The sequence below is a fragment of the Schistocerca americana genome, chromosome 6, assembly GCF_021461395.2.
Source record: "Schistocerca americana isolate TAMUIC-IGC-003095 chromosome 6, iqSchAmer2.1, whole genome shotgun sequence".
Classification (NCBI taxonomy): Eukaryota; Metazoa; Arthropoda; class Insecta; order Orthoptera; family Acrididae; genus Schistocerca; species Schistocerca americana.
This window is the reverse complement of record NC_060124.1, coordinates 290,040,114-290,184,292: the sequence shown is the minus strand read 5'-3', so window position 1 is coordinate 290,184,292 and position 144,179 is coordinate 290,040,114. Positions and strand designations below refer to the sequence as shown.

Sequence of the window (144,179 nt, the reverse complement as noted above, 5' to 3'; positions counted from 1 at the left end):
GTGGTTGCCATCCACATACTACCAAGACAGGAACCCCCTGTGGGGCCTACTATTTGTCTGGAATCTCACCAACTAACCTTATAGTGCTTCAACAATTTTGGTGTAAATTCTAGAAACACTCGCCCTTCAACCATCTCGAACGCCCCGGTTTTAGGTACGAGTGTGTGAGAGTGAGAATGTTTCTACTGATCCGCCTATTTCTATGTGCAGATGAGAAGTTGGTTATTAGAAAACTAAGAGGGGTGAGTCACTGATTATGACAAGTGTTTGCCGCCAGCGCCATGACGTTAGGAGAATTCAAGGAATAATTATGTCGTATTCTTTGATGTGTTAGTGTCCATGGTGATTGTAAAAAAGACCAATGAACATTTGAATATGGATTGCTATGCACATTTATGTATTGGACTCGCTTGAGACTAGACACTTTTAAATTATTTCATGTCTTGGCTATGAATGAAACAAGACACAGATATGCTATTCAAATATGTGTAAATGAGTCTAATGTGTAAGGAATAAGTTAGCTTGCAGAAGTTATTATCTGTGAAAGTTGAAAATATAAAGTGATGGAACTGAAGAGTATTATACGAGTACCAAAATTATTTCAAGGATAGAGAAGTATTTTAATAAATTCCATTAACCACCTATAGTCTTCGGAGAAGAAGCTTGTGGGAGATCGACCTAGCTGATTACCCAGAGAAGAGGATCAGCTACACACAATGTCCAAGTTAACTGAAGTGAGAGATGTGTGTGCCTTGCAACCCAATACCACACTGTCTTGTCGTCCGAGAAATGTTAGAACCTGTCTGGCGTGGGTGACCCTACCGGGTCTCACTGCTGAAAGTTCAAGGTGTAAATACACTTCACAATACATAAACAATAAAATGTAATAGTGAAAATAACAATTTAAATTATGTCCTTGCTTAGTTAAATGTTTTTTGCTACCACCACATCCTAACCTAACGATATGAAACTGGTAACCATTCAGTCCTAAACAAGAAGGTGCGTGGAACAACATGAATGAATTCTTTACACAAAATCTTAAACAAGAAGGTGATGAACAACACTAAGAAACCTGCAATCACCCATTTATTCATTGTTATGTGGCTCACATTATAAAGAAAAACCTTTAGGGATGAAGGATAACTCAACATACACATTAATAGCGTGAACCAATAGATATAAACTGCATTAATAATTAACTGTTGTTAAACAACTATAAGCTATTTGAGCTCATCATAACTGTGTTTAACATAGTAATATTATCAGAAAAGCTACTGGTTTCTGAGTTGTGTTAAGTAGTTCTTATTTATCTACAATTGCTAGTTAAATAAACACCGCTAAGGATTTGTACAAACATACGTGCAAGCATGAGCACCCCTTCACCTACGACTAACACTGCTGTTGCTACTACTACTACCACTACTACTGCTGCTGCTGCTGCTGCTGCTGCTGCTGCTGCTGCTACTACTACTTACTGAATAGTAGAGGCATTCACGCACACCCAGTATGTGCCATTAGAAGAGACACAAAGTGGCAGCAGGAGAAAACACTTACCATATAAAGGTATTGAAATTTGCAAGATTTGCAACTTTGACAAGGCCATGACTTCCTAGAATCATATCGTGAAACGAGATCCATTCTGTCCGACATTTTGCCCACCAAACCTAGAATAGTTTTTTGTCATTCTCCAATCAACATGGTATCTTTTTCAGACTGTATGCTTTTTCTGCACCCATTCTCTACCCTTTGGTGCCTGCCCCAGTGGCCCTCCCTCCTACCACCACCTATACTAGTCCTCTAAGTGGCAAAACGTGCTATCAAAGGGAGAGCCACCTGTGGAATGACACATTGTGTACCAGCTGTTATGTAAACATTGTTCAGCCTTTCACAGGGGCGTAACAATCACCAGATTATCAGCTAGGATGAAAGGGTATAAGGCATATACTGTCAACATAGAATATCTGTTGCAGAGCATGTTGCACAACACGACAGTCGTAACCATGGTGCCTGTTTCATCACATGTGCCATTTGCAGTCTTTCCCTGGATACCAATTTCTCAGTACTCTGCAAGTGGGAACTGACATTACAATAAGTCCTTCATTCTTGTCACCCACATGGCCTCAATGTTCACTTCTCGATCGCAGCATTTATTGTCAGTAACTATGCCTTTCTTCACTCCCTTTTAGTTTTCTACATCTTTTATCTTCTGGTGTGTGTATTTTTCCCTGCCCCTCACTTCTACTACATACAATGCACATAATTTTCCACTCTTATTAACTTGTACATGATATTTTGTCAGTGATCTCTGTCTTGCACATTACCCTATCTCCCCTATTTAAGCTCTCAGGTTTTCAAATCTGCTCTGGTGCAGTCCCCAACATTCTGTCTTTCCTTTTCATCACATCACGCAAGTCTCCCCTGACCTGGGGTTCTACATGACTTTTGTAAACTCTCCCCATTTTCTAAATTTCACCAGTCCTTCTCCTTCACCCCTTTTCCCAACCCTTCTGCCGGAAGAAGGAACTACTAGCTCCAAAAGCTTGCAAATTTTAGTACCTTTATATGGCATGTGTTTTCTTCTGCTGGTGCTTGGTGAGTAGATGTTTTATCTATGCAGTTAGATTTTATTTTCAAAAATTGATTAGTTTCGTTGATTGAGCATAGTTACTTTATGTACAACTAACATGAATTGTTTCCCCTCAAATCTGGACAATCAGATATTATTTTAAAATGACCATTGGCTTTTCAGTTTGTTACTTTGTAGATTGGAGGTAGTTGAATATCTTCCTAATAGAATACAGACTGCCCCTGTGAAATACAGACAAGAAGGCCAAGTTGGCATGTAGAGTATTTTTCTATCTTGTATTGCAGTTTTTAAAATCATAATTGATGTGAAGCTAATTTTTATTGTTGGGAGCAAATACCATTAAGGAGTAAGTGTTCTGAAAGTGAGATGTTCCAAGAGCTTTGGAGAGGCTTCTGCAAGGTGTGTGATTTTCTACCTTTGTGAGCAGAAGGAAAGCTTTGGCTACACTTTCAGCTTTGGCTTCTTCCTTTAGAAGGGCTCCAGGCCAAATGAACAATTGTTTACTGCTGAAAACCAGTATACATCCTTCACACAGTGGACGTGGTCGAACAATGTCAGTCTGTATATGTTCAAAACACTGGTTCGGTAAAACAAACATGCCAAATGTAGCTGAATGTAAAGATGCCTCTTTGCAGTCTTCCTCTGTACCAGGCCAAACAAATGCTTTCTTTGCCAACTGTGTGGTGGCTGTGGCTTTGAGTTGTGGTAAGTTGTGAAATGAAGAGTAGCCTTCCTATCAAAATTCAGGTGTGATGCATCTCCAAACTTTGCCGTACAGTTTACAATTCATCTTTGGATGGCTGCTTGCCCTTCTGAAACATGCCAAGGATGCTGTGCAGCCCAGCCTTCTCCAATGACAACAAACACATGCCTGGTGGCTGTGAATGATGCAACCACACCTCCGACCACCAGCCATCCCCTACTGCATCATGCCAATGTAGCCACACAGCCTCACTTGATACGACAATAAACACATGCAATTGTGACCATGAATGATTTGGCCCCACTTCTGATGGTCAGCCATACCCCTCTGCGACATGTTGAGGAAGTGATGTGGCCTGACTTGCTACAGTGACAACAAACACAGGTCACAGTGGCCGCAAAGAACACAGCGACCAGTGATGCACAGCGTGTTCTATGATATCAGTGCATCATTAAAAATGGCATGATGCACAACAGAAACACAATCAGAGGACCCCCTGTTTGGTACAGAGCAAGTTGCTATGACCCTCCTACAGGCAGCTAAGATGGTAGTGAATGACATGTTGCACACAAGCATTGTACGCCCATCAGACAGTGCGCAGATGTCTCGCATTAAATTAGTAGCTCAGAAAGACAGTTCTGTATGACAGTGTGGAAACTACAGCACACTTAGTTCACGCATGACTTACGGTAGTTACCCTGTACACATGCATTCATGGGGACAACTGTTTTTTTTCTGTTACTGATTGTAAATAGCACACTACCACATCCATATGCATCCAGCCAATGTTACTAAAATGGCCATCATCAGGCCATTCAGCTTATTTGAGTTTCTGGTGCTGCTGTACAACCCAAAAAACGCTATGCAGACCTTACAATGGTTCATCAATGGAGTACTGTTTAAAGTGGACTTTTGCTATGTTTATTTAGATGACATACTAACTTATTCTGATGACAATCAGAGCCATAAAGTTCACCTCAAACGTATTCTCATCGATTTCTGTGATGCAGGAGCAATGTTACATGAAGACAAGTGACAGTTACATAGAAAGCAATGTCATGTTTCGAGGACACACATTCAACGTAGAGGGAACTAAGCCCACACCAGTATGCACTCAGCCAATTTAGCAGCTGTCACCTCCTCGCACATACATGACCTTTGATGATTCCCGGGACTCCTTAATTTTTGTAGATGATATCTCCCACATGCTGCACAGGCCCAAACACCATTGAGAAACACTCTTGCAGACCCTAATATGCAAAGCAAGCATAAACTGGTATGCGCACTGTAAATGAAAGCTGCATTTGTGTGTGCAAAGGAGTGCCTACTGCTATGTCGCGCAGCTGGTGCCAGTACCTCTTTCTTGTAGTGTCATTTTTGCCATCGATTTTGCTTTGGCCAGTCATGAGTCAGTTGTTCAGAGCAGGTTCAGCTGTTTAAGTCTGCAGCGTGGAGGCAGCAGGTCTCACTGTGTGTGTGTCAGTTGCGGTTACAACACAGTCAGGAGGCTGTCACTTGGTGTTCATGCTCATTGTGCATGGTATTACTGGGCTGCTGTGGCCAGAGACAGTGTAAAGGTTTCGGGTTCTGGCACGAGGTGTGGTGTTTGGCTTTTCTCGCCACCCGGTGCATGTTGAGATGAAGAGCTTGCCGGAGCATCACCTGGCATTAACCGTTTGCCTGGGCATATGGTGTGTGTTTGATTTAAGCAGGTGCAATTGTGTGCTTATCTATATTTGTTAATGGTTAACTAATGTTGTCTTTAGTTTGAATTTGGTGATGAGTCTGGTATGTCATAGTTGTCAGACATGGCATGATAACAGGGCTTGGGATTTCCATCTTAGTTTCCTATCTCTTGATGAAGGATCTGCAGCTATATGTAAGGAAGCTTGGTGAGCTCCTCATTATTGAGTGATGGTATATTTAAAATTGATGTAACCTTGGTGATTAAAAAAATGGTTCAAATGGCTCTGAGCACTATGGGACTTAACATCTGTGGTCATCAGTTCCCTAGAACTTAGAACTACTTAAACCTAACTAACCTAAGAACATCACACACATCCATGCCCGAGGCAGGATTCAAACTTGCGACCGTAGCAGTCACGCAGTTCCAGACTGAAGTGCCTAGAACTGCATGGCCACACCGCTTGGTGATTAAGTACCAAAATTTTTACCTTGGTTTACGAGTAACAAAATACTATGCTGTCTCATAAAACTACATCAGATTCCATGAAAGTGTAGTTCTGGTGGGCTCTTGCCCATTTAAAATAATACTCAGCTGTTATTACCACATTTAAAGGAACAATCTTATTTACATGTGTATTGTAGTGATTACATGAATTCTTATGTGTTGAGTTTAAAAAAAATTGGTGAGTTTTCCTGTTATAATGTTATGTTTTATTCTTTTATGTAATATTAATGTGCAATTGCAAGTGTGTTGTTGTAGTTGATTGATGTTTCAATTGTGCAGAGCACAGTGTATTTTGTCCAGCAGAGTGGGAGGTGGCACCAGGGCTTGACGACTCGGCTGTTGCCAGTGGAACTGTGACTCATTTGACTGAGATCCTTGTTGCTGGCCTTCTGTCTTGATCTCATCTTTAAATTGAGTATTACTGTTCTCTTTGTTCCTGGTTCTGTCAGGTCGTTGAGGTTCGTAGCTTGTTCCTCTGCCGCTTTGGCAAATGCACTTTTCGCTCAAAATGTGGATTTAAACCTGTAATACTGAATTTCACTCTGTAATTAGTACCCGATCTATTTGCTGGAAGCTCCACCTTAATAATTCTGTATTCCTTTATCAGCCATTTGTTTGTGATATTTGTACTTTGTATGCTGGTTGTGAAGTTTCATTTTTATGAAGGAGAGTTTCATGTGTGTATGTTCTCAGGGAATGTTTAAATGCTGAGGCACTGTTTTTTTTATAAATTGTTTGTTATTTAATTAGTGCCTCCCTGTACTGGCATTAACTGGATTATTCCTTAGTCAGAAGTTCAGGTGCCCGGTGTCTTCATTGCCGAGCATTGAAGTTTTAGAAGTTGATTTTATTACTTGTGTGCCTTATGTTATGCCTTAATGTTATACATTGGTATTAATTTACACTGCAAAAGAGAATTCATTGTACAGGATAGTCTTGTGGGTTCAGAGTTTGGCACATTTTGAGTGTATTAAGTATTTACACTAACAGAAATTTTGTTAATGTTTTATGCATTTGTTATGCACATTTTAACAGGGCTCTGTGCAAGGTAATAAACATTGTTTAATACAAGCTGGTTTTTTTTGTGCTATCGATTGTAGTAACCTTGTATATCTTCATCTATACTTTTTCTGTTGTGTTTTGCAGTTACCATGGCCATGGTTAATGCACACACTGTTCCCAGCATTGTTCATTTATGCAAGGAACATCTGATACATGAACTCCAAATCAGAGGATTATCTGCCGAAGGAGGAGTATCTGATCTCGCCACCCGTCTCCGTGCCGCAGTGCAAACATCAATTACCTTCCCTCCGCAACTTTTCACTGCTCTTGGTGAGTGTCTTTTTCCATGTCTCAGCAGCAATTCAGGAACTGACACAAACTGTAGAATTTTTAGACTCATCTCAACCTACCGAGTGTCAGGTGTATTGAGTTCAGACACATTTGGCGCATTACAGTAACTATTCGTCTGATATAACAATCATTAATCCTGTGGGGTTGGATATCCATCTTCATCAGAAATTATGTGATAAAGTGTGCTCATTGCAGATTCACCTGCTGGTTACTGGTTTACAGGGGGGAGGTTTTGGGTCTGAATCTGAGGCAGATACAAACTTTATTGACTGAACAGTCAGCACCAGATAGTTTAGCTGAGTCAGTTGCAAGATCTTGTAGATATGGTGGAAGGTCTCGCATTTGCTGACAAATGGCGCATTGCTTTGAGGGACGGTCAGGACAGTGTTAGTGAGTCCATGTTTAAACATAAGCAATCACCCGAGATCCGACGTTTTTTTCGCTGTGGTTCTGATGACCATTTTGTTCACTAGCATTTGAAGCAATGAGCTTCCCATCCTAATAGTTGATGTTTAAAGAAAAAGGGGTCAGCTTGTCATAGGAAATGTCCAGTTAATTGTAGGGCTATTGGCTCATTGGCCACCCACTCTCTCCCTTGAATTTGTACATGCATTGACAACGAAGCCATATTTGCCCTGCTCGATTCAGGGAGTTCAGTTTCTCTCATTGATCCGAATTGGCATCTGGAGTGTCAACATTCGTGTCAGTTTTCGATTCCTAGGCCGGTCACACAAAAATGTAGATTTATGGATGGCCAAGAGTTGCGTTTGTTAGGCAATGTGCAAGGCAGATTAGAGGTGCAGGGCTTTTCATGGCCCATGAAATTTATTGCTGCAAAAAACTTGAGCGTAGCGATCATCCTGGGCTGCAATTTTATGCATTGTACCCAGTTAGTACTTGATTATGCTGGCGCTACCTTACACATTCAGTTCTTGCCTGGAGATTGTTTTGGATTCTGTGTATGCCATAATGGCGGTGGGATGCATACTGTGCACAGCTGTGAGGGCAACATTGATCTCTGTCACTTAGATGATATGCAGCATAAGTCTGTGAAGGAATGGTTGAATCGTTAGCCTGATGTTGTGTCGGACAGGCTGGGCATCGCAACCCTTATACAGTATGATATCCAGCTTCTGGATAGAATTCCTGTGCGCCGGATGCCTCACAGACTTTCTCCTCCTTAGATGAAAATCCTGCAGGCTAAAATTGACCATATGTTGGAGGCGATGTTTTCAGTTATTCTACCTCCCCTTATGCTTCACTGGTCTTGCTTGTGCCTAAAGGGCAGGAAGGCGATTTTCGAGCTGTCATTTATTAAAGGGCCCTGAACAAGAAAGTGGTCCTGGAATCAGTTCCCTTGCCCGGCCTTCACAATTGTTTCACTTGGTTTTCGGGAGTGTGCTTCTTTACCATTGTGGACTTAAATCAGGCATACTACCAAATTACACTGGCTGAGGACTCGAAGGTGGCTACGGCATTCTGTACCGTTTGACATTTATTTGAGTTCAATTGCGTTCCTTTCGGTGTTGCCACTGGCGCATCTGTTCTTTCCCATCTCTTGTATAATGTTCTAGGATGTCTTAAGTACAGCTGTGTTTATAACTATCTGGATGATTGGTTATTCTTAGCAAATCTTTCTCTGACCATCTTTAGCATCTTGATCTGGTTTTTCTAGACTCGAAGTGTGGAGCTTACGGTCAAGCCAAGGCTTATTGGCATGGCGAATTTCTTTTGTAAATTCATTGCTAATTTTGTGCAACCAGCCACACCACTTAATGCTCTGCATAAGAAGCATCACCCATTTGTTTGGGGGGAAGAGGAGCAGCATGCCTTTGAAGCAGTTAAAACCATTATCGCCAATCCTCTGGTTTTCGCAGTACCTAACTTTGATGAGACTTTTATTGTGCAGACTGATGCCTCTCATGCTGGAATTGCTGCTGTTCTTCTTCAAGAACAACAGGGTGAAAGGCATTCTGTAGCTTATGCCTCACGTCAGCTTACTTTTGCCGAGGCTAATTATTCCATCTATGAATGTGAGGCTTGGTGGTGTTGTTCACTCTTGAAAAGTTAATTTTTATTTGGAACACCAAGAGTTTCTTCTTGAGACGAACAATCAAGCCCTGAGTTGGGTGTTAGCCAGGCCTCGCAAGACCGGTTGAATAGCTCGTTGGACGGTCCGCATATCTGCCTTCTGCTTTACTGTTAAGCCTGTATGGCGATCTGAGAATGTCATCACCAATGCTTTTGGTTGTTCACGGAAGAGTCAGGGGAAGGCAAGGAGAATTCTCAGCCTGTTCTCAATGCGAATAACGCACTAACTGAAACACCTGCGCTCTTTTGTGATCTGAAATCTAAGCAGGGGGAAGGTCCCATAAGGGGACCCATTTGCCAGCGCCTTGAGGTGGGAGAGCAGAGTGCAGAGTACTGCCTGAGTAAGGGTGTTTTATGTAAATGGGTGGGAGCCAGCCAGGAGTTGAGGGTCTGCCTACCCAGTGATTTGGTACCCACAGTGTGTAACGTCTAGTAAGAAACAAAAACAACATATTATGTAGTAACGAGAAAATTATATGTATCATATTGTGTTATTGTATAAAATTATGTATTTTATTTTTGTTATTTATTTTTGAGAATATCTGCGTCGGCGAGTAATGAAACCGCCACAGACGATAAATGTCGAACAAAGATTAAAATAAGTAACTAGTATATAATACGTGACGAATAGCAATTTCTTTGTCTTCTTCATCTGGGAGTCGAACAAGTAAGATATCCTGTGTCGTAGTAGCGAACGCTAGTGTAGCATTCTTTTGTCGAGACTAAGCAATGTACGCCATTACGTGTGAATTCACAAAGGTCTGTAATCACTGAGATATTTAAAGGTTTTAATAGAGTTGTTTAAATGAAAACTTGTATTATTTATTGTTAAGCTTGCTTGCATATTATCCCATCCTGTTGAGACATTTTTCAGTTATATAAATATTATCTGTGGTGCTGAGCTGCGTGGAGAACGAAGAGCCGCTGCCGCGGCGTATTTAAACGACTTACAATATAGTCGAGCATACCGCAAGGAAGCGGTAACATAATAGTAAAATAATATTATTTCTTTTAGCTCCCAGACTGGCAGTGGAGATCAGCAGATTTTATGATGTGTTGCAGATTGACGCGGGCTGCTGATAGGATATAATTTACAGTGCAAATAATTTAATGTACCTTCAGAATCTGATAGGAATCTTGCTGTGCTCCGTTCTGATCTGGCAAACTTTATAGTGACAACGTATTTTTTAATGAGAGTCTCATGTTCTTGGGCTAGTCGTGGTATGAAATAGCATTTTAACGAGAAATAAAATCCACTGCGAACTTGTGTTTTTGAACGATCACACGGACTGTAACATCAGTGCTCATAACAAAGTAATTTCAACTTTTAATCACTATGAAGTAGGGAAGATATATTGATTCTTAGCATGAGTTGCAGTTACGAAAAATCGTTCCTTAAATTGTAGGCCAGATACAGAACAATAAGACTTCCATATATACATTTTATTCCGCTAAAGGGTAATGATGATAAAGAAAAGCAAAGCACAGCATTGCTAAAAGTATTTCACGTAACTCTTTTCGTAAATGTGTTGTTACAAAGAGAATAAATAAACCAAAGAGCAACAATTTTACAATCCGCGAGAGAGTTGAACGTGAAAAGTGCTGCAGTATTTTCATGATTCTGCTGTCAGCAGCCATCTCGGCCTTTATAAAACTCTGAACCGAGTCTGCAAGGGATTTGTGTGGCCACGTATGTATCGCAGTACTCATCGAATTGTGGTGAAGTGCGATCATTGCAAATGCGCCAAGCCTGATTCGGGTGCCTGTTAAGGTCTTCTTCAGTCTCAGAGGAAAATCTATCCACTAGATAGAATCTTCCTGGATTATATAGGTCCTTTGCCTCATACAAGGAGAGGTAACAATTATGTCTTAGTAGTTGTTGACGCATTTTCACATTTCATGTGGTTGCTCCCTACTCGCGGTGTTATGGCCAACCATTATGGTCAACCATTTGTCAACCATTTGTCTTCTCTTGGTTTGGTCCACTGAAATCTCTTGTGAGTAATAAAGCCCCTGCTGTTGGTTCAAGGCTCTTTAAGAACTTTTGCTTTAACCATGGAACTAAACACTTCACCACCACAACATATTATTCCAACCTCTGTTTTGCAGAATGGGTTAATAGGAACCTTAAGGCTGCTCTTAGTATTTACCATGCCAAGACTCCAACCCACTGGGACGCGACTTTACCAATGCTTAACCAGGCTTTTAATTTGGCCCACCATAAGGCTACCGGGGCAATGCCTGTGTCACTTATGTTTGCGTACACTCTCAGTTCTCCATTATCTAATCTCTGGAGTATTAGTGACATTTTGCTTGTGACTATAGCTCTGGTGGCCCTAAGAGAAAATAGGGAGCGGGCCAGGTGAAATATTAATTTGGCTCATCATCGCCAGGCTGTTAAATATAATCAAGGACATCGCCCCTTTAAGGGTAAGATCGGCAATCTCATTTTTATCAGGAACTGTGCCACTAGAACTGGGCAAGATGTTAAGGGGAAAATGAGTCCGTCGTATAGAGGTCCTAGCAGGATTATTAGAATAATCATTCAGGTTAATCTTGAGGTTAGGGAGATGTCGTCTGGCAAAGTATTTCGCGTCCGTGTTAGCCAGGTTAAACATGGAGTTGGGCAAGAGTGAGTCCGGCTGAGAGTGGTTGGCTGCTTGGGGCGAGGTCCAAGTATGAGTGGGGGAGTTGATATGTCACAAGGCTGGTGCCAGTACCTCTTTCTTGTATTGTAATTTTTTCCATAGATTTCGCTTCGGCTGGCTGCAAGTCAGTTGTTTATCATGGGTTTGTCTATTTAAGTCAGCAGCATCGAGGCCACAGATCTCACTGTGTGGTCTGTCAGTTGTGATTAGAACACCATCAGGAGGTTGGCCCCTACTTGGTGCGCATGCTCATTGCACGTGGTATTACTGGATTGCTGCGGCCAGAGATGGTGGAAAGGTTTTGGGTTCTGGCATGAGGTGTGGTGTTTGGCTTTTCTCACCATCCAGTGCATGTTGAGAAGAAGAGCTTGCCGGAGCATCACCTGGCATTAACCGTTTGCCTGGGCATATGGTGTGTGTTTGATTTAAGCAGGTGCAATTGTGTGCTTATCTTTAGTTTGAATTTGGTGATGAGTCTGGTATGTCATAGTTATGTCAGACATGGCATGATAACAGGGCTTGGGCTTTCCGTCTTTGTTAGTTTCCTATCACTTGATGAAGGATCTGCAGCTATATGTAAGGAAGCTTGGTGAGCTCCTCATTATTGAGTAATGGTATATTTAAAATTGTTGTAACCTTGGTGATTAAGTACCAAAATTTTTACCTTAGTTTACGAGTAACAAAATACCATGCTGTCTCATAAAACTACATCAGATTCCATGAGAGTGTAGTTCTGGTGGGCTCTTGCCCATTTAAAGTAATACTCAGCTGTTACTATCACGTTTCAAGGAACAATCTTATTTATGCAGGTATTGTAGTAATTAAATGAATTCTTGTGTGTTGAGTTAAAAAAAAAAAAAAAAAAAAAAAGTTGGTGAGCTATCCTGTTATAATGTTGTGTTTTATTCTTTTATGTAATATGAACATGCAATTGCAAGTGTGCTGTTGTAGTTGATTTATGTTTCAGTTGTGTGGAGCGCAGTGTATTCCGTCCGGTATGGTGGGGCATGACACTAGGGCTTGACGACTTGGTCATCGACAGTGGAACTGTGATTCGTTAGACTGGGCACCATGTTGCTGGCCTTCTGTCTCGATCTTATGTTTAAGCTGAGTATTGCTGTTCTCTTTGTTCCTGGCCCTGTCAGGTCATTACGGTTTGTAGCTTGTTCCTCTGCTGCTTTGGCAAATGCACTTTTCATTCAAAATGTGGATTTAAACCTGTAATACTGGGTTTCACTCTGTAATTAGTACCCGATCAGATTGCTGGAAGCTCAACCTTAATAATTCTGTATTCCTTTATCAGCCATTTGTTTACGATATTTGTACTTTGTATGCAGGTTGTGAAGTTTCATTTTTATGAAGGAGAGTTTCATGTGTGTATGTTCTCAGGGAATGTTTAAATGCTGAGGCACTGTTTTTTTTTTTTATAAATTGTTTGTTATTTAATTAGTGCCTCCCTGTACTGGCATTAACTGGATTATTCCTTAGTCAGAAGTTCAGGTGCCCAGTGTCTTCATTGCCGAGCGTTTAAGTTTTAGAAGTTGATTTTGTTATTACTTGTGTGCCTTATGTTATGCCTTAATGTTATACCTTGGTATTAATTTACACTGCAAAAGAGAATTCATTGTACAGGATAGTCTTGTGGGTTCAGAGTTTGGCACATTTTGATTGTATTAAGTATTTACACTAACAGAAATTTTGTTAATGTTTTATGCATTTGCTATGGAGATTTTAACAGAAGTTTAAGAAAAATGTTTATTGTTCCCCTGTGAAGTTGTTAAATTTATCTGTTTTATTGTATTTAAATTGTGCAAGGTAATAAACATTGTTTAATACAAGTTGTGTAAGTTTGGTAATTATTATTGGACACACATAGCATGGTCCACCTAGCAGGTGTGGTTGCTGTAGCACCCCTGGTACCAGATACATAGCTTACAATTATAGTGGACACAAGTGACGCAGCATTAGGGGTTGTCCTCCAGCAGGAAGTAGCTAACAATACACAACCTCTATGATTTTTCTCCAGAAATCTTAAAGCCTCGCACACAAAATAGTCAGCTTTTGACTGTGAACAAACCACAATTTTATCAATACAGATCGTAGATCTCTGGCACCTGACACAATTTAGGGAACTCGGCCACCATGCTGTTCCAAGCAGTGACTATTTAACATCAATATGACTCCTGTAATAAAGCAACTATTAAAAAAGGAAAACACAATCATAATGATAATAAATGTCCTCTTTCCACGAAAGTAGGCAAAGTCCATTTTCTTTTATTTTTATGAGCAAAATTGGTATAATTTTTACGTTCAACTGCAGTATACAATTTGCATCTCATTATTTTGCGACATCCAATGAAGTGCGCCGCTGCCAATCACAAATGATCAGCAGAGACATGTCTACCCTACATAAAATCAGGAAAAAAAACTTCAACTATTTTGCTTCGAAAGTTACCAATCATCGCTGAATGTCCTCATTATCTTGAAACTGTTATCAGAGTAAAAAAAAATCCACATTAAGCAATATCTTTCAGCTTTTTGAAGAACTTACATGGCCTGAGAGCATCTCTCGTGTTCAGTGCCTGTAAAAAAACTATCATGCACATTTGTATTACAAATATTCTTTCAAGACATTGGCTCACATGTCGGGGGGAAAAAAAACAAATTCATTTTACATTTGGCAACAACAAGTTATAATTCAAGAGGACATAGCTGTTTTGTACACTGTGTCTGGTCCCCTTTTACCAAAGATATCACCACAACGAAAAAAGAAAGCACCAGGTGGCACATCACTGACATCAATTTGATAGGCTAAGTAATTAAATTGATCACAAGGGTCAGTTTGCACTTCTTCTTCCTCTTTTTTTTTTTTTTTTTTTTTTTTTTTTTTTAAATAGTCGGATTACACACACACAAGTGGATCAAATGAGAATCCTTGCAGGGAAGACGATGTTCTTTTTGAGGAACACTATTGAGAACCGATATTGGAAGCTGACTCCACAATGATTCTACAGCCCAACCCACACATTTCACGTAAGGACTGTGCTATTAGAACACGATCGTAGTGACTATGTTACCATCACCCTGCAAGAAAAGTGGTCTCGAGTCTACAGGCATACACACGAGTCACTGATAGCATTACACTTTCAGGTGGTAATGCTGTCTGCGATTTGGAATCATGAAACAAAAACAGTCTGCTTTTGTGCATTGACCATATGTGGTGATGCTATTAAATATACAGGTATTGGTTCACTGGAGCAGGTGGTTTGTGATCAAAATCACTTTCACAGACTGGTGTAAAGTTTCATCACCTCTACTGTAGAAGGACCGCATCCAACAGACTATCAATCACATGAGAGTGTTCCTGTATTGTTCATTCATAATCTAATTAATACATTGTTTTTTTGGTTGTAACCCACCAATTCAGTGTACACAGCCATACACTTTGTATTTTCTCCCATGACTTAGAGGTTCGTGTCAGCTGCTCTTAAACCAACATTAACATGTTTCGATCCTCTGGCCCTCACAGAAAGCTGAACATTGCATGGCATAAACTATACAGCTACCACAACACAAGCTGGTAGAAATAAAACACAGAGGTGATGTTTGTCATTGACAAAAATGTGGAAGACATTGCAACATATGGAAACTGGAAGAGTTTGCTGTATTGTAGAGTGGTTCCAACAGCTATCCGAAAGTGATGCCCTATGCAGCTAATCTCTTCTTCGACAGTGATGGAGTAGTAGTTGTCTGGTGTTACACCAAAATCCCATCTAACTCATGTTTTATAACACAAGTGTCTGACACTACAAGATATGGACACAGAACACAATATGCACCGTATTCCCAGTCAAGTGCTGTAACTACCATCACATAGAAAGTAGCTCCCAACCAGAACAGTATAACTGGCTTTCAGATCAGATGAATTTGATGCTTAAGGAGTGTTCATCAAATGAAAGTCAATTACATCAGTGTGTGTGGGTTGGTGGATATCTAAAATGTACTGAAAATCGCTAAAGCGTTATTTACTAACTTCGACTGGAATGAGCAGGCCCATTTACTACATCAGCCTGACTCAATTCATTGCATCAACATGACACTGCACTCCTAGTGAAATAGGAGTGAACTTATTCAGCCTAAGGATGGTGTCATCTCCTGAGCTGGATACGTGCCAAATGAAATCAAACTGAATGAGAGATGAGTTTTCCGAAACAGAGTCTAATGGGTGCTATACTTTTGGCTTCTTTTGAGAGGGTAAAGATGTAGTTAAATTCCCACTCTGCTTACAACACTGATCAGTTGGTGAAGAGACTCTTATTACATCCCAAGTACAGAGTATTACAAAGAGGGGGATATTGTTGCTGTAATGGCGATCAGCTGGTGGCATCAAAGTTATAGTGTAAATTGAGGGTATATAGTGAGGTACAAGGTTGGGTGTAATTGAAATAAATTGAAAGAAGCTGTGCAGTAGACTGACAAATATTGAAGGCAGTTGACAGTTTAAGTACAACACATTCTATCTCAGCATTTGCATCTTCAGCAGCAACAGTGCTAGTGTATCATTTACTCCCTGTGCATGCTATGATGAAATTAACAGCTATAGAGGCATCACGTGGCGTATTTCTAAAGCATCAAACACACATGTGCTGTTTTGGTATACTTTGGTGTAAGGGACTCATCTTGTAGAAGATGATGATGATGTTTGATTTGTGGGGCACTCAACTGCATGGTCATCGGCGCCCATACAAATGCCCAACCTTTGCTCAGTCCAATCTTGCCCCCTTCATGAATGATGATGAAATGATGATGACAACACAAACACCCAGTCATCTCGAGGCAGGTGAAAATCCCTGACCCCAACGGGAATCGAACCTAGGACCCCGCACTTGGGAAGCGAAAATGCAACTGTGAGACCACAAGAAGATGCTAGATATGTAAGAGGGAGGGTTCTTTTTGTATACAGTAGAGTCTCAATTATCCGACCTAAACCAGCTGCGGCAAGGTCGGATAACATGGGAATTATACAAAAAAAAATCACAAAAATTAAACTAAAGTAGGCCAAACGAGTTAAACATTTAATACAATACAAATCAAATTAGACTGAATAGATATTTACTGTGTGAAGAACTTAGTAATTGTCTTTTGTTTGCCTGCTGCTTGCCGTTTTTTCAATGCTAAATCACGTAGTCTCTTAAGAAGTAAAACCTTGGTAGATGATGTTTCCTCCAGTTGCTCTACATATTTTACAACAGTTTCTAAGGCCTTGTGTCCTTCGTTGTGAGAAATTTTGGGCGCACTTTCCTCCACTACATCCACTTCTTCATCTTCTTCTTTTTCATTTACCATGTTGACTATTCCTTCATCTGTCACTTCAAATTCTTCATCTTGGACAATCCATTCATTTATGTCATCTTCTGTGGCATCAGCATCCCAGAACTTTTCATAACAATGAAAGCAGGGTAGTATTTTCTGGTTCGATCTGCTGCTGTAGATTTTCAGCATCTGGAGAATTTTCTTGATTTTCCTGTAGCAAAATTTTCCAGGATTTTGCAATTGTATTTGCTCCAACACTCTCCCAAGATTGGGCCATATCATAAGCTACGTCTTTCAAGTTAATACGGCGCAACTGCTCTAGCATGTCTTCTCCCTTGTCCATAGCATTAATTAAAGAGGAAAGCAAGTTTCTGCGGTAGTTTCTCTTCGGTGTCTCTAAGGTCCCTTGGTCCATGGGCTGACACAAGGATGTGACATTTGGAGGCAAAAAGCATGGCCTTTATATATTGGTCTTGAAGTTTGTCTTCATTAGGATAACCAGTGGAATTGTCTAGAAGCAACAGTGCTTTGCAGGGCAAGTTGTTGGCTTTCAAAAACTTTCCAGTTTGTGGCACAAACTCATTAAAAAACCATTCATTAAAAATGTCTGAGCTCATCCAAGCATTTTTTTGGTTGTAATATTTCACTGGTAAAGCATTTTTAGATACATTTTTAAATGCTCTCGGTTTTTTTGGCTTTCCTATCATAGACAGTTTCATTTTCAAATTTGCTGTTGTGTTAGTGCATGCAAGAATTGTCACTCTTTCTTTGCTATGTTTGTAGCCTGGAGCTGCCTTTTTGGCCTTTGACACTGATGTTTTTTCTGGTAACATTTTGTAATTGAGACCAGTCTCATCGCAGTTAAAAATTTGATCGCCTGTTAAGTTTTCCTTGTCCAGTACCTTGTGAAGTTTATTCCTAAACAATTGAACAGCTTGAAAGTTTTCTGAAAGCTCTTCACCACAGACATTATTTGCCGAATTCTGTATCTTTCCTTCCATCTATCGAGCCAGCCTACACTAGCTGTGAAATCAGGTTCACCTTCGTTTAGTTCGCTATGAAGCTTTAAGGCTTTTTCCTGCAAAATAGGCCCCAACATGGGTACACCTTTATCTCTATGTTGAGTAAACCATAGGAACAAAGCTTCACTTACTTTTTCATAATTACATTTTTTCATGGTTTTCCGATCTTCCAAAACAGCCGAGGTTGCTCGCTGAGAACACCACTTCACAATTTCATTGCGATTCCTTTTCCAGTCTCCAACTCTTGTTTTCCCAACGTTATAATCTTGCACCACCTTTAATAAAGTTTCACGATTGTCTATTATTTTTAAAGCTTTAAGTTTTTCTTCCATTGAAACGACCACCTTTTTCGGTTTTGGAGCACAAAGTTTTACAATAAACAAAGTGCAACACGTTCACTCCACTACAGATCTAAGTTAGCACTGAGGAGTGAGGAGTAGCAGACAGCGACAATGAACTGAGTATCAACAAACAACATGTTAGTCACTGACCTGTCATCGGCTGGTGCACGGCTGATGCGGTGAAAGGGTTGGATAACACAGAAGGTCGGATAACTGAAGATCGGATAATCGAGACTCTACTGTATATAAAAAACGTAGACCTCTTAATCTATATTTATTACTTCATAAATGTACATGATATAGCTCTTTGGCATGTCACTATCAATTACCTAGCTGTACTATGATCTTTGCCCCTGTTGTGATCTGGAAGCTGTTTTGCGGTTGCAGCAGTTGGGGTCAGTCTCACTATGAGGCGGAAGGATGTGCTCGTGGGGACAAAGGAGGAAAACACACTCGGCCATCAGCGGTGCAGTCAGTCTACCTTGCAGACGGTTGCGAGTTTGTGGTGGACCTGCCTGATGTCAACTCTGGGCGCTGTTCGTCACATTGCCTTGGTGTCTGTTTTCTCGGAGAGAACCATCCCTTGAGACCATTTCGAACAACGCTCTCCATCGAAGGTGTAAGTGATTTTGGTGCCTTTGTTTCAGTGAACAATATGTGTTGCAGTGAGTGCACTTGTTGGTTGGTTGCCCTAACATACACATTGCTGAAGTAAGAGCAACTGGCAAGATGTGTGACCGCGTGGAGAACAGTAGTCAATACTTCCTTTAAAAAAATCAGTGTTCCCAAATGAGATAGTAACTGTAAGGTATTGAAGATATTAGGTCATAGTCTAGCTGTAATTTTCTGCATACCAAGCTTACACAATTTGCAGCTACATTGCAGACCTATGCAATCAAATTAAAGTGCACAAAACCTAGTATCATTGTGATGTTGTGCATTTGAATAATGTGGTATTATCTTGAAATTTTTTCCATTTCATCTTTGTACACATTGTCGGCCTTAATCACATGTGGAAATATTGTTTGGTAAACTATGAGAGTGTAAAAGTCTGGTACTATATTTTCAGCATTGGAATTATGTACAGTTCTTAGTTTAAATGTTTTACAGCATTGATATTGCCGTAAAACTTGTCACTTTTGTTGAAAGCATTTATTGGTTCTTCATTTATATGGTTGTTTATTGATCTCTTAACTTATATTTATTGATGTTTGCTTGGTGTTTGCCGTGTTTTCTGTGATCTGTTTGTGTTCCAGTTTTCTGCGGTTTGGGGTGTGTGGGAACAGCGCCACATTCTGCTTTGGTGCTCAGAAGCTGTGACTTGTCTAATGGGAAGTGACTCCCGGTTGGGCCCCAGCATTTAGGTGTTGTTTTGGAAGGCTGGTCTGCTGCTTCCCACATTTTAAGTTAAGTCACCTTTTGCCCAAGGCAGCCTGGCATCACTGACCATTTAATCTGTGTCATGTATTTAAAAAAAGGCAGTTTTTTAATTTTCTTGTGAATCAATTGTATTAATTAACTTGTGCTCCTTGTGTTATTTGGGTTCATAACGAACTGGTGTGCTTGTAAATCACTTTCATATTGAAGATTCTTGCCTTAAAAAGCTATCTTTGCCACCTTTTAAAATCACCTTCAGATTGTAATTTACATTTCTTAAGTATTGAAATCTCTGTGGCTAATCTTTTAAGTCATGTGATTGCGTATGTTGATATTGTCTTAAACATGGCCATGTGTTGATTGCCTCTTATCTGTTTTATAAAAGCTTGTTTTGAATAAATTGTCAATTATTGATTTGCTAGTTGTTGTGTTAATGAGTGACATAGTAGGGGCCTTGACCTTCCATGCTAAGTGAACCCCTCATCCTGACTTCCTAAGTCACAGACATTACCGTCACTGTCATCTTCCTCAGGCTGCCTGTACTATCCTGGTGGTGGTGCATCCTGCAGTGGTGGTGGTGGTGGTGGTGGTGATGGTGCTGCTACTAGGTGGTATTTCTTCGGGGGGGGGGGATTATTTCTATGCCTCACATACACGCAGCATCAGCTGTACACTCTGATGAACACTCTCCCTTGAGGACAGCATACTGGATTCTATTATTTAAGAAGTCTTTGAGACACTCGCATATCTCTGAACGTATTCCATATGCTTCTACCTTCATTAACAACATTCAATGGGACATCGCGTCAAATGCTTTCCCGAAATATAGAAATACAGAATCCGCCTGTTGCCCTTAGTCTATAGTTCTCGATATATCATGTGAGAAAAGGGCAAGTTGAGTTTCACACGAGTGATGTTTTCTAAAAGCATGCTGATTTGTGAACATAAGAAGCTTAGCCTCAAGAAAGTGAAACTGCTGTCCTCAATGGAGAGTGTTCATCAAAGGCAAAGGTATCATTAGGAGTGCCCCAGAAACGGTGATAGGACCACTGTTGCACACTCTATATAAAATGATTCCAGTTGATATGCTGAATGGGAGCTAGCCATAAATGTGGAAAAAATGAAAGTTAATGTGGATGAGTAGGAAGAACAAACCTGTAATGCTTGGATACAGTATTACTAGTGTCCAGTTTGACACAGTCAAGTCGTTTAGATAGCCAGGCATAATTTTGCAAAATGATCATGTGATAACTGTGATAGGGGAGGCAAATGGTTGACCTCAGTTTATTGGGTGAATTTTAGGAAGAAGATCGCATATACGATGCTGATGCGACCTATTCTTGAGTACTCCTCGAGTGTTTAGGATCTGCACCAGATCTGCAGGACATCGAAGCAATTCAGAGGAGGGCTCGAACCTCTAGTTTCAAACAAAATGCAAGTGTTACAGGAATGGTTCAGGAACTCAACTGGGAGTCCCTGGGGGGCTGCGTTCTTTCTGGGAAACTCTATAAGAGAATTTAGGGAACCCGCATTTGAAGTTGACTGTCAAACAATTCTATTGACACCAACGTACAGCACACATAAGGACCACAAAGACAAGATATGAGAAATTAGAGCTCATATCAATGCGTACAGACAGTCGTTTTTCCCTTGCTCTATTTGTGAGTGGAACAGGAGGGGAAATGACAATTATTTGTATGGTGTGGCCTCTGCCATGCACCTTACAGTGGCTTGCTGAGTATCTTTGTAGATTTAGGTGAATCCAAAAATTGAACTACAGATTTTTTAATATTAATTATACATGGAGTCTACTGAACTTAAAGAATTCGAAACATACATTGCTATAAACATGTACAAAGAAAACAAAAACTCCGATAATAGCTTCTCTATAATGCATTAAAATCTCCAATACATGAAAATAGGAAATTCCCCCATGTTGCTCTTGTCTAATATTGGGACCAACATCGATCAGGAGCCGTGACTGAAATGACACACGAAAGTAACAACAGTAACAGTAAAATCGAAACCTAGGGATGGGCATGTTTACATGATTCATGTGCACCACCACAAACATACCAGGCAGTCACAGTCTGGTGGTTTCCGGTGATTAAGGGTGGCAGTGTGGTACTGGTGTGCAAGACTTACACTCCCCCTTGGCTGTCGAACTTGCTTGGAGTTGCTTCGCCGATCTTCTTTCAGCATAGCCGGCTGCGATATTGTGCCCAGCTTCTTCTCTGAAGAATAGATGCTACTCTGGAGGAATTTTCTATACTTTTAAGTAACTCAGTACACTTGAAAATACTTTGAACCCAATCTCACTGTATTTTCATAACACACGACAGTTTTCATACACTAAAACATTTCCCGTAAGCTCGACACCTTCCGTTCCGACAGAAGCTATTACAATCATCTCTCTATAAATACACTCTATAAATCTCTGTCTCTAGAATCTACCCTGAATTTCTTGAGGCCCTACATATCTCCCTCCTTAGCTCGAACACATGATATTTTATACATGTTCGTTATGTACATCAATATCGTATTTATATAACATTACTTTATAGTTCCAACAGTTTTCCTTTTAACAATTGTGTAATTAATACGTAACTCTCTTCCTTTTTCCAATTGAATACCATTATTATCATGGACCTCTTGATCAATTTACACTTTGTAAGGACAAGGATCTTTCTGTTCCCTTTCCAATCGTAAATTCCGCGTGTGCATTACCCAAGCATATACAGTTATTTGCTCTTACTTCACGTACTACTTTCTCTAAGTATGGATTTATTCACTATTCATTACAATCTGGAGGAGCTTTGGGCCAATAAATGTGTTCTTTTCAACACAGATAACTTCACACAAACATACCTATGTGAGTGGGAACAAGAATTCAAACTTACCAGAATAATCTCTACAAAATGTGTGACTTTTGTCACGATATTGCCCTTTTCCTTGAGGCACAGTACCTATACCTTACCCAATGGTGGACACTATGAATACACTACATCCTTCCGTTTTTGTAGGTATGCCCTTTAAACATATTCCTAATATGCTATGGTACAGGTCAACCTCCTTCCTGGTACCCCTGCCTGCACAGTATAGGTCAGCCTTTCTTGGGTCCGCCTACCTGCCCTTTTCCACCCAAATAATTCTGAGTGCACCCTGCTCATCCTTCCTGAGTAGGCTTCATAGTCCATTGCCCTAGTATACATCTTTATGTACACTATGACTCAAAACTACCTGGAAAAATTAATACCCTACCTTACCCCTCACACTCACTACACAGTGCTCCTTTAACCCTTTTGAGTCCTCCATTTCTCTTCCAGTCCTAAGTTTTTTCCATATTTCAGTACACTTAGTCCTATGTTTCCAATAGCCATCACACTTCGAAATATTATTTAATATATCTATATTCTCACTTATACACAACTCGTCCCACTATCATATAGTTGTTGGACTAACATCAAATTCAAACATATTTCCATTATCCTACAATTTGTCAGAATAGTTGTTTGACTGACACCAATTCTGTCCACTTAAATATATGCTGTAAGATGTTCTCCTTCTCCAACATACACCTACTATGATGTAATACTGCCTTCATAACCATGAATACTCTCAGTTCTTACCTATATAAATACCCCTATACATAACCATGAATCCTCTTAGCTCTTACATGTATAAACATGTCATCATAATAACCATGACTACTCTTCTGTACATACCTTTATGTGATGTGGAACTGTCAACTCACATAACCATGTGCACATACCTATCACTAGGTGCACGATTCACCCCCCCCCCCCCCCCCAACACACACACACCTGACGGTTCTCACATTACCTTAAACTGTACTCTTTCTGTTTGTGTCTTTGTGCTTCACTGTGTGTATGCGTATGGGTAGTCGTGTAGCCTGATTCTTCAGCCATCTTATGTAAAATAAGTTGGAAGTTATAGAAAACCATAGAAATTGAGAAGGACTTCAGCAATATAAGTGTTTGCATATGAACAGATAGAAACATAGATTGGTACTCAAAAGAGAAGTAAGAAAGGTAAAAGTAGAAATAGTTGCTAAGATCGAAGAAGTGAAAGAAGATAGCCCCAAAGACAGGAAACCCTTCCCACCCCCCTTCACCAGGATCCCCACTTCGCCGATACTTGAGTGAGAAGCCGGAGGAGGTATGATGTTAAACATCTCCTGCAGAACAGACATTCTCACCTTCACCATTGAAGTCCCCAAAGAAAGATCTTAGTAACTCCTATGGAACGGCAAATGGTGAAGAATCAGTCACACTTGTCTACGAGGGTCATTTGACAGGTGTTGTGTGCCTAGTGTTAACCTTGTGTACCTCCACTATCTACCCCTTTCAAAAGTGATACAAACCATCCCCATTCATATGATATCTCACCAAAAGTATAAAATAATCTATAAAATTAGAAAATTATACACTATAATCAAATAGTTGTTCATTGAGTCACTTCACACTATGTTGTTCTTAAATATACTACTCTTATGCATTTTATGTCATCTGGATATCATTTTTCTTAAACAGCACCATCATATTATATCTTCTCCTAGAATGTTACTCTGTTAGTTTTATCTCATTCTTAGAGGTCTCTTTTACCATGACTCCTTAAATTAGCCATAACCGTGTGATCATAATCGCTCACATAAACACTGATATGATAGGATAATTTAAGAGATTATAAAAAGATTACAGAATAGTTGAAGATTTGAAGGGAATTTGCTGTAGGAAAACTAATGTAGCAGTAACACCGAACCCAGCTCAGGAACCGATGGTCATCACTCTGCCTGTTAACACAGAATGTTAACGTCCCTGGGGTATATCCCACTTCATACCTTTAACATTATATTTTCCTTTTTCTTCTCCAGTTGTAGGATCCACTAAAAATAAGGTTTTTGGGTGGATTACTGATTTTAATCAGTAAGGCCCCACATACTTTTGAAAAAAATTATGTGTTTCTTTCTTCAGGGCAGAGCTCTGAAGATCTTGTTTTACTAAGACTAGATCACCTACCTTATAGTAAGGTTCTATAGCCTTCTCGTTATGTTAGCTTACTCTTAACTAAGTTCTTAGCAACTATTGCTTGATTCAGTTGGTCATCAGTAGTAGGTTGTTCTGGCCATGTAAAACATTTAATAAGTGGTTCACCTATAAAGGGTTTACCTATTACTTCCAAAGGTGTTAGTCCAGTTGATAAATGAGGCAACTCATTTATAATAAACTTGAAATCTTTAATTTTTGTCGCCCATGATGTATGGTTTTCATGGCAGTAACTGTGTCATAATTTCCTAATTTCCTTCATAACTCTTTCACGTGAGTTAGAAGAAGGATTATAGTTGGATTTAGGATTTGACAAATCCCTTCCCGTGCTAAAAATTCTTTGAACTTGTTACTAGTAAACTGAGGTCCATTATCAGAAATAAATCATTTTGGTTTTTCTACTTTGAGAAAGTATTGTTGTAGACAATGTATTACTGTTGGTGTGTTTGCTTTTTTAATTGGATAGAATTTAACATACTTCGACCAACGCTCTATGAGGACAAAAATGTAGGCCACTCCTCCCCTTCCTTTTGGAATTGGTCCGAAGAAATCTGCAGCAGTTAGATCATGTAATGCTTTAGGAATAACTGGATGCATCTTATATGTAACGTGAGAGTTATCCTCTTTTATTTTCTGACAAATCTCACAAGTCTTAATGACCAACACCACTTTATATCCTAGCTTTTTAAAGTAACAGAACTTATTCATATGTGCAATGCATTTCTGTATACCAAAATGTCCATAACCCTTATGAACATACCACACTAACTCATCTTCCACTAGACTTGGTATGCATAAACGCCAATGTTGCGTTGTCTTACTGTCTCTCCAGAACAGATTTTATCACACAATCTTCCACCTTCCCTCTTGACTAGGTGGTAGCAATTTCCTATCACACACGGCAAAGATATCTGTAAAATAAGGGTCATTTTGGATGTTCTCTGTAATTTTCTGAGCTATCTCTTGTACTTATTGCATGGATATTCAAATGTTAGAAAATTAATCGCAAAGATTATGCCAGGTCCTTCTGAACGCGTTAGTTCTTTCATGCCTACTGGGAGCTGAGACAAAGTGTCGGGAACTAAGTTCTCCAAACCCTTTACATAATGGATCTTAACATCATACTCTTGAAGAAACAACATCCACCACATCAATCTACTATGTAATAATTGGCTATTCATTAGAAATGACAGAGCTTGGTGATCTCTATAGACATATATTTCGGACCTCCATATCAGTGTTTGGAATTTTCGTGTACTCCATACTATGCCTAATAATTCCTTTTCTGTTGCTGTATAATTTAATTCATGTTTGTTGAGACTCTGGCTGGCAGAAGATATTGACCTATGGTCTATACTATTTAACCCCCATTCACCTTGGAACAGCTCTGTGGCTATACCATAGTCTGATGCATCGGTCAAAATCTTAAATGGTTCACCCATGACCAGATGGTGCAGTATCAGTGATTCTGATAGGGCTCGCTTTGCCTTTTCAAATGCTTCCTGTGCCTCTTGGTCCAAACACCATGGTACTCCCCCTCGTAATAAATGCAAAAGTCGAATGTCATTCAACTCTTGACTAGGTAAATAACGTCTATAATACCGTGCCATTCCAAGAAATTTCTTCAATTGTCTTATATTTCTAGGTGGTGGACAGTCATTAATAGCCTTTATACATTCTGGATCGGGCTTAATTCCTTGTACACCTACAATATGGCCAAAGATTTTAGTTCTTGCCTTGCAAAGTGTGACTTAGACAATTTTACTGTAATACCTTTTTCTTTAAATTTTTTCAGTCTTTTCTTCAAGGTTAGGTAATGCTCTTTCCAGGTAGGTGATATTATCAATATATCATCTACATATATAATTAAATCAATATAATTTTTTAAAATAAATTTTAAATAAATATATAATTAAATCCTATAATAACTCTCTACCTATAGCTTCGTCCAACGCGCGAATAAACACTGATACCGAGATATTTAACCCAAATGGTAACACATTAAAATGATATGATTTTCCATCAAAAAGGAATGCTGTATATTTCCTTGAATCTGGATGTAACCGGATCTGCCAGTACCCAGCAGTCAGGTCCATCAAGCTAAAGTACTGTGTTTTCTCAAATTTGGGTAATAACTCATCGATGTTCACAGGTCTACCTCTTTCGGTTTCTATATGTTTATTCAGGGTGCGCATACCGCCTGTAGCCTTTTTCACAATTACCAAGGGATTATTTATAATGCTTGTACTGCGTTCTATTACTTTGTATAGGCATCTTCAGATGGTTATACAAATGATTATACGAGGGCTATCCACAAAGTACATTACATTTTGAAATTAAAAATAAGTAAAGTATTGGAAAATTTATTTATTATATACAGATGAAAGCCACACTTAAAGACTACTTTTCTACATAGTTGCCGTTTAAATTAAGGCACTTATTGTAGCGATGGACGAGCTTGGAAATTCCTTCGTCGTAAAATTTGGCCGCCTGCGCCTTCAACCATGTGGTTACCTCTTCTTGAAGCTGTGCTTCATCATCAAAACACTGCATAGCCAACCACTTCTTCATTGCTGGGAATAAGTGGAAGTCGCTCGGTGCCAGGTCGGGACTGTACGGCAGATGAGGAAACAACTCCCACTTAAAAGATTCAAGAACTTCACGAGTGGCATTTGCCGTGTGGGCCCAGGCATTGTCGTGAATCAGCAAGATCTTTGAGCCCAACTTTCGCCTGCGCTTGTTTTGTATTGCTCTTCTGAGGTTGTGCAGAGTTTGGCAATACCTTTGAGAGTTTATTGTAGTGCCTCTTTCCAGGAAATCCACAAAAATCACACCTTTTCTGTCCCAAAAGACAGTCACCATCACCTTCCTTGCCGACATTGTCTGCATGCATTTCTTGGGTTTTTGAGGGGAATTTGTGTGCCCCCACTGCATTGACTACAATTTTGTCTCACAGTTCACATGCTTAACCCATGTTTCATCACCAGTAATGATGCGATCGAGTAATGAGTCGCCATCTTTCTCATAAGCGTCCAAAAACGTTGACGCTGCAGCCATTTGCTGATTTTTGTGAATCTCTGTCAAGATTTTTGGTATCCATCTTGCACAAAACTTGTGGTAACCAAGCTTTTCGGTAATTATTTCGTGCAACAAACTTTGTGAAATTTGTGGAAAGCTCATAGAGAGTTCCGTTATTGTGAAATTACGGTTTTCACGGACCGCGGCATCGACTTTTTCGACAAGTTCGGCAGTCACTATGCTGGGTCTTCCACTTCGCTCTTCATCGTGAATGTTAGTTCGGCCATTTTTAAATTTTATGACCCATTGACGCACTCCACCTTCAGTGATTATTTTGTCCCCATACACTTCACAAAGCTGCCGATAGATTTCTATCGATGTACAGTTTTTTGCAGTCAGAAACCTTATTACAGCACGCACTTCACACTTCGCGGCATTTTCAAATAACGCTGACATTTCAAACTGTCACAGTAACTCAACGGAGTACAGCACGAACCTCTCACTAGCACGGCAGGATGCCGACAGAGTGGCGGAATGCCACGACACCAAGATGGGCGCGCTAGCTCCGCCCCTAACGAACACAAACAAAAACGTAATGTACTTTGTGGATAGCCCTCGTACATAAGGTCAGTAGTTACATAGTTATACATATTGTGGTACAAATGATTACACAAAAGTTAACATATGGTATATGATTATGCAAAAGGCCAGTATGGTTGTATGATATAAATTACAGTTTCTTTGATCACAATCACATTTATAATAATAGAGAATCATATTTTTTCATTATGGAGGAATTCACTTATGCTATAGAATGCTTTCTCTTTCAACCATGTCTCTACCACCATTTTAAATCTATTCTCATGCAATTCCCTCGTTCCATGTGATGTATTGTAAAATATTTTTGCCAGCATGTAAAAAATTATTTTGGATGTTACTCAAACGTGTCCAAGGAATGTCTAAGTTCCTATTTCTGGTTTCATATGAGTGCACATCTGACCTGCTTTCATACATGGGGGCATTCTCTTTGGCATGCATAAGTGCTTCAAGTATGTATAGACTGGGAACTGTTGAGCTGTTGACGTTAATCGTAAACTCTGGTGTTCAGTTGTTTGTTTATCAACTAACTGTCTGCTAGAAACTTAATACAATATTTATCTTCCTCGAGTCCGAAATAAAGGCAGCTCTCTTCAAAATTCAATATAAGGTTAAACTCTGACAGCCAATCTAAGCCAAATAATACCTCTCTATTAATATTTTCTACTACCGGCAGTGTTTGCTGGAACATAATATCACCGATGTTACAGTTTACTTGGGTTTCGTATTTAACAACCTTACTTTTAGTTCCAGTTATACTGATTATATATACTCCAGTTACTGGTAATACAGGTAAGTTATTGCTAATGCTTAACGTATTAAAGAATCCACTAGAAATAAGTGATACTTCACTACCAGAATCACTAAATATGTCCACCTCAGAATGTTCTACTTTTTCCAACTATAATAGGTTGTCGATTAATTGTAGCTGCACTAGATTCTTCTAGTAGCAACCATTTTTTTGTTGGTACTTTATGCGTAAAGGAAACATACTCACAATGAGGTAGGCCTCTTAAGGTATTTCTACGACCTGGATCCCGGCCCTGGGTCCAGATCACCCTATGTTTTCCTCACTATTTATAATTAATGGATGGGTACCGAACCTTGGTATGACGGTTCCATTTTGAGCCCTATTATTGCCAGGTACAAATTTTTGTGTAGTTACTGGGCCTATATTCGAAGGTGGATGTTCTTTGTGATAATTTCCATTACCCCTATTCCGCTTATATCGGCGTACCCTTGCCAAATTTGTCTCATGTCTTTTGAAGTTACTAGAGCTGTTATTATTACTACTCCTGTAATTTTCATTCTCATTCTGATGCACATTCTCATTTCAGTCTTTATTTACCACATTAAGTGTGTCGACAAAGAATAATAGCTCTTCTACTGTCTTCCATCTGCTACATAATATGTCTTTCGTAGTGTAAGTGGGTAATCACCATATCAAAATTCATATCAACCCCCCTCTTCTTCCATTGGTTTATCTAAATATTTAGCTCTTGTTAAATGCCAGTCGAAATATTTTCTCATTGTACGCCACGTACTTTTGTAATACTTTGGGTCCCATAAATCTGATAATAACTTCTCCTGGGCACTAGATGACCAATATTTCTCCTTAAACTTTCTCTGAAAGTTCGCCCAAGACGAGAAATTTTCTATATTCACTGTTCCCAATTCGGAAGCCTCTCCTAAAAGGTAGCCTAAAGCAAACTCTTATCTGTTTTGCATCTTCCCAATTTTTTGTTAAGTCCTGATTAAATCACTTTAAGAAATGGGTTGGATGCACATCTCCATCTGGTTTAAATTTGGGCACTTGTCTGGTGAGTCCAGAATTTGCTCCCCGTTGTAAATCTGTTACTACTTCACTAGTCAACACTACATTCTGTGAAACTACCCCTTTCCCTACTTTATTCTGGATAAGTTTAAATTCTTCCCATAAATCATCTATGCCTTTCTTAGTATCGTCAAGTTCTGTTGCTAAACATGGTGGAACGTTATCTGTGTTTACCCTCTCAGCCACTTTCCGGTCGATTAATTCCTCTACTTGTTCCTCCAGACCACTTATACTCATGGTGTCTGAGGTTGCTAGCGTTTCCTTAAAATTTCTCTCTACTGCATCTGCACAAGTGTTGACCCCAGCAATATGCGATTGGACAATAGGGATCAGTTTGTCTTGTCTTTCAATGAAATCATTTAAAGTACGTAATCTTTGTTTCACTGTGTTGGATGTAATGTTACACACATTTTGAAATTATCCTGATTTTTCATTAAACTCCAACTCTACACTACTACTCTTGTCTTAAACGTCAAATTCTAGTTTCTTGATCAAATTCTGTAATTACTCCTCCTGTCCGTAAACATTTGATTCATTTGTACTGTTAAAGAATTACTTAATTCATTCTAGTTTTTCAAAAGCTTCACCATGTGCTTCAAGGTTTTCATTTAACGAAGCATTCTGAGCATCTAATTTGATGTTCAATCTGGTATGTGTTTGTTCACCATCATGGCCATGGCTGGTTCTGCAGTTTCTGTAGGTTGTTGTTCCTTCCCCATAGTTTTAAATTTTTTTGATTTTTTTATCATAAAAGAAAATCACCTCTGTAAATAATGACCACCCTAGTTTACATTCATTATCTTGAACTCACCTGGCATAGAATTGTAGGCTGTGTCGGTGAGGTGTAGGAATGGCACCGTTGAATCACACGGGCGCCGCGAGCATCAAATGGGCGTGAAGTCAGCAATTCAAACAGCAACCAGCAACAATGGCATGTTACTGTGACTGCGTCGGCGTCAGCTGGTTACTGTGTGTGTGAGGGTTGTTTCCTTCCCACAATCATATCTTTTTTATCAAATCTTGCTGACCAATTTCTTCGTCTCAGTAGTATGTGTTGTTATGGCAACTCTCAACTTTTCCTTATCTCTATCTTCTTCAAAAAAATTCCTCCTCCATGTCCTGCTCACCTTGTTCGCCACATTCTGGCGGTTTCCAGTGATTAAGGGTGGCAGTGTGGTACTTGTGTGCAAGACTCACACTCCCCCTTGGCTGTCAAACTTATTTGGAGTTACTTCACCAATCTTCTTTCAGGTTAGCCAGCTGCAATGTTCTGCCCAGCTTCTTCTTCGAAGAATAGATGCTACTCTGGAAGAATGTTCTATACTTTTAAATAGCTCGGTACACTCGAGAACACTTTCAACTCATTCTCACTGTATTTTCGTAACACATGGCAATTTTCATACACTAAAACATTTCCCATAAGCTTGACACCTTCTGGTCCAACAGAAGCTATTACAATCATCTTTCTATAAATACAGTCTATAAATCTCTCCAAGTTTAAAACGCAACTGTCCATGCCTTACGACAGTAAGTGAGATAATGAATGAATCAAGTCCCTTCTTTTCTTTCAACACCCTTCAGATGTTTGCAACAATAATGTTTTACATCACACAGAGTGTGAAGCGTTTATTCCATGAGCGGGACATGAAACTTCTTAGGCGGTCTCGGTGACTGCGTGCTCACGCTGATCATCCATCCGATGCATGTCCATCCTGCACACACATAATTGTGGAACAGTGGACATAGTTCTACTTAACCATACATATCCCAAAAATAAAGTGTGTTTGAGATGGTGGAATTACAAGTGTCTCTAGAATCTACCCTGAAATTCCCGAGGCACTACAACAGTGCATCCCCGAAAAGGTTGATGAAGTTTCAGTGCAATAAAAATGGGCAGCAAACATACCCTTTATTAGTGTCATTTTTCACTTACTTTTCTATAGAAGTAGTTTTTTCATGACAATTTCGAAGTGTAATTAGAACTGTGATGCATTTTTTCCATCAGTTGTGGTATCATGTATTGGCTTTGATTACCTGAGCTGTAGGGTGGTTTTTGAGCAGGCAGCTATAGCGAACTCTTACATTAAGCAATGATAGACACTGTAGGCTTACAGGTAATACACTTTTTAAACTCCTCTCTGTCCAATACCAGCAGAATAAAGATAGTACCTTACATCCCTGCCTTTTACCTGCCAGCTTGTAGGTGAAGGGTAGAGTGTGAGTGTGTCTATCACTAGTTTCGAGTGGTATTGCGAATTTTTTTCCCAGCAGGATAACACTAGTTGTATGGCATCAATTTTTGAGCTGCATTGCAATTTTGGCCATCCTTGTGCAGTGCTGTGGATATAGTTATGTAATTAGGCCTGATGTTTATGATTAATTATGTAATTAGGATAGATCTTTGTGTCAGTTTCTCGACCAAAATAAATAAAGTACAGTAACCTAACCTTTCTCCCCTGCATCTGGACAGTTTCCATGTGTTGGGGGTGGGGGGGGGGGGGGTGGGGGGGGAGGGAGGGGGGTGCACTTGGGCCCCCATCCAGTAGAATCATGGTCCAATTTCTGGGAAGGGCACCACAGCCCTGGGACAAGACATTGCTGCTGAAATTCGAAATTCCCGCCAATAGGATAGGTTGTGGGAGGGGGCTGGGACCCACAAGCTGGCTGAGAAAAACATGTGTCATCAGAGGGTGGGAGTGGGCATGGTCAGGATGGGGGTAGTCATGGTTGGGGGTGATTAATTGATCAATTTCATTAATTTGCATATCAATTTGATATCAAAAGTGTCCTCGTGCCACCAACTCCCTACCACTCAGAGATTATTGCATAGTAGGTGTAAAACAAAGTGTAGTGCTATTAATATAATAGAGGGAAACATTCCACGTGGGAAAAATATATCAAAAAACAAAGATGATGTGACTTACCAAACGAAAGCGCTGGCAGGTCGAAAGACACACAAACAAACACAAACATACACACAAAATTCAAGCTTTCGCAACAAACTGTTGCCTCATCAGGAAATAGGGAAGGAGAGGAAAAGACGAAAGGATGTGGGTTTTAAGGGAGAGGGTAAGGAGTCATTCCAATCCCGGGAGCGGAAAGACTTACCTTAGGGGGAAAAAAGGACGGGTATACCCGTCCTTAAAGACTTACCTTAGGAGGAAAAAAGGTAAGTCTTTCCGCTCCCGGGATTGGAATGACTCCTTACCCTCTCCTTTAAAACCCACATCCTTTCGTCTTTCCCTCTCCTTCCCTCTTTCCTGTGCCAAGATGTGCTGGCCATGCACCAAGGCATGTTTAGCCACAGGGTGATACTCATTACCAACAAACACTGTCTGCCTGTGTCCATTCATGCAAATGGACAGTTTGTTGCTGGTCATTCCCACATAGAAAGCTTCACAGTGTAGGCAGGTCAGTTGGTAAATCACATGGGTGCTTTCACACGTGGCTCTGCCTTTGATCATGTACAGCTTCCGGGTTACAGGACTGGAGTAGGTGGTGGTGGGAGGGTGCATGGGACAGGTTTTACACCGGGGGCGGTTACAAGGGTAGGAGCCAGAGGGTAGGGAAGGTGGTTTGGGGATTTCATAGGGATGAACTAAGAGGTTACGAAGGTTAGATGGACGGCGGAAAGACACTCTTGGTGGAGTGGGGAGGATTTCATGAAGGATGGATCTCATTTCAAGGCAGGATTTGAGGAAGTCATATCCCTGCTGGAGAGCCACATTCAGAGTCTGATCCAGTCCTGGAAAGTATCCTGTCACAAGTGGGGCACTTTTGTGGTTCTTCTGTGGGGACCGAGCGAGGTGGCGCAGTGGTAGCACACTGGACTTGCATTCGGGAGGACGACGGTTCAATCCCGCGTCCGGCCATCCTGATTTAGGTTCTCCATGATTTCCCTAAATCGGTCCAGGCAAATGCTGGGATGGTTCCTTTGAAAGGACACGGCCGACTTCCTCCCCCATCCTTCCCTTATCCGATGAGACCGATGACCTCGCTGTTTGGTCTCTTCCCCCAAACAACCCAACCCCCCTCTTCTGTGGGAGGTTCTGGGTTTGAGGGGATGAGGAAGTGACTCTGGTTATTTGCTTCTGTACCAGGTCGGGAGGGTAGTTGCGGGATGCGAAAGCTGTTTTCAGGTTGTTGGTGTAATGGTTCAGGGATTCCGGACTGGAGCAGATTTGTTTGCCACGAAAACCTATGCTGTAGGGAAGGGACTGTTTGATGTGGAATGGGTGGCAGCTGTCTTAATGGAGGTACTGTTGCTTGTTGGTGGGTTTGATGTGGACGGACATGTGAAGCTGGCCATTGGACAGTTGGAGGTCAACGTCAAGGAAAGTGGTATGGGATTTGGAGTAGGACCAGGTGAATCTGATGGAACCAAAGGAGTTGAGGTTGGAGAGGAAATTCTGGAGTTCTTCTTCACTGTGAGTCCAGATCATGAAGATGTCATCAATAAATCTTTACCAAACTTTGGGTTGGCAGGCCTGGGTAACCAAGAAGGCTTCCTCTAAGCGACCCATGAATAGGTTGGTGTACGAGGGGGCCATCCTGGTACCCATGGCTGTTCCCTTTAATTGTTGGTATGTCTGGCCTTCAAAAGTGAAGAAGTTGTGGGTCAGGATGAAGCTGGCTAAGGTAATGAGGAAAGAGGTTTTAGGTAGGGTGGCAGGTGATCGGCGTGAAAGGAAGTGCTCCATCGCAGTGAGGCCCTGGACGTGCGGAATATTTGTGTATAAGGAAGTGGCATCAATGGTTACAAGGATGGTTTCCGGGGGTAACAGACTGGGTAAGGATTCCAGGCGTTCGAGAAAGTGGTTGGTGTCTTTGATGAAGGATGGGAGACTGCATGTGATGGGTTGAAGGTGTTGATCTACGTAGGCAGAGATACATTCTGTGGAGGCTTGGTAACCAGCTACAATGGGGTGGCCGGGATAATTGGGTTTGTGAATTTTAGGAAGAAGGTAGAAGGTAGGGGTGCGTGGTGTCGGTGGGGTCAGGAGGTTGATGGAGTCAGGTGAAAGGTTTTGTAGGGGGCCTAAGGTTCTGAGGATTCCTTGAAGCTCCGCCTGGACATCAGGAATGGGATTACCTTGGCAAACTTTGTATGTGGTGTTGTCTGAAAGCTGACACAATCCCTCAGCCACATACTCTCGACGATCAAGTACCACAGTCGTGGAACCCTTGTCCGGTGTACACGATCAAAGGCAGAGCCACGTGTGAAAGCACCCATGTGGTTTACCAACTGACCTGCCTACACTGTGAAGCTTTCTATGTGGGAATGACCAGCAACAAACTGTCCATTCGCATGAATGGACACAGGCAGACAGTGTTTGTTGGTAATGAGGATCACCCTGTGGCTGAACATGCCTTGGTGCACGGCCAGCACATCTTGGCACAGTGTTACATCGTCCGGGTTATCTGGATACTTCCCACTAACACCAACCTGTCAGAACTCCAGAGATGGGAACTTGCCCTTCAGTGTATCCTCTCTTCTCGTTATCCGCCAGGCCTCAACCTCCGCTAATTTCAAGTTGCTGCTGCTCATACCTCACCTGTCTTTCAACAACATCTTTGCCTCTTTACTTCCGCCCCGACTGACATCTCTGCCCAAACTCTTTGCCTTTACAAATGTCTGCTTGTGTCTGTATATGTGCAGATGGATATGTGTGTGTGTGCGAATGTATACCTGTCCCTCTTCTAACTATAATCTATTGTAGATACCTTGAACAGAAAACCATGCCCAGTTCTTGGAAAAAGGCCCAGGTCACACATGTCTAAAAGAAGGGTAGTAGAAGTGATCCACAAACCTACCATCCAATACCCTTGCCTTTGATTTGTTGTAGAATCTCAGAATATATTCTGAGCCCAAACATAATGAGGTGTCTTGAACAGAATGGCCTCCTCAATGCCACCCAGCATGGATTTCGAAAACATCGATCATGGTGAACTCGAGTCACACTTTTCTCACATGACTTACTAAAAGCTTTGGATCGAGGCGATCAGGTAGCTGCAGTATTTCTTGATTTTCAAAAATCATTTGACTTGGGATCACACATACACTTATTGTCAAAAATAGAATCATAGGGGGTATTAACACTGCTGTTATCTTGGATGGAGAGTCATCGTTAGATGTATACTGGAGTGCCGAAGAAACTGGTGTAGGCATGTGTATTCAAATACAGAGATATGTAACAGGCAGAATACGGCATTGTGGTTGGCAATGCCTATATAAGACAACAAGTCTCTGGTGCAGTTGTTACATCTTTTACTGCTGCTACAATGGTAAGTTATCAAGATTTGAGTGAGTTTGAACATGGTGTTATAGTCGGCTCATAAGCAAAAGGGCACAGCATATCAGAGGTAACGATGAAATGGGGATTTTCTCATACACCCATTTCATGTGTGTGCCATGAATATCAGGAATCCAGAAAAACGTCAAATCTCTGGAAGAAGATCCTGGCAAGAAAGGGTGGAATGATGACTGAAGAGAATCATTCAAAGTGACAGAAGTGCAACACTTCCACAAATTGCTGCAGATTTCAGTGCTGGGCCATCAACAAGTGTCAGTGTGTGAACTATTCAATGAAGCATCATTGATATGGACTTTCAGAGCCAAAGGCCCACTCGTGTACCCTTGATGTATGGGCCTTCAGAGCTGAAGGCCCACTCACACACCCTTGATGACTGCTTGAAACAAAGCTTTACACCTCACCTGGGTGCGTCAACACTGACATTGGACTGTTGATGACTGGGAACATGTTGCCTGGTCGGATGAGTCTAGCTTCAAATTATATTGAACAGATGGACATGCACAGGTATCGAGACAGTCACATGAATCCATGGACCCCGCATGTCAGCAGGGGACTGTTGAAACTGCTGGAGACTCTGTAAAGGTGTGGGGCATGTACAGTTGGAGTGGTATGGGATCCCTGATACGTCTAGACATGACTCTGATAGGTGACATGTACATAAGCATTCTGTCTGATCACCTGCATCCATTCATGTGCATTGTGCATTCTGACGGACTTGAGAAATTCCAGCAGGACAATGCAAAACCCCACACATCCATAATTGCTAAAGAGTAACTCCAGGAACACTCTTCTGAGTTTAAACACTTCTGCTGCCCACCAAACCCCACAGACATTAACATTATTGAGCATATGTGGGATGTGTTGCAACGTGCTGTTCAGGAGAGATTTCCATTTATGGACAGGCTTGCAGGATTCATGGTGTCAGTTCCCTGCAGCACTACTTCAGACATTAGTCGAGTCCATGCTACGTTGTGTTGCAGCACTTCTGCATGCTTGTAGGGGCCTTGTATGATATTAGGCTGGTATTACACTATCAAATTTCTTTGTCCAATATCTTTGTCAAAGAAATTTGATAGTGTAATAGGGAACTTAGTCAAATGTTGTCAAACATTTGATCAAATCTAGGGCCTCGCTTTAGATTTGATCAGAGAAGTTTCTTGTCTTCTGTTCACTGCAATGTGACATGTTACCACACGGAGCGCTAGGCATCGCTTCAGCGTTCTGTCATCTGTAGTGTTTTTATAAACATTATTGGTAAATACAATTGGTGTGTACCGACAACTACAAGATTAATAGAGATGTATGAAGCTGATGAGGTGCTTTACAACATGAGGCACCCTGAATACAAAAATAGATTAAGAAAATTGGAGACCTGACCTGACCTAACCTATCCCTCTCCTGTAGCAAGGAATTGGAGTGTTACAGTGAGCCTGTCTTCTGCAGATACAGCAGTTCTTGAGTGAGTATTGTGCTTTGTGATATGAGGATACACTTCACTGAGCACATACAGAAATGTATGCTCATCCATTCTTAAGTAATTGATGTACGACATGCCCTCCACTATAAGCTCATGTAACAAGTTTTGTTGAATGCTTTTATTGTGTCATCATAAAACCCACGGCTTCACCCAGATATGTTTCCTTTTTTTCTCCCGCTTCTCTTCTGCATGTGCACACAGTGCAGTTGTGGTACATGCAACTGCTGTGGTTAATAACAAGTTGTTGTTGTCAGCCATCTTTGAACTTTGACGAAAAATATGATGACAGTGTAATACCCCTTTTTAGCACCACGTCAAAGATCTTTGTCAAGTATATTTGATGAATATTTGATAACACCTTTGATCAAATCTTTGTCAAAGAAATTTGATACTGTAATACTGGCTTAGGCAGGTGGACAAGATGGTGGCGAATATGTGTGGGCGCGATTTTGCTGCTAAGATGAATTATAGCGGGTCGACCAAAGCGTCAGATCCCACCTGTCGGCTTTGATCCATGACATAATGCTTTTGTTGTGTGTGATGTCATGATGGCGTGGAATTTAGTTTTTGAGAGTGGCGTGTTTGTAGATGTCGTTTTGATGTGATCGGTGGTGCTTTCTGGTGGTGTGTTAGGTGATATTTTTGGTTTAGTTTGCGTGCGTGGCGTGTTTATAGATGGCGTATTGTTGCGGTTGGTGGTTCTCTCTGGTGGTGTGTTTATGGGTAGCGTGTTACATGGCATATGGGGTTCATTTGCGTGATAGCATTGCAGGTGTGTGGTATCGGGACTGAGCTTTCAGCGGAATATTTATCAGTGAGTTAATGATTTTAGTTTTATTATTTCGACATTATCGTAGTTTTTTTTTTTTTTTTTTTTTTTTTTTTTTTTATGTGAATTTTGGTAAATTGCTTTTTTTATGTCTTTGGTAGGTATGGATATCACTGACAAGGTCAACAGTTCTCGGTTGTCGGCGATGATGGGGGACAGTGCGTTGTCTCTAATAAAATTTCTTCAACTATTCGGATTTTTGGACAAAGTCATGAAGTGTTCAGTATGTCATGAAGAAAATGAGGCTTACTAAAGTTCTGGCATCTCGGACCAGGGACGGCTGTATGTGGAGATGTTGTAAAGGTAACAGGTCAAGGGAAGTGTTCGATTCCAATTTGGTTGATTTGTTGTGTTTTTTGAGGTAATGATGATTGTGAACGTGGTTGTAGTTTTGGGTTTTATGATTTGGTATCGGTAGTTTCTGTTGCCTATACAGGTCAAGGGAAGTGTTCGATTCCAATGTGTGGGATTGGAAGCTGCTGTTGAGCTATATAGGTCAAGGGAACTGTTATTTGTGGGATCGGGAGCTGATGTTGAGCTATATAGGTCAAGGGATGTGTTCGATTCCAATTTGTGGGATCGGGAGCTGCTGTTGAGCTATTTAGGTCAAGGGAAGTGTCCGATTCCAGAGGATATAGTGTTAAGTGGAATTTCGGGAGTTTTGTGTTGTCGGTTTTTTTCGTCATTTTGTATGGTTTGGTATGGTGGTGTTTGTCTAAATTTGTTTATATTTATTTTGTCCCCACCCAAACACCCCCCCCCCCCCAACCTCCCCACCCCCCAATTTCCCATGCTTGTCTCATTAGTTTCATTGGGTTTTTTTGTGGAACGTGTGTGTGTTGGTTTTGCAGTGTATTTTCGTGTTTGTGGTCATGTTTACATAATGACGTCATAGGCACCATATTGGAGTCATAGTGTATGGTCGTTTCCGCTATATTTGTGACATGATGGCTCAAAGCAGACAGGTGGAATCGGATGCTTCTGTATTTCAATTATAGTGATGCAGCTAAAAGGATAGCATGTGTGAGGTGCACAAGTGAAATCGCTAAACATAATGAACATATTTCAAGTTTACAAAGTGTAATCAACGGCCACAGAAGAGAAAACCACAACCTGAAGTATGAAATTATGCAGCTGAAATCGAAGCAAAACATGGATGATATATCGAAAAAGAATGCCGATGATTTGGCAGAATGGAAGAAAGTATCCAATAAATGGGATGCATTAGATGCAAAAATGCCACTGACAGTAAATGATACAAGGTTTGAGAATGGAAACAAATTTAATATACTCTGTTCTAGAAACAATTTTCCAGTGAGTGACTCAGAAATAAAGCTGAATTTGAATGTTTTACAATTGACAATAACTTTTACCCAGACTGACACAGATTCAGATTCATTTATTTTACAATGATTCCTGGTCCTCAGAACCAACGGCATCGACAACAGGTAATATGATTTACTCATTGCCTTGGCAAATGTTCCAAAAAGTGTAAATTGTGATAAAAAAGTTATATTTGTTTTGCCAAAGCCTGAACTTTCAGTGTCAAGAAGAGAAATTTCTGCTGGGAATAAAACAACAAAGCGTGTTCATATTTTTGCAGACAGTCATGGAAGAGGTAGGGCCGAAATGGTAAAAAACAGTTTCAATAGTGCTGATATTTGTGGAATCGTGAAACCTGGTGTGAAAATTCAGGAAGTTGTAGTAGGCTGTGATCCTGAAAGAGGAAAAAATGATTATACGATTATAATAGGTGGTTCGAACAATGTAGCCTGCAATGATGGTTTTGGTGATACACAATTACTCAAGGAGAAATTTACGGTGCTTCAGCATCCTAAGGTATTTATTGTGAACATTCCAAAGAGACACGACTTAATCCCACAGTCCTGTGTAAATGAAGCTGTTTATCAAACAAACTCTAAATTAGCAAAGACCTGTAAACAGTTTAGCAATAATTGTGTTGTAGACACAAGTAATTTTCGAAGAGAATTATTTACCAGACAAGGCATGCACCTTAACAGGTCAGATAAAGAAACCTTAGGTACTCTTTTAAATGCAGCAATCATGAAATAAATCAACAAAATATCTCCTCACTCGGCAGTTAACAATGAGCCCATTGTTTCCAAGCCCACAAATACTTTTTTAGGGGACAGCAGCCGCTTTCAGCAAATACCAAAGCTATAAAGCTATGACAATTTTTCACCATAATGTAGGAGGACTTATACGCAAAGTTAATGAAATTTCTGTTCTTTTAGATGACCCACAAAAGATAAAGGATGCCAATGTTTTATGCTTTAGTGAACATCAAATGAGAAATGTTGAAATGTTACAACTCAGTGGTTACTGTTTAGTAACATATTACTGTAGATCTATCATGAAGAATGGTGGAGTTGTAATTTACTTAAAAAATAACATATCATATACCACATTGAATTTAAAGAGCCACTGTATTGAACAAGATACTGAAATATGTGGCATAGTAATTACTGTAAGTGACCGTACAGTTGTAGTGTTAGCAGTATACAGAGCTCTCTCAGGGAACGTAAAGGTGTTCCTGAGGCAGTTAGATTCTGTGTTATTGCAAATGTACTCAAAATCCAAGGATCTAATAATTACAGGTGATTCCAATGTAGATTACCTAAATGAAAGCAATGGTAAAGTAGATCTAGAACATCTAGTTGATTCTTATAATGTGACGACAGTAGTAAATTTTCCAACTAGAGTTACCAAGAACTGTCAAAGTTTGATTGACAACATATTTATAGATCAGTCAACAGTATCAGTGTACAACCAATTCTTGGCCTTTCTGATCATGGTGGTCAATTGCTTACTGTCACTGACATCAATCTGAGCAACAGTTTTGAAAATTCTTGGAAATCTTTTAGGTTAATAAATGATGAAACCCTCCAAACTTTCAACACCGGCCTGCAAGAGATAGACTGGAGTCCAGTTTTCAATGAAACAAATGTGTACAAAAAGTATAATACATTTCTGTATTAATTTATGTCTTTCTTTGAAGCCACATTTCCCAAAAAAAAATAATTAGAAACAGTCATGTAAGCACTGTCAATAAGTCATGGATCACTGCAGGAATAAAAACATTCCACAGAACAAAGAGGATGCTATATTATTCCCTCAGAACTTGTAATGATCCAAAGAAATGTCAGCACTACAAACTTTACTGTAGCATCTTAAAGAAGGTAATAAATAAGTCAAAAAATATGTGCATTAAGTCTGAAATTGATAAGTCTGACAACACAATGAAAACAATTTGTAATGTAATAAAGCAGGTACAGGACACCCATTGAAATTAACGAAGGTACCAATATTGTAAAGAAGCCTGAAATGGTTGCAGAAATCTTCAACAGGTACTTTTTGTCAGCAGCTGAGAAGACAGGCTGTAAAGGTTCTGTGGACGAGTCATTGGCTCTTCTACAGAAAGTTATCAGTAATAGACCTCCACAATTATCCTTACCTTATGTTACAGTAAAAGAGATTGAAAGAATTATTGCCTCATTAAAAAATAAGAAGTCTGTTGGTGTGGACAATATTTCCTGAAAAATAGTGAAATATTGCTATAAATATATAGGTCCAGTCCTGAGCAACATATTCAATACATATCTGCAACAAGGAATAGTCCCTGACAGGCTAAAACTAGCTGTAGTGGTATGACTCTTTAAAAAAGGTGATTAAAACATTGTTACAAACTATCGGCCAATCTCGCTCTTAACCATCTTTTCGAAAATTCTTGAAAAACTCATGCATAGGTTGATTGACAATCATCTTAGCTTCCACAATATCCTAAACAAGAGTCAGTTTGGATTTCGTGCTGGTCTTTCCACAGAACAAGCAGTATTCTGTATCACCAACCAAGTTCTGGAAGCCATGAACAAAAAAATGTCTCCAGTAAGTATTTTTTGTTACCTCTTTGAATGTGTAAACCATCTAATCCTTTTGAAAAGGCAGAATATTATGGTTTTGGTGGTACCATTGGTTTGTGGCTCCAATCATACCTAAAAGACCGAAAGCAGACTGTAATGCTGAATGGCTCACCCAGAGAACCTGCCTCATCTGAGTGAGGCTCAATAAGTTGTGGAGTGCCACAAGGCTCTGTTTTGAGTCCACTGACATTTCTCATCTTCATTAATGATCTCCAATTTTGTTCTGATACAAACAGTAAATTTACTCTTTTTGCAGATGACACTACAATCATTATTGATGATTTTACAGACAACAATCTTGAACAAAATAAGAATAAAGTTTTCAATGATACTGTAAACTGGTTTTCTTCAAATGGTCTCTCACTCAATACAGATAAAACCCTTTATACGAGATTCCATACTCCACAAAGAAAACTGGAAGAAATTAACATAAGTGCAGAGATCAAGAAGTACAAAAAGCTGAGGTTACAAAATTCCTGGGTGCTTATATAGACAGCAAATGTAACTGGTCAGCATACATTCTTCATCTTTATAAAACACTTAGCTCAGAAATATTTTCACTACATGTTATTGCTTCAGTGGCTGAAGTAGATACAATTAAGGCTTCGTACTTCGGCTATTTTCATTCATTAATGTCATTGTTGTTGTTGTTCTGGTCTTCAGTCCTGAGACTGGTTTGATGCAGCTCTCCATGCTACTCTATCCTGTGCAAGCTTTTTCATCTCCCAGTACCTACTGCAACCTACATCCTTCTGAATCTGCTTAGTGTATTCATCTCTTGGTCTCCCTCTACGATTTTTACCCTCCACGCTGCCCTCCAATACTAAATTGGTGATACCTTGATGCCTCAGAACATGTCCTACCAACTGATCCCTTCTTCTGGTCAAGTTGTGCCACAAATTTCTCTTCTCCCCAATCCTATTCAATACTTCCTCATTAGTTATGTGATCTACCCATCTAATCTTCAGCATTCTTCTGTAGCACCACGTTTCGAAAGCTTCTATTCTCTTCTTGTCCAAACTATTTATCGTCCATGTTTCACTTCCATACATGGCTACACTCCATACGAATACTTTCAGAAATGACTTCCTGACACTTAAATCAATACTGGATGTTAACAAATTTCTCTTCTTCAGAAACGCTTTCCTTGCCATTGCCAGCCTACATTTTATATCCTCTCTACTTCGACCATCATCAGTTATTTTGCTCCCCAAATAGCAAAACTCCTTTACTACTTTAAGTGCCTCATTTCCTAATCTAATTCCCTCAGCATCATCCGACTTAATTTGACTACATTCCATTATCCTTGTTTTGCTTTTGTTGATGTTCATCTTATATCCTCCTTTCAAGACACTGTCCATTCCATTCAACTGCTCTTCCAAGTCCTTTGCTGTCTCTGACAGAATTACAATGTCATTGGCGAACCTCAAAGTTTTTATTTCTTCTCCTTGAATTTTAATACCTACTCCGAATTTTTCTTTTGTTTCCTTTACTGCTTGCTCAATATACAGATTGAACAACATCGGGGAGAGGCTACAACCCTGTCTTACTCCCTTCCCAACCACTGCTTCCCTTTCATGTCCCTCTACTCTTATAACTGCCATCTGGTTTCTGTACAAATTGTAAATAGCCTTTCGCTCCCTGTATTTTACCTCTGCCACCTTTAGAATTTGAAAGAGAGTATTCCAGTCAACATTGTTGAAAGCTTACTCTAAGTCTACAAATGCTAGAAACGTAGGCTTGCCTTTCCTTAATCTTTCTTCTAAGATAAGTCGTAAGGTCAGTATTGCCTCACGTGTTCCAGTGTTTCTACAGAATCCAAGCTGATCTTCCCCGAAGTTGGCTTCTACTAGTTTTTCCATTCGTCTGTAAAGAATTCGTGTTAGTATTTTGCAGCTGTGACTTATTAAACTGATAGTTCGGTAATTTTCACATCTGTCAACACCTGCTTTCTTTGGGATTGGAATTATTATATTCTTCTTGAAGTCTGAGGGTATCTCGCCTGTTTCATACATCTTGCTCACCAGATGGTAGAGTTTTGTCAGGACCGGCTCTCCCAAGGCCGTCAGTAGTTCCAATGGAATGTTGTCTACTCCCGGGGCCTTGTTTTGACTCAGGTCTTTCAGTGCTCTGTCAAACTCTTCACGCAGTATCATATCTCCCATTTCATCTTCATCTACATCCTCTTCCATTTCCATAATATTGTCCTCAAGTACATCACCCTTGTATAGACCCTCTATATACTCCTTCCACCTTTCTGCTTTCCCTTCTTTGCTTAGAACTGGGTTTCCATCTGAGCTCTTGACATTCATACAAGTCATTCTATTATCTCCAAAGGTCTCTTTAATTTTCCTGTAGGCAGTATCTATCTTACCCCTAGTGAGATAGGCCTCTACATCCTTACATTTGTCCTCTAGCCATCCCTGCTTAGCCATTTTGCACTTCCTGTCGATCTCATTTTTGAGACGTTTGTATTCCTTTTTGCCTGCTTCATTTACTGCATCTTTATATTTTCTCCTTTCATCAATTAAATTCAATATTTCTTCTGTTACCCAAGGATTTCCACTAGCCCTCGTCTTTTTACCTACTTGATCCTCTGCTGCCTTCGCTACTTCATCCCTCAAAGCTACCCATTAATGTCATATGCTATTATATTTTGGGGGAACCAATCTCTCACAAAGAACATTTTCACTGCACAAAAATAAGCCATTAGAATAATGAGTGATGTCCATCACAGGCATATTTTCAGGCACTTGTTTCGAAAGATGGGGATCCTTACCACCTCCTCACAATATATCTTTTCCTTGTTGACCCTTGTCTGTAAAAACCCTTCTATCTACAAAGATAACAGCCAGTTTCATGACTATAACACAAGAACCAATAACAGTCTTCACATTGAACTGAAAAGCCTCACTATGGTTCAAAAAGGAGCTTATTTCTCCAGCATTAAGCTGTTTAATGCTCTCCAACCACACATCAAATGGCCTTCACAAAAGATTGCCAGCATTCAAACAAACTCTCAAGGAGTACCTGATAGGGAAATCTTTTTATACAGTTGATTAATATGTCAAAGAAAATGTATATAATCACTAAATTTGTAAATGTTGTAAACTTAGTATAATTAATTTTATTTTGAGTACTATCATAGGCATATGACAATTATGTATTGGTATTCCTGTATTTAGTTTGGAATATTTAGTTTATCTTGACTCCTGTATATATTACATATCATTAACACGTGAAACAAAAATGTTCTGTTAACTGAATATGCTGTTGTTTAGCTGATATCTTATTTACATTGTATCTTTTATTTATGTAAGATATATTTCAACTGTGTACAATCTGACACATTCCATATCATGAATATATTACTCATCCTTAACATGTGAAACACAATTTTCTGTTAATTGATTGTGCTGTTGTTTAGTTGATTTTTATTTACATTGCATCTTTTTATTGTATTTATACAAGTTATATTTGAACTATGTAGAATCTGACATGTTCCATATCCTTCTGATTCATTCGCTACCAGGATCTATGGAACATGAAATTAAATATATAAATAAATGTACCAGTTTCTTTGGCTCTTCAGTGAAGAAATAACTTCGAGTGTGCCCCAGGGAATTGTATTAGGACCCTTGCTGTTCATGTTGTATGTTAACGACGTTGCAGACAATATTAATAGTAAAATCAGGCTTTTTGGAGATGATGCAGTTACGTACAGTTAAGTTTGATCCGAAAGAAGCTGCACAAATATTCAGTCAGATCTTGATAACCTTTAAAAGTGGTGTAGAAATTGGCAACTTGCTTCAAATGTTGAGAAATGTGAAGCTGTGCACCTTGCAAAACAGTAAAATGTAGTAGCCTATGACTATAATATCAGTGAGTAACTGTTGGAATTGGCCAACTCATACAAATGCCTGGGTGTAAAACTTTTAGGGGTATGAACTGGAATGATCACATAGTTTTGGTTCTGGGTAAAGCAGGTGGTAGACGTCAGTTTACTGGTAGAATACTGAGGAAGTGCAATGAGTCTACAAAGCAGACTGCTTACAAATCACTCATGCTGTCAGTTCTATAAAATTGGTCAAGTGTGTGGGACCCATGCCAGATAGGACAAACAAGGGATATTGAATGTATACAGAGAAGGGTAGCATGAATGGTCAAAGGTTTGTGTTGTCCGAGGGAGAGTGTCACAGAGATACTGAAGGAACTGAACTGGAAGACTATTGAAGGTAGATGTAAACTGTTGCGGGAAAGTTTCACGAACCAGCTTTAATTGATTACTCTAGGAATATACTACAACCTGATACGTATCGCTCACAAAGGGATTGTGAGGATAAGATTAGAATAATTACTGCATGCACAGAGGCATACAAACAATCATTCTTCCCGTGCTCCATACATGAATGGAACAGGAGGAAACACTAATAACTGGTACAATGGGATGCACCCTCTACCATGCACCTCAAGGTGGTTTGCAGAATATAGATGTAGAAGTAGGTGTAGATGTAGATTTAATTTCAATCAATAGTTATGTTAATCGTCGTTGAATTGCTTTTATATCATCCCACATATCTCCATCAATATACAATGTACAGTTTAATTCAGATATTGCTCCATTCTCATATTTGCAAAATTAGCTATTCACAACATTTACATTTTCTCTTGTTACAAATTTCTTCAGATGACCCATGAACATGCTCTACTATATTCCATAATACCAAGTCCTAACTATAGCTTCATGGTCCTACATCATAATAACCCCTACTGCATCATCATCATCATCATCATCATCAGAACCCATGCAACCATCATTTCCTCATCACGCCTAACATCAACTAAATAACCCACATAAAATTTCTAACATGCCATCATACTCGTATTGCCTCAAATAATTACAATGTCATGAAAGTAGCAAAACAACATTCATCTGCTCATCATCATCATCATAACATAGACAAATTTCTGTACCATACCAGCCAATATAGCTTCATTCAAGTCAGGACAAGAGTAATATGTTTTGCTAACTTCTTTCTTATTGGACTTTCATGAAATTACAAAGTCAGACTGTTATAGATGACAGATGCTTTTATTTCCAGTTTAACACTTAATTACTTCTGTACTCTCCCACTAGTCATTCATTTTCATTGCAACAGCATGGCAGTAGAAACAACAAAACTAACCCCCTGCTTATCCACAATTTTACCCAAAATCAATACAATTTTGCATAAGGATTGAGAAGGATCACAATTTTCCGAGACCCATTATAATAATTATTGAAATGTGACCCAACTGTGTGACAAAAGGATCTGGCAAATCCACATACAGTGCAATTATAGTACTTCATATTCCTCACTTCTGGTAATGGAATGATAATAAAGAAAGCTTAATTAAATGAATGATATCAAAAGTATTACTCAAGCTTCCACTCACAGCTAAGTTTTCACAAAAGTGTTTCAGTTAATAAAGTAAATCTGAACCATTGACTAGCCTAGGCAGAGCAACAGCAAACAACACCCTCATAAGAGCTCCTACTGTTAAAGGCAGCCAGCATATTTTTTAAAAAGTACAATTATGTCCAAAGTTTCATTAATTACCAATTACTAACATAAATTTTAGTCCCTGACCTCCCATCCCCCTAATCAAATTCAGTGGCATCACTCATTCAACAACATTCAATGCAGCTTACAACCATAAGTGTAAAAAAAATGCTTTATTTTTTTGGACATCCTATAAGTAATAATTATGCTTAATTAAAATTGTACACAAGTTAATTTCATTGATTATACTAATCATGTTGTTAATTACAGCCAAATTAGTCATTAATCAACTTAACAAAATCTCCTTCCTCAAGTTAATTAGTACAGATCATGTATAGCAGATCTGCTTATAACACAGTTTACAAATCTCAGCAGACTGACATGTAATTAATATGAATGTAAATTAAATTAATTACAATACTTAATTGATTCATCACACAGTGATCAAAAACATTATTAGTTATCAGTGATCCCAATACAGTGTAAGTTTTGCATGAACCTTGTTATCATTCAAAGTTTAGTCTACATTATTATACTGAAATATCTCTAATACTTTGCTTTTACACAATCTTTGCCAAATTTATATTTTTCCTAACAGCTAAATTCTCTCACAGATAATCATTCCACCAATCAATTCTACAACAACAGTCCCTCACAAATTATTGGCTTTAGTTAATTGTAACTCAGTAAAACATTTCAACTTCATCATTCTTTCAGCAAAACCACCTCATTTAATAACTTAAATCATAAGATTCTCCCACGATATGTCAATCAGTTAATGTATCTTTCATATGATCCATTTCTGTGTCTAATCAGGATAAAACAAAATGCAAAGGTGCAGTTTTAATCTTTAATTACTCATGGTTTCTTTAAAGCACTGTTAAATAGAAGTGAAGTACAAAATGAGTAAGTCCTCACTATATTCTTTGTTACTGTTCAGTATCAATTCCATGAACATTCTTCATAAGTCATTAACTATTTGTAATATTATTTCTTACTAGAAAGTCATGATATACCCACTCAGTCAAGATAAAGAACACCATAACTACAGTCTGTCTATAAACTGTGTCACTGTAATGCATTACACCATAGAAACACTCTTGTCACTAAATTTTAATGTAATTGCCCACTTATTAAACAAAGGAATTAACTTTATTGATTATTTTTAATAATGTTGTATTTAATCAAGTTGACTGCAAATTAATTGGTTAATGACTTCAAATTAGAAAAAAATTATTAGCAAAGACTGTAACAGTATTACTGGCAAAATAATACGTAGTCACAGTTCATCCGTAGTCACTACCTCACATGAAAAACAGTAATTTTGTAGCTCTGTGAAACATGGTCTTCAATCATAATGCTATCTCAGTTATACTTAGCAATAGTAAAATCCCTCATCCTCTATGAGCTCATACTGGAACAAACAACTTTGACTGCAGACTAAATTTTTTACAGTTATCAACTAGCAAACAACCTCCAAGCAAAACTCAAGTACTTCAGTTTTGAACTTCACTTAAAGAATAATTATGGTGCAATTTTTGGTATTAATCTTCACAATGCATTACACTGAGGTAACAAAAGTCATGAGAAAGCAATATGCATATACAGGGTGTTACAAAAAGGCCAAGCTATCAGGAAACATTCCTCACACACAAAGAAAGAAAATATGTTATGTGGACATGTGTCCAGAAACGCTTACTTTCCATGTTAGAGCTCATTTATTACTTCTCTTCAAATCACATTAATCATGGAATGGAAACACACAGCAACAGAATGTACCAACGTGACTTCAAACACTTTGTTACAGGAAATGTTCAAAATGTCCCCCGTTAGCAAGGATACATGCATCCACTCTCCGCCGCATGGAGTCCCTGATGCGCTGATGCAGCCCTGGAGAATGGAGTATTGTATCACAGCCGTCCACAATACGAGCACGAAGAGTCTCTACATTTGGTACCGGGGTTGCGTAGACAGGAGCTTTCAAACGCTCCCATTAATGAAAGTCAAGAGGGTTGAGGTCAGGAGAGCGTGAAGGCCATGGAATTGGTCCGCCTCTACCAATCCATCGGTCACCGAACCTGTTGTTGACAGGAGTACAAACACTTCGACTGAAATGTGCAGGAGCTCCATCATGCATGAACCACATGTTGTGTTGTACTTGTAAAGGCACATGTTCTAGCAGCACAGGTAGAGTATCACGTATGAAATCATGATAATGTGCTCCATTGAGCGTAGGTGGAAGAACATGGGGCCCAATCAAGACATCACCAACAATGCCTGTCCAAACTTTCACAGAAAATCTGTGTTGATGACGTGATTGCACAATTGCGTGCGGATTATCGTCAGCCCACACATGTTGATTGTGAAAATTTGCAATTTGATCACGTTGGAATGAAGCCTCATCTGTAAAGAGAACATTTGCACTGAAATGAGGATTGACACATTGTTGGATGAACCATTCGCAGAAGTGTACCCGTGGAGGCCAATCAGCTGCTGATAGTGCCTGCACACGCTGTACATGGTACGGAAACAACTGGTTCTCCTGTAGCACTCTCCATACAGTGACGTGGTCAACGTTACCTTGTACAGCAGCAACGTCTCTGACGTTGACATTAGGGTTATCGTCAACTGCACGAAGAATTGCCTCGTCCATTGCAGGTGTCCTCGTCGTTCTAGGTCTTCCCCAGTCGTGAGTCATAGGCTGGAATGTTCCGTGCTCCCTAAGACGTCGATCAATTGCTTTGAACGTCTACCTGTCGGGACACCTTCATTCTGAAATCTGTCTCGATACAAACGTGCCGCACCACGGCTATTGCCCCGTGCTAATCCATACATCAAATGGGCATCTACCAACTCCGCATTTGTAAACATTGCACTGGCTGCAAAACCACGTTCGTGATGAACACTAACCTGTTGATGCTACGTACTGATGTGCTTGATGCTAGTACTGTAGAGCAACGAGTCGCATGTCAACACAAGCACGGAAGTCAACATTACCTTCTTTCAATTGGGCCAAATGGCGGTGAATCGAAGTACAGTACATACTGACGAAACTAAAATGAGCTCTAACATGGAAATTAAGCATTTCCGTACACATGTCCACATAACATCTTTTGTTTATTTGTGTGTGAGGAATGTTTCCTGAAAGTTTGGCCGTACCTTTTTGTAACACCCTGTATACAGATGACCAAAGTGTCACATACACAAGGTATACAAGGGCAGTTCATCAACAGAGCTCTCATTAGCGCTCAGGAGATTCCTGTGAAACAGTTCCTGACGTTACTATAGCTGCATGACAGGAATTAACAGACTTTGAACGTGGAATATGAGTGGAGCTAGATACATGGGATAGTCCATTTTGGAAATCATTAGTAAATTCAAAATTTCGTGATCTACAGCATCAAGAGTGTGCCGAGAGTACTGAAATGCAACCATTATCTCTTATCACAGACATCGCAGTGGTCAACGGCCTACACTTTAAGACCGAGAGAGCAGTGTTTGTGTAGAAGTGCCCTTTGTAACAAACAAGCAACGTTGCCTGCAATAATTGCAGAAATCAATTTGGTCTTTGTGACAAAAGTATCTTTTATGACAGTGCTGCAACATTTGACATTAATGGCTTATCGTAGCAGACGGCTGACGCGCAGTGCCTTTGCTAAGAGCACGTCACCACCTGCAGTGCCTCTCCTGGGCTTTTGACCATATCGGTTGGATGTTAGATGACTGGAAAACTGAAACCTGGTCAAATGGTTCAAATGGCTCTAAGCACTATGGAACTTAACATCTGAGGTCATCAGTCCCCTAGAACTTAGAACTACTTAAATCTAACTAACCTAAGGACATCACACACATCCATCCCCCAGGCAGGATTTGAACCTGTGACCGTAGCAGCAGCGCGGTTCCAGACTGAAGCGCCTAGAACTGCTCGGCCACAGCTGCCGGTGAAACCTGGTCAGATGAGTCCTGACTTTAGTTGGAGAGAGCTAATGGCAGGGTTCGAGTGTGGCACACATCCATGAAGCCATAGAGCCAAGTTGTCAACAAGGCACTTTGCAAGCTGGTGGTGGCTCCGTAATGCTGTGTGTTGTGTTTACATGGAAAGTACTGGGTCCTCTTGTCCAACTGAACTGGTCATTGACTGGAAATTTTATGTTTGTCTACTTGAGAACATTTTCACCCATTCATGGTCTTCATGTTCCCAACAACGATGGAATTTTTATGGATGATAATGCACCATGTCACCAGGCCAAAATATTTGCAGTTGGTTTGAAGAATATTCTGGACAGTTTGAGAAAATGATTTTGCCACACATACCGCCTGACGTGAACCCAACGAACGCTTATGGAACATAATCGAGAGGTCAGTTCATACACAAAATCCTGTACTGGAAATACTTCCACAATTTTGGACAGCTATAGAGGAAGCTTGGCTCAATATGTCTGAGGAGACTTCCAACAAGTTGTTGACTCCATACCACATCGAGCCGTTGTCCTATGCCAGGCAAAAACAGTTCAGACATGACATTAGGAAGTGTCTCATAACTTTTGTCACCTCAGTGTACATTTCTTAGTATTACTCAGTACTTATGAGAACCACAAAACTACACAGTGTACTAAAACACTTTTCACCAAATACTGATTAATATGAACAATGTGTAATTATTAGTTCATTAAGACATCTTATTGTAGTCTACTCCTTGATGTCAATCGCTACATAGTATGTAAAGCTGAACAATACAGCAGATCTACAAATGTCTAACTGACAAGACTATGTACAAAATTAATGTCCCCACTAGTGAAACACAAAGATTTCTCAACATAACAACCTTCATAACAAAAAGAAAAAAAAAAGAAAATAAAAGAACAGGAACTCATTCCACTAGAACTATGCAAAAATTTCCTATACTAGCTATTACGTATCACAACTGGTAATTTCCCATCATTACAGGTGAATTGGCATACTGCATCAGATTGCTTAGTATTAATTACTGGACACTGTGGATAACAAATTAATAACTAAAACTAATCACATATATTAGTAAGTATGATGAAAATAGCAAACAGCAAAATCAAATCAGCAAACGAAATAAAGAAAAATAAAAATGTTAGGTATTCTTGACATGACCTTAATCTTACAACAAAATCATGAGAAGCACAAAATGACTAAAATTCAGCTATGCCCTCAGTATTCACAGTACAGTGTATCTCTTATACTAAAACAGTCAAAAGCAACAAATATGAATCAGATTATCTCAGTGCAACATAAATCAATGTCAAAAGTTACCATCTATACAGAAAACAGAGTAAAGCAAAAGTTAACTGATGGAGAAAAATTTCTCTGCTTTGCTAATGATATGTCAAGTTGTCTCCATAACCTCTCATTTAATACAAAACCACCATATTTCATGTCACAATTCAGCCTGTTGTGAAGTCAGTGTCATCTTTAGTACTCCTATAAAATTACTGGCAACAGCAAACACAGACTACCAACTCAATGCAGATTAAAATCAGACTAAATTGGCGGGCACTGCTGCCACAATTTAAATCTATACTACTATACAAAGACAAATCGATGTTGAATATTATTGTTACAAAAACTCTCAAAAGGTTCTTGATGGATTTACTTCAAATCTTTAGTTCAATATTTGATCTCTATTCAGAGAACATCTAACAATTTGACTGATGTACATACACTTTTGACACATGACCAAGTTTATGATGACAGTACAAGAAAAAAGGATGCAAGGATGAGGTACATTGTTTAAATGATGATTCATTATTAGAATTACTTTACTTCAGTCTTTGAAAAAGTTACAGAAATAAATGATAAGCTACACAGTTCTCTACTAGACTAGAATGTGACTAAAAGTCATGATCACAGGGACAAAACTGTGACATTGCTCTGTACCATGTTTTTATTTGACAGAGCACATATGTTTTCTCATGGTGGAATTGGAATAACCAAGAATACAACCATTTTGTTTGCATTGGGCAAACTGTGTGTTTTTTCGTCCAAAGAGTGGACTACGGCAGTGAGCTTTTTCCACCATTACTCTTTGTGCAAGGAAGAACATATGCAATTGTATGCATTGCATCACTTACTTTTCGTCTTGCACTCTCCGTACTTTCACAAAATGTAGCTTTGTTAGACACCATCTGATACCAATAATCAGTCGTTTCCCCCTTTCTGTGCTACATTACAGTAGGAAGATTATGCACTTCCATACTAAGTCATGACTTGCCTTACACCACTGCACACTTCAGTAAGAGAGAACAAGTCGATAAGTAGGAACAGATCACAGTTCCACCATTTTCAGACTCTTCATACTTGAAGAACGACAGTGGGCAGGCGCAGGTCAAAGAGTGGGGAAGAAGATAATGGAGAGAGGAAGAATAAGGAAATGGAGTAACATAATAATGAAATAAATACACACCTGGGCATCGACGGGTACTAATGCTAGTCAAAATATATTAGATCTTTCATGTCTGATTATGGAATAAGTGGTAACAAATTAGTCATCGCCGTATCATTTCACTTTTCTTCACTTTATTTTCATTTTAGCTTCTGTGACGCATGCTTATTCACTGACTTGGCAATTTTTGAAAGAGAAAAATTCTAACTTATGAGTAACGTGCATGGGCAATACTAATTGTACATTATATGAAAAGCACTTACCTATTCTACATCTACATCTACATTTATACTCCGCAAGCCACACAACGATGTGTGGCGGAGGGCACTTTACGTGCCACTGTCATTACCTCCCTTTACTGTTCCAGTCGCATATGGTTCGCAGGAAGAACGACTGTCTGAAAGCCTCCGTGCACGCTCGAATCTCTCCAATTTTACATTCGTGATCTCCTCAGGAGGTATAAGTAGGGGGAAGCAATATATTCGATACCTCATCCAGAAACGCACCCTCTCGAAACCTAGCGAGCAAGCTACACCACGATGCAGAGCGCCTCTCTTGCAGAGTCTGCCACTTGAGTTTGCTAAACATCTCCGTAACGCTATGACGGTTACCAAATAACCCTGTGACGAAACATGCCGCTCTTCTTTGGATCTTCTCTATCTCCTCCGTCAACCTGATCTGGTACGGATCCCACACTGATGAGCAATACTCAAGTATAGGTCGAACGAGTGTTTTGTAAGCCACCTCCTTTGTTGATGGACTAAATTTTCTAAGGACTCTCCCAATGAATCTCAACCTGGTACCCGCCTTACCAACAATTAATTTTATATGATCATTCCACTTCAAATCGTTCTGCACGCATACTCCCAGATATTTTACTGAAGTAACTGCTACCAATGTTTGTTCCGCTATCACATAATCATACAATAAAGGATCCTTCTTTCTATGTATTCGCAATACATTACATTTGTCTATGTTAAGGGTCAGTTGCCACTCCCTGCACCAAGTGCCTATCCGCTGCAGATCTTCCTGCATTTTGCTACAATTTTCTAATGCTGCAACTTCTCTGTATACTACATCTCAAGTTGCAAGAAATTTGGACGCACCAATTCTTCTATTCTTATGAAATGCAATGAAAGTGCTTCTGACCAATCTTGACTCCCTTGGCCAACTACCAAAACGATTTCTGTAGTTTTTGTTGTAGAGAATGTAACAATACCTACTGCCTGGAAAGGCGAAGTGGTGACGCAGCAGTGCCAGGAACTAGGTCACACGATGAGCTACAGGGAGGCCACGGTTAAACTAGCACCCAAGAAGAAGAAGAAGCAAGAAGCTCACAATAAGTATGTGACTGATGTTATGGATAAATGTATTATGAGGCAGCAATTTCTATGGCATTACGAACAATAGAAAGAAATATGAACTTTGTGAAAACGGCACAACTTTTGTCAAACAGAAATGAGCTTCAAAGCTAGCAAGGAAACCCTTAGAAGCAATGTTCTGTCTATGGATTTTCGTTTTAGAAGACGTCAAAATTAACATTTTGTTTTGTGCGGACAAGAGGGCATTGTTTCTCACGTTTTCATCAGAATCAAAGCAACCAGTAGTTTACTAAGATGAAACATGGATTCACAGACATTATACAGTAAATAAATGTTGGTAAAGTGATAGTGTGTGAGTAGTATTGTCAAATAAAAGTGCTAGTCAGAGTTTAATTGTTGTTCATGTAGGCGGAAACAGGTGTATCATGGCTCAAAAACAAAATGTTCGATTATCACTCAGAAATGGATAGCAAAAATTTTCAAAAATACGTCGAAACCCAACTTATCCTAGGCTTATTAGTAATGTCTTTATCCCTTGTAATTACTCGCAGCGTATTAACCCAATTGGAATACTAGCCATTGCATGTGTTGGACATGTTTGACTGTAGTAATGTTCAACCTTTTTTTTCCATAATGCAGGAAGAATAAACCACTCGGAAGCTGCTATTGAAGGGCTTAGCAAAATTGCTTCAGGCTTAACATGTAATCGCAGTATCGAACATTGCATTCAAATTTCCAAATTAGATTTCGTCTTCTGCAAAATTAATTGTGAGTAAATGCACGGCGCGTAACAGGCTGGCAGCACTCCACTCATAAGAATACTGGCATGTACACCAGACTGCTTCCCCCTCTCTGTTCCTCCAGCATAAACACGACAGTGCTGCCACAGTGGCGAGGAAGAAATTAGTACTCCTCCCTCCCCTTGTTCAACAGGGGTGGCCGCAGGTAGTCGAGGCGCCATGCCACAGTTCGTGAAGCTGCTCCATCCTAGGTTTGGTTTTGAATCCCCTCTTGGGCATGAATGTTGAGTTTGCCCCCCCCCCCCCAAAAAGAAAGAGGGGGGGGGGGGTCAGATTTGCCGCCCCTCGGAAAGTGCCGTCCCATGCGGCCGCAAGTTTCGCACATGCCTTGCACCGGCCCTGCAGACAGGCACCAGTCTTGCCAATTTCTGTACCTGAACAAAGCACAAAACTACTATTTATTAGTAACATAGTAGAAAATATCATTCAATTTCACTCGACAGGCAATGCTGTCAAAAACTTTGGTTGCTAGTGCGTTGTTAGCAAATGGAATGCACTGATTAGACCAATTATATGACTAGAATTTGAAGCAAAATCAGTACTGCAGTCAAATAGTGCGGACTTGTAGCATAAAAGATAAGGCCATCTGGATTATGAACCTATTGGCAGCACTAAGCAAACGTCCAGCTATATAGAGGCTTTTCATATGTGGGATTGGCAAACACTCCATGCCCAGTTCACTTAGAGAGTAAATAAACAAGGTTTCCTTTTACAAGATATAGCTCTAAAGCAGTAGTCATCAAACTGTGGACTCCAGGCAGTAAGTGACATGAATCAAGTATCTCCAGTGGCAGTTTCAGCTGTATGCAGCTTAAAAATCATACAGCTTATTTACGAAATGGACAGGTATAAAATTCCTACATTAGCTTTATATTTCTTCCCTTGTCCATGTGCTAGTCATTTCATTTTGTCAGTAGTATACATTAAAAAAATAAGAATATGCTTGTACTAATCAATAGCTGAATCCAAAAGCATGAAATAACATAAAGAGGTTCTTAAGAGTGTAGTTTAAATGCTCAGTAATAAACAAAAATACAGACAGTACTATTTTTAAGATTGCTTAATTTTAACTGCCATTGGTGAATTCAACCGTGACATAAATACAGTTGATAACTTGCTTCAGGGGCAGAGGGGTAAGGCCATCGTCACTCGGACCATGCCATTTAACATGCGAGATATACTTGACCACATCGCACTTCAGTGATAATTTGCAGCTATAGGTGATAAATGCAAACTACACAGTATGTGACACATTATTTCTTGAAATGCATACATTTAAACTTGCTGTGATAGCTTTAAGCTGTTCTCACACAAGAGGAGGTAGCCTGACATCGATGCAGTCGCTAAAACCAACCACACAACACACAATGCCAACATTACATTGGAGGTGTTGGTTAATGTGATTTGCCCGTATACTTTGTGATTTGCAATTACAGTGTTCTCCAGTGGCAGTTTTCGGCTGTATACAGCTCGCAAACCACACAGTTTATTTACAAAATGGACAGGCATAAAATTCCTACATTAGCTTTATATTTCCTCCCTTGTCCATATGCTAATCATTTCGTTTTGTCTGTAGTATACGTAAACAAAAATTTCAGTACCCACAAACATGTTATAAGGCAAAAAGTAAAATTCATCTCCAGTCATTAAGGACATCAGTTCATAAAATTTCCATTACAAATAGTAGAACACTATTTTACAACATTACTCCACATAAGACAAAAATGATTTCATCATTCTCGCTTTTTCGTAAAACTCTTAAGGTCATTCTGACTTGATCATTATTTCTATTCAGTAGCCACTTTGGAACATGTTAAATACAAGACTTGAAACAAGAAATTACAAAAATCTTACTGCAGGTAATGTAAGATCTCTTGTAAAAAAGCCAATCGAACAAATTAACTCCAGAGAGAGAATACTTATATTTACAGACCACTGAATATTACAGAATATACTTTTATTAAATTAATAAGCAAGTCTCAGAACCTATTAGAAAACTCAAAAGGTAAGTAAAAGAATTTGTATGTAGTGAAAAGTGAACAAGCTTCCTATCAAGCATCACTGTGTAGATCTATGTTGAAAGGGATGTCCAGCTTTCACAAAGTTAGTGTGCAATTTGTGCCACAATTTGTTGCCAGCAACAAACTGGTCTTAATTTTTGTACTGCTGGAAGTTGATAGGTCTGCCAGTGGTGAAGGAGAACGCTTATGTCATATTTCTTTCTTTCTTTTGATGTGACATCCACAACTGTTGTTCATTGTCAATGAAAAAAGCCATTAGATTTGTAAAAATTATTTATTTCTAAAAAGGAAAGCACTACCCAGTTTGAGAACATATGCCCCACCTTCAGGTGTGTCCACAAAATTTTTAATGAATTATAAATGTCCCACTACCTCGCCACAAGGTTAAAATAATCAAATCTAAAGAGAAGCAACAGAAATTCATAGAAAAGCCCCCTATACGTACATTAAAATGTGAGTCCACAAAGGATGCATATCTAAGATTAAAATAGGTTATCTAGTTATGCATGCTGTATGGACTGACATTTTAATGTACATACAAGTTTTTTTCTAAGAATTTCTGTTGAGACTGTTAAGCTTTGATTATCTTAACCATGTGGATAGGTATTATTATTGATTTAAAATTTTGTGGCTGCGCCTGAAGGTGTGCCATATGTCCTGAAACAGGACAGTGCTTTCCTTTTTAGAAATAAATAATTTTTAGAATTGTAGTGGATTTTATCATTTACCATTTATTTCCTTACTTATTGCAGTCTGTCTTACTTCTGTTCATTTCCTCCAGTATGCGAGTGGAATAAATAACTGGTTTTGCAAGCTTGTATCAAATGCACTTCATCACAGCCAGATAATAGTGCAATGGTGTTGGCTTATCTGCTTCTGGTGAGATTCAGAGAGATTGTTTTCAGTAAGAGAATGGTCAGTCACCATTGTATAAAGTGCAGGTAGTGACAGCCTACTCTTCCTCCCCCAGCCTAGAGAGTTTGAAGCAGGCTAAGGGACAAAGCAGAAGTGAGACTGCCATCCAGGACATGGTGAGAGATGCATGCTTTTGGCAAGTTCCACAATGTGTCTTACAATTAGAACAAAGCTTTAATAATTCAGACTCAATTTTAATTTTCTGGACATATGAGATATAATTGTTCCGTGATGAAGTGCAGGTCCACTGAATCAATTTCATTGATCAATTTCAGCGTAAATTCTGCAAGGGAGTGCTAGTTGTAAACTGGGCTTTGCTCATGTTGCTATAGTTTAGATGGTACTGTGATTAAGAATTCAGCTGTTAACTTCACTCTGTTTATTAGGAGATGATAGCAATCAAATAATGCATGGATTTGATTCAGATTTTAGATGAGACCATGCGACATGTCTTGTACATTACAATGTCCTAAAGGCTTTAAAGTAGATATGTGATTAACTGACATTTAATTATAACAAATCTTACTAAGAACAATGTGTTTTTGATGGATCTTTGTGGCATTCCCTTGAAATGGCATACTTTCAAAAAAATGCATGTTACATTTCAAATACAATATGGCATCTCCTGGCTCTTCACTGAAAAGAGTGATGGTTGGTCTACATTAAAATGCATCTTCAGAGTAGAGACAAGAAACAGAGCGATTATGAGTCTAATGTTGAGGGTTGCATACCTTAAAAATAAAGAGTCCATTACTATGTCAGTGCTAAATTAGCTTTCTTCCTTCCCACTGTCGTTCTTCAAGTATGAAGAGTCTGAAAATGGTGGAACTGTGATCTGTTCCTACTTATCAACTTGTTCTCTCTTACTGAAGTGTGCAGTGGTGTAAGGCAAGTCATGACTTAGTATGGAAGTGCATAATCTTCCTACTGTAATGTAGCACAGAAAGGGGGAAACGACTGATTATTGGTATCAGATGGTGTCTAACAAAGCTACATTTTGTGAAAGTACGGAGAGTGCAAGACGAAAAGTAAGTGATGCAATGCATACAATTGCATATGTTCTTCCTTGCACAAAGAGTAATGGTGGAAAAAGCTCACTGCCGTAGTCCACTCTTTGGACGAAAAAACACACAGTTTGCCCAATGCAAACAAAATGGTTGTATTCTTGGTTATTCCAATTCCACCATGAGAAAACATATGTGCTCTGTCAAATAAAAACATGGTACAGAGCAATGTCACAGTTTTGTCCCTGTGATCATGACTTTTAGTCACATTCTAGTCTAGTAGAGAACTGTGTAGCTTATCATTTATTTCTGTAACTTTTTCAAAGACTGAAGTAAAGTAATTCTAATAATGAATCATCATTTAAACAATGTACCTCATCCTTGCATCCTTTTTTCTTGTACTGTCATCATAAACTTGGTCATGTGTCAAAAGTGTATGTACATCAGTCAAATTGTTAGATGTTCTCTGAATAGAGATCAAATATTGAACTAAAGATTTGAAGTAAATCCATCAAGAACCTTTTGAGAGTTTTTGTAACAATAATATTCAACATCGATTTGTCTTTGTATAGTAGTATAGATTTAAATTGTGGCAGCAGTGCCCGCCAATTTAGTCTGATTTTAATCTGCATTGAGTTGGTAGTCTGTGTTTGCTGTTGCCAGTAATTTTATAGGAGTACTAAAGATGACACTGACTTCACAACAGGCTGAATTGTGACATGAAATATGGTGGTTTTGTATTAAATGAGAGGTTATGGAGACAACTTGACATATCATTAGCAAAGCAGAGAAATTTTTCTCCATCAGTTAACTTTTGCTTTACTCTGTTTTCTGTATAGATGGTAACTTTTGACATTGATTTATGTTGCACTGAGATAATCTGATTCATATTTGTTGCTTTTGACTGTTTTAGTATAAGAGATACACTGTACTGTGAATACTGAGGGCATAGCTGAATTTTAGTCATTTTGTGCTTCTCATGATTTTGTTGTAAGATTAAGGTCATGTCAAGAATACCTAACATTTTTATTTTTCTTTATTTCGTTTGCTGATTTGATTTTGCTGTTTGCTATTTTCATCATACTTACTAATATATGTGATTAGTTTTAGTTATTAATTTGTTATCCACAGTGTCCAGTAATTAATACTAAGCAATCTGATGCAGTATGCCAATTCACCTGTAATGATGGGAAATTACCAGTTGTGATACGTAATAGCTAGTATAGGAAATTTTTGCATAGTTCTAGTGGAATGAGTTCCTGTTCTTTTATTTTCTTTTTTTTTTTCTTTTTGTTATGAAGGTTGTTATGTTGAGAAATCTTTGTGTTTCACTACTGGGGACATTAATTTTGTACATAGTCTTGTCAGTTAGACATTTGTAGATCTGCTGTATTGTTCAGCTTTACATACTATGTAGCGATTGACATCAAGGAGTAGACTACAATAAGATGTCTTAATGAACTAATAATTACACATTGTTCATATTAATCAGTATTTGGTGAAAAGTGTTTTAGTACACTGTGTAGTTTTGTGGTTCTCATAAGTACTGAGTAATACTAAGAAATGTACACTGAGGTGACAAAAGTTATGAGACACTTCCTAATGTCATGTCTGAACTGTTTTTGCCTGGCATAGGACAACGGCTCGATGTGGTATGGAGTCAACAACTTGTTGGAAGTCTCCTCAGACATATTGAGCCAAGCTTCCTCTATAGCTGTCCAAAATTGTGGAAGTATTTCCAGTACAGGATTTTGTGTATGAACTGACCTCTCGATTATGTTCCATAAGCGTTCGTTGGGTTCACGTCAGGCGGTATGTGTGGCAAAATCATTTTCTCAAACTGTCCAGAATATTCTTCAAACCAACTGCAAATATTTTGGCCTGGTGACATGGTGCATTATCATCCATAAAAATTCCATCGTTGTTGGGAACATGAAGACCATGAATGGGTGAAAATGTTCTCAAGTAGACAAACATAAAATTTCCAGTCAATGACCAGTTCAGTTGGACAAGAGGACCCAGTACTTTCCATGTAAACACAACACACAGCATTACGGAGCCACCACCAGCTTGCAAAGTGCCTTGTTGACAACTTGGCTCTATGGCTTCATGGATGTGTGCCACACTCGAACCCTGCCATTAGCTCTCTCCAACTAAAGTCAGGACTCATCTGACCAGGTTTCGCCGGCAGCTGTGGCCGAGCAGTTCTAGGCGCTTCAGTCTGGAACCGCGCTGCTGCTACGGTCACAGGTTCAAATCCTGCCTGGGGGATGGATGTGTGTGATGTCCTTAGGTTAGTTAGATTTAAGTAGTTCTAAGTTCTAGGGGACTGATGACCTCAGATGTTAAGTTCCATAGTGCTTAGAGCCATTTGAACCATTTGACCAGGTTTCAGTTTTCCAGTCATCTAACATCCAACCGATATGGTCAAAAGTCCAGGAGGGGCACTGCAGGTGGTGACGTGCTCTTAGCAAAGGCACTGCGCGTCAGCCGTCTGCTACGATAAGCCATTAATGTCAAATGTTGCAGCACTGTCATAAAAGATACTTTTGTCACAAAGACCAAATTGATTTCTGCAATTATTGCAGGCAACGTTGCTTGTTTGTTACAAAGGGCACTTCTACACAAACGCTGCTCTCTCGGTCTTAAAGTGTAGGCCGTTGACCACTGCGATGTCTGTGATAAGAGGTAATGGTTGCATTTCAGTACTCTCGGCACACTCTTGATGCTGTAGATCACGAAATTTTGAATTTACTAATGATTTCCAAAATGGACTATCCCATGTATCTAGCTCCACTCATATTCCACGTTCAAAGTCTGTTAATTCCTGTCATGCAGCTATAGTAACGTCAGGAACTGTTTCACAGGAATCTCCTGAGCGCTAATGAGAGCTCTGTTGATGAACTGCCCTTGTATACCTTGTGTATGTGACACTTTGGTCATCTGTATACAGGGTGTTACAAAAAGGTACGGCCAAACTTTCAGGAAACATTCCTCACACACAAATAAACAAAAGATGTTATGTGGACATGTGTACGGAAATGCTTAATTTCCATGTTAGAGCTCATTTTAGTTTCGTCAGTATGTACTGTTCTTCGATTCACCGCCATTTGGCCCAATTGAAAGAAGGTAATGTTGACTTCCGTGCTTGTGTTGACATGCGACTCGTTGCTCTACAGTACTAGCATCAAGCACATCAGTACGTAGCATCAACAGGTTAGTGTTCATCACGAACGTGGTTTTGCAGCCAGTGCAATGTTTACAAATGCGGAGTTGGTAGATGCCCATTTGATGTATGGATTAGCACGGGGCAATAGCCGTGGTGCGGCACGTTTGTATCGAGACAGATTTCAGAATGAAGGTGTCCCGACAGGAAGACGTTCAAAGCAATTGATCGACGTCTTAGGGAGCACGGAACATTCCAGCCTATGACTCACGACTGGGGAAGACCTAGAACGACGAGGACACCTGCAATGGACGAGGCAATTCTTCGTGCAGTTGACGATAACCCTAATGTCAACGTCAGAGATGTTGCTGCTGTACAAGGTAACGTTGACCACGTCACTGTATGGAGAGTGCTACAGGAGAACCAGTTGTTTCCGTACCATGTACAGCGTGTGCAGGCACTATCAGCAGCTGATTGGCCTCCACGGGTACACTTCTGCGAATGGTTCATCCAACAATGTGTCAATCCTCATTTCAGTGCAAATGTTCTCTTTACAGATGAGGCTTCATTCCAACGTGATCAAATTGTAAATTTTCACAATCAACATGTGTGGGCTGACGATAATCCGCACGCAATTGTGCAATCACGTCATCAACACAGATTTTCTGTGAAAGTTTGGACAGGCATTGTTGGTGATGTCTTGATTGGGCCCCATGTTCTTCCACCTACGCTCAATGGAGCACATTATCATGATTTCATACGTGATACTCTACCTGTGCTGCTAGAACATGTGCCTTTACAAGTACAACACAACATGTGGTTCATGCATGATGGAGCTCCTGCACATTTCAGTCGAAGTGTTTGTACTCCTGTCAACAACAGGTTCGGTGACCGATGGATTGGTAGAGGCGGACCAATTCCATGGCCTTCACGCTCTCCTGACCTCAACCCTCTTGACTTTCATTAATGGGAGCATTTGAAAGCTCCTGTCTACGCAACCCCGGTACCAAATGTAGAGACTCTTCGTGCTCGTATTGTGGACGGCTGTGATACAATACTCCATTCTCCAGGGCTGCATCAGCGCATCAGGGACTCCATGCGGCGGAGAGTGGATGCATGTATCCTTGCTAACGGGGGACATTTTGAACATTTCCTGTAACAAAGTGTTTGAAGTCACGTTGGTACATTCTGTTGCTGTGTGTTTCCATTCCATGATTAATGTGATTTGAAGAGAAGTAATAAATGAGCTCTAACATGGAAAGTAAGCGTTTCTGGACACATGTCCACATAACATATTTTCTTTCTTTGTGTGTGAGGAATGTTTCCTGATAGCTTGGCCTTTTTGTAACACCCTGTATATGCATATTGCTTTCTCATGACTTTTGTTACCTCAGTGTAATGCATTGTGAAGATTAATACCAAAAATTGCACCATAATTATTCTTTAAGTGAAGTTCAAAACTGAAGTACTTGAGTTTTGCTTGGAGGTTTTTGCTAGTTGATAACTGTAAAAAATTTAGTCTGCAGTCAAAGTTGTTTGTTCCAGTATGAGCTCATAGAGGATGAGGGATTTTACTATTGCTAAGTATAACTGAGATAGCATTATGATTGAAGACCATGTTTCACAGAGCTACAAAATTACTGTTTTTCATGTGAGGTAGTGACTACGGATGAACTGTGACTACGTATTATTTTGCCAGTAATACTGTTACAGTCTTTGCTAATAATTTTTTTCTAATTTGAAGTCATTAACCAATTAATTTGCAGTCAACTTGATTAAATACAACATTATTAAAAATAATCAATAAAGTTAATTCCTTTGTTTAATAAGTGGGCAATTACATTAAAATTTAGTGACAAGAGTGTTTCTATGGTGTAATGCATTACAGTGACACAGTTTATAGACAGACTGTAGTTATGGTGTTCTTTATCTTGACTGAGTGGGTATATCATGACTTTCTAGTAAGAAATAATATTATAAATAGTTAATGACTAATGAAGAATGTTCATGGAATTGATACTGAACAGTAACAAAGAATATAGTGAGGACTTACTCATTTTGTACTTCACTTCTATTTAACAGTGCTTTAAAGAAACCATGAGTAATTAAAGATTAAAACTGCACCTTTGCATTTTGTTTTATCCTGATTAGACACAGAAATGGATAATATGAAAGATACATTAACTGATTGACATATCGTGGGAGAATCTTATGATTTAAGTTATTAAATGAGGTGGTTTTGCTGAAAGAATGATGAAGTTGAAATGTTTTACTGAGTTACAATTAACTGAAGCCAATAATTTGTGAGGGACTGTTGTTGTAGAATTGATTGGTGGAATGATTATCTGTGAGAGAATTTAGCTGTTAGGAAAAATATAAATTTGGCAAAGATTGTGTAAAAGCAAAGTATTAGAGATATTTCGGTATAATAATGTAATCACTAAGTAAGAGCATTTTTCCAGAGGGACTGGCATATGACAATGTTAGATATCTCTATAAGAAAGGTGACAGGAGAGATGTCGATAACTACCAACCTGTTTCATTATTGAAATAATTTTCCAAAACTGTTGAGAAGGTCATGTGTTCTAGAATAGGGTCACACCAGAGCAAAAGTAATATCCTCAGTAAATCACAATTTGACTTGCAGAAGAGTTGCGCGCAACTGAGAATGCCATTTACACAAACACTCACCAAATTTTAGAACCACTAAATACCAAAACAGCACCTGTTGATATTTTCTGTGCTCTGTCTAAGGCATTTTATTATGTGAATCATAATATTCTCTTAGATATACTGAAGGTTTATGGAATTGATGGTGTGGCCAGCCAATGGATAAAGTTATACATAACTAAAATAATGCCGAAAGTTGTATTTAATGTAGGGAAGATTCTTCCGGCTGGGGGAAACTCTCTTATGGTCTTCTACAAGGTTCAGTCTTAGATCGACTATTGTTTCTCATATATGTAAATGATCTCTCTAGTATACAACAAGTAGAATTAGACTTTTGTGCATGAAACTAGTATTGTAATCAATCCATACATACATACAGCAGCAGAAGAAATAGTAAATAATTTTCTTAAAAGTATTATTGAGCAGTATTCTGTGACTGATCCCATTTTCCATTTCAAACAGACAGAACATCCAGAGGTATTCCACCAATGATAAGTAGAACACACGCTAAGGAAATAGTAACTAGAGCAGAAATGTCAAAATTTTTAAGTATCTATATTGATGAGAATTTAAACTCAAAAAACGGATTTTGGAACTCCTAAATCAACATAGTTCATGCGCATTTGCACTTCAAATCATTGCAAACCATGGACAGAGACAAATCAGAAAGTTCACATGTTTTAATATTTTAATTCAATAATGTTCTCGGATAACTCAACTTTAAGAGAAAGAAAGTGTTCACAGCTCAAAAACGTGCTGTAAGAAAAAATGTGTAATACTCAACCTTGATGATCTTGTTGGCATCTGTTGAAGTAGAGAGGTATTTTGACTAATGTTTCACAGTATATTAATTCTCTCATAAAAGCTGTCCACTAAAGTTCAAAAGAAACAACGATGTACATAATTACAATCTTAGAAGAAAAACAGTTACATACATTACTCCACATTAAAGCTGCTATTAGCCCGAAAAGGGGTGAACAATGAAGTCATCAACATTTTTCATTACTTACCCAATGCTATAAAATGTCTGATAGCCAGAAAAACTAATTTTGAAAACAAAGAAAAAGTTTCTCATTGACAACTCCATCAACTCTGTTGAAGAATTTCTAATTTTATAGTGTGTAACAGGTGACGTGTAAGGATTATGAAACCATAACACTACTAAAAAAATAAAAATAAAAATTTGTAGATAATCAGATGTAGCTATATATACACATAAATATTTAATGTGAACAACTAATTTCAAATCCTTATGATTAATCATACAAACGATGCAAAGAACATGATACTAACTACCTATTTAACTATCATACAGGAAAATCTGTACATTAATTCTTCCTTCTTGTTGTCCGTGAGACAATCTACGTATGAAAGAATGTAAACTCTCCAAGCATATATTATTGTTGAAAAGTTTCTGGATCTCCAGCTGCATGGCAGTATTAAAGTAATGTAACATTTCAAATTATGTCATACTCATCATCTTCTGGCAAACTATAGTGATTCTTTTCTTTTTTATAAAGAGTGGACTCCCTCCATCCCACACAATCGTGATGACCATCACAAAAAGTTTTACTCCTAACTCTGCAAACGATTAGTTATTCAATCGAGGAGTTCACAGAATGTGGGTCTTGGATGTTGTCCGTACATCTTGGTAAGATTACACACTAATACAGGCCGATTGTGAGATAGCAGACAGAAACATTGGAAGAAATAGTGGGTCACAGGCAGAGGGAAAGAAGTGCCATGGCAAGCACCATGGCAAAAATACCTCTGAAACAGTCAAGATGGATAGTGGGGGCAGTTAACGGACTTGCTTGTCATCTGCAACATACCGTGCCAGGGTAGGGTCGTGTTAGTAGTGGGTATCATGCAGCTCATTACCTGTGTCATTGCCTCTTTTATCATAAAAATGTCAGTTTGAATCAACGCAGTAGTGCCATGTGCTGCTGTGGGGGCCACTCTGCCGCAGTCTGTCATTGTTGGCTGGGCATAGAAGCACCTCATGATGGCTGTAGTTCCTTTTCCAGTATTGTCTCCTGTAGGCTGCATCATGACCTGCAGCCACCCTCTTCCATGCAGGAGATTTTGGTTGGGGAACTCTGCTGGTGCAGTTCCGCTGTCCACAGAGATGTCTGACTATTTGGCCACTACTTCTTTCTTTCTGGTGGCTTCCGGGGGTGGCAGCCAGATACTATGGGTGTGACTGCATGAAGTCCTGCATGATTTTTCTGCAGATGTCATCCATCTTGCTGTGTTGCCTCTGCTGGATATTTGCTGCTGTTTGAGTGGCGCATGATGGGATGACTGTGGCAGACAATCTCTTCTTAGCTGTCCCAGTTGATTGAGCAGCAAAGGTGTGGGTAGGAGTCTTCTGATCAGACCCCCCCACTCTCACTCAGAGTGGGGCGGTTGTGGTGGCAGACTCCTCTTCAGTTTAAGCTCAGAGGCTGTGAGTAAGTGCTAGTAACAATATTATAACTTCCAGGAGATGATGAGTATGACAGTCTTCGAAATGTCATGGTATTTTCACACTGCCTTCCAGCTGGAAACCCGAAAACTTTTGTCATCAGCATATGAAGATTCTATTCCTTTTACAGTTAAGCTGTTATTACCTGCTATTACAACTTGCAAGCCTATTACTGTTTAAACATTGTTATTGTCACATGGTTATTTGGACATGTGCACTGATGAGCCTGACCCTATATACTGTTCCCTAAATCTTTACCTGCAGCTGCAATTGGAAAGAATGTCTAGTAGCTTTCTGTCTTGGCTGGAGTTTTTGCTGCAAAGGTTTTTGTAATGCCTGTACTTGTTGCAACTATAGCACCTGGGACATTTTTAGATACATACAGCCCATCTTTCTCTTTAATTCTCAGATCAGCATCACTAGTCCACTGTTTATTAAAGGCATCATCATTTATTTCATTCAGTGATTTATTTTTTATGGAATCTTACATGACTGGCAAGTTTAAATTTTCTAAGCTCACAATTATAGGTTTATATTTGTCTGGTAGCCATACAAGTAGAACATAGCCAATACAGTTTTCTTTAACACATGAGCCTTAAGCCATTTAATTTTTATGTTGTGGGAATAATCTTTGACGCCTATTCTTCCTATTGGTGAACACTTTTCAGTTCTGGTTGTCAGCAGTTTTTTTAGTAATACTGTTCATCAGAAGTAGCAAGAATCTTTGTAGATTTGCTTTAGCCCTGTGGTGACCAACCCAAAGTCCACAGGGTGTATGTGTCTCATGGGGTGCTAATTTTTGGCCCATGGAGATGATTCATTCCTATGAAAAATTTAACTTTTGTTTCACATAAAACTCCCAAAAGAGCAATCGATCAGGCATTGCTTGTATCATATCCCTTTACTATAGGAATATCTCAGTTCATTGATGCTACAATTGTTACGTTTTCTTCTATATTTGTGTCTGAAGAAATTCACAATGTTCGGTTTACTTTGAAATGCCTGCATGCCATTTGGATATACACAGCCCATCTTGCCAATGTCCACCCAAGAAACAGCAAGAATATGAATTGCGAAGTAGGATCCATCTGTTTTACTCAACAAGTGAGACAAACAAAAAACTTGCAATGCTATCAGCAGTAAACTCACATCCCTCTACATGTATATATAGTGCACATTCAATTGCCACAATAGACCTACATTCAGTTCATGTAAGTAAAGCCAGCTTTTATTTTTTCCAATTAATCTATAATGTTGTCATTAATGTTTGCAGGCTTTTATCTTTACTTTACGTATCCAGTTATGGTAGGTAGGTATACCAACCAGCATTAGCACTGCTTAATTTATTAATTCAAATTTATTAGTCCAAATAAATAAGTACTAAATTGCAATAATATGTTTTACTGGTGATTAATGTGTTTAAACAATCTTCATCAAATTCTGAAGGTCTTCCTGAAAGTGGGAAATCACTAACGTCAAAACGATCCTCCTCAAAATGGGAAAACCATTTTCTTGCAATGATCTGTCCAATCGCATTATCCCCATACAAGGCAATCTCTAAATGACTAAATGACAATATGTCAACTCAAATAGCGACAGTGTACTATAAATAAAAAATGATGATAAATAACCACGCATCAACTGGAATACCAACGTGCAAAACAAAAACCCTATAGTCTTATGCAACAACCTAATATTAATAATATTATCAACTTTTAAGTTTAGAATAATTTAAAAAAATATTCATTGCAGAATGGACATCAAATTTTAAGGTAAAGCTGTTAGGTCAAGTGAAACATCCAGAATGAAATTTTCACTCTGCAGCGGAGTGTGCACTGATAGGCGATGAGGTACTGGTGGAATTGAAGCTCTGAGGACGAATCGTGACTTGTGCTTGGGTAGCTCAGTTGGTAGAGCACTTGCCCACGAAGGCAAAGGCCCTGAGTTTGAGACTCCGTCCAGCACACAGTCTTACTCTGTCAGGAACTTTCAAATAATTGAAACAACATATGAAAAGGATTCAGTTGCACATTGTAAAATAGTTTTCCATTTTCTTTTATGCCTCAGTTTCCGACTTAAGCTGACTGCAATTAAAGTAACACTACAGCTAATGACATACTGTGTATGAAGACCCAGTTTTGAGTTCTGTCATTCAAGTGTCACAACTTTTGTCAGGGCACAAAACATTCAGCACCATGTACATTGTGATGCCACTTGTCTACCCCACAGCTCCCTGATGACTGTATTTTGAAACATGAACATTCTGTCACAGCCGTCATGGAGTAATTACTGCTGAAAACTGTGTTCGGCCAGTACACTGTCACAGCTTCTGGAACTACAAGAACAAGAGCCTAACATTACTGTTAAATTCTCTATAGCTGTGTGTGTGTGTGCGTGTGTGTATGTGAGAGTGAGAGAGAGAGAGAGAGAGAGAGAGAGAGAGAGAGAGAGAGAGAGAGAGAGAGAGAGAGATTCAATATTTGCAAACGAATGATGTATCCCGTCGTCATTAAGTTTTTTGGATGAATAAATAAACAAATAACATGTTACCAAAAAAATGTTAGTTATACAGTGTTGTGGTTTGTGAGAACAAACACTGTATAAATCATGGATTGTATGCAAAAAACAGCCCCCGAGTTTGGTATGGCAGCTGTTAAACTAAGAACTAGTCATTTAAAATGCCTACATTAATGAATGCAATAAGATTCTAATATCTTGGGTGTGGCATGTCTGCAGGTGTCTTTTACAAGACAGATGTTGGTTTGCCATGGCAGACAGCATTTTAGTCTTTGAGTGTTATTTCTTTTATAAATGTGTTTGAAGCTCCTGATTTATCCCTGTGCGAAGTCCATTTTCACATCCAACATTTCTGTTTCATCTTCATTGTATTTAACTCTTTCCACAGCTCTAATGCCATAATCTGCACTGTAACATTATTAATCTTAGGCCTAATTTTTCAGGTATAGAGGTTTTGAGTTTTAACGTTATTTTAAGTGAATTACGTTACTATATCAAAAGTATACACAGATATCATTCTTGTGATAAATAGTTAATAGAATATTACTGATATTGTCTAGATAAATTTTGTACAAAGACTGTAAACACCCATGAGTGAGAAGGTTTTGAGCTGCCATAGGTAAGTTAGTTCTGGAGTTTTATGCAGCTGTTGTGACAGATGGTTACATTGTGGAAAATGTAGTAGCATGGGAACTGGAGAAGTAAATGGGTCACTTCTGTGTTATTGCAAAGTATGTTCAGGGGATAGGAAAATAGCTGAACAGGAAGGGAAGATAAGGTCCCTTAAGGCTGAACTAGATAGTGGTAGGGAGGAACTGATGAGGTTATGGGGGAAGAAGGAAGAAGATAGGTGGGAACAGAATGGTAGCAAGGAACGGGAGCCACAGGAAGAGAACAGTATCTGACAGTTTCATTATGGGCACAAACAATAGATTTGCCTTGCTACCTCAGTTAACGAAGGAAGAGGCTCGGGTAGATGGAAGTGTACTCGGTACTTGACAAACTTTCTCTAGGAAACCAACTGTTTCAAAAAAAGTATAAAGTAGGAGGAAAGTCCTGTTGTTGGGTATCGCCCATGGAAGAGGTGCGGGCCAGATCCTGTAGGAAAAATTAGGTGACAGACACTAGATCACAAGTATTTTTGAGCCACATGATAAGAGGATGTAAGATCATGTTGTGATAGTGGGTGAAGCAGGAAACAGTATTGATAGGGATTAATGTTGGGTCTGACCTGGTAAAAATAGCATCTGCAACGAACCATACAAATGTTGGCTTGGTTTCTGCTTACTTGTGTATGATTGGCCCTAACTGAACAGCTCTGTCAGGAGGGTCAATATGGAGCTAGTTCAGCTGCTTTGGGCGGCTACTTTGTCAGGCATAGATCTGGTTCCTGTTCATGCTATTGGTAGGTGGGACTTCACAGGGCATGGCCTGCATCTCAATAGGAGAGGGAAGGATACATTGGCCAGAATGCTAGCAAAATCTTTAAGGGGGGCACTGAAACTCATGGGAGTACTTCTTTTTTAGGCTAAGATCAGTGTCCAGTGATTCAACGTCAAATGAAAATAAGCTTTAAAATGAGAAGCTTGGACAGGTGCTAGAGATGTTAACATATCATAAGCTTCTCAGTGAAAAATAATGTTGGTAGGCCTATGTCACTAGTTCTCATAAAAACAAAATAAAAAATAATTTTACTATATTGAATCAAAGTATCAGGGAATAAAAAAAAAAAGAACAAAGTAGATGAGCTTCTTCTTTGTTTAGAAGTTTAGAGACTGAGTGTGGAATTGATGTACCATGCCAGCCTGAGCATCATATGGTCGCAGATATGGAAAAGGTAAATGTAGGTGGATATAAGCTTCCAATATATGTAAGTAGAGAGACTATGGAGAGAGGCGGAGTTGCCATATATGTTAAAATTTATCATAGTGTGAAAAATTCAGAAAGCATGTGCATATGAGCTTAAACTAAATATAATTGTAGCTGTGTGTAACTCCACAGTGGGAAATTTTCAGCTATTTCTGAAAAACTTAGGATTCTTTGTTGTCCTATCTGTCAGACACACTGGTGAATACATATAGGGGGAGCGTGTCCACCCCTTGCGGGGCCGCCTCCATTGCCACCCACGCCATCCCTGCCAGTCAACCCGCATGCTATTGGTTTGTTTGTTTCGTCAATCGACTCAACTGAATTGAGTTATCGAGTAGTTGTACTTTCCTATATAGCACAGCATCCATGTCATCGTCCTATTGATGATATAATTAATCAATTTGCCAGGAAGAATTGGCACATAGAATCATTTAAGGAAGACAACCACAATTGTAACTTTTTTATATCATAAGATGGCATTGTCTTGTATATGTGTATAATCAGTTTAAATAAAACTTTCTTAAACTTTGCATGTGACTTGATTATTTTTTGTTACGGTAAAAGTAGCTCAAGATATCGTTTGCGCCCCCTCCTTGAGCTTTTTCTGTTTCCGCCACCGCTTGATGCTAATATATTATTACAGTGCACACAGAAGCATTTATGCAAGCAGTCTTCACACAGTCCGTCTGCAAATGGAATGCACAGAAATTTTAAGGGGTGACACAATGGGACATATGCTTTGCCATGACTACTCAGCGGTTTGCATGTTTGTGTATGTAACATCCGATTTCTACCAACTGAAGACCAGTTCATACTGGCTGTCTTAGCATCGTCACGTCAACGGAACCTCCACATCAGGGTGTATTCACGATGTCTGTCACTTAAATCTGCTTAGCCCAGTATCGTACAGTGAAAGCAATCTTATGAGGCATCCATGATATAAAAAGTCTGAGTTTAGTGTTGGAATGGGGAACTACCAACAATGAAGTTTATTAATGATTAAAGAAAACTTTATAACATATGTTCTTGATCAGTCTTTTGTGGTAAATTGCTGAGAAGTGAAACAATATTTCAAAACATCAACATTTATTTTCTAGCTAAGATATAGACAGATACATCAAACAGATTTTATAAGGGAATAAACAGACCCTGCTTACCTTATCCATTACTTTTTCTTGCATAACTGATAACATCATACAGAACTCTCTTTCTTCCTTCACTAGAGTTGACGTGTTCACTTAAAATGCTATTTAATGAGAACTGCTTCGTCAGCTTATGTTGTTATCCATATATAGTTTAGGTGTCAGCTCTGTTCCTAAATAATTTTTCGTTTTCATGTACCGATCTCGTTTGTGGAAGAACAGTCAGTGCAAAAAAAGAAAAAAATCCAAATCACCATGTAAGATTTGCAATTTCACATGGAAACAAAGCATAATAATAAAATACAGTTTAAGAAGAAACAACAGCACAAAACCTATCATTCGTGAGCGCAGCGAAAATTGGTTAACTTCTGACGTTATCACACGAAGCCACTGTCAAACCTTTTTCCAAAAAAACCTTGATATGGCATGCCTGACCGTTGTAGTTTATGTAGGTTAACGCAGCTAAATGACAGGTAACATGATTTAAGGGACAAAATAAACTTATGCTTTATTTGCACAACACATATTAATACATCTGACTACCAAATTATAATATGTTGCCCCAACAACAAACACGGAACATGTATATTCCATAGAGTCTAATGCACTCTGCACATCATATCTTGTGTGCCACTATGCACGCTGGAAAATGTTTCTTCACATATCCCCAACACTCCCCCTTGAACAAATAGACCGATGACCACGCTGTCTGGTCTCCTTCCCCAAAACCAACCAACCAACCAACAAATATTTTTCAGCTACTCAACACTATACATCCCAGGTTAAACCATAATGTTTCACCAGCTTCTGAAATTTGTCCTTACTGAGAGGCTTGGTTAGGAGATCAAATAACATTTCTTCTGTGCATAGATAACTGAGGATTATATTCCCCTGTTCCACATGATGTCTCATAAAGTGATGCCTTATGTCAATATGTTTGGATCTTACACTGGTGACATTATTTTTTGCTAGTTTAATAGGTCCCATATTGTCACAAAATATCACAGTTGGCATCAATATAGGAGGAGATTCTATTTCACTCATCAGTGTACGGATCCAAAGAGCTTCTTGGATAGTGGAGGACAAGGCCATATATTCGGCTTCTACAGTACTCAAAGCAACAGTTCTTTGTCTCTTACATGACCACGATATCAATCCTCCCATTAGTCTAAAAAAACTTCCAGTAATGGAGTGTCTGCTTTCTAAGTCATTTCCCCAGTCTGCATCACTGTATCCTTCCAAATTTATGTTTCCAGTTTTAGAATATTTTAACTTATAATCAGCAGTTCCATTTTAATATCTGAATATTCTCTTGACTGCCATCCAGTGCTTTTCTCTCGGATCACTGCAAAACTTGCTTACTGCATTTGTGGCAAATGCGATGTCTGGTCTGGAAGTGTGTGCTAAGTACAGTAGACTTCCTACAGCTTCCAAATAGGGTACACTTTCCTTACATTTCTTGTCATCATCAGTTATTAGAAGTTTTGGATTGTTTTCCATAGGAGTAGAAATAGGTTTACAATTTTCCATATTGAACTTTTCTAAGATCTTCCTTGTGTACAGAGACTGATCAATCCATAATTCTTCTCTGTTGGCACTTCTTAGAATCTTCATGCCTAAGTATTGATTAATCTCCCCTAAATCATGCATATTAAATCCTGACTGTAACTGTTCTTTAAAAAAGTCCATCTGGCTTTCACTATAGGTTAAAATAAAAAAATCATCTACCCATACGGCCATGATTGCAATGTCTTCATTGCTCCTTTCATGATATATATTGGGATCTGTCTTTGACTGTAACATGCCTAGTTTTATCAATTTTTTTGCAAACATTTATTCCAGCAATGGCCACTCTGCTTTAATCCATATATGCCTTTCTTCAAACGCCAAATTCTCCTTTTCCCTTAATAAGGTCGCTTAACTTCATCAGGTGGACTCTCATATATTTCCTCTTCCAGTCTTCCATTCAGGTAGGCTGTTTTCACATCCATTTGATGAATTAATAAGTCTTCCTGGGTCAACAGAAACATCCGATCTCACGCGTCGGCTTTGACCCGTGACGTAAGGGTGTTGTGGTGTGTGACGTCATTACGGCGCGGAGTTTGGTTTGTGAGTGTGGCGTGTTTGTAGATGTTGCCTCGTTGACGTTACCTTAGTAGGAGTTTTAGGGCCTGTAATATATAGTTTACCTTTTTACTGTACTTTTTGTTTTAACGTCGTCTATGAGGCTTTTATCATTTTGCCATTAGATTGTTCAATCTTTATGGTCTATATGTTTTGTCGCTACTCGTTATGTCTAATGAATCAATATTGTTTTTTTCTTTTTTTTATCTTTTGATTGACCTACACATTGATCTGTAGCGTAGCCCTGAATACAAGGTTAGCCCCCCACTGCCTGGCCTTGAGTACCACTTGTTTATTATTATCTTTGTTTGCTATCAATGTTAGCAGATTGTTCTTGTGAAACCTTTGTGTGTGTTGTTTTTCTATGTGTTTTCGTCTTTGTGATACGTATGCAACGTTTCTATATCCGCCATATTGGAATTGTCGTTTCCGCTATATTTGTGACGTCATGGGTCAAAGCCGACGGGTTAGATCGGACGCTTCCGTATTTCCATGATGATGTAGGAAGTGAAGGAACTTGTTGAAAATAACTTCGATCACAGCTGTTAATTTTAAGGTTGGGGTGTCTTAAAACTGTAATTTTCCAGTCTGACACCCAAACAATTTTAAAATTGAATTCAAAACATGTCAGTGAGCAAAATTAATTACACTTTGAATTACAACCATAGAATTCTATTTTTGTGAATCTTGGTTCCAGTCTTTGACATGGTGTCAATCACTGGAATGACTGGATGTCAGTATACGGCCCAAGCAAAAAACAAACCTGAAAGTGAAAGCTGCAGAAGCTGGCCAGACCCAATGGCTGCTACAATCTGTGTGAGACAAGGGTGACATTATATTGCAAATTTAGTGTAAAAATTTCCATATTGTCTGAATTTGTCCTATACTGACAGGACAATCTAGTCCATTCGACTTTCTTATCTGCAAAAGTACACTAGCCAATACCAGTGGCACAAAGGTAGTGTCACATTACAAACTATCTGGTAACAACAGAAGTATTGGTGGACAATGTACAGTAAATAATATGTAATAACCTGAGAAATTCAAAATTGGTTTGAAGAAATAGGACAATATTTGGAAAGAGAGTAACATTTTGAAAATAACAAATGAGGGTGTCACAGTGGAGATTTGTTTTCTGGTACAGACATCTGATACAACTATTCCACAACAAAACGTATTTTCAATAGGCGTGGTACCAGTGCACTCCCATAGGATAACAGAATATTATGTCCTCCAGGAATCACATTTGGTACACCACATACAGCATAAACTGTACAGCAACTACAATGCTTTGTGAGCAAGTAATAACAGTCAGTATCTTTAATTTTAACATAACTCTTGACTCCCATAATTATCTGCTTATATGTGTGCTTGTACTACAGGTTATTGGTAAAGCAAATACTAATTGAATACGTCTTCACACTTTTAATACTTAGCAGAAATTCTGAAAAAAGTAAATTGTTTTATTACTGTATCACCTCTATGGCGAATTAAGAGGTACTGACTGGTTTATTTGAACATTTAATAGAAGCCTTCTTTTTTACCTGCTATTGATAAAGAGCCATTCCAAGTTCTGTACAGAACAATCTCTCGCATTTTTCATGAGGTTTGTTATTCTGTACACTAATATTTCTTCTTCTAAATGGTAAATAATGCATTCAGGCAGTGCTGTTATTAAAGGTAATTCATGAAATATATGATATTTAAACCAGAAAATTAAAGGTTCAACATGGCACATGAAAAGTACCTCGCTACACATGTATGTACAGATTCCAAAATGTCTGTGAATTTGAGTTACAAACTTTTTTTAAATAGAAATATGAAGATCACAATACTTTGGGTCTGCAATAACTCAAACGTAAAATACTTTAGTTCCCTATGGGAAACTTTGTTCTTTACGTGACTCGTGCAACTGCTTTCACTCTTAATGCAAAACTAAATGGTTTATGTTAAAGTTAACTAGCAAAAAGTGTAACCATTGTTACATAATTTCTGTGAAGTAAGATTCCTTAATGTTATTTCCTTCCTTTGTCATCATAACTCGATAATTTCAGTTCCGTATGGGACATATGAACTAACAAAATGAAATGCTTTTATTACTATGACCAAACAAAATCTTTTTAACATGTAGTACACAGTTCAAATCAGCAAAAAGTGTAACCATATAAATAAGGTAAATGTTGATGAAAATTAGGCATGTAATATGAATACTGAAATTTCCTAGATTTCCACGTGTACCTGTAATCACTGTATTCTGTACTTTGTAGTGCTAGAATGCAATCTTACAAACAAGTTGAGACTGATGTAAGTCCTCAATCCTAATTTCATAACGGTAATCATGACCAAGAGCAGGAAATGGGTAATCTACAAATTTATTTTTAACACAATTCAAAATCTTGGAAAATATAATAGAAAGACGTCCTAGCAAAATAAAGACAAAATTCAGACAATTAGGTTTTGCCTGACTCAGGTCCCCTTATTCTAGAATGGTTATAAAGTAATAAGAATGCTTATGATCAACTGGAACATTGTGTTCATTATAGGAAGTATTAAAACAAGAATTAACAGAGTAACAATTTTATTGCTCTTATGTTGCAGAGTATCCACAAACATTGCTGTTTAAAACATAGGGCCACTGCATACTTCATTAGATCACACCCATCCTGTGATTAAACTGTTTTCTTAAAGTGAAAAATTCAAGTTAACATAGTTATTGAGGGACGTATTTTCTCACACTGAAAGCCATCTGTCAAATAAGTCTCAGAACATTTTTTTTTCATTAATTTCACACAAATCACCCGTTTTTAATGCAAGTGCATATTTTGTAACACCAAAAATCTTAAAATAAGTTTATATAATAAACAATTATAATTTTGTTACAATATCTACACAGGATGTAAAGACTTAATTTTACTTCAATGTGATTCATCTTTTGAAGTTCATCATTACACCACAACAAATCTATGGACAAAATAGTTTTAAAAAATCTGTCAAAATGTCACACCCATCTGCATGGAATGTCCCATTACATAATTTTTCCAATTTGAGCACTATACATGATTAAACAATATGAGTTTATTTAACTTCTGCCTTATACTTGATTTGTTGTTTAAAATTTTCTCAGCAGGCTTTTTTTCTACATGTTTTTAAGTGTATGCAGGAGTATAGGGATGCAATCTTACAAACAAGTTGAGTCTGATGTAAGTCCTCAATCCTAATTTCATAACGGTAATCATGACCAAGAGCAGGAAATGGGTAATCTACAAATTTATTTTTAACACAATGCAAAATCTTGGCCTGTATATATTTCTGTCACATATCCCCAGCAGTCACAAACATCTGAAACAGTTTCTGAGTATTCTACAACAGAGTACACGCAGTCACTTGTTTTAACCAGTTTTCCCCGGTTAACAAAATTTACAAATGCATTTTTATTGGCCATATTGGGAAAAGCATAGAGAGAATCACATTCTAATGCAGATTTAACTACTGGTGGCTTCAGCATGTGAAGACAGTCTTTACATGTGATCTGCCTTGAAAGGCGCAATGACACATACCCTGCAATATAATAGAGTATGTATTACTTGTGAAATGAGAACTTAATCTTATCATCAAGAAATGCACACCACTCCTCTACTTCATTTTCTGCAGCACTTTCATCACTTTCTACTACATGCTTTCTTGCATGAAAATCATAAGCAGGTGGCAAACAACACACATCAAAATTTGAGCAATTCTCATTCATTGCAGTGACACTGTTACCCAAGAGCAACTTTCTCATGGCACATTTGAACTGGTATGCATTTGGATTGTTCTTCCAACCACGTCTGGACCGAATGCAGGGGAAAAAAAGCTCTATGTGGTCTTGTGACGGTTTATATGTTAGCAAATACTTCAAAGGAGATTCAACACGAAGCATACTTGTCAGAGCTATGTGCCTTACTGATTGCATATTGAAAATTATCCCAAAAGCAAAAGTATTTCTTGCATGGAGCAGCAATGGAACACCAATGATTTTTAAGTTTTTGACATAATTTTCAGTGTGTCTGAAAATACCAACGTGTTGACTGGGTGTTGTGTGATGTCCTTAGGTTAGTTAGGTTCAAGTAGTTCTAAGTTCTAGGGGACTGATGACCATAGATGTTAAGTTCCATAGTGCTCAGAGCCATTTGAACCATTTTTTTTAATTTAATTTTTTTTTAAAATACCAAGCCAATAAGATTTGTTGTCAAGTCTCAGGGGGCTTTTATACCCTTTATTTAACGGATTTCTGGAGTTCAGAATATCAAAAATCCTATCAATATTAGGCCTATACAAAAATTCTACTGTTGCTTCACTTCCTTTAATATTTGGATCACCAACCCTCAAAAACTCTATACTATCTGCCACACTAGAACTCAAAGTCTGTGGAGCTAATGAAACATTCATTTTTCTATTTACATAACTTATATGTTGTCCTGATAGTTTGTTGGCAAATGTCATACCTTCTTCTTGTTGTACCTTGTTCAATTGCTCAATGAAATGCCATCTAATAATGCCAGTTGGAGACTCAATAGCAGATACTTCTGCTAGAGCATTTCTGGCAAACTTAATCATATGACATGTCCAAGATACAATAAACATTGTAGCTCTTAAAATCACCCTTGGAAAAATTTAAAGTACAGCCAAGTGTACGTAAAGTGCTTATATTTACCTTGCAGCCATCACATGTAACACACCAAACACTAATGCCAGAACTATGCAGCCTCTCTAAAGCGGATTTTATCAGTGTGGCCTGATTATTTGCCTGTACACCATTGATAAAGAAATATGCAATCGGGCATATAAATTTGCCTTTAATAGAGACAAGCATGAAAACCAGAGCCTCAGATGCCTCTATTACTTCTTTTGACTGAGGCACTTCCCCACCAAACTCTACAAAACCTGTGTATTGCTTAGTTCCTTGGTCCCAAACTACTTGCTTCCTAAGTGCCACACTGTCTACAATTAGACATGAATCGCTGAACTGGTCCCTTACAATTGGGTTCGAATCAACGTACTTAAAAACATATTTTAAGAAGCCAGTTTCACAGTCGACACTTGCCACTCATTTGGAAATCAATGATTTATGGGTCAGAGGCATTAATTTATACAGGTATTCATATGCTGCTGGTGAATAAAAGTACACAGTCATCGCAAACATTTTCACATTTGTTGTGTATCTATTACCCTTTGATGAGAGAGAGTTGTCCACTAAATTGCACACTAATTCCACTTGTGTTCCTTTCTGATGACTGAGGAAGTTATGTAACTTCTCAGGAAGATGCCCCTTCTCCTTCAATGAACTTATGATGTCATCCATGGAAAATACTTTCTTCTCTCTTCTTCGAAGTTTTTCACGGACACACTTCAATTTACGTTTTAATTCGTGCACAATGTCTGAGAAAAAATTGCAAGTTTCGGTCTATTGTCTTCCATTTCTACTTTTGACTGTATACCACAATCAATACTGTATACCACAATCGATCCCCCCCATGAACCATGGACCTTGCCGTTGGTGAGGAGGCTTGCGTGCCTCAGCGATACAGATAGCCATACCGTAGGTGCAACCACAACGGAGGGGTATCTGTTGAGAGGCCAGACAAACGTGTGGTTCCTGAAGAGGGCCATCAGCCTTTTCAGTAGTTGCAAGGGCAACAGTCTGGATGATTGACTGATCTGGCCTTGTAACAATAACCAAAACGGCCTTGCTGTGCTGGTACTGCGAACGGCTGAAAGCAAGGGGAAACTACAGCCGTAATTTTTCCCGAGGGCATGCAGCTTTACTGTATGATTACATGATGATGGCGTCCTCTTGGGTAAAATATTCCGGAGGTAAAATAGTCCCCCATTCGGATCTCCGGGCGGGGACTACTCAAGAGGATGTCGTTATCAGGAGAAAGAAAACTGGCGTTCTACGGATCGGTGCGTGGAATGTCAGATCCCTTAATCGGGCAGGTAGGTTAGAAAATTTAAAAAGGGAAATGGATAGGTTAAAGTTAGATGTAGTGGGAATTAGTGAAGTTCGGTGGCAGGAGGAACAAGACATCTGGTCAGGTGACTACAGGGTTATAAACACAAAATCAAATAGGGGTAATGCAGGAGTAGGTTTAATAATGAATAGGAAAATAGGAATGCGGGTAAGCTACTACAAACAGCATAGTGAACGCATTATTGTGGCCAATATAGATACGAAGCCCACACCTACTACAGTAGTACAAGTTTATATGCCAACTAGCTCTGCAGATGATGAAGAAATTGAAGAAATGTACGATGAAATAAAAGAAATTATTCAGATTGTGAAGGGAGACGAAAATTTAATAGTCATGGGTGACTGGAATTCGAGTGTAGGAAAAGGAAGAGAAGGAAACATAGTAGGTGAATATGGATTGGGGCTAAGAAATGAAAGAGGAAGCCGCCTGGTAGAATTTTGCACAGAGCACAACATAATCATAACTAACACTTGGTTTAAGAATCATGAAAGAATGTTGTACACATGGAATAACCCTGGAGATACTAAAAGGTATCAGATAGATTATATAATGGTAAGACAGAGATTTAGGAACCAGGTTTTAAATTGTAAGACATTTCCAGGGGCAGATGTGGACTCTGACCACAATCTATGACCTGTAGATTAAAACTGAAGAAACTGCAAAAAGGTGGGAATTTAAGGAGGTGGGACCTGGATAAACTAAAAGAACCAGATGTTGTACAGGGAGAGCATAAGGGAGAGATTCAGGGAGAGCATAAGGGAGCAATTGACAGGAATGGGGGAAATAAATACAGTAGAAGAAGAATGGGTAGCTTTGAGGGATAAAGCAGTGAAGGCAGCAGAGGATCAAGTAGGTAACAAGACGAGGGCTAGAAGAAATCCTTGGGTAACAGAAGAAATATTGAATTTAATTGATGAAAGGAGAACACATAAAAATGCAGTAAGTGAAGCAGGCAAAAAGGAATACAAACGTCTCAAAAATGAGATCGACAGGAAGTGCAAAATGGCTAAGCAGGGATGGCTAGAGGACAAATGTAAGGATGTAGAGGCCTATCTCACTAGGGGTAAGATAGATACCGCCTACAGGAAAATTAAAGAGACCTTTGGAGATAAGAGAACGACTTGTATGAATATCAAGAGCTCAGATGGAAACCCAGTTCTAAGCAAAGAAGGGAAAGCAGAAAGGTGGAAGGAGTATATAGAGGGTCTATACAAGGGCGATGTACTTGAGGACAATATTATGGAAATGGAAGAGGATGTAGATGAAGATGAAATGGAAGATATGATACTGCGTGAAGAGTTTGACAGAGCACTGAAAGACCTGAGTTGAAACAAGGCCCCCGGAGTAGACAATATTCCATTGGAACTACTGACGGCCGTGGGAGAGCCAGTCCTGACAAAACTCTACCATCTGGTGAGCAAGATGTATGAAACAGGCGAAATACCCTCAGACTTCAAGAAGAATTTAATAATTCCTATCCCAAAGAAAGCAGGTGTTGACAGATGTGAAAATTACCGAACTATCAGTTTAATAAGTCACAGCTGCAAAATACTAACACGAATTCTTTACAGAAGAATGGAAAAACTGGTAGAAGCCAACCTCGGGGAAGATCAGTTTGGATTCCGTAGAAACACTGGAACACGTGAGGCAATACTGACCTTACGACTTATCTTAGAAGAAAGATTAAGGAAAGGCAAACCTACGTTTCTAACATTTGTAGACTTAAAGAAAGCTTTTGACAATGTTGACTGGAATACTCTCTTTCAAATTCTAAAGGTGGCAGGGGTAAAATACAGGGAGCGAAAGGCTATTTACAATTTGTACAGAAACCAGATGGCAGTTATAAGAGTCGAGGGACATGAAAGGGAAGCAGTGGTTGGGAAGGGAGTAAGACAGGGTTGTAGCCTCTCCCCTATGTTGTTCAATCTGCATATTGAGCAAGCAGTAAAGGAAACAAAAGAAAAATTTGGAGTAGGTATTAAAATTCAAGGAGAAGAAATAAAAACTTTGAGGTTTGCCGATGACATTGTAATTCTGTCAGAGACAGCAAAGGACTTGGAAGAGCAGTTGAATGGAATGGACAGTGTCTTGAAAGGAGGATATAAGATGAACATCAACAAAAGCAAAACAAGGATAATGGAATGTAGTCAAATTAAGTTGGGTGATGCTGAGGGAATTAGATTAGGAAATGAGGCACTTAAAGTAGTAAAGGAGTTTTGCTATTTGGGGAGCAAAATAACTGATGATGGTCGAAGTAGAGAGGATATAAAATGTAGGCTGGCAATGGCAAGGAAAGCGTTTCTGAAGAAGAGAAATTTATTAACATCCAGTATTGATTTAAGTGTCAGGAAGTCATTTCTGAAAGTATTCGTATGGAGTGTAGCCATGTATGGAAGTGAAACATGGACGATAAATAGTTTGGACAAGAAGAGAATAGAAGCTTTCGAAATGTGGTGCTACAGAAGAATGCTGAAGATTAGATGGGTAGATCACATAACTAATGAGGAAGTATTGAATAGGATTGGGGAGAAGAGAAGTTTGTGGCACAACTTGACCAGAAGAAGGGATCGGTTGGTAGGACATGTTCTGAGGCATCAAGGGATCACCAATTTAGTATTGGAGGGCAGCGTGGAGGGTAAAAATCGTAGAGGGAGACCAAGAGATGAATGCACTAAGCAGATTCAGAAGGATGTAGGTTGCAGTAGGTACTGGGAGATGAAAAAGCTTGCACAGGATAGACTAGCATGGAGAGCTGCATCAAACCAGTCTCAGGACTGAAGACCACAACAACAACAACAACAAACACAATCAATTACTTGAGAACCAACTGCACTCTGAAATAAAGAAATAATTTCGTTATATATGATTGAAATAACTCAAGGCTTGATGAAAAAATATTATAAGAAAACTTTGGAGGTGTGAAAACATCCTTATACTAACGATTTCGACACAATTCGTAGCTTCTGCATTGGATAAATGGGACATGCTTTCCACGGAAGAATTCTCATTGACAACATTCTCCACGAAATCAGTAGCTTCTGCAGAGGGCAAATCAAGCACGGATTCCAGGACAGAACGCTAAAAACAAAAATATGGAACTGTATTACAACATTGCTTAGACCTATGTAGCCCATTTGTGTCCGTACTAAATAAATTCACAAAAGGCAAAACCACACACATAGCAAGGAAATTAATTAGCTACCTCAAATGGAGAAGCATCGTTGTCACTCAAAATCCTAACATGTCGTCGTGGCTGTTTATTTGGTGGCATCAAATGTGTCGGAAAGTCAAAAATTGATGGCACTGCTTCGGGTCTGAGACGTTTCTTCCACGTTCCAGGGCTCACTACGTAATCTTATTGTCGGAAAAAACTGCAACACGTAGGTTTAAAATCATTCCGCTTCACGGAAGTAATCCACTTCTTTAGCAGCTCTGGGTGCTTTAGAGGAAACCTGTTCAAAAACATCGAATTAGCAAACGCACTAAGTCTGTATTGTTGTCGTATTGTATTGGTAATCCTATTACCTGTGAAATGGTAAGTCACTTTCCTTACTCCATCGCTTCGTACAATTGGAAGCGGAACAAGAAATCACCATTTCGATAATCCTTAATTGTTTATACACCGTACAGACCGAGAGAAACTTCTTGGCAAATTCAAATATGGCGGGCAATACAGACGATAGTAATCAGCTGGTAAAGCCATCTATCGGTAGGTCCGGTAGTTGAGCATCCCTTATTTCGCTAGCTTCAGAGTTTCGACGCCTGTCCAGTTGAGAGCCAGAGATCAAAAATAGTTCAAATAGCTCTGAGCACTATGGGACTTAACATCTGAGGTCCTCAGTCCCCTAGAACTTCGAACTACTTAAACCTAACCAACCTAAGCACATCACACACATCCATGCCCGAGGCAGAATTCGAACCAGCGACCGTAGCGGAGAGCCAGAGTAAAAGCATATATAAGAAATGGTGAGTTAGTGAATAAAAGATGTTAATCCTACAATAAATTCAGTGTTTCCCAGATGGTTTCCTCAGTGTGCTATCAACTGCAAGTTTTCCAGCGTAAACATTTCCATAAACATGATAGGAGAATATGTTAAGCAAGTTGCAACTAAACATTTTAAGGGTTAGAGTGTCTGGGCATTTGGGGGAAAAAAGTGTTAAATATTCCTTATGACACAAAAATGAAGGCAATTACTGCAGATTCCAGAGTACTTGGGATATCCTGTACAATATCATTGTAGGAGGGCGCAAGAATGAAGAGTGTCGTGTGTGTTTTGTACCATTGGATATATACCAGTCACAATGGCAAGGTATGAATTCCATGTGAGCTGGTAATCAATGCCATTTGTTGTTCGTAGAATAGCCTGAGAGTAGGTTTAGACTGTCAGGGTATCTCATTAGCAAAGAAGGCAATTAGTTGTGCGTTAGGCATTGGTTATTCACCACAACAAAAATTCAGCTGCAAAATCGTGATTACAGAACTGTCCGATTCCACCCGTCTGCTTTGACCCATGACATATGAAAATGGCAGAAATGACTATTCTAAATGTCTCCAATATCGCGCCTATGACGTCACTACACACACACGGCAAAAAACACAAAAATACATATAAATAAGACAATAACATCTACCTCCAAAAAATGGAAACACACTAATGGCGCAACCGTGAGATATTGGGGGTTTTTAGGGTGAGGACAAGCTAAATATAATAATAAAAAAATACACCATGACCCAAAACACAAAATGACGAACAAATACAAAAAAAATTACAACATTCCGCCACACCAACAAAATCTGCAGGAACCGGACACTTCCCTTGACCTCTATAGGTCAACCACAGGTGACGATACCAAAACACCAATATGTACAATTAAAACTACGAAAGTTGGAATTGGACATTTCCCTTGACCTATATAGGTCAACCACAGATGACGATACCTAAACACCAGTACCTGCAACTAAAACTATAATATTGGGATCAGACATTTCCAGTGACCTATATAGGTCAACTACAACTATTGATACCAAAAAACCACCTACAATTACAAAAAATAAAACCAAAACCACAACCTAAAAAATCCACAAATCAAACATCCATAAATAAAATAAAACACATTCAAGACACCAAAAATACGCAAAACACCACAACTCGAGAAGAATATACAAAAAAAATTACTTACCACCAACAAATTTTGGCATTGCAAACTAGGTTGGCCAGCCCAACCCCCGATCCCCTCCTCCCCACAAACAAATTAAACGTCTTACCACACTACAAACAACAAACCAACAACACCTAACGAAAACGCCAAACACACAAACAAAAAAAGTGATAACTCACTGAAAAAACTTCCATACCTTACGTTTGGAATTACAAACACAGCCAACGATGTCACACATCCAACGCCAAGACTCAAATAAATCCAATACACAACAAGACATCTACAAACACAGCCAACTCATAAACTCCGTGTCGTAATGAGGTCACACATCACAACACCCTTACATCACAGGTCAAAGCAGACAGGTGGAATTGGATGCTTCCATTGACCCACTAGATCTTTAAATGCTCTGCTACATGTAGATGGTGGTATTTGTGTGATAGATGTGCAATAGCCTACTTTTTTTTTCAGTACAAAAAATGAGTGAGCTTGGACTTACATTAGTACATACCTGTATGACTTAATGTTTATTGTTTCTAGTTATTTTGTTCTGGTCATCAGTTGTGACAGTGAAAAGTTGGTATGAAACTGGCTGAACTCTGTGTCACTGGAGGATTTTTATATTGGGGGGGGGGGGGGTGTTAATATTACTTTACTTGTGCTTTTGTGATCCACTTCTGTTTTTGTGGCCAACACTTGATTGAGAAGCACTGTAAAAAGACATTTTATCTTGATACATGATTCCATCTTCTAATCTTTTGCTAAAAATGAAGATCTCCTTAGATGTCTTTCATAGTCAAGTGTTACTTTGAACCCTAGAACATATGCCTTTTTCCACTGTAATGGCATTTCCCCCTTTCAGATACCCCAAGGTTTTAGTCCCTTGTGTTTCCTGTACATTCCTATAGGCCTTCTGCATTTATTGCATTGTGATAATGGATTCCATCAAACCACTAATTTGTATGTGGTCACTGCAGGCATATTTGGCCGCACTCTTTTGAACATCTTCATCTTCCTGAGTTATTCTTCATAAGGGCCTGCTATTGATTCAGAATATATTTCCATTAGCTCCATTGGTCTCCTCAGTATCTTAATTGCTGCATGTATTTGGTAAGATTTTTATACTAGTTCTGTGTGCTCTTACCATTGTAACTGTATCTAATTTCACTTCTAAATGCTTACAGTCAGCACTTGTGTAACACCACAGTCATCCCCAACAAGTCCAGTTGCTATAAAACACACTACCCAACTCATTTCACAGGCCATTACTTAATTTGAATAACTAGTTTGGATTGTTCTTAAGTTTAGTGGCATCCTTGGGAGGTCTGATTTCATCAGGTGTTGTGAAACTGTCAAGAAACATAATTAAGTATGAATTAGATCCCCATACATTGTTGTTTATAAGCATTACAAGGATTAGTTATGCAAACACATTACTTTCTGGTATATGCAAACTTATTTCCACCTCCTTTGAGTGTATTTCCCCCTACCCCCAATCTCCTATTTCTGTTAATGTATTTTGCTATATTATTTAGTCTATGGTCTGATTCAACTTCTTGTAGCATGATTATCACCATTCCACAGTTTGCCCTGTCAGCAGCTGTCAATAAGTCCAAAGTTATTCTGTCAACTTGTCATATGCTCATTTTGTGTACAGTGTTGTGTACAAAGAAATTGTAGATGTCCACCTTTTCAGGTCCGTCTCCCTCTGTAATCAAAAACATGTCACAGAATACTAATACACACAGTAAAAATATGTGCTGGTTAAAAGTCCCAATAAATTTTCTGTCTGACATTGAGCTCAGACTTTGCCACTTACAGCCCTGTCACAAGTTTCATGATACAAACCGCCTGAAAGAATTTGAAAACCAGCTTGAGCTTTCGGTTTTATCCACCATTTCAGATCCCTTTGGTTTTTGTTAGAAACTGAAGAAAATCATTGTGATTAATAATGTACTCATGTGATTACGTATTGCAATTTGTAACATTAATGTTGTATAAATATGTAGGTGCAACATGGTTCTTCTGAGTCCATCATGCCTACAATCAAGACATGTAGGTGATACACAACTTTGAGCAGATACCTGATTTAGATACAGTAGAACATAAAAACAGGGTTGCTTTGTTTTGAAACATGAGAATTCTTTTCTTAAAGAACCGCTGAAAGATTTGATAGGACATTAAGTAATTTCCAGACTTCAGAACAGATCAACAGACTTGGTAACAATACAAGTTGGAAGTGATCAGCAGACAGCATTGTAAAAGGTATGAAGTTAATATTTATATTGGGCAAAGAAGGTTATAAATCCTTAATATGAAACCCTGAACCATCATACTGGTGGTGTGAAATTATATTTTGGAGTTTTTGATTGTATTGTTGTATTGTTCAGATCAAAGTAGATCTTCTGAAAGATATTAAAAAGGATTTTGTCCTAATGATTCATGAGATGGAAGCCTCTGGCAGTGATCGATCTGATGATTAGAGGCAGATGTTTTGTGATTCTTTTGCTTTGCTTTGGGAAACAGTTCAGCAACAGGTAGCCATCTGACTGTTGTAATTTTGAGAGGTGTTACATATGACTGGAAGCAGATGGTTGAATATTTACACAAAATTATTGTTACTGGCCCTACCACATCAGGAAATGATACTGGAACTCTCACTTTTGCCCTTATTGATAAGACAACATAAATTTATTTACATGTCTCCGCTGTTGTTTCTGATATGGGAGGAATGAACAAAAGTCTGTGATGTGGAGTGGGTATTTCAGTTACGTGCTCTCAAGAATTTCTTTCCAACATGCTAGATCTGATACCTGTGTTGTTGCAAGTGTTCGTCAACTTGTAAGAAATTGGCATTCTGGCATCTGGAGCAGTAACACTGTTATCCCTCAGAAAGTAGCGGATAAAGATGGTTACACTCAACAGTGGTCACACCTTATTATCTTTCAAAATTGTGGACTATGGAGTTAACCAGTGAGAGTAGACTCAGATCATTGCACCATCTTTCAAACAGCTGTATACCTCTACCAGATTATTAAAAAAAATGAATGTTGGCCTTGCATTAAGATATCTGTCCTCGAAAAGAGCTAGTGCACAGGAAATGTCAGTAACTATGCAAATTTTGCCACCTGAAGCTCTTACCATAGCATGGTGTAATAGATTTCTGAATGAATGGTCCACTTTATTGATGTCCTGAACAATTAAGACATTATTGGCGAAAAACAATTTAAAAGACGTTGGGAGTTTCTGGAAAATTTTGTGAAAATTGTTGATAAAACCAAGAGGAGATTCTGGGTGGGAGCCATTGCATACAGGTTATCTTATGAGCACACTATCATTTATATGCCTGGCTAAAGCTGCTTTCAATAAGGGCTACAGATACCTGATGGGAAGCAGGTATTCTTTGGAAAACATTTTTGCCCAGATATGTAAGAAAGCTGGTTTGAATCTTTCTGCATTAGCTGCGAGAAAAGAACTCAAATTGATTACTGTGATACAGTTTCTGACACCATTCAGTAATACAAACTACTGCTTAATAGTGACAGAGCTTTGCTCAGTTTCTCTGACACTAATCAGAATGGCCTTAAGTCAGATGTTCCAACTAGTTTGCTTAGACCAAGTGCTTCCACTGATGACTTAAGTGGTCTAGACATAAATAATGTGCATTACTTAGTGGGTATTTCAGTATCTGCTGTTTTGAAAAAGGGGGTTTGCACTGAGTGCACATATTTTTGACAAAAGTGGACATGATGACCTAGAACAAAATGAATTTTCAGACTTTGGGGGCTTAAAGTACATTTCACAAGTTGAGTTGGACATTGTAAGGACTGCAGAAAGGTTCATTAAGAAATATAGAGAAAATTAGTTATCAGCAAGTATCAGTAAGAAAACTATTGTAAATTATGTTTTTGATTTACATACGGAAGTACCGCTTTGCTGTAATGTGATCAAGGGATTAGTCACCCATTATGTAGGTGTTTGAGGTATTGGTTTATCTGGGTTCAAGGTGACAAAAAGAAAATTACAAACCAAATACTGTCCCAGAGTGAGGAAACAGAAGTAATGTATTGTGATTTGTAACAATTATAACAATTTAATTGAAATGTATGCATTTTCATATAAATTTATCTGAGTGCGAGTTCAGCTGCCCTTACTTGTTGAGTTGTACATTATACTTACAAATTACAAGTTGTATTTTGTGTAATTCCTTTCCCTCTTTCAGTTAACTTTTTGCATCTTGTACCTGAATCATTGAAGGAAGAACTCGCCGAGGACGACCTAGATTAAGCTACATTCAACAAGTAATAAATGACATCGGGTGCCAGACCTATGCAGATATGAAGAAGAAAGTTGACAAAAGAACGGAATGGCGTGCTGCTGCCAACCAACCTGTGGGTTGATAACCGAAGAAGAAGAAGAAGACCTGACTTACAAAAAGATGTTTTGTCATTTGTGAATATAAAACGTAACTACTGTATTACAATAAATAAAATTATTGGAAAGATTTAGCTTGTTATGCACATTTTTTAATGTGGAGGAAGTTCATTGGACCTGCCTTGTGGGAGGGGGGGGGGGGGGGGGGAGCCCTTTACATGGTTGCAAAGTATCATTTGCAAATGTAGTCTGCAATTAAACAATGGAAAATGTAGGATGGAATTTCAGTATTTTAAACATAGCTGCGCGACAGCAACGGTTCCACGTAAAAAGACTAAAAACAGCCGACCAGTTGCAATGGATAAAGTAATCTTTACCTAGGTTTCGACAGATTTAAACCTGTCTTCTTCAGAAGGCGGCAGTATTACATTAATATGGAATGATGTATCATTGTCGTTTTTACAAATATCTGCATAGATCCGTTAGTCCAAAATGAAATATAGCCCTGAAAATAGGGTTTGTCATGTAAATTACATGGATGTAGCAGAGCTCATAAGCGACTCTTGAGTCGCTTATGAGCTCTGCTACATCCATGTACTAATTTTTATTTACATGACAAACCCTATTTTCAGGGCTATATTTTATTTTGGACTAATGGATCTATGCAGATATTTGTAAAAACGACAATGATACATCATTCCATATTAATGTAATACCGCCCCCTTCTGAAGAAGACAGGTTTAAATCTGTCGAAACCTAGGTAAAGATTACTTTATCCATTGCAACTGGTCGGCTGTTTTTAGTCTTACTAGGATGGAATGTAACAATATTGTGAAAAGGAAAGTTGCCACTCACCACATAACAAAGATGATGTGTCGCAGATAGCCACAACAAAAAGACTGTAACAAATGTAGCTTTCGGCCACTAAGCCCTTTGCATTGCAGTATAACGCAACTGAGGCCACACTGTGAGCAGCAGCACCGGTGCATGGTGGGAGTGGCAACTGGTTGGGGGTAAGCAGAAGGCTGGGGCTGGGAGGGGGAGGCACAATAAGGTAGGGGTGGCGGACAATAACATGCTGTTGGGGAGTGTGCAGGGATGAGGTGGAAACTGGGTAGGGCAGCTGTATGCAGTAGGGAGGTTCAACGGAGGGCAGCGGAGAGGTTGGGAGTGGGCCCCGGGAGGGGGGGGGGATAGCGGAAAAGAAGAGAAGTAAAAAGACTGTGTGCAATAGAGGAATGAGAGCTGTGTAGTTCTGGAATGGGAACATAGAAGGTGGTGGATGGGAGAGGACAATGACTAATGAAGGTTGAGGCCAGTAAGGTTACGGGAACATAGGACATATTGCAGGGAAAGTTTCCACCTGCGCAGTTCAGGAAAGCTGGTGTTGGTAGCAAGGATCCATACGGCACAGGCTGTGAAGTAGTCACTGAAATGAAAGATGTCGTGTCTGGCAGCGTGCTCAGAAATAGGGTGGTCCACTTATCTCTTTGCCGCAGTTTGTTGGTGGCCATTCATGTGGACAGACAGACATACAGCTTGTTGATTGTCATGCACACTGGGCATTCTATGACAACCAACAAGCTGTCTGTCCCCATGACTGGCCACCAACAAACTGTGGCCAAGAAACAAGTGGACCACCCTGTTGGTGAGCACGCTGCCAAACATGACATCCTTCCTTTCAATGACTGGTTTACAACCTGTGGCTTATGGATCCTTCCCACCAACACCAGCTTTTCTGAACTGCAGAGGTGGGGACTTTCCATGCAGTATGTCATACATTCATGTCATTGTCCTCTCCCATCCAACCCATTCTCTGTTCCCATTCCAGCACTACACAGCCCTCATTCTTCCATTGCACCCAGTTTTTTTACTTCTCATGTTTTCTGCTATCCTCCCCCACCCCCACTCCCCCCACCTCCCACCCCCCAGGCCCCACTCCCAACCTCTCTGCTGCCCTCCGTCTAATCTCCCAACTGCACATAGCTGCCCTACCCACTTTCCATCTAATTCCTGCGCACCCCCCAATAGCATATCACTGTCCGCCACCCCTACCTTAGTATCCCTCCCCACCACCGCTCCAGCCTCCTCCTTACCCCACACCCAGTCACCACTCTCACCACACCCCCCTGTGGGTCTGGGGTCAGAATAGGCCCTAGGTATTCCTGTCTGTCATAAGAGGCGACTAAAAGGAGTCCCTCCCCGTCAAGGGGATAGTTTGCGCCTGCGTCCAGAGACAGACGGTTCTTACATTTGTGGTCATTTTGGTTTTTCGCTTATTCTGGTTTCTTCCTTCCTTTGTTTGTTTCCTTTCTTTGTCCTTCTCCCTTTCTCACTGTCTTCCTTATTTCTTTCCTTGCCTTCTTCTGCTTGCCTTCTTGTCCACCCTCTGGTCTCCGCCTCGGCGTTTGAGACAGTCTGTCCTTTCTCTCCCTCTCTCCCTTTTTTTCCCTATTCTTCTTTCCTCCCTGTGCATGCCTGAAGGGCGACCCACGCGTTCGCACGCATAGCCTGTGATGGGGTAAAACGTAATTCCCTGCCCTGGGTCGACAAGTAGAGCCTGTGCGACCCCCTGGTAAAGGCCAGGCCCGGGGAGGGGTGATTGCCCGAGCTGACACCTTCCGACCATGCCGATTGGGCCCTCCATCCGTTTCTTGGGAGGTGTGACCTGAGGTGTAAACATTCACCTAAGGCAGGAGCGCCCTCTGAGAGGGTCCCCACAAGGAAGGAGTGCGCCATCGGAGACGCTGGCAATCATGGGGGATTCATCTGCAATGGATTTCTCTTCTTCTTCTGTCTTGGATTCCACCCAAAAACGGAAACTTGACCAACCACCAGTGACAAAAGTAGTATCGCCTGCCCCAAAGTTCCTCGTCGTTTCTAGATCTGAGAACGGAAAGGATTTTTCATCTGTCAACCCTTTTGTTATTCAGAAGGGTGTAGATGCCATAGACGGATCTGCCAAATCTTGTACCAGGATGCGTAACGGTACCTTGTTGTTTGAAACTGAGAGTGCCTTTCAGGCACAAAAACTCCTTCAGGCCACACTCCTGTACACATTCCCTGTCCAGGTGGAGGCTCACCGCACTTTGAATTCGTCACGTGGTGTGGTTTCTACTAGATCACTAGACGGATTGACTGACGAGGAGATTCAGTCTTTCCTCACTGAGCAGGGCATGACGGCTGTCTGTAGGATCATGAAAAAGGTCAACAATGACCTTGTACTGACCCGGACACTTTTCTTGACCTTTGATAGTGTTCAGCTGCCGTCGCGCATCAAAGCGGGCTATGAGGTTATTTCTGTTCGCCCCTATGTCCCGACACCCACGCGCTGCTACCAGTGTCAGCGTTTTAACCACACCCGCCAGTCTTGTTCTAATGCGGCTAAATGCGTCACTTGTGGCAGGGTTGCCCATGAGGGTGACTGTCCACCTCCATCTCCTCGTTGCGTGAACTGTCAGGGTGACCATGCAGCGTCCTCTCGCGACTGTCCCATCTACAAGGATGAACGCTGTATACAGGAAATTTGGGTCAAAGAGAAACTGTCCACCTCAGCTGTTCACAAGCTTTTTGCTAGTAGGAAGCCCATGCTGCTCCTAGCAGGGAAATACAGTACTGTCCTCGCCTCTCCTCGGCCTACCATGGAGGTATTGATGCAGACATGTGTTCTGACCTTTAGTGCTATGGTCGTCCGTTTGGCCAGTGCTAAGATCGCTCGGTCAATGTCTCCTCCTCCTCCCGTCACCCCTGAGACACAAGCACCTTCATCAGCTTCTGCCAAGACTAAGACCCAGAAGTCAGATGCACGGGCCTTCAAGAAGGAACTTGCAATGACCCTTTCACGTTCTCGTCAATACGGTACCAGAACGTAAAGACTGAAGATCCACGATTCGGAATGTCAGAACCGTATCCACGATTCGGAATGTCAGAACCGTGTAGTAAATAACGGCAGGAACACCACCACAAAATCAGGCAGCACTAACACTCAAAACCATGGACTCTCGGAGAGAGATTTTAACCGTGTTCAACCCAATGGTAAAGTATCGAACTATTTTTCTCCGAATCATACAGTTTGGGAGAAAGCAGTGAGAATAATTACTTTTGGAAACCTTTTATCAGACAAAGCCTGTTATAACAATAAACTGTTTCGCTTAATAAAACAGCTGCCAGCCCAAATCGGGCACAGTGGCTACATAAAAAGATGAAGTCAATTTTCAACACTGAATAAATAACTACTTTCACTTACTACGGTCACTTGGCAGTAATTACTATTAATCCCACTTTCTGTTACTTATGGAATTTTATCACTATACTTCAGCAATTATTTAAAGAAGAGACACACATGTTTCAACAAGGATACAAAAAAATTGTAAACTTATAGCTATCATTCATATGATCAAAACTATTATCTAGCATGACTAAATTTCATTTCTTTAGGACTGTTATTTGTTAACGTTTTACTAACACCAATATTTGTCTGACTTTCTTTGACATGGAGTAGCAACATGAACAATTACTGTTAAGATTGTTGCAGTTAAACAATTATGTTACTTTACTTTCAGAAATACTGTTGAAAACTTATCCTCACGGTTACACAAAGCGGTAGCCCTTAAACTGATACATGCAAACTTTAGTATTTAATAATGATTTTCAGAATTTACTACCAAAGCAGTACTAGTGCCAGTAATTTACTATTATTCAAGGTTCAATAAACATCAGGATACTCGGAATAAATTCGTTTAGGTTAGGACCCTACTGAGGCAAATGACATAGGAAAATCACGGTTAAACACAAAGGTACACTTAACACTTATATTTCACTGATTGAAGATGGATGGAGGAGGAGGAGGAGGAGATTAGTGTTTAACGTCCCGTCGACAACGAGGTCATTAGAGACGGGAAGATGGATGGTTCGTACTGTGATACACTTCTAAATAAAGTACTTTGCATGTTACTGATGTTGAAGGTGGCGTGAGGCGGTGCTGCATAGTAACATTGCGCAGGTATTCCTCTTGGTGGCGATGATAAAATTGCAAATTTCTGAGCTATTAATTTATTGCCATACTGTGCCAATCATGTAGAACATGTCCGAGGCCAAAAACCCAGTCTTGCGGATAAATTCGGGGCCTCTAGTGCTTGACCAACGTAATGCGTGTTCACTACTTGCAGGGCAGCTACTGACTGTGTGAGCCACTTGCGCGCCAAAATCTCATTCGCGCGCTCCACCACCTTTTCCATTCCACCACAGAACGGAGTTCCGTTCTACCTATGATCCCTACACCTTTTCAATTTACACTTCTGCTTACAAAAACCCTAAGTATGAACCATCTACAATTGCATGACAACATATACATACAAAATTGACCTAATTAATTGTAGTTGTACTTGAAATATTATATAATTATTTACAAAATATGTTTTAATACATTTATTCCACCTACGTCAAAGAGGTTATTTTAAATAGATAAACTACACTTAACAAAAGCTTACTCTCGTTATAGTATTTTCTTAATTTTTCAAAATTATTATGGGGCAAACAAAATTTAAAAATATACAGATTAATGGCAGTATTATATTTACAATAGCATTACAAACTGTCCCCTTCTTGCTTCTCCTTTTTCTTTTTCTTCTCACGATGGCACTTCTTCATTGGAATATTCCAACCAAGAGGACTTAAAGTTGCTGCTACGCTTGCACTGTCCACTTGTAGTAGCTCTCCAGGAAACGAAGCTACACCCATGTGATCGTATTGACTTGGCACACTATACCTCTGTGCGTTTTGACCTACCCCCTGTGGCAGTTATTCCAGCTCATGCAGAGGTTATGTTGCTGGTCCGGGATGATATCTACTACGATCCCATCACATTGCACACCGATCTGCAGGCAGTTGCCGTCCAAATTACTCTCCCCACTTTCACATTTTCCATTTTTACTGTTTACACTCCATCGTCATCTGCCATTACTAGGGCAGACATGATGCAAATTATTGCTCAGCTACGTGCACCATTTTTGTTGACTGGAGATTTCAATGCCCACCATCCCCTTTGGGGCTCTCCAGCATCCTGCCCGAGAGGCTCCCTGTTAGCAGACCTTTTCAACCATCTCAATCTTGTCTGCCTCAATACTGGCGCCCCTACTTTTCTTTTGGACACAACTCACACCTATTCCCATTTAGACGCTCTTTCTGATACGTATTCGAGCAACCACTCCCCTTGTGTTATCCATCTCCTGCATCATACTCCATCTCCATGACCAACTAGTTGGAACATCTCCAAAGCAGACGGGGGGCTCTTCTCTTCCAGGGTGACATTTCAGGATCAAATCTTCACAAGCTGCGATAGTCAGGTTGCACACTTCACGGAAGTCATTCTCACTGCTGCTGAATATTCCATCCCTCATACTACTTCTCCATGTCGCGTACCAATACTCTGGTGGACCACAGCATGTAGAGACGCTATACGTGCTCCTCGACGTGCTTTACGCACCTTAAAACGCTACCCTACGTTGGTGAATTGTATTAATTATAAACGATTACGTGTGCAGTGTCATCATGTTATTAAAGAAAGAAAGAAAGAAAGCCAGTTGAGCTGCTTTCACAAGCTCCTTCAATAGTTTTACTCCTTCTTCTGTTGTCTGGGGTAGCCTGCGCCAGCTGTCTGGCACTAAGGTCCACTCACCAGTTTCTGGCTTGACAGTCGCGAATGATGTCCTTGTGGCCCCCTGAAGATATCTCCAATGCCTTTGGCCAATTTTTTGCAGAGGTTTTGAGCTCTGCTCATTACCACCCTTCCTTCCTCCCCTGAAAACAGGCAGAGGAGGCAAGGCCACCTAACTTCCGCTCCTCGAATCGTGAAAGTTATAATGCCTCATTCACCATGCGGGAACTCGAAAGTGCACTTGCCCGGTCACGGTCCTCTGCTCCGGGGGCTGATTCTATTCATATTCAGATGCTGAAGAACCTTTCTCCTGCGGGTAAAGGTTTTCTTCTTTGTACTTATAACCGCATGTGGATTGAGGGTCATGTTGCCACATGCTGGTGCGAATCTATTCTTGTCCTGGTTCCTAAGCCGTGGAAGGACAAGCATTTGCCTTCCAGTTATCAACCCATTTCCCTTACCAGCTGTGTCTGTAAGGTCATGGAACGAATGATTAACCCTCGTTTGGTTTGGCTGCTCAAATCCCAATGCCTACTTACCAGTGTACAATGTGGATTTCGTAGGCGCCGCTCTGCTGTTGACCATCTGGTTACCTTGTCGACATTCATTATGAATAACTTCTTGCGGAAGCGCCAGACAGTGGCTGTGTTCTTTGATTTGGAGAAGGCCCACGACACCTGTTGGAGGGTGGGCATTCTCCGCACCATGTATACAAGGGGCCTTCGCGGTCGCCTCCCTCTTTTTATTCGTGCATTTTTAATGGATCGAAAGTTCAGGGTACATGTGGGTTCTGTCCTGTCCAATGCCTTTCGCCAGGAGAATGGGTTGCCACAGGGCTCAGTTTTGAGTGTCGCTCTCTTCGTCATAGCGATCAATCCCATAATGGATTGCCTCCCAGCTGATGTATCTGGCTCCCTTTTCGTGCACGATTTTGCCATCTACTGCAGCGCGCAGCGTACATGTTTCCTGGAGCGCTGTCTTCAGCATTGTCTTGACCGCCAGTGGCTTCCATTTTTCTGCCGAGAAGACGGTCTGTATTAAAAAAGAATTTCTCCCACCGTCCTTACATCTCGGTCTCGTTGCTCTCCCGTTTGTGGAGACAACAAAATTTTTAGGTCTTACATTTGACAGGAAATTTAGCTGCTCTCCACATGTGTCATATTTGGCTGCCCGTTGTACCCGTTACCTAAATGTCCTCTGTGTTCTCAGCGGTACGTCGAGGGGAACAGATCGAACCATCCTACTTTGCCTATATCGGTCGATCGCCCACTCAAAGCTGGAATATGGGAGCTCTGTATACTCCTCTGCACGGCCATCCATCTTACGCCGCCTCAACTCTATACAACATCGGGGGTTACGTCTTGCGATCGGAGTGTTCTATACTAGTCCCTTTGAGAGTCTTCATGCTAAAGCCAGTGAATTGCCACTAACCTACTGGTGTGATATACTGCTTTGTCAGTATGCCTGTCAGCTATTATAAATGCCCGACCACCCATCTTATCGATCCTTTTTTGACGACTCTCTCGACCGTCAATACGGGTTGTATGTATCTGCCCTGCTGCCCCCCTGGAGTTCGCTTTTGTCGCCTCCTTCAGCATTTTGATTTTCCACTCCCTGCAACCTTTAGAGTGGGCGAGAGCCAAATGCCACCTTGGCTCCAGGCTCAGGTTCACGTTCACCTTGCCCTCAGCTCGCTCCCAAAGGAGGTTACCCCAGCTTCGGTATACCACTCGCGGTTTGTCGAACTTCGTTCGAAGTTCATTAATACAATCTTCATTTATACAGATGGCTCTAAGACCAATGATGGTGTCGGGTGGTCTTTTATTGTCGGGGCACACAGTTTCAAATACCGGCTCCATGGCCATTGTTCGGTCTTCACAGCTGAGCTATTTGCCCTCTCTCAGGCTGTTCTTTACATCCACTGCCACCGACATTCTGCTTATGTCATCTGCTATGATTCCCTGAGCTCTATCCAGAGCCTCAGTGATCCGTATCCGGTTCACCCTTTCGTGCACCGGATCCAACGCTCTCTTCAGCAGCTGGTGGACAACGGTTCTCCGGTTACCTCTCTGTGGGTTCCTGGCCATGTCGGTATCCCTGGGAACAAAGCTGCAGATGCCGCGGCCAAGGCTGCGGTCCTCCAGCCTCGGACAGCTTCTAGTTGTGTGCCTTCATCTGATTTTAGCAGGGTCTTTTGTCACCGCATTTTATTGCTGTGGCATGCTGATTGGTCTACACTTACTGAAAACGAGCTTCGGGCCATGAAACCTCTCCCTATGGCTTGGACGACCTCTTCACACCTTTCTCGTGGGAGGAGGTCGTTTTGGCCCAGTTACAGATTGGACACTACCAGTTCAGTCACCGCTGTCTGATGGTGGCTGCGCCGGCGCCGGCGCCGTTCTGCCCATGTGGGCAATTGCTGATGGTACGCCACATTTTGACATCCTGTCCGACTTTTAATACACTGTGCATTGATCTTGGCCTGCCATGTACTCTAGATGAAATTTTAGCGGATGACGCAGGAGCAGCTGCTTGTGTTCTTAGTTTTATCCACTTGAGAAACCTGTCTAAGGACATTTGATTATGCTGTTTTCTTTTAATCCCTTGCCCGTTAAAGTGCCTTTTATAGTGTTATCCTTTTTAGTTGCTGTTTTAACATTGTGCCTCGCAGTGCATTCATAATTTAGTCTGGACACTAATGACCACTGTAGTTGTGCGCCCCATAATGCACGGGTTCTGCTGCTCGTAGTGTGACCTCAGTTGCCTGAGACTGCAGTTGTGTGTGTGAGTTATGTTTGCATGTGTGTGCGTGTTTGTGTTTGTTTGTGTATAATTTTGACTAAGGCCCTACTGACCAAAAGGTATGTTTGTGACAGTCTTTTTGTTGTGCCTATCTGCGACACATCATCTCTGCTGAATGGTGAGTGGCAACTTTCCTTTTCACAATATTGTAGCATGCAATTATTAGATTATAACAAACAATGTTATTGGAAATGTAAATCATTTTGGGTAAGATTTTGGCTAATATGCAAGTTCATTGAACTTGGCTTGGGGCAGTCCATTCTGTGTGTCCAAAGCATGCTGAGTTGGAGTTTAGTATCAGCTTCCTGCTTTCATTGTCTCTTATTCCATCTTTTTCAAGTCCACAGTAAGTTAGCATAACAAAAAGTACAGAGGGTCGATTATGTTATGTGTAAGTGAAGTTTGCTCATTATGCTGCTCCAGAAAGTCCGACACAATAAAATTAGTGGCAAAGTAAGAATTGTTTCAACTTAATTTTAAGTGTATTTAGTGTTGGCATCTTTGTATGCAAATGCAGGTGGTTATGTAATATAACTCCAGCATAATGTATACCTTTCTTACACATACTTGTATGTACTGTATTTAGATGTAAGTTCAATCTCTGCATAGGAAAGGCAGTGGAAAGTTGTGAAAAGGATATTCTGATATCTAAGAGGAACTTCAAACCACAAATTAATATGCAAAACAGAAGGAAATGCAAAACTAGAAGGTTAAAGCTATGCAGACTGGGAGAGTGAATTGGGAGATAAGCACTCCACCTTTGGCTGCTGCTTTAAATTAATAGGGGGGGGAGGGGGGGGGGTCTCATTTCATGGTTCTGTCAAAAGCAAAAAACTGTTGCATTGAGTACCGTAGAGGCCGAGTATATGGCCCTATCTTACACCACACAGGAAGCGTTGTGGCTAAGAACATTAATGTGTGAAATAGAACACAATTTAATCGTGGAACCTATAACGATCTTCTGTGTCAATAAAGGACCCATTAACCTACCTAAAAATGATTTGACTAGTGCTAGAACAAAACATATTGACATATGGCACCATTTTATTTGGGACCACATAGAGCGACAGAACATCGCCGTGGACTACCTGCGCACAGAAGACATGTTGGCAGACCTTTTGACAAAACCCTTGGACAAAGAGAAGTTTGTAAAGGTTGTGGGGCTATTTGGTTTTTCTTGTGAAGGCAAGCCACAAAATATATGTTCAAAGCTTGGCTGTTGGAATTGTGTGAACAATATGTTTCATGTGAGACAGTGGCAAAGTGCATCATGTGGAATAAAATAGACCTCTCTGGTGCTATTGTAAGCTCTGAGTTTTATGTGAGTAACGTAATGTTCCTTGGTTGTTGTGTTTGTTGTATTTTACCAGGAAGTGCAAATATAGTTACTGGTGCTAAATGTCTTTAACTCACTATTATTTATTCAACTGTGTTGACTCTAATAAGAAAAATTTTTCTGGTGCGCCCAAGCTACCTGATTTGCACATGTACAGAGCAGTCCGAGTTTTAGTGGGGGGAGTGAGATTGTCTCCACGTGACCTGTGTTTAAGTTTAGTGATTCCTCTTTGTTTACAGTTCTCATGGCAAATGAAAACAATATGGATATCTGTGTCCAGGAGCTATTAAGTGAATTAAAATACATTCATATCATTATGGAAAGCTAAAATATGTTATTAATTTCTGCTTTGTTATTTGCTCATATTTGGTTGTCAAGCATTTTTTGTTTTGCAGAACAATAAAGTTGTGGTGTTGATAGGTCATAGCGACCATGAACAATGTGATCTTTGACTGAGATTGGACATTCGAGCCGCCATGTATTTTCTTAGAGTCTGCACTGATGTCTCTTGATGTGTACGTGTGTACGACTACTGTGGAAATGTATATTTATGTGCAGATATTTGTGGGACAGTTTGTTCAGTATACTCTTATACACATCACGTTCCCATACTGGTGACCCTGAAGTTTGCACATCTTCTGCAGCTACCACGCTGGGTGTTGTAGCATCAACAGGTTATGTGCACATCGCCGTGGCCGCCTCCCCCAACGCTTTGCCCAAAGATTTGGAAGCTCAATAACGATCGCCAGACCTCTTCATTTCTCCACCATTAATTCACAGCGTTTCGTGATCTACAGCCACGTTAACCTCAAACTTTGTCACTCTACAGTGGTCGAGTGCTACAGCGTTAACACAAACAATGGACTTGTGTTTTGTGTCGCTGGACTGTGCTCCCCAAAGTGTGAAGTAACTGTGTACCTACTGATCAATTGTATAACACTCAAAGCGATATAGACTCACACACATACTGCGGCAGGCCTTCGGCGTGCTGCATAACCTCGCTCACCCTGGCGTCCGTGCCACTACATGGCTCATCTCCAAGCATTTCATTTGGAAAAATATAAAATGGGACTGTCAGACCTGGGATGCAGCTGTGTCCCCTGTCAACACAACAAAATCGGCTGCCACACCATCCCACCACTGGGCAGGTTCGACATTCCCCCTGGACGATATTGTCATGTACATATCAATCTTATCGGTCCTCTTCCACTGTCGGAGGGCCACAGATACATTCTATCCACCATCGACCGCATGTCCCACTGGGTAGAGGCAGTTCCTTTACCTAACATCACAGCCGAGACCTTGGCGAAGGGTTTCATCTACTCATAGATTGCTAGATTCGGTTGTCCAACCACCATCGCCACCGACCAGGGTCGGTAGTTTAAGTCTTCCCTGTTCACCATTTTATGTAATATCTGCGGCATAAAGAAAATTCATACCACAGCCTCCCACCTACAAAGCAACAGGCTGGTAGAATGGTGGCACTGCACTCTGAAAACGGCCCTCAGGTGCCACGACTGCCTCTGGTCCAAAGCCCTTCCATGGGTGCTCCTCAGCCTCCACTCAACTTTCAAGCCCAACTTACAGGGAACTGTCTCAGAATTCGCTTTCGGGGAGAATCCTGTCCTACCAGGGGAACTCATTCAGCCACAGGTACCCAATGATTCCCCACCTCCCACCCCACCCAGATTTCATAAGTTGCATGCGCACTCACTTCAAATATGTGCACCTGCACCTACCTATCAGTCACTATCTGCCGGACACTTACGTGCCAACCACCCTCAACACTTGCTCCCGTGTGATGCTGAGAGATGATTCAGTCCGACAACCTCTGCAACCACCATACCTTGGCCCCTTTTAAAGTCCTCTGGCAGGGTGATACAACTTTTGACATTATCACCAAAGGCTCTCCCCAAACTGTTCCCCAAACTGTTTCGTTACACTGACTCAAACCAGCATTCTCGGACCCTGATGCCCCCCTGCTGGCTCAGTCAGATTCTCTCCTGCCTGTCTCTGTCTCTTGCCGTGGAGTCTGACAATGTTTCTCCTTGGGCCACCATTCTGATTTTTTCACCCGACACGTCCCCGTCGCCGTTCACGGGAATCTCGAATACGTCAACACCATGCCGTGTGTGGGTTTCGCTGCTACCTCACCGACTATGGAGGCAATCCCTCCCATTGTCACCCGGCTCTGCAACGTACCCCCACATCGCGTGGACGAGACGACATTTCAATCATAACTCTCAATGACCGAGTTCTCATTCTACTCACAGACACCACGACCTTGCCATCAAACGACAAGCTAAACTCTAATGTTGTGCATAGCCTCACCCTCCTTCGTGAGTGCGACCCGATGACAATTCGCACCTTCACGGGCCAGCCGCTGCATCGTCTGCCCTCGCTGGCTCAATGACTTTGAGGTGGACCTGCCTCCCGTCACTCCACCTCCGCTCCTCACCCCAGCCAAGGTGGTGGTCCTGGTCGTGCACCTACCATCTCATACAACCACCAACAGCATCAGTGCCCACACTGTCTCCAGCCAAGACTCACCTGTGGCACTCTGTACTGCGGGGCGGGAGGGGGGGGGGGGCTGTGTGGCGTCAATAGGTCATATTGACCACGAACAACATGATCTTTGACTGAGATTGGAAAATCTAGCCGCCATATATTTTCTTAGAGTCTGCATTGATGTCTCTTGCTGTGTACATGTGTATGACTACTGTGGAAATATATATTTATGTGCAGATATTTGTGGGACAGTTTGTTGAGTATATCTCTACATGCATCATGTTTCCATAAAGTTATTTTTATCAGTTTGTTTAAAAAATTTTGCTTTTATTAATGTTTTCCCCTGAGTATCCTCTGGTGTCCAGTTTCTTCTATGACGTAATGTAGGATCTCTTTATGTTTTACATGTATCAATATACGGGCTTCCTTAGGTCATTGTTAGCTACGCAAGTGCAGTAACACCTGTTTTCTGGCACGCTCTGGCAACTGCTGAAAATCTGAAATGAACTTATTTCTGACAGATAGCAGAAAAATTTTGCGAATGGTTGTTTGAAAAGCATTACAATCAAAATACATTTCCTTTTATGCAAGATGATCTATGTTACGTGTGAGAATGTGTGATGAATTTCTTAAACCATAGTGTGTTTGACTCGCATTGAAAACTTAACACTTTGAGTCCTCAAGAAGAATTTCGAGCCTAGAAAAACAGACATTTATGTCATTATTGAAATTTTACTGGCACGTTTTTGTGTGATGTGTCATGAAGTGGAACACATGCAAAGAAAGACCAATATTACAAGTGAAAGCTTAGCTTTTCTTGTAGCTTATTAATCTTCGAGACCTGTATTATACGTGGAAGTGTAGTTTTTCTTGTACCTAGCTACACTATGTGCATTAATTTAAACCATTAACTTTTCCTATCTGTGTGTTTCCACTACATAACAGTAATGTTGCTATTGGCCGACTTAAGTCATACATCATTTATGCTCTGAATATCTGGTGTCATCTCCTGGAGAGACCACATGACATAAGGTATGATTTGCTTACAAAATCGTGTCGCAATCTCAATTTGAATGCTGCGGAAACTAACGTACTATGTTTGGTGGAATTCAAATTTATACATTCGTAACACGAAAATATGGAGCGTATCAAATTACGAAAATATACAGTGTACATGTTGCTCACATCAAAGGTCTTTCAAAAACGTGTTATCTCTCTCTCTCTCTCTCTCTAAAGCACTGAAAAATTCTACACCAGTCATTGAAAGGGTTGATAACTTTTACAATTCCGAGGGAAAGTATACTGTCACTTAACATGGAAAATATGTATTTTCAACTGGAGAAACTGTGTTTTTAACAGGGAAATCCGGAAAAAAAGGGATTTTTTTTTCCCCCATGTCCGCGTATACATCGTGAATACATCCAGGTATTGTCTTTTTATAAATTACGGTTAAAGATTTTTGTTCCTGAGCAAATGAGTAGTAAGGGAAGATTCTTCTAAATGCAAAATTTTCGATAAAACAATAATTGCTATTAAATTCTGCTGTATTATTTGCCAAATTATGGTATTCTATTTCAGTAAGAATTTTTGAACTATTAATGCTAATTACTCTGCAACTAAATGAGTGCAGAATTTGCTAACATATTTCCAGCATTTGCTGTATAAATGCTATAATTAATTATCCACATTTTTCCTCTGTTCTATCTGAAAGTTAGTAACTGGGTATAAATATACATGTGAATAATGATAACTAAAGGAAATGATAATTAAATCAATACCTTAAGCTGTCGACAAACGTTGATGTACATCAACGGGGACAATTGAAAATGTGTGCCCCAACTGGGACTCGAACCTGGACACTCTTGCTTACATGGCAGACACACTATCCATCTGACCCACCGAGGGCACAGAGGATAGTGCGACTGCAAGGATTTATCCCTTGCACGCTCCGCGTGAGACTCACATTCCCAACTTAATGTCCACACACTACATTCATAGTGCCCCTGCCCACTACACTCATTACTCGCGGCAGACAATCTTACCAAGTCCCGTAAGAGTTTCGGCAGTGCATGTGCATCCACACAGAAGAAGAAGGTTAGTGCCTGGTCTGAAAGAACAGATTCCATCTCCATATAGTTACAGCTAACTGGCCATTGACCTTCTTCTTCTGTGTGGATGTAAGCAGGAGATCCCAGGTTCGAGTCCCGGTTGGGGTACACATTTTCAACTGTCCCTGTTGATGTATATCAATGCCTGTTGACAGCTTAAGATATTGATTTAATTATCATTTCGTTCTAGGGAGCTGCATGGTCACCGATGGTATCTGTTCTTTTGGACATGTCTGAAAGTACAGATACCACCTCCACAATGATAACTAAGTTTGCAATTAGTGGTATTTGTAATTATCACAGGTTTTTGGTAAACTAAACTAATCACATGAATAACTTCTAACTAACCAAATGAATGTAATGGATAATAATGTCAAATTGCCTAAGTCTTGTGCTAATATTTGACATTTTTGATATCAAAAATAACACTATTGAAAATATTTGCAAAAAGAAAAATTTTGAGAAGAAGCAAAATGTAACAGGGGGAAGAGTCCACATGCATTCTTACAAGCTTCATGCGTGATATATTCTTGTGTAAAAATACAGAAAGTTATTGCCAGTGTTGACAAGCATTTTGAAAGTCTGAAGGTAGCAGGGATAAAATACAGGGAGCAAAAGGCTATTTACAACTTGTACAGAAACCAGATATCAGTTAGAAGAGACTAAGGGCATGAAAGTCAAGCAGTGATTGAAGAAAAGAGTGTAACAGGGTTGTAGCCTATCCCCAATGTTAATTCAGTCTGTACATTGAGGCTTTCACAGGATAGAGTTGCATGGAGAACTGCATCCAACCAATCTTTGGACTACAGGCCCACTGCCACACAGTAAAACAGTACACCTGCTACCTTTACATACTCAGCAAATATTGTGAGTGAGTGGAATAAGTGTGAACCAACATACATACTTAATGTGTGTAAACTTTCTTTATGTAGAAATAATGACAAAACCAAAGTGCAAGCTTAGAAGCAATTTCAAAAATGGGACACAGGACAGTAAACTATTGACAACTGCATTTATTACATTAGGCTATGCTACACGCAAGTGTGCTACAATAATATAACTTAATTGTATCTATTTTCTCTTTTTGATATCTTCTCACAGCAGGAGAAAAGGGTATTGCAAACAAACTATCACTGCTAGTCCCTCTATTTTATGGGAGAGGGACTATTTCTGTCCATAGAGTAAGTTAACAATTTTCCTTCAGTCTGAATTGATACTGAAGTTTAGGCTGATAACACAATGGCACCCACATTTGACTTCTTTTTCAACAATCGGCAAGGGGTAAATTCAAAGAATATCTCTGGTGCTGAAGCTTCAGGAGGAAATGGTTTGATGTATGGATACTGTACAGTACAAAGTGGCCAGTTGTTTTACAAACACTTTTATTAGTTCTGTCATTATACATATATACAAATGTACAATAATGTTTGAAGGAAAATTATTTAAGAAGAACCATTTAAGTCACTCAGTGAGAGGAACAATGATAATTTCACTCGTCCCACAAGAGGCATGCTGAATAAAACTACACTATTAATTTCCACAAAATGTCTAACAAATTAATAGAAAAAAATCAGTATGAATGTAAATTCTTGGCAATAAAGGATGCTAGATATTCTCTGATAGAAATGCTACTCTTCAGTAGATGAATTCTATCAGGATTAACTGATGAAATGCTTCATGGATCCCATTTGAAGTGGAGTCTTCAGGAATGTGTGCTAGAGTGCAGTGATAGTGGTACTCCCCCTACTTCATTCTCTTGAGAACTAGATTGTAGTGACTGATATATAGAGAGGCCTGAGGCTTAGGTTTGAAAGGTACATATGACTTTGGTTGTGAGCTGATAATAAATAAAACCAACAAATGTGGGGAAAAAAAAATCTTTAGCATAGCCCATGGTCTATGTTTTCATTGCAAAGTTTCCTGTGTATTTACCACATGGCATTATAACTTGTGAACACTGCTTTATGGTTCATCTATTTCCAACTTTGTACATAAATCTTGGTGTGTGTGTGGGGGGGGGGGGGGGGGGGGGGGAGGGGGGGGGGGAATTCAACATGTGATCACTATGTAACTATTTATTTTGCTCTCTCTCACTTGCCCCTTAAAATCTTTGTTGTGGTGGCAGAGCGATCTGCAGTGCAGCCAGAATCAAGGTTACTGTGCAGCCAGAATCCACAGCATTTACCCGAATCTAAGCCGCACTTTTTTTTCCAGTTTTTGTAATCCAAAAAGCTGCCTGCGGCTTAGAATCGAGTACAAAGTAAGCAGAAGTTCTGAAAAATGTTGATAGGTGCCGCCACAACTAACGTCTGCCATCGAATATATGTAGCGCTACACAGGCATGCTTTTCAGCACAAAGATAAATACTGGCGACAAAACCTCTGCGTCAGTAAACAAATTTAAAAAAAAGGTGGAAGACGAGCTTTTTTCTCCGCCCCCGAGTTTCGACCACTGCATTTTCATACGTTATCCAACGAAGTAAATACAAATTCCGTATTGTTGATCTTCGAATGTAACAGCATTTCAATGTACTATGAAAATCCACCCCCCCCCCCCCCCCCCCCCCCCCCCCCCCCCCACCCTGAACCATGGACCTTGCTGTTGGTGGGGAGGCTTGCGTGCCTAAGCGATACAGATGGCCATACCGTAGGTGCAACCACAACGGAGGGGTATCTGTTGAGAGGCCAGACAAATGTGCGGTTCCTGAAGAGGGGCAGCAGCCTTTTCAGTAGTCTGGATGATTGAGGATGATTGACTGATCTGGCCTTGTAACACTAACCAAAATGGCCTTGCTGTGCTGGTACTGCGAACGGCTGAAAGCAAGGGTAAACTACAGCCGTACAGCTTTACTGTATGGTTAAATGATGATGGCATCCTCTTGGGTAAAATATTCCGGAGGTAAAATAGTCCCCCATTCAGATCTCCGGGCGGGGACTGCTCAAGAGGATGTCGTTATCAGGAGATAGAAAACTGGTGTTCTGCGGATCGGAGCGTGGAATGTCCGATCCCTTAATTGGGCAGGTAGGTTAGAAAACTTAAAAAGAGAAATGGGTAGGTTAAATTTAGATATAGTGGAGATTAGTGAATTCGGTGGCAGGAGGAACAAGACTTTTTGTCAGTTGAATATAGGGTTATAAATGCGGAATCAAATAGGGGTAGTGCAGGAGTAGATTTAATAATGAATAAAAAAATATGAGTGCGGGTAAGCTACTACAAACAGCATAGTGAATGCATTATTGTGGCTAAGATAGACACGAATCCCACGCCTACTGCAGTAGTACAAGTTTATATGCCAACTAGCTCTGCAGATGATGAAGAAATTGATGAAATGTATGATGAGATAAAAGAAATTATTCAAGTAGTGAAGGGAGACGAAAATTTAATAGTCACGGGTGACTGGAATTCGAGAGTAGGAAAAGGGAGAGAAGGAAACATAGTAGGTGAATATGGATTGGGGGAAAGAAATAAAAGAGGAAGCCGTCTGGTAGAATTTTGCACAGAGCATAACTTAATCATAGCTAACACTTGGTTCAAGAATCATAAAAGAAGGTTGTATACATGGAAGAATCCTGGAGATATTAACAGATATCAGATAGATTATATAATGGTAAGACAGAGATTTAGGAACCTGGTTTTAAATTGTAGGACATTTCCAGGGGCCGATGTGGACTCTGACCACAATCTATTGGTTATGAACTGTAGATTAAAACTGAAGAAATTGCAAAAAGGTGGGAATTTAAGGAGATGGGACCTGGATAAACTGACTAAACCAGAGGTTCTACAGAGTTTCAGGGAGAGCATAAGGGAACAATTGACAGGAATGGGGGAAAGAAATACAGTAGAAGAAGAATGGGTAGCTCTGAGGGATGAAGTAGTGAAGGCAGCAGAGGATCAAGTAGGTAAAAAGACAAGGGCTAGTAGAAATCCTTGGGTAACAGAAGAAATATTGAATTTCATTGATGAAAGGAGAAAATATAAAAATCCAGTAAGTGAAGCAGGCAAAAAGGAATACAAACGTCTCAAAAATGAGATCGACAGGAAGTGCAAAATGGCTAAGCAGGCATGGCTAGAGGACAAATGTAAGGATGTGGAGGCTTATCTCACTAGGGGTAAGATAGATACAGCCTACAGGAAAATTAAAGAGACCTTTGGGGGAAAGAGAGCCACTTGCATGAATATCAAGAGCTCAGATGGAAACCCAGTTCTAAGCAAAGAAGGGAAAGCAGAAAGGTGGAAGGAGTATATAGAGGGTCTATACAAGGGCGATGTACTTGAGGACAATATTATGGAAATGGAAGAGGATGTAGATGAAGATGAAATGGGATATACGATACTGCATGAAGAGTTTGACAGAGCACTGAAAGACCTGAGTCGGAAAAAGGCCCCGGGAGTAGACAACATTCCATTAGGACTAGTGACGGCCTTGGGAGAGCCAGTCCTGACAAAACTCTACCATCTGGTGAGCAAGTTGTACGAGACAGGTGAAACACCCTCAGACTTCAAGAAGAATATAATAATTCCAATCCCAAAGAAAGCAGGTGTTGACAGATGTGAAAATTACCGAACTATCAGTTTAATAAGTCACAGCTGCAAAATACTAACACGAATTATTTACAGATGAATGGAAAAACTGGTAGAAGCCGACCTCGGGGAAGATCAGTTTGGATTCCGTAGAAATTTTGGAACATCTGAGGCAATACTGACCTTACGAGTTATCTTAGAAGAAAGATTAAGGAAACTCAAACCTACGTTTCTAGCATTTGTAGACTTAGAGAAAGCTTTTGACAATGTTGACTGGAATACTCTCTTTCAAATTCTAAAGCTGGCAGGGGTAAAATACAGGGAGCGAAAGGCTGTTTACAATTTGTACGGAAACCAAATGGCAGTTATAAGAGTCGAGGGACATGAAAGGGAAGCAGTGGTTGGGAAGGGAGTAAGACAGGGTTGTAGCCTCTCCCCGATGTTATTCAATCTGTATATTGAGCAAGCAGTAAAGGGAACAAAAGAAAAATTTGGAGTAGGTATTAAAATCCATGGAGAAGAAATAAAAACTTTGAGTTCGCCGATGACATTGTAATTCTGTCAGAGACAGCAAAGGACTTGGAAGAGCAGTTGAAGAGAATGGACAGTGTCTTGAAAGGAGGGTATAAGATGAACATCAACAAAAGCAAAACAAGGATAATGGAATGTAGTCGAATTAAGTTGGGTGATGCTGAGAGGATTAGATTAGGAAATGAGACACTTAAAGTAGTAAAGGAGTTTTGCTGTTTGGGGAGCAAAATAACTGATGATGGTCGAAGTAGAGAGGATATGAAATGTAGACTGGCAATGGCAAGGAAAGCGTTTCTGAAGAAGAGAACTTTGTTAACATTGAGTATAAATTTGTCAGGAAGTCGTTTCTGAAAGTATTTGTATGGAGTGTAGCCATGTATGGAAGTGAAACATGTCCGATAAATAGTTTAGACAAGAAGAAAATAGACGCTTTCGAAATGTGGTGCTACAGAAGTATGCTGAAGATTAGATGGGTAGATCACATAACTAATGAGGAGGTATTGAACAGAATTGGGGAGAAGAGGAGTTTGTGGCACAACTTGACCAGAAGAAGGGATCGGTTGGTAGGACATGTTCTGAGGCATCAAGAGATCACCAATTTAGTACTGGAGGGCAGCGTGGAGGGTAAAAATCATAGAGGGAGACCAAGAGATGAATACACTAAGCAGATTCAGAAGGATGTAGGTTGCAGTAGGTACGGGGAGATGAAGAAGCTTGCACAGGATAGAGTAGCATGGAGAGCTGCATCAAACCAGTCTCAGGACTGAAGACCACAACAACAACAACAACAACAACAACATGAGAGAATGCCCACTAATGGCTGTTCCAGCTCTACAGCTGTCCATCTCATCAGTGTACAGCACACTTTGAGATTGAAGTTTTTTTTTTTCCATCCTTGTGATCTCAGCAGTCGAGCCAAGATACCCATTCCCTGTGACACACAACATTCTGCTACCACACTGCCTGGTAATTGCTGAATAATGCCCAGAGCTTGAGATGATGGAGGATAGGTGGCGCAAACCAGTTCCCAGCTCAGGAACCTTGGCATCACCCTGTCCCAACAGACGAATGCTGACCCCTTGAGCGTGACCAAAACTGTTCCTCACAGTTCAGCATAACTATTTAAAACATTTTCTTAGATGCGATTGATAAGTGATAATCTTAACAGTAGTATAATAGGGCTGATATAAAAAAAAAACTTAATTGAACAAATCAAATTGCCAGATATTCCTGTGTCTGACCCAAGATCATTCTTCATATGCTGTATTAAATACTATTTGACAAAATTTTGTCATTGCAGACAAGACTTCCAGAATTTGTGTCCATGTTACTTCTGCTTGGCATCCTCTTGCAAGGTGCAGTACAGTAATGTCCTTGTTTGCTGATTGACTGTGTAGAACAGTAAAGTCCTGGTTTGCTGATTGGTTGAGACAGATAAAACAGTGATGTCATCTGTCAACCAAAGAAGACTTTACTGTATGTAGAACCTACCAGATGGTTGGGGTGGCATCTATGTACAGTAAAGTCCTTGTTCCCTGACTGGCTGAAAGAATGACCTGACTAATGTTTCTTTTCAGCCATTCACCAAACAAGGTCTTTACTGTTCTGCACAGATAATCAGCAAACAAGGACTTCACTGTCCCGCACATCACACAGGAAGCCAAGCAGAACAATATGGACACAAACTGTGGAAGACTCATCTGCACAAACAAAACTTTTTCAAAGAAAAGGAGCATATGTTCATGGGGTAGACATGTGAATATCTTGCAATTTCATTTGTTGAGGCTGCATTCACAGCTGCCAAATCGTCTGTGGTATTTCACAATAAGTCTTGGCTAATGAAGAGATGTTACAGTTCCAGGCTTTTGCAGGTAAGCTATGCATTAGAAATTAAGTTTTTTATATTATGGGTATTACTCTAGTGTGCAGATTATTACATACCAATTGCATCTAGGAAAACTTTTAAAATAGTTATGCTGAATTTTGAGGATGACTAACAATTTTAGATGTTTGTTTTGCAAAATTTCCATTACTCTTTTGAAAACATAAGAAGCATCCTCAGCATATGCTGCAACAAAACTTTTTCTATGAAAAAGTATCTGAAACTGTGTGTCCACACATTGTATGCAAATATAATTTATCTTGGGTTTTTGGCTGCGCTTGCTGCATCCACAACTTTGAAGACATTTATACTGATTTCAGTATGTGCCTTTGGCAACTGAAATGATGTAGAAAATCTCATCGTTTTCAGGTGAGCAATTGAGCTGTAAGCATTTTGGTTTTTGGTAAAACTTAGAGTGGACATCATTGAATTTTTTGTGGTGTATTTACAATATATGTACACAGTAAGCCCTTGGCATAAAAATACTCCTCAGGGACATGACCATACATTTTCTGAATTTACCTTGGAAAACATTTAGAAGAAATGTGCATTTGAATAAGTTGTGAGAACGTGAGTGATAGGCTGCAATCTTACAACAATCTTTACTTGCATTTGCATTTGTTGGCTTTGCCAAATTGCCACATTTCATCCTAACCTAGATTCCTGCTGTGATGCATATCAGTCTGTCAAAACAACAATGCTTTTAGGACGGGGGATGGAGTGGGAGCAAAATTGCTAGTTACATAGTGTCCACTTCTTGTATTCTCACCCCCACCACTCTTCTGCAATGTGTGTGTGTGTGTGTGTGTGTGTGTGTGTGTGTGTGAGAGAGAGAGAGAGAGAGAGAGAGAGAGATAGAGAGAGAGAGAGAGAGAGAGAGAGAGAGAGAGAGAGAGGGGGGGGGGGGGGTCAGGCAGAGAAATGCACGAGGTGCCCACTGTGTAAAAAGCGATTTTGCTTGCACCTCCTCCCCCCTCCTCAAATTGTTTTAGTGTTGATAGACTGATATGCAGTGCAGGCAGAATCTAAGTTAGTCTGTTGGTGCTGGCATCTAGTGGATCACTCTGAAAGTTATCTCTGCACTTTCTATAGACAGCAAAGTTTAATAAAGCAGATACACTGTGTCTGAAGTTAATTTTGTTGGTATGTAATTAACAGATCATTTTGTCTTTCATACTGAAAAAGCTAAATAATAAAGTATCTTCACAAGCCTCCTCCATAACTTTCAAGAATTTTTATACAGTTCACAGCTTAACCTATAGTCTCAGACCTAGTACTGAGGTTATGTTGTATACAAATTTTCATGATGTTATTGTCTTTAATGTACTGGTGAGACTAATTTGTTTAAGTAATTGACATTTTCAGGTGTGAAGTGTGGCATGGTCAGAAACTATAAAGAAGTTGTAGGGGATGGTGGACACTCTTTAAATATGATGAACATGCAATGGAAAATGCTATTGCAGAGCACAGGAGAGGTGGCAGAAATATAAGGTAAACAGCGGAAGAGTATGGTGTTTCAAGAACTACACTGTCAAATAGGGCAATTCAAAAATTAAAAAAGAAACATGGGGGTTAGCAGGTTTTAAGTGAGGAGCATGAAAAATTAATAGTAGAAAGAATTTTCACTTTTGCAGAGTGAGGGGAACTTCCTCAAAGTGGTGATATTAGGGACACAGTAAAATTTTTTTTTGATTCAAATGGATATCATATGAAGAAATTCAAGAACAGTAGACCTGGGAAGGATTGCATTCAGAATCTCTTTCATCAACATCCTCATCTCACATTTTCTGTTTCAGAAGATGTGACGAGATCAGGTACAGCTGTTGATGAAGACTGCCCCATTGTATACTTCAAAAACTTGGTAGCTAATGTGAAATACATTCCTCCAGAAAGGATTCTAAACAGTGATGAAACAAATTTCGCAGATGACTGGGTCTTCCAGGGTCCTTGTAAGAACAGGATGATGACATACAGAAAGAGTTATTGACCACAGCAAACAGTCAACCAGTGTATTGTCTGCTGTGTCTGGAAATGAAGAAATGCTCCTCCCCCCCCCCCCCTGCCCTCATGTCTCCTCCCCCAGTTTATTGTGTATAAGATTGTGAGCCCAAGACTATCCAACTTGGGCAGAAGGTGGTTTTGATGGCTATTACTATGGAGCAAGTAAACCTGCTTGGTTTGACATGCAATTATTTGAAGAATGGTTTGTCAAATTAGCTCTGCCATGCTCGGGAAGATTTGATGGAAGAAAAGTTGTTATAGGGAATGGTCTTCCAAGTCATCTCTCCCAGGAAGTGATAAGTTTGTGTCACTCATAGCGCTGCCTCCAAATTCTAGACATTTTACATGGCCCCTAACTGTTGTGTATTTAGGCCCATTAAAACAGCATGGAGGGTTGTTTTGGTGAAGTTGAAGAAACTGTCCAAGTGCTGTTTGCCTAAAGTCCAGTAATAATAATAATAATAATAATAATAATAATAATAAAAATAAAAAGAGCATGTGTCATTATACCATTAGATCCTGCGAAAGTGCTGCAGAAAATTCCAATGAGAGTTCAGCACTCCAAGTCTGAGTCCACTAGAAGCACAGGTAGGAAACTGATTTTCCAACCAGATATGAGCATTTTGCCTGCAGATTTTGACCTGAGTATTTCCACAACTTCTACCACCCATAACAGTATTTTCAAACACCAGTCTTCCACTAATACCCAACAGGTTGAAGTGTTACCAGTAATGGGAGAGAGGAGAAGCAGTGATGGAGACATTCAAATTCATGCAGTTACAAAGGGAAGTAGTGAAGTGAAACCTCAATTTGCACTATCAGCAAGGGGACAGACCAGACTTTATTATGATGGAATTCATCACAGAAGAAGAAGACCATTGAACAAAACTCTGTGTGTGAGAAATAATGGGCATACAAAAGGATAAGATGATTTAAATAAAATGTCAATGGAAAAAATGACAGTGTTCCATTTCCCTGAAGTACCTGACAACCGAGATGTTCTGTACACAAATATAGTATGGAAAATTGATGTGTATCCAGACACTGGGGAGAGGAAGGTTTCTCTCCCCAACACTGCTGAAGAATCTTGATGTTACAAAAGTCAAGTAAGTGAAAATTAGCAATGAACAGTATAGCAAAGCTGCCTATAGATTTTTAAGATTATTTATTTCATGTATTAGTGTATTAAAATTCTCACATTTTCAGGAAAAGGTTCTGAATGTAACATAAAAATATTCTCTACCAAACTTCGTTATATAGTGGTCTGGACTACAATAAACAGTTTTCTACTTACTACACTTTGTTGTGTTATTTCCCTTTTTAAAAAAGCAAAATCTCTGTTGCACTTCACCTCCATAGTGAACTAAAGGTTCATTGCAGCACAAATGTGGGGCAGGGAGTGAAGTAGGACAGTTCTTCACCCCACAGAAAGTCCCTCTAATTAATATATGTGACAAATGAGAACACATAGTGTAACACATCGTTAGAAATTACATATTTAACGTTTCATAAAGTATGGAAACAAAATTGATGGGTAAATCTACTAAAAACCTTGAAAGAATGTGTGTATATACAGGATGAGTCACTAACTATTGCCACTTAGAATAACTCCGAAGGGACAAATGTTGCAGGCGACAAGAGGGACCATAATATGATGGTTTTTTGTTGCTAGGTTGGGTCACGTCAGATGTATGAAGGTCAACTTTGTTTTTTTAAATGGGATGCTATAGTTGGGTACTTCCCATGTGAAGTTGCTAGTCTCTCATCGGGTGTCTCCCCAGGTGGCGGATTGGGGAACGTTCACCAGATATGGTGGACACCAGGGAAATAAAATATGTGGGGCGGACCAAAACTAGCAAAACAACTGCTGCCTTGCAGTTGGGAGTTGGGTCTCCAAAGGCTAAAGGTAGAAAACCTTGATTAAAAATCACCCGTCCCCCGGTAGGGGTTGGATGCAGAGTTGACAGCCCGCTCTGTGAAAAAGCAATTGTTGCGAAACTTCTACAAAGTGAAGTCGGACGGATGAAGGAAGACGGACCTGGCATGGGATAGAACAAAGAGGATGGAATACAAGTGAATGCAAGAGGGAAAATAAGGAAGAAGAGAAATGTAAGGTGTAAATCAGATCTATATATTGGTACTTGGAATGTGAGATCCCTATATCGACCAGGAGCACTGAAAGTAATGTTGGATCAAATAATGAATCTGAAGCAAAGTGTAATAGCATTACAAGAAATTAGAAGGACAGGGAGTGGGCTTTTAGGAAAGCTGCAGCGAAAGAAATCATGAGCTGGGGACAGGATTTGTTGTACACCAGCAATTAAAGCATTTGGTAATAGGGTTTACACACATTAGTCCAAGATTATCAACACTCAGGATAAAGGGGAAATTCTTTAACTATTCCCTAGTTAATGCCCATGCACCAACAGAAGAAGAGAAAGAAGTATTCTATGAATCTTTGGAAAGAGTTTATAATGAGTGCCCAGGGCATGATGATAAAATAATAGCCAGAGACCTAAATGCTCAGGTGGGGAAAGAACAGATTTATAGACCGATAATTGGCCCTCACAGCAAACATGCAACAAGTAATGAGAACAGAACAAGGCTTATACTGTTCGCAGCACCTAGAAACACGGTAATAGGATCAACACTGTTCCCACATAAAGAAATACATGAATGAACATGGAACTCACCGGATGGAAACACAGTAAACCAGATCGTCCATGTGTTGACAGATTTGAGACACAAATCAGACCTATTGGATGTGAGGAGTCTCAGAGGCTCAAAGATAGATACAGATCATTTTCTGGTATGAGCATGGGTGTAGGCAAGGATTATAATATAACAACTTTAGAATCAGTGGAAGTTAGAGAATACTATCAGGAGAAGATAACTGAGATTCTGGAAAACATTGGAGAATATAACAATATCGAAGATCAGTGGGAAGCGATAACAAAGACGGTGGAGACATTGGGAAGAGAGATACTTGGAATTGGGACAAGACAAGTAAGACCATCATGGTTTGACACTAAAGCAAAATAGTAACTTAAGAAAAGAACAAAGCATATAGAAGGACATTGCAATCACACTGTACGAGGAGGATAGTAGAAGAATACAAAGAAAACTGGAGGATTGAAAAGAGGACTCACCAAAGAAAAAAGAGAGAATGGATGAAAGGAAGTGTCAAAGAAATGGAGCTCATGAGAAGCAAAAATGAAATAAGAAAATTTTGTAGGGAGGTGAATGTGGCACGGAAGCCTTTTGATAGTAAAACAAGCTTAATAAGAGATGAGACAGGGAATATAATAAGTGAAGAGAAGGGAATTAGCGAAAGATCGCAGGTATTTTGATTGTCTACTCAACCCTTGAATAACTACACCAGGGAATCCAGCAGAAATGAATGGGGAAGAGGATCCAGACAACAACATTACCCCACCAAATATAGAAGAAGTGAAAACTGCCATGAAGAAATTGAAAAACCACAAGGCGGTAGGACAAATGGATTCCAGCAGAACTGTTTAAGCAAGGAGGCAGAGAGCTGGAATGAAGCCTTCTGAAAATGGTCACCAGAATATGGGAAGAGGAGAAAATGCCCCAACAATGGAGGGTATCATATGCCCTATATATAAGAACGGAGATAAGATGGAGTGTGGCAATTACAGAAGGATCACACTACTTAATTTGGGATATAAAATATTCTCTAATATACTATTCGACAGAATACTCCCAATCATACAGAGGGCGACGGGGCCGTGCCAATGCGGATTCCTTCCTGGGAAGTCAAGTATAGATCAAATATTCACCTTAAGACATATCCGGGAAAAAACAAACGAATATGGGGTTGGCATGCATCACCTCTTTATAGATTTCAAAGCAGCTTATGATAGCATAAATAGAGAGCAGTTATATCAAGTTCTAGATGAAATGCAATGCGGATTCCTTCCTGGGAAGTCAAGTATAGATCAAATATTCACCTTAAGACATATCCGGGAAAAAACAAACGAATATGGGGTTGGCATGCATCACCTCTTTATAGATTTCAAAGCAGCTTATGATAGCATAAATAGAGAGCAGTTATATCAAGTTCTAGATGAACTGGGAATCTCGAGAAAGGTGGTAAGGCTGGTGAGAATGACAATGAGTGAAACACAAGGTAGTGTAAGAATAGGAGGAATGATGTCTAATACATTGAGTATTAAAAACGGAGTGTGACAAGGTGATGCATTGGCATGTCTTCTCTTCAATGCCACCCTAGAGAAGGTGATGAGAAACGCAAACCACCTGCATTAGGAAACAATCTTCTATAAATCAGTGCAGATACTGGCCTATGCAGATGACATAGTCTATATACTTAAATGTGTACTCTTAACCAAAGCTAATCTCTGCAATCTCCACACAAGTGCAGACTGTCACAACTATAACACAAGGAACAAGAATGATCTCCACATAGAACAAGTAAGAAGAACACAAACTCAGAAGCATGTAAGCCACATGGGCATTGAGCTCTATAATGCACTGCCTCAGTACATTAAAGATTTAAAGGACAATACAAATTTTAAATTGGAACTTAGAAAATTTTTAATTGATAAATGTTGCTACTCAGTAAACGAATATCTTGAAGACCAAGAAAATGACTTTACAAACTAAACTAACCTCCAAAATTTTCTATCTTTGTTTGTTTCAGCTTTTATTATACTTTACCATCTATAGAACTAGTTACATATTGTTACTGAGAAACAAATTACTATAAACCATTTATGTGGAAAGAAGCTGTAAGTTTGCTGTCATTCATTATAGACAATTTCATTTTGTACATTCTATATTTTAATTTCTGTGTATGACAAATCCAGTTGTAGACAATTTCATTTTGTATATCCAATATTGTTTATTTATATGTATGACAAGTCCAATATCGTTTGTACGATGACACAGATGCTAAATAAATAAATAATAGCAAGAACCCAAAAAGCAATGGAAGAGACATTTACAGCTCTCGAACAGGCTAGTAGGAACATGGGGTTAATTATTAATAAACAAAAAACAAAATATATGGCAGCTGGAAAAGCACATAGAGAAAATATGCCAAATGCAATAACAATGGGCAATTATACGTTTGAGAGAGTTGAACATTTCAAGTACCTGGGCTCGACAGTTATGCATGTAAATGATACCTCCTATGAAATTAAGCAGAGATTAATACTAGCCAATAGAGCCTATTTTGCCCTAACAAGACTTCTATCCTCAAGGCTCCTAACTTGTACCACTAAATTAACTATCTATAAATCGCTTATACAACCAGTGCTTGCATATGCCTCTGAAGTGTGGACGTTAACAACTAAAGATATTGAAACACTGGATGCATTTGAAAGAAAGGTACTCAGACGAATTATCGGCCCAATCTGTGAAAGAGGAAGATGGAGGAGGAGATACAACCATGAGTTGTATATCATATACAAAGTCTAACCCATCAGAAGGATAGTGAAATCCTCCAGATTGAGGTGGGCAGGACATGTGGCTCGCATGAATGATACAGAAGTACCAGAAAGAATATTACAAGGCAAGCCAGGAGGGCAGAGAGGACGTGGTTGACCAAGAGCCAGATGGAAAGATGGAGTAATTGAAGATCGTAGGAAGATGGGTATAGAAACTGGAGAGTATTGGCAAAGGACTGAGAGAAATGGAAGGAAATTGTATAAGAGGCCAAGGCTCATCATGAGCTGTACGGCCAATAAAAAAGAAGAAGAAAGTTTGGTACTTATTTTCTGATAGCGGCTATCAAAATGAATCCAATGATGTGTAAAAGTAAGGTCTTTGAAGGTCAACAAAGGTCAAAAAGGTGGCATGAACGTCCATTTACAGAGAGTGTTTGAAGTGATGACCATCGGTATCAATGCAGTGCTGCAATCTTCTTATCATGGATTGAGTGGTATTCCGTATCACATTGGCACTTATAGCAGCACATGCTCTCACAATTCTCTCTTGTATATCGTGCAAATAGTAAATATTTGCCGAATACAGCATATCCATCTAACATGCCATTGATTTTGTTTGCAATACAACACTAATAGGAATGGTAAGACTAGTATCGTTGAATCAAGCAAATGTGAATGACGTATTCCTGCGAAGAACAAGTCGATATGCTTCTCATTTACAGAGAATGCCAATGAAATTCAGTGACAGCTAGAGATGTATACGCTGAAAGGTATCCTCAACATACTCACCCTACACATTGTACATTTAAATATGTGAATGATAAATTGAGAACAACTGGATCTTTAATCCATCAGAAACATATCTGGCAAAGGACAGCCACTAATGAGGAAACAGAAATTGGTACTCTTGCCACTGTGGTTCTAGATCCTTGTGTTAGTTTGCATCAAATTGCAAGGGACTCTGGTATGAGCCAGAGTACTAGTGTTCATGTTATGCATCACCATAAATATTATCCTTACCATATCAGTCTCCACCAAGAATTAACTGGTAGGGATTTTTTGCATCAGATTGAATTCTGCCGATGGGCTCAACTTCAGATTCAGAGGGATGACACATTTATTAATCTGATTTTATTTACTGATGAGGCTACATTCATGAAGCATGGAAATGTTAATTTGCACAACATGCATTATAGGGCAACTGAAAATCCATGTTGGCTGTGGCAAGTTGCACACTAAAAGCCAGTGTCGGTGAATGTATGGTGTGGGATTCTGGAGGGCAGAATTATAGGCCCCTATTTCATTGAAGGAAATCTTAATGATAGGAAGTACACCACATACCTGCAAGAAACATTAGGTCTGTTATTGGAAGAAATACCTTTAGGAACAAGGAACAGACTGTGGTATCAACATGATGGGTGTCTGGGACATTTTTCGCTGATGACTAGAAACGAGTTGCAGAGACAATTCCCAAATCGTTGGATTGGATGAAGAGATGTGTCGTGGCCGGCTTATTTGCCTGACTTGACGCCTCTGAATTTTTCGCTGATGACTAGAAACAAGTTGCAGAGACAATTCCCAAATCGTTGGATTGGATGAGGAGATGTGTCGTGGCCGGCTTATTTGCCTGACTTGACGCCTCTTAATTTTTGTTGTGGGGATTAGTGGAAGACATTGTTTATAAAGACATTCCAACTACACCTGAAGATATGTGAGAGAATTGTCATAGCATGTGCTTCAATAAGTGCCGATGTGATAAGGAATACCACTCTATCCATGATAAGAATATTGCAGCACTACATTGATACCAGTGGTTATCACTTCGAACACCTTCTGTAAATGGACGTTCATGCCACCTATTTGACTTTTGTTTGGATTCATCTTGATAGCTGCTATCAGAAAATAGGTACCAAACTATAGCATCACATTTAAAAAAACAAAGTTGACCATACGTCTGAAGATTATATATAAGAGTGATTATAATTAGAAGAAAAATAAATAGTTACAAACTGTAGCAATAGATGGAGCTGTAAGTGCCATAATTTAATAGTGGTCAACTACATATGATGAAAGAATCATACAACAATGCCTAAGCTGTATGTTTGATGTTAAACAAACTATACTACTCAGTGTACATGGGTGTATAGGTGTGATACAGTTAGTTACAAAAGCCCATCCACCATGGCAAGGTCATATTAAATTGTATGGGAAGAATTGGTTTTTAATTGTCCTGAGGCCAAGAACCGCATAAAAAGCATCAATCAAACTCAAACTGGATTATTAATGTCCGTGTGACTGGAGCAAAACATGTTCAATATGCTGACCACCATTTTCTGCAACAAGTTGAAATTGAGAAACAGCGTGTTCCACAACTGATCCAAAGTGTTTCTGGGACCACCTTCAGAATGTGTTGCACAGTGCATGCCTTCAATGCAGCTAAGTTTCCAATTGGAACACTGAACACATCTTTCAGATAGCCCCACAGCCAGAAGTCGCACAGATTAAGACCAGGTGATCAGGATGGTCTTGGCTGTAGGGAAATGGCAGCTGATAAGTCTAGCATTCCTGAAATGGCACTTCAGCAGCTGCTTAACTGGATTTGTAATGTATGGAGATGTGTCATCTTGCATAAAAGTGATCCCCTCCACATATCCACACTGTTGGAGAGGGGGAATGATGTGGTTGCACAAAAGACACTCATAACACGTACCAGTGACAGTACAGGTAACAGGACTGGAAGCACCTGTCTCTTTGAAAAAATATGGCCCCATGATAAATGATGTAAACATGCACCGTACAGTGACCTCTTCAGGATGAAGTGGTACCGGTTGATTTCCATGTGATTTTCTGTTGCCCATTTTTGACAATTCTGTGTACTGACATATCCTGTCAGATGGAAGTGTGCCTCATCTGTCCACAAAATCTTCCATGGCCAATCATTGTCCACTTCCAAGTGAGCAAAAAATTCTAAAGCAAAGGTCTCTCTGGCTGGCAAGTCAACAGGAAGCAACTCATGCACATGGGTAATTTTGAATGGTTAGCAAAGAAGAATGTTTTGTAGGATTTTACGCACCGTGCTCACGGGTATGTCCAGTGTTCGTGCAACTCTCCATGCAATACATATCTGCACACCACCACTCGTTTGCTCCTGCATTGCTGTGGCCACTGCTTCCATTGATGTTGATTCAATTTGTTTTCTCCCTCTACCAGGTTGCACACCAAACGAACCCGTCTTTTGGAATTTCAGAATGATTTTCTCCAGACCCATGGCAGTCATTGGACCAACTCCTTTTTTCATTCCCTTCAGTGTCCAGAACTTCTAAATAGCAATGTATACACAGTCATCATTCTTGTAATACAGCTTTACAAGCGGGATGTAATCCTGCATTGAGAGAGTGATGGCGAACGTCGCAAATGTGAAAGGAGGAAGAGCTGTGTACCCAGCATATTTATACCAACTTCAATGGGTTGTGCGCATAACAGCTATTTTCATTTACATATTCTAACAGATACAGCACCATCTGTTGATCAATTTTCACACTATGTTTTTCTTATGTCATAAGTTTTCTCCCTTCTTCGATAATATTCTGATATATTTTGACGTCATTCTGACCAGTGGTGCTATTTCTGCAGCATTTTGAAAGTTTAATTATAATCACCCTGTGTGTATGTGTCATCATATAGTATGGAAACAAAATTGATATGACACAGCTGAATAAGTAATTGTGAGAAAAAGACATATAATGCCAGTAACTATATTTGCACTTCCAGGTAAACTACATCGAACACAACAACCGAGGAACATTATGTGACACACGTAAACTCAGAGTGTACAATAGCGCCAGAGAGGTCTATTGTATTTCACATGATGCACTTTGCCGCAATCTCACACGAAATATATTGTTCACACAATTCCAACACCCCCCTTTCAACATATATTTTGTAGTTTGCCTTCACAAGATAAACCAAATAGCCCCACAATCTTTTCAAACTTCTCTTTGTCCTAGGGTTTTGTCAAAAGATCAGTGGACATGTTTTCTGTGTGCAGCAATGTTCTGTTGCTCTATATAGTCTCGAATAAAATGGTGCCTTCTATCAATATGTTTTGTCCTAGCACTAGTGAAATCATTTTTAGCTAGGTTAATGGTTCCTTTATTGTCACAGAAGATCATTGTAGTTTCCACGATAAAATTGGGTTTTATTTCTCATATTAATGTTCTTAGCCATGATGCTTCCTGTGTGGTGTAAGATAGTGCCATATAATTGACCTCTATGGTACTCAATGCAACAGATTTTTGCTTTTGACAGGGCTAGGAAATGAGGCCACCCATTAATTTAAAGCAGTAGCCAGTAGTGGAGTACCTATCTCCCAATTCACTCCCCCAGTCCGCATCACTGTAGCTTTCTAGTTTTGCATTACCTCTCTATGGTATCTTAATTTGTGGTTTGAAGTTCCTCTTAGATATTGTAATATCCTTTTTAGAGCTTTCCAGTGCTTTTCCTTTGGGTTTCTGCAAAATCTGCTCACTGCATTCGTGGCAAGAGCAAAGTCGGATCATGATGTTTGAGACCAATATAATAGACTCCCAACTGCTTCTAAGTATGTAACATTCTTATCACGTCTCATTTATACTTAACTTCACTCCTACTTCCATTGGAGTAGTTATGAGTTTACAATCACTTATACCAAATTTCTTTAAGATTTTTGATTTATGCTCAATTCTTGTCTCTATTCATCCTTAGTGATGTGCATACATAAATTACATTTAACTTCTCCAAAATCATGCACCTTAAACTTGGTTTGCAGATGTTTCTTAAAAATTCTCAATTGGCTTTTGTTTGCAGTCAGGATAAAGAAGTTGTCCACCCATGTTGTCATTATTATTCTTATTATTATCTCTTCTCTTCCTCTTTTATAGTATACACTGGGATCTGCCTTAAGATTCCTTCATATTCATATTTATTAGAGTTTTATGTAGACATCAATTCCAGCAATGTCCACTCTTAAGTCCGTAAATACTTTTTTGCAAACGGCAAATCCTTTCCCTTTCTGATCTGGTTTTCATGACTTCTTTTGGAGGAATGACATATATCTCCTCGTCCAATTTTCAATTTAAATATGCTGTTTTTACATCCATATGATGAATTGTTAAATTTTGTTTTGTTGCCAAGGCAGAAAAATATCTCAGTGAGGCACAGTTGACTACAGATGAAAAAGTTTCTTTGTAATCTACCCCTTGTTTTTGCGAATATTCTTTGATTACAAGTTGTGCTTTATGTCTTGGTGATGAATTTTCGGGCTCTTCAAAGTGAATACCCACCTTGCCTGTAATGATTTCTTATATGCTGGTATATTTACCCATTCAAATGTTTCGTACTGAGATAAAGATTCCAATTCCCTCTTAATCACTTCTTTCCATTCTTGAGAGTTTGTGCCGCTCATTGCTTCTTCTGCTGTTGCTGGCTCATCATTAAAAGACTGGGCTGCATACATCTCAAAACCTGGATATTCTTTCAGCTTGTGATGAAGCAAGCTTGTTTTGCCATCTGCTTCCTTAAAATTCATTTTTTTTTTGTTTTTGAATTAATTACCATTAACATATATGAGTATAATCTGCATTTTCATAAAAGGGAAAGATTGGCCTTCAGTTTGAGAGAATATAACACCAGATCTAATTTTGTGCTTAGTTTTATGCATGTAACTGATTTTATAATTTATTTTGACTATTCCTAGATAGTATCTTTTGTTATAGGGTGAAACCAGTAATTGTTTCATACCTTGAAGTCTATTGCTGACGTATAAACAAATATAAATTCTGTACTAATTATAAACATTTGGAAGATGAAATACTGGAAATCTTAAAGTATCTCTTCAAAAACATGTTAGCAAAACCAGCCATTCATTAATTCCAAAGTAATTTTCAGTTTCATCAAAAGCAGTGTTTGCATAATGATATCTGTTAATTTCCTCATTTAAACAAATAATCCTGCCTAACTTGTAGTAGAAGAAACTGTTAAAAAGAACCAATTTTTGATGTATTCAGTTAATTTATTCAGTTAAGTTTTAATTGTAATTTCTGTAAATTTAACTTCAGACAATGTGTAATTTCAGCAACTATTATTGTGAGGATATATAAGGGCCCGATTTTTTGGTCACGAGACAGTCACTCCACAGCTGAGTTTCAGACAAGAAACCTGTGTTAGTTAGAACAGCAACAATGTTTCAACTTAACTGTGAAATAAGTGTTACACAATTAGGCAGTGTGTTAAAACAATGAGAGTGTCTGCTCCATAGGTACTTTTCTATTCTTCAAGAACATGTGAATTATGTGGTTACGCTTTTACTGCTCATAGATGTTCAACAGTAAACTATTGTAGCAGTATGTGGATGTTCGCCTGAACATATAAATGAGGTTTATTGAAGGTTAAACAATAGTGCACTGGCCATACAACTGTGTATTATTGGGGGGTTGTAAACAGTGAAAGTAAAAGAGTTGCATGCCCACCCCCTATTTTTTCTGCCGTTACATCGACACTGAGGACAATCAACAAAGAGAGAAAGCAGGGAACGTTGTCACAGGTTTTGGTATGCAAGAAGAGTGCCTTACATTGTTCTCTTCATTTTGTTCATCCTCAAACTCATTGATCGTAAATAGTCTCCATTTACGTTTGACTGTGCTCTTCCTGTTTTTCACTTTCTCTTTCTTCACATAAGGTTTCACTCTTGGAACTAGTTGCATTTAACTTGGTAGTCTTGCCCTCTTCAGAGTCCTTCCTACTTTCAAAGAATACTACATTTTTGTGTGCAACTATCCTTTTACTCAATGGATCCATTTATCTGTAGCCCTTTGAATCCTCACAATAATATACAAAAATATACTTTTTAGCTTTTGGGTCCCATTTTCCTCTCAGCTGTTTAGGAATGTATCCCATTGCATCACACCCAAAAACCCTTATGTTGCTTAGGTCAGGTTTCCTGCCAATATCTCATAGGGGGTTCCATTCCTTAATGCTTTTGTAGGTGATCTATTGTTCAAATATATGGTCGTTGGTACCTCCTCTGCCCAGAAATCTTTTCATAATCCAGCATCAGTTATCATGCTCCTTGCTTTTTTTGACAATGGTCCTATTAGCCCTCTCAGCAACCCAATTTCAAGATAGGCTGTACCTTGTGGTAGTTTGATGCCTGATTACCATTTTTGCAAGAAGTGTCTTCAATTTCCGGTTAATATGTTCACTCCTGTTACCAGACCTGATGATCTTAATCTCCTTTCCCATCCACCTTCCGACCATATTATGATATTCCTCAAAAGTGTCACTCACTTGGTCTTTGGAACGAAGAAAATAAACATGAGTACATTGTGAATAATCATCAATAAGTGGAAGAAAGTAACAACTCTCACCTATGGATTCACACTCCATTAGGCCACATACATCTGTATGGATTAACTGAAAGACCACTGCAGATTTACTTTTACTAGTCTGAAAAAGCAGCTGCAATTGTTTTCCTTTTATTCATATTTGAAAAGGGACATTGGATACACTATAATTCTGTATTCCCTTTACCATATCCTTCGTTAAAGACAGACTCTTTCTATTTTGGTGTCCAAGTCTGTGGTGCCATAAAAAACTTTCTGCTAAGTATACTGAATGACTAACATTCCTAGGTTTACTGTCAATGGTGTCCAGCTTAAAAGTACACCTGCAGTTTGTGGTATAGTGACTGTCATTGCTGCTCTTGATCATGGGGTCCTGGGTTCAATTTCTGGCCGGGTTGGTGATTTTCTCTATTGGGGACTGGGTGTTTGTGTTATCCTCATCATCATTATTCATGACAGTGGTGAGAGTGCGTTGTGTAAAAATTGGACTGTGTCAAAATTGGAACTTTGTATGGGTGCTGATGACTGCACAGTTGAGTGCCGCACAAACCAAACCAATTTAAAAATACCCCTTTTGTTACTTGATGTAGTTACATCATCACCATTTTCATTGATTACTCTTGCTCCATAGTCAAATTAAGTCGGGTGATACTGAAGGAATTAGATTAGGAAATGAGACACTTAAAGTAGTAAAGAAGTTTTGCTATTTGGGGAGCAAAATAACTGATGATGGTCGAAGTAGAGAGGATATAAAATGTTGACTGGCAATGGCAAGGAAAGCATTTCTGAAGAAGGGAAATTTGTTAACTTCGAGTATAGATTTAAATGTCAGGAAGTCGTTTCTGAAAGTATTTGTATAGAGTGTAGCCATGTATGGAAGTGAAACATGGATGATAAATAGTTTGGACAAGAAGAGAATAGCTTTTGAAATGTGGCGCTACAGAAGAATGTTGAAGATTAGATAGGTAGATCACATAACTAAAGAGGAGGCATTGTATAGAATTGGGGAGAAGAGGAGTTTGTGGCACAACTTGACAAGAAGAAGGGACCGGTTGGTAGGACATGTTCTGAGACATCAAGGGATCTCAAATTTAGCATTGGAGGGCAGCATGGAGTGTAAAAATTGTAGAGGGAGACCAAGAGATGAATACACTAAGCAGATTCAGAAGGGTGTAGGTTGCAGTAAGTACTGGGAGATGAAGCAGCTTGCACAGGATAGAATAGCATGGAGAGCTGCATCAAACCAGTCTCAGGACTGAAGACAACAACAACAACAACAACAACAACAACAACTCTTGCTCCATGCATCTCAAAAGTGACTGTATTTCCCTTCTTGACAATTTCCTCTGCAGACAGTAGGTTAGTTGCAACATTTTTTACATAATGAACTTCATGTGCTGTAACAATAGTGGGTTAACAATTTACACTTACATGTAGGTTTAGTTTCCCAGCCAAATGACATTGGAGCTTGCTGCGATCAACGGTAGATATTCCCAAATGAGTCTTATCTTTAACATCATAAAGAAGAGATTTGTCTTTAACAATATGCAAAGATGCACCTGAGTCCAAAATCCATTCCAGTTGACAATTACCCACATCTCTAAAAGAATAGAAACATGGGAGTGGCTTACCTTTATTATTGGTCCCTCTCTCTGGGATAGCAGCAACATACCTCTTTTGCTGTGTGTCTGACATTGGGTTTACTTTTTGTCTACACTGAGATGCAATATGCCACTTGTTCTATCTATGGCAGCTCACTGATTTCTTCCATTTGTTTTTTGAATAAAGAGCAGATGCAGTTTCCTTCTCCAATACTTGACAGCTTGAAGTACTCTTTACATCCTCTGCACCTACGATTATGGGGCTGGAAAGCTCAGGTATACCGATCACAGTAACAGTGTTAAAGTGAAAATGATGTCCTGCCAACAGTAGTGTCCCTACCCACATGTCAGTGATATTCGTCTACACTCTCGCATTTTTTCAGCTGAGTGTTAATTAACTGACAAATAATCCTACTTTTCTTGTAAGACCTCCATCCTCAAATGCACTTTGTAATTTGTCCCAGACTTCTTTTGCCATCATAGCTTTTTCAGCGTGAACATAATTCACGAGTCAACCAGTAATATCAACTTTGATTTTGCTTTCCGTCATTTATGTAATATTCATAATATTTGAGTGTACCTTGTTGTTTTTGTTATGTATGAAGAAGACTATATTAAACATGGAGTGAATGTTAACTAAGAAGGATTCATACCAAAACTGGAAATAGCTGAACCATAAGTTGTATTGGCATATTGTAAATACATAGGAAACTTTGCAGTGGTGAACATAGACATGGGGCTAGCTCCAGATTGATCTGTTACTGTGGCCTTGTTTTTCAAAATTTGTTGGCTTTCTTAATTGACAACCATAATCACACATTTCAATCAAACTTAGACCTCAGGCTACTCTATAGATGAGTCACCACAACCAAGATTTTTAGGTAGGGGGGGAGTGCACACTATCACTGCACTCAAGAATATACTCCTGAGGGCTTGACTTCATGATGAGATCCACAAAATATTAATAAATTAGTAACTCATAGCTTTCTAAAGTCATCTGTTAATCCTGAAAGTATTCATCTGCTGAAGAGCAACATTTCTCCCAGAGAATATCATGTAACCTTCATTTTAAGGATGTAGATTGATACTGAACTTTTTGTATGAATTTGTTGAATTTTTGTGGAGATTAATAGTATAATTTCATTTAGTGTGCTTCTTGTGGGAAGAACAAAATAATCTTTGTTTCCTGTATTGTGTGACTAAAATGGTTCTCCTTAAATAATTTTCCTCCAAATATTATTGTATATATGTATAGTGACAGAACCAATAAAACTTTATTTCTAAAACAGTTGGTCACTTTGTACTGCATAGTATCCATACATCTAACCATTTCCTTCTAAAGCTTCAGTACCTGAGATACCCTCTGAATTTGCCCTTTATAGATTGTTTGAAAAGATCATCAAATGTGTTTGTATTTATATAATTGACTTAAATTTCAGTATCAGCTCAGACAGAAGGAAAATTAGGAACTTCTCTATGGACAGAAATAGTGCCTCTTCTGACAAATAGATGAAGTAGCAAAGATGGTCTACTTTCAATACACCTTTCTTTTGCTGTGAGAAGATATTCAAAAGAGAACACAGACAGAATAAAACATCACAATTTTTATTTGTTTTAAGTTATATTGTTGTGGCACACTGAACTGTAGCACAGCCTCAGGGGATAAATGCAATTGTCTACAGATTACTATCACATGTCTCACCTTTATCATTGCTTCTGTGCTTGTCTGGTTAGATTTTGCTGATATTTCTACGTATATATTTAAACACATCCAGTAAGTACGTTGGTTCATGCTAATTCTAATTCCTTACAATATTTGCTGAGTATGTACATATAACAGACCTACTATATTACTGTGTGCTTTTGTTGTATTTGTGGTCTACAGTATGAAGACTGGCTTGATGCAGTTCTCAAAGCTATTCTATCCTGTGAAAGTCGCTTCATCTCGGAATAACTGCTGCAATCTACATCCTCTTGAATTTGCTTATAGTTTGCATCTCTTGTTCTCTTTCAATGATGTTACACCTCTCTCTCTCTCTCTCTCTCTCTCTCTCTCTCTCTCTCACACACACACACACACACACACACACACACACACACACACACACTCTCTCTCTCCCCCTCCCTTTCTCCCTCTCCCCCCTCCCCCACCCCACCCCACCCCATCTCTCCCCCCCCCTCCCTCCTGCACCCCCTCCCCCTTTCAATACTCAAGTAATACCTTCTTTTAGTCAAATTGTCCCACAATTCTATTCAGTACCTCAGTATTAGTCACACCATCTACCTGTCTAATCTGTGGTATTTGAAAAGGTTCTATTTTTTCTTCTTGTGTAAACTGTTTATCATCCATGTTTTACTTCCACACATGGCTAGACTCCAAATACCTTCAGATACCACTTAACTTCAATTTATATTCACTGTTAACAGTTTATCTTCCTCAGAAATGCTTTTCTTGTCATTGTCAGACTAATTTCATATCCTCTCTACTTTGGTCATCATCAACTATTTTACTGTCAAAATAGCAAAACTTCTTTACTACTTTTACTGTCACATTTCCTAGTCTAATGTCCCCAGCATCAACTTATTTAATTTGGCATCATTCCAGTAGCCTTCTTTTCCTTTTGTTAATGTTTACCTTGTATCCTCTTTTCACGACACTGGCATTCCATTGCTCTTCATGGTCCGTTGCTGTCTCTGACAGAATGACAGTGTTGTCAGCAAACCTCAGAACATTTATTTCTTTTCCCTGAGTTTTAATTCCCTTTTCCAAATTTCTCATTGCTTCCCTTAATGTTTACCTTGTATCCTCTTTTCACGACACTGGCATTCCATTGCTCTTCATGGTCTGTTGCTGTCTCTGACAGAATGACAGTGTTGTCAGCAAACCTCAGAACATTTATTTCTTTTCCCTGAGTTTTAATTCCCTTTTCCAAATTTCTCATTGCTTCCCTTCACAGCTCGCTATATGTACTGTACAGATTGGAGTAACATTGGAGATAGGCTGCAATCCTACCTCACTCCCTTCTCAACCAATGCTTGACTCTTATAACTGCTGTCTGGTTCCTGTATAAGTTGTAATAGCCTTTCACTCCTTGTATTTTGCCCCTGCTACCTTCAGAATTTCAAAGAGTGTATTCATGTAAACTTTCTTGTGCTGTTTTGCCTGTTTCAGATACATTGCATCTGCAGCTTCTTCCAGAAGTGAGTCTGAAAAGTAACGTTTGTCTGTGAACAAAGTTGAGTGCAGGTGGTGTTCGTTTGTAGTTATTGAAAGTTAAATAACTGTTTCAGTGTAGTTGTGAATGTGTAATTTATTCAGCACAAGTACGTACTTCCTACATGTTTATGGCACTGGACTTGACTTGAATTTGAGAGGCTAGGATTTCAAATCCCTCTGCTCTCAGTCAGTCAGTCATCTTTGTTTAGGTATTCCTAAATCTCTTAAGGTGAATGCCAAGATGATAACATTGAGCTCTTGGTCAATTTGTCCAGTTCTGACACTATATAGGCTGACAATATGTTAATTCCTACAAATTTTTATGTGGATATTTCTATAATGTTTTGATGTTAATATACTATTGTTCAAAGCTCAGAGATGAGATGAATAAATAAAATTTCAATTAATTTTGTCTGATCTGATTTATTTTAAAAGAGTAACCATTTTACATGAGTTGCAAAATGTTTTTGTGATGTTTCCACTTATTAACTGCCAGGGGTAGACTGTGAACTTTAAAAATTAAATAATGTTCATTTTTTATGCAAGTTGAATTTCATGCTTGTCAAATCACCTACAGGAAAAGTTCCTGGGTACTTTGTAACTCTGAAGTACATTACATACTAAGTGTCCAGTCCAGTTTTTCGGAGTATACAAACAGCACATTATTGCTCAAGTAAGCCTTTTTGTAATGAGGTTACCTTGGTACAGGACGACATGATGCCAAAACACTTATAGAGAATTTTATGGAGTGAACAGCTGGCCTATACATTTGTTTGGCACTACTTTGCTGCTTTTATACTAATAGATGTGCACACTTCATGACAAAATACTGTATCTTCAATCATTTCAGTGTTATGAGTACATAACAATTGATCAATCTTTGAACCAGTGCCTAAGGTAACACTTTTTTTCAATTCTTTGTGATATCTTCTCTTGATGTACGGATTAATCATTCTCTAATTGCATTGTATAGTTGTATGAGAATAGGTTATTTTTCAAAATTTTTGGATGCTTATAAAACTATGTTTTCATAAGTTACTGATATGAATGTGTTGGATACATAACTTATTCGTAACACATCAGTGTTTATGGGTGACAGTTACTACCAAAGAGTAGATCATCCCCAAAATTCATTGCACATCAATGCAAATAAATTTGCATTTTTGAGAATTAATGGAAGCTACTGTTGTCCTACACATAATCTAATTTGTAGTTACTTCTAGTTTTTCCTTAAAGAAGAGTAGCCCTCTGTATTATTTACATTTAATATAAATTAACTCTGTTTTTGAGTTTCCTAACTCAAAAATGTTTTAGGAAACTACTGATTTTTACCTCAGGTTTTTTTGTTACAGAATAGAAATTTCATTTTGTGTATTTGTTCAATTCTTACAGGGAAGTAGCAGCTTTTTAGCTCAATGGATTGAGAGATAATATACAGGCTTAATTTAAAGTTATTTGTTCACTGCCCTGTAACACATTGCTCAAGATAAAATGCAGCCCCACTGTGAAAGCTATTCTTGAACACAAAATGAGTTGGCTGATGTTTGTAAGCAGCTGGAAATTGCCCTGTCAAACAATTGGCAGCTACTGTGAGTTGTTGTATTGGGTTGTTGTGTTGGAAGAGTTCCCGAGAGTCTTGTACCTGTGGTACTGGTTTGTATCTGCTCATCTGGATCCTGTCTTCTCTGCAGAAATTATGTGATCTGTGATTTAACTTGTTCACTTGACTGTGAGTGGTGTGTGTCACTGGTGGTTCCAGGCATCCTGTACAGGATAGATGGGGACAGGGAGGACTTAGTGTGTTGTACTGATCTCCCTAACCAACAAGTATGAGGTGGTGTCTTTCACTGGGACTGAAACTGGGCCAGTGCAAATCACTTCACCTATTTTGAGGAAACTTGTTTTGTCTGGTGTCAAGAGGCAGCAAATGCAAAAGGGTAGGGTCCATTAATCATTGGCAGTTCAAATGTATGGTGAGTGATGGTACTCCTTAGGGAAATGGCAGCAAGGGACAGGAAAGGGCACATGGTTTACTCAGTGTTTATGTCTGGGGACTCAGTCAACATGTTGAAGATGCTATTGTGGCAGGCATAGAGAGAACAGGGTGCAACCAACTGCAGATTGTGGTGCACATCGGAAAAAATGATGCCCATCATATGGGCTCAGGTTGAGAAGACCAGACTTGTACAGGGAATTTCAATGAAGCTCACAATTTGCAGCATTGTCACCAGAACTGATTGTGACCTTTTGATTCTGAGTTGAGTGGAAGGCCTGAATCAGAGACTTTGAAGGTTCTGTGACAAGCTGCACTGCAACTTCCTGGACTTGCACTATATAATTGAAAACTGTAGGGTCCCCCTAAATGGGTCAGGTGTGCACTACACATCAGGGGCTACTACTCAGATAGCTGACTGTGTGTGGGGAGCACACTATGGCTTTTTAGATTAGTTGACTCTCCATTCAATGCTGATAGGATTGGCTGTGGGAAAGCCAGAAGTATCAGTGTAAAATTAAAAGAGAGGCCTGCCATAAGTGAGAGTATTAAAATGCTAATAGTTAACCAAAGTATTTGCAAAGAAGTGCCAGAGTTGCTAGTCTCCCATTGGGTGCCTCCCCAGGTGGTGATGTTCAGCAGATGTGGTGGACACTGGGGAAATAAAACACCTGAGCAGACTAAAACTATCAAACTGCTGCCTTGTGGCCAACAGTTGTATCTCCAAAGGCTAAGGGAAGAAAACCCTGAATAAAAGTTACCCATCCTCTGATAGAGATTGGATGTAGTGTTGACAGCACAGTCTGTAAAAAAAATAGCCTGGTATGAAACTTCAACAAAGAAAATCCAGATAAATAAAGGATAATCAACTTTGCATGGAAGGGTTATGGAGGATGGGCAAAAAATGATAGAGACAAGAACAGTAAGAAAAGAAATAAAAATAATATAAAGTTAAATCGGATTTATTCGTCGGTACTTGGAAAGTGAGATCACTATAGAACCCAGGAGCCCCGAAAGTGATGCTAGACCAAATACCGAACCTGAAGCAGAGCATCTTAGCATTACAAGTAGTAATATGGGCTGGGTGTGGAATCCTAGAAAGTAATGAAACAAACATATTTTATAGTTGTAACAAAAGGAGCCATTGGTTCAGGATAAGATTTGTGGTGCATCATGAACTAAAGCGCTTAGTAACAGGATTGAAACCTGTAAACCCAAGACTATCAACATGTAGACTAAAAGGGAAATTCCTCAGTTGCTCCATAATTAACGCCCACACACATACTAAAGAATCTGAGAATGAGGACAAAGAAGCTCTCAATGAATCTCTGGAAAGATCATATGATGAATGGCGAGGGCATGATATAAAAGTAGCAGCTGGAGACCTAAGCACTGTGGTGGGAAGAGAACACATCTATAGATTAATAGGCAGTATATATAGTAAACACACTCTAGGTAATGACAATGGGACAAGGTTGATAATATTTGAACATGTAGACACATGGCGGTGGGCTCCATGTTGTTCACACACAAGGAAATACCGAATGATCAAAAAGTCAGTATAAATTTGAAAACTTAATAAACCACGAAATAATGAAGATAGAGATGTAAAAATTGACACACATGCTTGGAATGACATGGGGTTTTGTTAGAACCACCCCATACTGTTGCGCGTGTTGTTTGGTGATGATCGTGTGCCGAGCTGCCACTTTCGTCATGCTTGGCCTCCCAGGTCCCCAGACCTCAGTGTGTGCAATTATTGGCTTTGGGGTTACCTGAAGTTGCAAGTGTATCATGATCGACCAACATTTCTAGGGATGCTGAAAGACAACGTCTGACGCCAATGCCTCACCATTACTCCGGACATGCTTTACAGTGCTGTTCACAACATAATTCCTCGACTACAGCTATTGTTGAGGAATGATGTTGGACATATTGAGCATTTCCTGTAAAGAACATCCTCTTTGCTTTGTCTTACTTTGTTAGGCTAATTATTGCTATTCTGATCAGATGAAGCACCATCTGTCAGACATTTTTTGAACTTTTGTATTTTTTTGGTTCTAATAAAACCTCATGTCATTCCAAGCATGTGTGACAATTTGGACCTATCTATCTACATTATTCCGTGATTTATTCAGTTTTCAAACTTATACTGACATTTTGATCATCCGGTACATAAGGGAACATGGACAGCATCAGATGGAATTGCAATAAATCACATTGTCCATGTTCTAATTGATGCAAGACACAAGTTAGACTTATTGGATGTAAGGAGTTTAAAAGGTCCAAATATAGACATGGATCACTTCCTAGTTTTGGCATGGATGAGGGCAAGAATATCAAATTCAGCAAAAGGAACCTGGCCCAGGACACAGTAATATGACATCACAGCTTTAGAACCAGAGGCAGCAAGGGAATTACACCAGGAGAGAATAATTCAGGCTTTTGAAAATGGTGGAGAATGTAACAGCATTGAAGATCAACACGAAAGCATAAAAAAGACAGTGGAAATAGCAGCATGGAAGATAATTGAGAACAATGTAAGACAAACAGGACCTCATGGTTTGTGAAACAGTAACAAATGAAAAAAAAATGAAACATACAGAAGAAACATTACAACCAAATTGTACCAGGAAGATAATGGAAGAATATAAATGAAAACAGAGAATTCGAAAAGGACCCATCAAAGGTAAAAGAGGGAGTGGATGAAGGCAAATATTGAAGAAATGGAGCTTCTGAGAAGTGCAAATGAGGCAAGGAAATTTTTAGAGAGAGGTAAGTAAGGCACAGAAATGTTTCAGGGGCACAACAAGTTTAATAAAAGATGAGAGGGGTGAAATTGTATGTGAAGAGGAGGAGATATGTGAGATATAGCATTGCTACTTTGATAAACTCCTTATTCCGAGACCTGTTGTACCAAGGAACCCAACAGAAATACAGGAGGAAGAGGACCCAGAAAACAGCGTGGATCCACCTAACTTAGAAGAGGTGAGAACTGCAATGAGGAAAATAACAACAGGGCAGCAGGAATGGCTGACATTCCAGCAGAACTTTCAACAAGGAAGCTCTGAACTGTCAAGGAACATCCTGAAACTGGTTCATCTAGTATGAGAAGAAGAAGAGAGGAAATACCTCAAACAAACATAGAAAGAGGGAGTGTGTGTGTGTGTGTGTGTGTGTGTGTGTGTGTGTGTGTGTGTCTACACAAAACTGTAGAGTGTGTTTCCAGAATGAGATTTTCACTCTGCAGCGGAGTGTGCGCTGACATGAAACTTCCTGGCAGATCAAAACTGTGTGCCCAACCGAGACTCGAACTCGGGACCTTTGCCTTTCGCAGGCAAGTGCTCTACCATCTGAGCTACCGAAGCACGACTCACGCCCGGTACTCACAGCTTTACTTCTGCCAGTACCTCGTCTCCTACCTTCCAAACTTTACAGAAGCTCTCCTGCGAACCTTGCAGAACTAGCACTCCTGAAAGAAAGGGTATTGCGGAGACATGGCTTAGCCACAGCCTGGAGGATGTTTCCAGAATGAGATTTTCACTCTGCAGCGGAGTGTGCGCTGACATGAAACTTCCTGGCAGATTAAAACTGTGTGCCCAACCGAGACTCGAACTCGGGACCTTTGCCTTTCGCGGGCAAGTGCTCTACCATCTGAGCTACTAGAGCACTTGCCCGCGAAAGGCAAAGGTCCCGAGTTCGAGTCTCAGTTGGGCACACAGTTTTAATCTGCCAGGAAGTTTCATGTAGAGTGTGTTGCTCAACAGCCGGCCGTGGTGGCCGTGCGGTTCTAGGCGCTTCAGTTCGAAACCACGAGACTGCTACAGTCGCAGGTTCGAATCCTGCCTCAGGCATGGATGTGTGTGATGTCCTTAGGTTAGTTAGGTTTAATTAGTTCTAGGTTCTAGGCGACTAATGACCTCAGAAGTTAAGTCGCATAGTGATCAGAGCCATTTGAACCATTTGACCACCATTCGCTTCTACACATGCTTCATTTTGGCGATCCCAGTTTCGTCGCACTCGTTCACACACATGCGCATTGGCCTTTATGGTATTGGCAGCATCTAAAATCTTCTGCATCAATTCGTCCACATTATTTACTGGCTCAGCATAAACAAGTTCCTTCATATGGTCCCAAAAGTAAAAATCCAGTGGATTTAAATCAGGGCTGCGTGCTGGCCATGGACGTAGAGCCGAATGCCCGATCCATCGCCCTGGAAATCGACTATCCAAAAATCTGTGTACTCTGTGACCAATGTGGGGTGGAGCACCATCGTGCAGGAACCACATGTTATAACGTATGCCTAACGGAATGTCTTCTAACATCGTTGGTAACAATTTTTCATCTAGAAACGTTCGGTAATAGTTACCAGTCAAACGTGCAGGTAAAACATAGGGCCCAATAATGTAATTATCGAGCATACCCGCCCACACATTTACGGAAAATCGTCGCTGAAAATGTGTTGCCACTACATGGTGAGGATTGTGTACACTCCACGTGTGCATGTTATGGAAATTAGTTATTCCATTGCAAGTGAAACACGCTTCATCTGTGACGAGTATTTTGTTGACAAAATCATGCTGCGCACTGTGTAACAGAAACCACTCTGAGAATTCACGTCGTGGAGGGAAATCTTGTTCTTCCAATGCTTGTACACGTTGATTGTGGTAAGGCTGCAGATGCTCCTCTTGCATAGTGCGATGAATGACAGTGTGCGATATACACACGTGGTGGGCGATGCTTCTAGTACTCTGAGAAAGATCCTCCTGGATGCGGTCCAGAATTCTTTCCCCAGCTTCCAATGTACGATTGACGTGATGTGGGGCTCTGCCTTCTGCGCGCGGCAGTAAAGAGCCAGTATCTCTCAATCTAAGGAAATTAAATACGTACTCGTCAGTTGTATTCTGTCATGATGTAAGAAAAATGGAAAGCATATCAGAACAGAAGACACATTTCGCATACAGACGAAAATTTACAAAGGTACAGATAACTACTGTACTTTATTAAAATGTAAATGCATAATTATCGCATACAAGTAGAGAATTACAATGACACAAACTTTTGGTGCACAGCAGCAAATGTCTTTCGTGCAGGAAGTCGTCGTCGTGGGAAGTGTTCCGGTAAATTCATACAGCTGCCCTCGCAACACCTTTAGCCTCGCCATAAATTAAATTCATATCGCATAGTTCAGCTACAGTAAATCTCCTTTCCATCCTAACAGTTAACAGAGTTGCAATAACATCTGCACACGAAAGTGCTGGCAGGTCGATAGACACACACACACACACACACACACACACACACACACACATGTATAGACTGAATGGAATGTGTGGTAACTACAGAGGGATAACACTGCTTAATCTGGGATATGAAATCCTCTCTAACATACTGTATGATAGATTCCTTCCAATAATACAGAGAGAAATGGGGCTGCACTAATGTGGATTTGTCCCCAATAAGTCAACTATTGCTAGGTATTTACCCAAAGGCAATTTCTGGAGAAAACAAAGGAATATGGGATTGGACCATATCATCTTTTTCTTGATTTTAAAGCAATGTATGATAGTAGAGACACAGAGTTGATATATCAAGCTGTAGGTGAATTGGATATTCCAAAAAACTGATAAGGATAGTAAGGATGACAATTAGAGGAACACAGAGTAGCGTAAAAACTGGAGGAATGTTGTCCAGTGCGTTGGAAATTAAAAATGGAGTATGGCAAGGTTATGCACTGGTGTACCTTTTATTCAGTGCCATCTTGTAGAGAGTGATGAGAGAAGCAAATATCTTGAGTAGGAAAATGATTTTTCATAAATCTGTGCAGATACTGGACTATCAGGATGACGTAGGAAGAACTTTGATGATAATGGAAGAGACATTCACTGCACTTTAACAGACTGGCAGGAATTTAGGAGAAAATATCAATTAGCAAAAAACAAAATACCTAACTGCTGAGAAAGTGCACAGGGAGAACATACCATCCGAAATAATGATGGGTAGTTATACCATTGAAAGATTTGGACCTTGAAATATCTGGATTTGATTGTAACCAGTCTAAATAATATCTTGTACAAAATAAAGCAGAGGTTAATTGCTGCTAATAAAGCTTATTTTGCCATAACAAAGCTTCTATCTTCTAGGCCCCTTACTAAAACTGCCATACTATCTATAAAATATCGATCAGACCATTGCTTACATATGCCTCTGGAATCCTGACTCTAGCAGCAAAAGATGCTGAATCAATCACTGGATGCATTCAAGAGAAGGACACTCAGGAGAATCATTAGCCCAATTTGTGGAAGGGAGAGATGGAGGATGAGATACAATCATCAATTGCATGCCAAAGATCAGCCTGTTAGGATGATTGTGGAATCATCTAGGCCAATGTGGGCTAGAAACGTTGCGTGGATGAATGACGCAGAAATACCTGTGGTCAACTGAAAACTGGATAGAAGGATGGAGTCATAGGAGGCCTCAGAAGATGGGATACATCTATACTCTGCAAACTACTGTGAGGTGCTTGGCAGAGGGTATGTCCCATTATACCATTTATTAGGGTTTCTGCCTTTTCTATGCATGTATGGAGTGTAGGAAGAATGTTTGAGTGCCTGTGTGAGTGCAGTAATTATTGTAATGTTATCTTTACAATCCCTCTGGGAGTGATATTTAGGGGGTTGTAATATATCACTAGAGTAACAATTTAAAGCTAGTTCGTGAAAATTTTCTAATAGACTTTCTCAGAATAATTTACATCTGTCATCAAGAGTCTGTCAGTTTAGTTTCTTCAGTATCACAGTGATACTCTCCCATGTATTAAACAAACCTGTGACCATTTGTGCTGCCTCTCTCTGTATATGTACAATATGCCCAGTTAGTCCTATCTTGTGTGGGTCCCATACACTACAGAAATATTCTAGAACTGATTGTACGAGTGACTTGTAAGCAATCTCTTTTGTAGTGTGATTGAACTTCCCCACTACTCTATCAATGAACCAAAGTCTACCGCCTGCTTTACCCATGACTCAACCTATGTGATCATTACTTTTTGTATCCCTACAAAGTGTTACACCCAGGAATTTGTACGGGTTGGCTAATTCAAATAGTGACTGTTTGATGATACAGTCATAGGATACTATGTTTTTTTTTTGTTGTGTGAAGTGCAGAATTTTAAATTTTTGAACATTTAATGAAAGATGTCAATTTTTACTTCACTTTGAAATCCATCAATTTCTGAGTGAATATTTATGCAACTGCTTTCAGACAGTACTTCATTATAGATAACTGCATCATCTGCAAAAAGCCTGAGATTACTAATGATATTGTCTAATTGTCTAAACTAACTTCTCCCGAACAGGCCATGAAGGTCCAATGGTACCAACCGGCTGCTGTGTCATCCTCACCCCGTAGGGGTCACCAGATGCAGATATGGAGGGGCATGTGGTCATCACACTGCTCTCCTGGCCATATGTCAGTTCCTGAGACCAGAGTTGCTACTTCTCAATCAAGTAGCTCCTCAGTTTGCCTCACAAGGGCTGAGTGCACCCCACTTGCCAACAGAACTTGGCAGAACAGATGGTCCCCCATCCAGGTACTAGCCCAGCCCAACAGTGCTTAACTTTGGTGACCATTAGCCAAATAATATTGTCTGCCAGGTCATTAATAAACAACATGAACAGCAACAGTCCCAACACACTTCCCTAGGTGACTCCAGAAGTTACTTCTACATCTGACAATGCCTCTACATCAAAGATAACATGCTGCATTGTCCCTACCAAAAAGTCCTCAATTCGGTCACAAATTTCACTTGATGCTCGATGTGATTGTACCTTTGACATTAAGCATAGGTCTGGTACAGAGTCAGATGCTTTTCGAAAATCAAGAAATACTACAGCAACCTGAATGCCTTGATCCAAAGCTAGCTTTCAGTAGTCATTTGAGAAATGTGCAATTTGGGTTTTATATGATGATTTTTTTTTTTAATTCATGCTGG

General features: G+C 39.6%; 1 protein-coding gene and 1 long non-coding RNA gene across 3 annotated transcripts; both read left to right on the top strand.

Moving 5' to 3' along the window:
• The first annotated feature begins 6,632 nt into the window (after positions 1–6,632).
• Positions 6,633–19,943, top strand: LOC124619587. 2 transcript variants are annotated; one of them, XM_047146089.1, is made up of 4 exons: positions 6,633–6,813; positions 12,541–12,727; positions 18,637–18,868; positions 19,506–19,943. In XM_047146089.1, the coding sequence occupies exons 2-4, from the start codon at positions 12,645–12,647 to the stop codon at positions 19,611–19,613; spliced, it is 423 nt and encodes a 140-aa protein (XP_047002045.1). In that variant the 5' UTR covers positions 6,633–6,813; positions 12,541–12,644; the 3' UTR covers positions 19,614–19,943. The 2 variants fall into 2 exon arrangements, 1 of the variants encoding a protein (XP_047002045.1); XR_006980094.1 differs by lacking the exon at positions 6,633–6,813 and having other exon boundaries at positions 10,439–12,718; positions 18,640–18,868.
• Positions 19,944–86,418: 66,475 nt separating this feature from the next.
• On the top strand, positions 86,419–134,604 carry LOC124619884. Its single transcript, XR_006980158.1, has 2 exons — positions 86,419–86,651; positions 134,148–134,604. It is a non-coding gene; the product is annotated as an uncharacterized LOC124619884 (long non-coding RNA).
• Positions 134,605–144,179: the final 9,575 nt, after the last annotated feature.

Coding starts and splice junctions, on each gene's coding strand:
- LOC124619587 (XM_047146089.1), top strand. CDS start 12,645: ATGTTGCTGGCCTTCTGTCTCGATCTTATGTTTAAGCTGAGTATTGCT. Junction 12,728..18,636: donor GGCCCTGTCAGGTCATTACG/GTTTGTAGCTTG, acceptor TTGCGGTTGCAG/CAGTTGGGGTCAGTCTCACT. Junction 18,869..19,505: donor CAACGCTCTCCATCGAAGGT/GTAAGTGATTTT, acceptor TTTGTGTTCCAG/TTTTCTGCGGTTTGGGGTGT.